At 39.1% G+C, this 143585-nt stretch overlaps 7 protein-coding genes, 1 long non-coding RNA gene and 2 other non-coding genes across 27 annotated transcripts in view; 5 read left to right on the top strand and 5 right to left on the bottom strand.

Annotated features, from left to right (window-relative positions):
• Positions 1-3497, bottom strand: part of LOC103710503 (small ribosomal subunit protein eS12-like) — a 4670-nt gene extending 1173 nt beyond the window's left edge. The window contains exons 1-3 of the mRNA XM_008796235.5: positions 3372-3497; positions 3227-3282; positions 362-644 (exon numbers count right to left, since the gene is read on the bottom strand). Coding sequence (XP_008794457.3) covers positions 362-644; positions 3227-3231 — 288 coding nt within the window. The 5' untranslated portion in view covers positions 3232-3282; positions 3372-3497. The remainder of the gene's footprint in view (positions 1-361; positions 645-3226; positions 3283-3371) is intronic.
• An 11348-nt stretch (positions 3498-14845) lies between these two features.
• LOC103710502 (U3 snoRNP-associated protein-like YAOH) lies at positions 14846-30151 on the top strand. Of its 2 annotated transcripts, XM_008796234.6 has the most exons (7): positions 14874-15522; positions 16173-16515; positions 16980-17204; positions 24589-24823; positions 25089-25261; positions 28663-28728; positions 29757-30151. In XM_008796234.6, the coding sequence occupies exons 1-7, from the start codon at positions 15095-15097 to the stop codon at positions 29838-29840; spliced, it is 1554 nt and encodes a 517-aa protein (XP_008794456.4). In that variant the 5' UTR covers positions 14874-15094; the 3' UTR covers positions 29841-30151. The 2 variants fall into 2 exon arrangements, with proteins under 2 accessions (XP_088560243.2, XP_008794456.4); XM_088704117.2 differs by lacking the exons at positions 28663-28728; positions 29757-30151 and adding an exon at positions 26142-26507 and having other exon boundaries at positions 14846-15522.
• Positions 30152-34256: 4105 nt separating this feature from the next.
• Positions 34257-49970, top strand: LOC103710501 (nuclear transcription factor Y subunit A-7-like). 3 transcript variants are annotated; one of them, XM_039131958.3, is made up of 6 exons: positions 34323-34485; positions 39742-39944; positions 42494-42639; positions 44999-45067; positions 45218-45382; positions 49372-49970. In XM_039131958.3, exons 2-6 carry the CDS (start codon positions 39917-39919, stop codon positions 49639-49641), a joined length of 678 nt encoding a protein of 225 aa, XP_038987886.2. In that variant the 5' UTR covers positions 34323-34485; positions 39742-39916; the 3' UTR covers positions 49642-49970. The 3 variants fall into 3 exon arrangements, with proteins under 3 accessions (XP_088560240.2, XP_038987886.2, XP_089781408.1); XM_089925282.1 differs by lacking the exon at positions 34323-34485 and adding an exon at positions 34514-38388; XM_088704114.2 differs by lacking the exon at positions 39742-39944 and having other exon boundaries at positions 34257-34485.
• A 16551-nt stretch (positions 49971-66521) lies between these two features.
• On the top strand, positions 66522-74328 carry LOC103710500 (homeobox-leucine zipper protein HOX32). The gene is made up of 18 exons (XM_008796230.6): positions 66522-67291; positions 68663-68822; positions 69315-69430; positions 69526-69616; positions 69712-69807; positions 69890-70003; positions 70110-70193; positions 70370-70525; positions 70613-70687; positions 70771-70877; positions 70969-71161; positions 71413-71604; positions 71707-71787; positions 71871-72005; positions 72472-72800; positions 73499-73607; positions 73753-73902; positions 73997-74328. Exons 1-18 carry the CDS (start codon positions 67059-67061, stop codon positions 74141-74143), a joined length of 2568 nt encoding a protein of 855 aa, XP_008794452.3. The 5' UTR covers positions 66522-67058; the 3' UTR covers positions 74144-74328.
• A 2946-nt stretch (positions 74329-77274) lies between these two features.
• LOC103710499 (kxDL motif protein) lies at positions 77275-82958 on the top strand. 2 transcript variants are annotated; one of them, XM_026805960.4, is made up of 3 exons: positions 77275-78179; positions 82044-82196; positions 82456-82588. In XM_026805960.4, exons 1-3 carry the CDS (start codon positions 78064-78066, stop codon positions 82502-82504), a joined length of 318 nt encoding a protein of 105 aa, XP_026661761.1. In that variant the 5' UTR covers positions 77275-78063; the 3' UTR covers positions 82505-82588. The 2 variants fall into 2 exon arrangements, with proteins under 2 accessions (XP_026661761.1, XP_008794449.3); XM_008796227.6 differs by having other exon boundaries at positions 77295-78179; positions 82529-82958.
• Positions 82959-84912: 1954 nt separating this feature from the next.
• LOC103710498 (S-adenosyl-L-methionine-dependent methyltransferases superfamily protein) lies at positions 84913-102117 on the bottom strand. 2 transcript variants are annotated; one of them, XM_017843626.5, is made up of 6 exons: positions 101799-102116; positions 93683-93746; positions 91695-91887; positions 91383-91456; positions 86204-86359; positions 84913-85520 (listed from the first exon to the last, which is right to left on the bottom strand). In XM_017843626.5, exons 1-6 carry the CDS (start codon positions 102031-102033, stop codon positions 85397-85399), a joined length of 846 nt encoding a protein of 281 aa, XP_017699115.3. In that variant the 5' UTR covers positions 102034-102116; the 3' UTR covers positions 84913-85396. The 2 variants fall into 2 exon arrangements, with proteins under 2 accessions (XP_017699115.3, XP_089781407.1); XM_089925281.1 differs by lacking the exon at positions 93683-93746 and having other exon boundaries at positions 101799-102117.
• Positions 102118-106417: 4300 nt separating this feature from the next.
• LOC103710497 (uncharacterized) lies at positions 106418-126260 on the top strand. 2 transcript variants are annotated; one of them, XM_008796223.6, is made up of 9 exons: positions 106418-106918; positions 107497-107568; positions 109376-109465; positions 110681-110723; positions 111586-111692; positions 112572-112667; positions 124696-124886; positions 124990-125059; positions 125875-126260. In XM_008796223.6, the coding sequence occupies exons 1-9, from the start codon at positions 106724-106726 to the stop codon at positions 125983-125985; spliced, it is 975 nt and encodes a 324-aa protein (XP_008794445.2). In that variant the 5' UTR covers positions 106418-106723; the 3' UTR covers positions 125986-126260. The 2 variants fall into 2 exon arrangements, with proteins under 2 accessions (XP_008794445.2, XP_008794447.1); XM_008796225.6 differs by having other exon boundaries at positions 106648-106918; positions 107472-107568.
• A 4574-nt stretch (positions 126261-130834) lies between these two features.
• On the bottom strand, positions 130835-133803 carry LOC120112394 (uncharacterized). Of its 12 annotated transcripts, none has more exons than XR_016396378.1 (5): positions 133214-133803; positions 132094-132688; positions 131942-132003; positions 131320-131813; positions 130835-131119 (listed from the first exon to the last, which is right to left on the bottom strand). It is a non-coding gene; the product is annotated as an uncharacterized LOC120112394 (long non-coding RNA). The 12 variants fall into 12 exon arrangements; XR_016396379.1 differs by having other exon boundaries at positions 132094-132531; positions 133214-133792; XR_016396381.1 differs by lacking the exon at positions 133214-133803 and having other exon boundaries at positions 132094-132148; positions 132273-133207.
• Positions 132781-132922, bottom strand: LOC120108934 (small nucleolar RNA F1/F2/snoR5a). Its single transcript, XR_005510052.1, has one exon. It is a non-coding gene; the product is annotated as a small nucleolar RNA F1/F2/snoR5a (small nucleolar RNA).
• Positions 132979-133063, bottom strand: LOC120108932 (small nucleolar RNA Z196/R39/R59 family). The gene has a single exon (XR_005510050.1). It is a non-coding gene; the product is annotated as a small nucleolar RNA Z196/R39/R59 family (small nucleolar RNA).
• Positions 133804-143585: the final 9782 nt, after the last annotated feature.

The raw sequence follows: 143585 nt of genomic DNA, 5'->3' as shown, positions 1-143585 counted from the left end.
TATTGGACAGAAGTGTTAGGTTTTACAAAATTATCAGAGCCTGTTTGGATAATTCAGAAAGATTGGGCTGGATTTCCTACTAGATTTGGAGACTGGGCAACCTGTTTAGTCATGGCCCATATCAACTCAACACCCCAAGCCCAAATGCTGTGCGAGGTAAAAATAATACCTCCATGAATCTTTTTCTTTCTGCAAACTACCAGGACTTGGGCTGGCCCTTATTAGACTGCAGGCTGAGGGGACCAACAAGCCTAACACACTGTTTAGGTGCCCAAATGTTGGCTTTTCTCAATCAACTTCTACTGGTCATATACATGTGAGAAATATACGTTAGGACAGCAAATGAAAGAATGTGACTAACCCCTGCCCACTCGCCAAGAGTTTTAGCAGCTGGAACTGTAACCAAGTGCACATTATGTTCAGCACAAAGTGCTTTAACAAGCTTGACATAGTCAGGCTGGTCGCAATCATCAGCCAGCACACAAAGTTGTGCTGCATGCTTCTCGACGGCCTTGGCAGCTTCATGAAGTCCACGAACAAGCCCATCATGGGCCAATGATTTCTTCATCACGAGTTGCAGGGCTGTCATCAAGTCCATGGGCTCCCCAAGAGCTGGAACTGCTGTTTCGACTGCAATGTCTTCTCTGCCAAAAGAGCAAAAACAAAATAGGGACAAGCTCATTGCTGATATATGAATATTGAAGGTCATTATCAGAAAACTGCACTAACAATGAAGTGCTATAAACAATTGAATACCAAGTTATAGAACTAAACGTGATTTCATGGTGGACATTGGGCATGCAAAGGTTGTTTACTCGACTGTAGAAGAAACTATAGACATTAAATCTTCAATTTCTATGATTTAATCAAAATTTGCAATTTAGTCATTTCTAACACAAAATGATTCATTTGCATCAGCCCAGACTTAAAGACATTACAGTTCTAGCCAACAGTGATAGACAAAATATTGTACCAGACAAAGAAGTATCATCCACAAATTTCACTTGAGCTTGTGCATTTTATTCTCTGATTACATGGATGTGGCTTTGAATGGCCTATAACTTTCATTTTTAACTTCAATTCAGATACTGCAAGGCATCCTGTTCCCATCTCAACTGTTCCAGTCAATTCAAACTATCAAGGACTATAATTTCCCAGTGCATAAGCTTTGGAAACCTATTTCCTCACTCTGTGCTTTACTTGAACAACTCTTCACTTCTATCATGCACTCAGTTGTAAGTTCTAATACTACTCATTTATTTCGTGCATCACTTCTTTTTATCTTTCCTATGCTTACCTTCTGATACATACAACATAACAGCCTTATAGTTGTTATACAAAATATCCTCCAAGTCCAAAAGGCAAGTGGTGATCACACCATATTCCAACACCAGTACTACATCACTGCTTCATTGGCCTAGCACTAACTCTCATGGAGAAGATTGATATCTACAAACCCTGTTCATCAGACTAATCAAACAAAGGTAATAGATAACCACTTCAGGAATTTATCAGAAATAAAATAAGAAAAAAAAAGAAATTTTGTTTCCAAAGAACTCTCAACTAAAATTACATCCATATAATCATATTTTAATTTAATTTAGATCAAACCCCTTTCAGTCAAGTTAATAATGAATTTTAGATGACAGGTTGCATTGAATCCGCAACAGGTATTCCAGTTAAAATAGCCGAAAGTAAAAAGGGAGCACAGATAACAACAATGATCAGGAGTTTGAACAAGGAAAAAAGTAACATAATATTCAAAATACCCAAAAAGTAACCGAATAACTAGTGAAACAAAATGCCATGAAATGTTTCAATGAGCTAAAAAACCCCCTTCATGATACAGCAGAGTGCCTGAATTTGATAAGTACACAAAAAAGAGTAAAATGGCATTGTGAAATCTGACAGATTTCATGGCAACTTGGCAAGAAGTCACGCAGCAAATGCAACATCCATAAATCTAATTCAGACAAAATAATAACAGTTTTAGTTACTACGCTTTAGAGACAAGCAAACTTAAATGATGAACCCAGAAACCCAATGCAATGTACACAACTAAGACGGAAAGGCTTCATGGAAAATTAGGGCGGCACAGTGCACAAAGCTCCCACTATTACAAAGTTTGGGAGGATCAAATGTATGTAGCCTTACAGACTCACCTCCATGCACAAAAAGATTGTTGCCACATCTCGAACCCATGACACCTGAGTTACAATGTAGCAGCCTTACCACTGCACCAAGGCTCACCCTCAAGGACATATTTTGCTTCTCTTTTTTTAGGAAAAAACCCACTAATTTAGTATTTGTTATATATTTTGCGATTTAACTTTTTCTTGCTCCACTCCTCCAAAAGTTGAAAATAATGTATTCTGCAGTACATTAACAAAAGCCAATCCCCGTCCTCCGAGCACGTTATCAGCAAATGTTTATTTTCCTAATAAATTATTTTATGCAATCAACAGCAACACAATCAGGTGCTCACCTGTGCCTAGATGCAGTCAACCTCAAAATACCAACTCTATTTCTATTGGAAAAAGGGAAAATTTAAGTTCATTATGATCTACAAAGATCATGAATAGTCAATTGATCGATTCAGACGGCTCGGATCACTAGACTATACAAACCGACAAACTAAAAAGTGACATAAGACCAGCAATTCAAAAAAGTCTCGTGCAAACTTTTTATTCTTAAAGCTTGCATCTATTTTATAACAATAAACAGTCCACAAACCACATCAACTAGTCTGAAAGACTATATCGTCGTGAGAGGCACCACAGTAAAGTAACAGCATACAAAGAAATAAATTACCGCCACCGCATGGGAAGAAAAGGAATACGTAAGATTGAAGTATCAAAAATATCGTCTTGAACTAATTTCACAACCTTGGACAGGATCTTTTCCGAAACCAGCTTACAAAGATGAAATTTTAAACCTTAATTCTTTAACCTAAGATTTATCTTAGTTTAATCACGATGAGATATATGAGATCTGAACTTAATAATAGATAAATAAACAAAGAAACAACGATACATTCCCACCACGAGAGAATAATGCAACAAAAAAAACGAAGAAAAACTATCACTAATATTGACAACCGAGCAGAGCCGTCTCGCATTTTAGCATAGCAAGCATTTCTACGTGGCAAACATCAAATCTTAATAAAAAATTCTGCGAAAAATGATAAATCGTAGGAAAGAACATCAGTGAGGATCCGAAAACTTACGCCATTGAATTTTTTGTGATCGAACCGAAAGGGATCTGAAACACCCTCCACCAACGCTGCAAAGATGAGAAAAAAGCGTAGCTTTTAGAAGAGATTGGACCGAGAAAATAAGAGGAGAAGAAGATAGGGAGGCAGAGCGGCGCACCTCGGAGACTAGGGCTAGCGTTTAGGGTTTCAGACGAAAGGAAAAAAAGGCGGCGAAGGGACGGATTTATATGGCAGACACAAGTTCACCGTGCGTCAAATGAGTGTTTTTTTTGGAGTAATCCTGCGTCGTTCATTTATTGTAAACCGTATATGTACGATGGTTGATGGATAGACGAGATGTCGCTGTATAGGCGTCAGATGGACGATTGGCCGTTGATGATGGACAAAAGGATCACATTGCAATGGAATGTAACATGGGCCGAGTTAAAAATTTAAAAATGGAGAGGTATAAGTGAAATAAGACCGAAGCTTCCGGGGTTAAGAAGTAATTTCCAATACGATATCCTAAAGCAAAGGGAGGACAAGGTGCCTCGGCAAAATTTCGCTCAAGTATTAAACTTATCGTACATTCTATTCAAAATTTATCTAGCGAATAACCAATAACTAAACACATAACCACACGGGTCCTCATATAGCCCGCACAGGTTCTCATATATTTCCTTTGTTTAAGCCTTGACGTCCTTGTCAAGTTAAGAGTTCAAATCTATTCAAATCTAATTACAAACGCCATGATTGTTCTGTGATCGGCCCTAATAGATCCGTGTTGGAGCTTCATGCTGCAATGTCTCTTAGTTCACATAGGTTATGGACCGAGTCCGTTTTGATATCATTTGTAACAATCCAAGACTTTACCCATAATGGCTAGCCGAAAGATATTATTTGGATTCCTTGATCACATGAGTACTCAAGATCTATCTAGCGAATAACTAATGTAGGACTAAATATAAGCCCACACAGGTCCTCATATAACCCGCACAGATCCTCATATATCTAGAAGCGTGTGGGCGATAACCTTCCTCTTATGCCCTGAATCCACCCAACAACCATGGTCGAGTTACCTTCGACAGCAATGCAATATGCTTCCAAAACCCACCTCGCATAAGTGATGCCAGCTCAAGCCGCCCTTTGCTCTGCCTTAGATACAAATGTATCAAAGATTAGAGTTCTACCAACTGCCACCAAACTCGAATCCGGGTCTTCGATGATAAAACCGGCTCCCCCTTTCACCTGCCATCCATCACCCTATCATTGAAGTGATCTTGAGAAAACTCGAGGGTGGGAGCTCCCAGATAATAAACACCATCCGGGTTGCTGCAGAAGCAGAATGGAAGCCCTAGGTGTCCTCAGTTGTCATAGTCTCTCCAGCAATAGAAGGGTACGTAGCCTCAGTAGCCTATATCAAGGCCCTTTCTAGAATGAACCTCGTCGACTGCCTGGAACCCTCAAAGATGTAAGCATCCTTGGTCACCCAAACCTGGTAGGCAACATAGGCGGCTCTAATACCTTGGGCGTTGGACGCCTTAGTGGTGCTGCCTTGCAGAAACTCAAGGAAGGTCGAGATAGGCATCCATGACTGGAACATCGCCGGAAGCAAATTAGACAGCCTCCATACCCTCACTGCCCTCTGGCACTGGAAAAGGATATGATCAACAGACTCCATCTCCCCATCACAGCACGGGTAAGCCGAGAAAATGTCCCTTCCCCGGCGTGCTAGCACCTCTCTGGTGGGAAGATGGCCTCAGGCCACCTTTTAAAATAAAAGGCTAACTCGAGGATGAACCCCAAGCCTCCAGATCCACGCACCATCCAAACTAAGGACTGCCTCCTCCCTATATAGTGCATGGGAGAGGAGTGTTTTTTAAGGTCCAACACGTGGGCATCCTAACACCGACCTCCACAAATGTTAACTGATATAGTTTATTTCATATCTTAATATAAAGGAAAGGAAATAACAATAGGGGATTGGAATGGAAATCAAAATATTCATATTCATGACTGGAATCAAAATTGGAATCTAAATGGGATTTGAATACTATAGGAGAGTCAGAATCGAGTTTTGGGGGATTGGAGCATTCTCATTTTCCTCTAGAATCGAAATAGGAATGTCACTTCCTCCAACCAAACAGCTAGAATAAAAGTTACTTATTCTCATTTCCATTCTAAAGCCTAACTCACCCAACCAAACATGCCCTAGGGTTTTTGTGTGCGTGCCTCGTTCCTCCTCAACATTGGCTTTCTTGGAGCATCATTCCAAAACTTCCATCTGATTTGTAATACATGTTTAGTTGATTAGAGTTTAAAGACGAAGAAGAAGATCTTTCTCATCTAAACTCCTCACCCTTCCCATCTCTTGTTTGCACCCAACAGTCAAACTTCCACCATCAGTCCCAGCTCCTTTGGAACCATCTCCGAAAGACACAGCATTAAGTAATGAAATAAAGATGCACGATTAGCTGGGTATGGTCAAATAATTAGTCCGGTTCGAATATGATAATATTGAATTCTGCTTTGGGTTATGCATATTTTCTCCTGATTGTCAAAAAATTTATTGACTAGTATCTAATTTATGGATGCTGTCATCCCCTAGTCATGAACACTGAATATTACAATAGGGGATGTAACCTGGATTTACAACAAAAGGCTCCAAGAGGTGAGAATTTATCTATAATTTTGTTGCTCTCGTAGAACAGGATGGAAAATTTATATAATTCCATTAATTGCATGGTGGTAAACTTGATACCCTTGTTTTAAATTATATAGGTGAAAAGATCAAATATTTATTGCTCATTTGCTTGTTGTCCATGTTTAGGAAAATGTTTATGAATATTATATGAAATTATGGCAATATTGGTTGATGCTTGTTACTGCTGGGAATTGACTCGACCGAAGCACCGAGTTGTTGTGTTGTTGGAGTGCTCAGATGGTCAGTTGCTCAGATTGAGGAGGTCGGATGGAGATCACAATGTGTCTTCGAGATGATAATGTAATGGCCGCTGCGTTTGGGTGGTGATGACTGTTGTGTTTCGGTGGTGATGGCTTCGATGCCAACCACCCTCGAGGTGACATTGGATGGAGGAGACTATGCTCACACCTTTGCTCTGACACTAGATTTGATTTGAAACATTAAAGATGAGGAATTCCTCTTGCTGCATAGTGTCTAGTAGGAGACCCTCCGATACCTAAGTCAGATAAATTCTTAGGAAACAAAGAGGCATTGTAGAGCGGCAGAATGGCAGCGCAAAAACATAAAAGGGTTTGAGAGTACTTACCTAGAGGATCCCTCGAGAATAGTTATATAGGTGAGGGTCAGCGTCTGTCGTCGAGGAGTTCAAGCAGCGGATCTACCATTTTTTGTGGCTAATTGCATATCCCGAAGATCATGCACGGGAGTTTTACTCGCTCTTCTAGCATCGCTTATCTCGCACGCTTGTCATATAGTTATGGAAACGGTTTGAGATTATGGCCAAGCTGTTGCCAGTTGGGAGGAGAGTTTGAAATTTGAAGGACCCTTTGCATGCCTATGGGGTCGGCAATGTGGCAGACTTTGATTGGTTTGTTGAAAGCTTCATGGCAAGCTCCCATTCAGGGCCGCCCCAACTCTTAGGCAACTAAGGGGGTTGCCTAAGGCCCCGGCCCAAAGAAAGACTCACCGCAGTCCGCAAATAGAATAGGGTTACAGTAAAATTGCCATGAAATAGTGAAACCCTCGCCACACCCACTCTTCTCCATCACGATGTCGTTGTCTTCCTTCTTTGACATAATTCTCTCTCTCTCTCTCTTCTTCTCCTTATCCAGTCTTTCGATCCGCGCTAGCCTCTCTCCAACTCCCATTCCAAAGCTTCGAGCTTGATGAGCTCAATTGCCAATTTGTACCACTAAGAGGACCTCGTCTTTCCTCCTCTAACACCACAAGCAAATGCTCGACTCCCTCCCCCCCAACCCCTCTCTCTCCAATCTTAATGAGAACTCAGTGAGGAAGAAAAGAGGGAACGGATAAAGAGGTGGAGCTCGATAGAGTAATGGCTTGGTTTAGGCTCGTTGTCTAGGATTTTTTGGTCTCTTTTTTTTGGGTTTGGTCAGGATCTGTTCTGAGGTACCTAGCATGCGGGATTCTAGGGTTGGGAATGCACCCCATTGCTCTTATGATCAAGGGGTCCTTTGCGGTGGTCTATGTCTACTGCTTCTTGTGACTCGTGAAGGCGACCAAAGGCAGGTCATATAATCCTCTGATTGTGCTCTATTATGGCATTTCTGGAAATTTTTTAGGGTTTCTTTTCACAGTCTGTGGGAGGATCCCTGCTCATGTGAGCATTCTCTATCCCTAAAATTGTTGTGTTTATGGTTAGAAATGAGTGTTAGGTTTCGATTTTGTTGCTCGATGATGTGGGAATCTGGCTCATTTGTTTTTTTAATCCAAATTTTATTTTTTGCTTTTGTATTGATGTGAAAAGTTTGTCTTCTTTTAGTAATATTGATATTTTTGGGTTGTATATTATTCTTACTGCTTTGTAGTTTTTCTGTATGTTTTAGATTGGCTGGATTTAGTGACTGCACCTTAATATATGGATCAGGCGATTAGCTTGATTCTTTTATTTGATATTCGACTGATTCTGATTTGTTAGATATACTCTCCTATGGACTTGAACTAATTTTGCATTAGGTAGTGTGTGATGCATAGGTTGAACAAATATCCGAGAATAGCCACATCCATGTTCCACTGCATATTAAAAATAGATGCACTTTAAATATCAAAATCAAAATTACATTTAGATCATCATATAAAGATGACCTTGTTTTCTCAGAAATCATTGTAGAAACAAGGGAATGCACTTTTTGCCATTTGTTATTGTTACTAAAAAAATCTAGAAGAATTTTGGAAGGAGTAAACAAATGGCTTGGCAGGTCATAGTGGCAAAAGCGATTCGAATTTATATCTTATATATCTGAACAATCTATTTGATTATTAATTGATTGGGGAGGGTTAAGGATTACTACTAAAGAAAGTCAGTTAGTTATTTGTTAAGGCTTTATTTTATTCTATGACCAAAGTTAGACGAGGACATAAGGCTCGGACACATCAAACAGAAATTTTATTTATTTGTGTTAACCTTTAGGGAACTCATTTCATATTTACTTGAATAAACCGCTTAATGAACAAGAACTTTGTTTGAACAGCCAATGTTATAGCCCCTAGGACCCTTTTCTATTAAATCTAGAACCATCCAAGCACTACCCAGAATTATTTTTAAATAAATTTTTAAAGTATTCTGTACTTATTAAATTTTTTCATTATCTTTCAAAAAAAATGCCTTCCTTAGTGAGTTCGCCTTAGGCCCCCAAATGTACTGGTCCACCCCTGCTTCATTGGTCGGCTTGCCATGTCGGCTGTAGTTAGTTCCGAGGCATATCACTTGCCTTCCACTTCTGAGGTCGAGCTAGCTTGTTAGCTAGGGTGAAGGAAGTAGATTTATTGGTGAAGCCGATCAGTCGAGATAACTCGTAAAGCCATCAGTTCTTGGCTCGGTTTTAGTGTAGAGATCTTCTATATACTGCATTTATGAAGGACGTGTTGGTATTTGCACTTCCCAAAGTGATATCATTCGAGGCGGGAGTTTTGGCGCAATAATTAGTTATTTAGGTTGACAGTAATCGGAGAGTTCATTCAAAAAATGAATGTCCAGATGATATGTGGTGGAGATCGATTAGGGTAGATGAAATGCTATATAGATCCAAGTTGTTTGAGTCTCTATATAAGGCAGGAGATGGGTGCATCTCCCCCATTTGGATCTTCTACACTTCGGTGCTTACAGAGAGAGGGAGAGAGGTCGTTGTCCTATGCTTCTGTCGGAGTTTACATTACCTCATTAGAGTTCTTCCACCCTTGTAAGTCTCTGGTAGGTTCCTTTCTTTCCTTCCAAGCTTTCTTTCGGCCAAGGTTCCTTGCTTTCCTTCTAAGCTTTCATTCGGCCCTCTTGGGATCTTCTGCTCTTTTTTCTGCTTTTCCTGCCTGTTGGGTGGAGAGTTTGAAATTTGAAGGACTCTTTGCATGCCATGGGGTTGGTCATGTGGCAGACTTTGATTGGTTTCTCGAAAACTTCATGGCACACTCCCATTAGTCGGCCTGCCATGTCGGTTGTGGTCAATTCCGAGGCATATCACTTGCCTCTCACTTCTAAGGTTGAGCTAGCTTGCTGGCTAGGGCAAAGGAAGTAGATTTATTGGTGAAATCGATCAGTTGAGATGAGTCGTAAAGCCATCAGTTGTTGGCTCGGTTTTGGTGCAGAGATCTTCTGTATACTACATTATGAAGGACGTCTTTGTGTTTGCACTTCTCAAAGCGATATCATTCGAGGTGGGAGTTTTGGCGCAATAATTAGATATTTAGGTACACGATGATCGGAGAGTTTATCCAAAAATGAATGTCCAGATGACATGTGGTGAAGATCGATTAGCGTAGATGAATTGCTGTATCGATCCGAGTTCTCTCGTAGGTTCCTTACTTTCCTTCCAAGCTTTCGTTTGGCCCTCTTGGAATTTTCTGTTCTTTTTCCTACTTTTTCTTCATCCTTCCGTGATGGATCTGTCTCTCACGAAGTGGTCCATGGATAATGCGAGTGCAGGTTAGGGCTCTCTCGATCGAACTTTCATAGCTTCGGATGGAACCTAGTCGGAACCCAGTCTAATGTTGTCTCGGGTCTAGACATTGAAAAGAGCATCCTGGAAGAGTTCGACTTTAACTGAATTTGAGTCAAGTTCTTCATTTTTTTAGTTAAGTTTTATGTTTATCTTAAATTTTCCATAGCTAAGTTCAAGTCTTTAAAGATTCAAGATGGTTGAACCCACAATTTCTCTATCTCCATGGTGAGATTCGGTAGCACACTCACGCAACTATCTTGCCCATTAGTTTGTTGCACTCTCCCATCCAAAATAGAGGTCATCAGCTCTCTTTAGGTAGAGATTTATACCATTAAGGTTTGAGTTCAATGTTCAAGATTGAGCATATCTTTTATACGAGTAATACAAGGAAATATTCTCACCATCATAGCTAGTCTACCAAGTTGTCTTGAATTCAAATTCCCTCTTTATATAGCTAGCTTACCATAACAGTTGATTTTGAATTTCAAATATTTCTCAACTCCTTTTAGTTTAAATTTCAATTTCAAATTCCTTCTAATATAAAAAAATTGTATCAACTCTATAAAAACTCCACAACGTTCTCATTGTACAATTCATATAAACCCATTCAATTAACAATACAACACAAGAAATTCATTACCTAATCCTGTCTTTATCTTTGTGAAGAAGATCCAATACTCCATCAGTTAGTTGTAAAACATACAACGCTCGGCCCTTGTGGAATTCTTGTCACCAATAGCCTATACATGGTGAAAGATAAATATAGAGATTGTTATCCACGATCCTTTAGTGAAGAAACCACTGAAGGGAGTGATTCTTATCCAATATACAGGAGACGAAATGATGAAAGAGTTGCTATAGTTAGGATACATATATTAGACAATCAACAGGTCATGTCGTATGATCCTTATCTTGTACAAAGATTTAACTGTTATATAGATGTTGAAAATTGTTCTAATACAATGGCTGTAACATATCTTTATCAATATGTTAATTAAGAATTTTGCACTTGTTTATTTTATTGTGCAATGAAAGACTTTTGAGGAATTAGATGAAATCAATCAATTTCAAAATGGAAGATGGATATCACCTCTAGAATGTATATAGAGAATCTATGAATTCCATTTAAGTGAGATGTATCCATTTGTTAAACCTTTATAACTTCATCCTCCAAATACACAATATCTTACATTCCAAGATCATGAAAATCTTGACAACGTACTTCAGAAAATGGTATATATGGCATGAAAATGGAAATCAAAAAAAATTGTAATGGTCAAACTATTAGAAAGAGGCTGATATTATTTAAGACTATTAAACAATAGAAGAAATCCAATATCTTTTGATGACTTATTAACCGTTAATGGTATTCAGAATCCAATATTTTGAGAAGCCACTCAATATAATGGAATCTTAAGAGTCCAATTATAGCATATCAGAATGTGTAAGTAAAGCTTGTGCTTTTGAATCTCCATACACACCATGTCATCTATTTGCAACTATATTAATATATAGTGAAACAGGAAATATGCTCTCTTTGGTCAAAGTATATCTTTTAGCCTTTTCAATTTATGTGTTATCTGCAACTTTTGTTCTTCCATTTTGTTTTCTCTCTTCTTTTTTCTTTTTCGTTGTCGTGTTTTAAGTATGTTCGAAATTGTTTGATTTGTTGTATTTTTTTGTCTTTTCAATTAAATATAATTTTTAACCTCCAAAGCCTTGGCTGGTCGTGAAGGATCTGCATGGAGTCTTGAGAAGCACATCTGCTATATATTTTGCAGCGACGTCCCGAGTACTGTGCTAATAGAAAGTGTTTCAGAATAGAGTGGGTCAATGATTCTTTTCTAGAGATTTTTATGACATCCTTGAAGAGAGATTCAAAATTCAAGGAAAGCCTTGCATGCTCCTTTTCGTTAAAACTGCTGTGTTGTTACGTTTTAGTAGACCGGTTAAACCATGAGACTAAGATGGGTACATAATAAGACTGAAATCAGATCAGATACTAGTATATTTATATCCATATTTATTTTATTTGATGAATATGGATACTGATATGGATGTTAGTCGGATGCGAAAATTCATATCCATATTTATTTTACCCAGATGCGGATACAAATCGGATACCGAAGTATGGATATAAATACAAATATAACTTGGATAATTAAACTTTATGATCACATAATCAAAAATATTACTAAGTAAATAATAAATCAAGTTAGTAGTGTGTTATTATAGTCATTTATTTTTTTTAAAAGTTTACGAATGCTATATAAAATTACATAAGGTTATAAATGAAATTAGATATTTGGATACGGATTGGATAATTATCTATCCATATTCATATTTATTTTTTTAATGGATATGGATACGGATATTAGTCAGATGCTCAAATTTCTATCTATATCTGAATAGATTCAGATATAAAAATGGATGTGAATGAATATTATTCGATCTATTTTCATCCCTTGCGTATACACTCTCGGATCAACTGAAGATACCTTGAGTGCACTATTTTTATTGTTCCCAAGGACTTCTCAGTGGGATCGCTTTTATTTTTCCAGCATAAGCTACCTTTCTAAAGATCCTTTTTTCTCTTCCTTTTGTACAGCCCTAAGAGGAGAAAGCAATAAACTGCATGTTGTTGAGCTGTGAGACACCAAACAGATGTTCCATCTTTGGTCATTCCTAGCCATAACATGCTGCTTATTGTTCCACCTCATTGTCCTAGCATTGTATGTAACTGGGTGTGTTAGTGTGCCATCAAAAAATCATTTTGTACTATTACATGGATCATCTTATAAAACTTACTAATTTCTTTTTTTGATGCTAAAAGCTTGTAAATTTCTGCCATACCTGTAATATAATATAAAAACTGGTCTTTCTGGGAGAGGTTGGATATTACGTTGCTATATGTACATAGAGGTAGCATATAATGTTGCCAAGTATACATAGCTCAACCTCAAATAATGCTCATTTAAGGGTTAATATAAGGTACTGGGGACCATGAAAAGTTGGGAAAGAGTTAAGACAATATAACTATGTTAAAAGTTTGTAAACATCAATTTTAATCATGCACTGCCACATCAATAAGTAGATGGGAGTGCATATAACCTACGTATGAGGACATTAGCAAGCAGAAGCATACAAGAATAATCATCAATCATTAACATACAATGCTTATTTAAGGGTTAATAAAAGGTCCTAAGGAGCATGAAGAGTTAGGAAAGAGTAAAAAGAATATAAAAATTATGCAAGGTCCTTGTATGTTTACTGCTATGTTACTCAACCTCAAACAATGCTTATTTAGGGCTCGTTTGGTTCGTGAGAAAAGAATGGGGGAAAGGGTGGTCAATGGAAAAGTAATGAGATGCCTCTTGTTTGGTTGAAGTTTTCAAAGGAGAGACATAGAAATGTTATATTCTCTTGGGAATATGATTCCCACATTTCATGGAAAAGTCTTTCCCATGAGAAACATGGAAAATATACTTTCTCATGAGGCGGAAATCACTCCATTTTTATTTTTTTCCCAAAAAGACCCTTCAGCATTAAAGAGGCACTAAAGATCTAATTTTTATTAAGGGTATAATAGGAATTACACATAACTTTCCCAGGAAAGTGGATGGTCAACCAAACATAAGCACTCTGAAAATCTGTCACTTTCTCATGTTTAACCAAACATGCCAAAAGTACATTTCTAAGCATTCTCTTTCTAGGAATCTTCTTCTCAGGAATTATATTCCTAGGAGGATAAATGCTTCCTCCGCACCAAACGAGCCCTTAAGGGTTAATAAAAAGTACTCAGGACCGCAAAGAGTTGGGAGAGAGTTAAATGGAATGTAACCACATTGAATCTTTTTAAAAATCAATTTCAATCATGTATTGCCACATTAGTAAGTAGATAAGTATTAAAATCACCACTTGTTAAGTTTTTGGAACAAGTGGTGATTTCAACATAGTATCAGAGCAGAGTCCTGAGTTGGAACCCTGTCTCCGCACTCTTTAACCCCATTATTAAAAAAAAAAATTTACATGTTGGACTCACCCATTAAAGAAAAGTCCAACCCACAGGTGAGGAAAAGTGTAAGAAAATATAAAATATATAAATAAATATATCTTATCTTATCAGCTTAAGCTTTTGGGACAAGTGGTAAAATTTTAATAATAGGAGTGCATATAACCTATGCATTGGCACGTTAGCTAGTAGAAGCATGCATACCACATCTTGTACAACACACGGATCTATAACTAGTCATATACAAAAGTCGAAATAAGGGATGCAAATGAGCCGAGCAGCATGGAAACCGTTCAATCTTGACTAAGTCCAAGCTCGACTCGACAGAATTATTATTAAGCTCAAGTCGAACTCGAGTAGCTCGAATAATGTTTTTGAGTAGCAAGAGACTTGGCTCAAAGACTTGCGAGCTTAGTCAAGTATGCATATATATATATATATATATATATATATAACAATATTATATCACATATATAACAATATATATATATAACAATATTATATATATGTATAACAATATTATATATATATAACAATATTATATCACATTTTATAGTATATATTATTAATTTAATATTTTGATATTATAATATTATGTTATATTTTATTTTAATTATTATTGTTTAATTATGACTAAGGTTCGAATTCGAGCTCGAATTCAAGCCCAAGTATGGCTCCGTTAATACTCGAGTTGAGTCAAGTTACTCTCGAGCATTGCCCTTCTTATTTTTTTACAAGATGAATTTAAGCTTGGATATTTAGGCTCAATCAATCCCAACTTAAGTTTCGAGTCTGAGTATTTTGATTCGAGTCGAACTCGAGCCTCTAGCCAGCTAATTTGGACCAACTTTACCTTAACTAATGAAGTTTGATACTTCTACTGACACGTGCAGTGCACGTGTCAAGAAAAAAAAGGTAACGAGTATCTATTATAGCCGTTAGAAAGTTCGGCGTTTTAAACCTCGCCTGATCGAGAGCCGTTCAAGTCCAACTTCGACTGAATTGGGCCTCGGATCACCTTTGGGCCGTTTCCTGCAAGCAAACGTCTCAGGCCGATCTCATGCTTCCCTTCTAACTTCTCTAAAACCCTCGTTGCCGCACCACCCACGCCCCGCCTCTTCCTTCACAGATCTTACAAAAACCTCGCCATCAAATCCTTTCCTATAAAACCCTAAGCCCTAACCTTAATACCAGGTATCGAATAGCATCCGACGCCCGACCTTCTGCGCTTCATGAAGCACCGGGTCCTCAGGAAGCCCTCCCGCACGAAGGGGGGCAAGAAGAAACCCCGATCGTTCAACGATGACGACGACCCCTTCTTCGAGACCGATACCAAGCGGCGGCGCAAGGGCCGCTACGCCGCCAACGATGGCGATGACGACCTGGAGAGCGACGACGAGCTGGCCGACGATGGGGGAGAGGAGGAGGAGCCGGCGGAGCCGGAGGAAACCGCGGATGAGAAGAGGGTCAGAATGGCGAGGGAGCATTTGGAGAGGATTCGAGCTATAGCGAGGAAGGTGGAGGAGGAGGAGGAAGGGGAGGAGGACGAGGAGGAGCGGCGGGAGGAGAGGGAGGGTAGAAGAGATTCTTTGGTAGCGGAGTTTCTCCAAAAGGGCCAGCTTGAGGAGAGTGGTCGGGTTAGGAGATTTCTGGCTTCAAGGTAACTTGAAAGAAACAAGAAAAATCTCATCTTTATCGTTCACAATACCGGAACCCCTATAGTTTATTTTTTTCAGCTTCCATCAGACATTGGGAAGACCATCAAGTCAAAATTTATCGCTGTTGTATGTTTTTTTTCCTGAAATTTTAGAATATGGAGATTTGCGTTACATGTTGCTTTAAGTTCTGCAAGCATTTTTTTCTTTTTTAAAGCTTGTCAAAGCTCATTGAGATAATCTGATCTTTGAACGAATGGGTCCTAGTGAGGTTCTTCAGTTGGAAGTCCCCTTTTTCTTTTGACAATTTTCCTGCTACTTCTCTTTGCATATTTTTCTGTTTGTATTGTCCTTTCGATTTGCTAATATACCTAGCCAAGTTGGAATTTTGAGTCAATACAGTCAGTTACCCTAGATGAAAGACATACATTCATATATATTTGCTTTGGTAATCTTAGCGAAAATAAAAGGATGCCTCATGTGTTTGATTTAGATTTACTTTTACTACACAGTGCAAATATTCGTATACTCTCTAAGTTTCATATGATGCTCCTATTTTTACAAAAAACTGGTTCTTTGGTGCTTGCATTATGTTTCCTAAGTTACAAGAGATGCAATACTATGAGGCTTACCATGCTATGTGAAAAATTTACAGGGTTCTAAGTTCAGAAACTCTCGATGAGTTCCGACTCCTACTGAAGCACCGTCAGTCTGTTACTTCTGTAGCTTTGGCTGAGGATGACTCGAGGGGGTTTTCAGCTTCCAAAGATGGGGCCCTTCTGCACTGGGATGTTGAAAGTGGGAAAAGTGAGAAGTACTTGTGGCCCAGTGAGGATGTACTGATATCACATTATGCAAAAGCTCCTCAAAATCCATCTATAAAGAGAAGCAAGCATGTATTAGCTTTGGCTGTTAGCTCCGACAGTCGGTATTTGGCCAGTGGTGGATTGGATCGCCACATCCATTTATGGGATACTCGCACGCGGGAACACATCCAGGTAGCTGTTTGTAACCATCACTAACTCTGTGCATGTTGATAATTGGAGGATAGATCCTACTTGTTTAATAAAAATAACTTAGGGTTAATTTATTGTAGCTTTGCTTTTAAGTTGAAAGCTTGAAACCAAGTCACCAAGTGGATAGATGCTTGATACCATGTAGATAAAAGAATATGTCAAAATTAAATTATATTATGATATACAGTTCAATGTCATGCTATGTTATTATTATCGTATGCTTCTCCAACTTTCCTATTCAAAAATACTTTTGATGCAATAGTCACTTCATATGCTGCTAGAGAAGCTACCTACTCTCTGATTTTTATGTGCTGCAAAAAATCTCTGTTTTCAGAGCTAAGTATGCACATGGTTCAAGCATGACTTTCACACATTTCTTATGCAAGCATGTTGTGTTCTGTTTTTTCCTTCTTTTCTGTGTCCTTGATCTATAATTGATATTACAGGCATTTCATGGTCATAAAGGACCTGTCTCATGCCTTACTTTCAGGCAGGGAACCTCCCAGCTTTTCTCTGGTTCCTTTGATCGAACAATTAAGCTGTGGAATGCAGAAGACAGAACTCACATGGACAATTTATTTGGTCATCAAAGTGAAATATTGACAATTGATTGTCTCAGAAAAGAACGACTTCTGACTGCAGGGCGTGATCGGACTATGCGATTGTGGAAAGTAAGCATTGATTTTCTCAGAATAGTTAAAGCAGGTGTATCGAATTACTAATTTATACTCAATAAGCATATATATTGTGAGGTAACTTTGCTTTTGTTTCTTTGTTTATTCCATTTTGTTTTGCAAGCTCATATGATTGACCTTTTCCAATTCCCAGAAAAAAAATGAAGAGAATAACATTGAGATGTCATTTCTTAGATTTGGACTTCCCAAAACAAGTGTATTATCTGATGCTTCTGTTGAATCCTCACTTGATGTGAGATATGATTCAGCATGTTGTCTGTGGTTGCAGTCAGCAAAGTTCTGCAAGTCATTGAAAATGTTTTCATTTTATATTGCTTTTTTTACATGGAGTCAATCAAAAGGTAGAATTATAATTATGTAACATTTAACATGGGATCCCAAATAGCTAGGACCAGGCTTGACAGTTGTGGTCATGATATGCATGTTAATAAAGGAGAAATAAATTGCAGGGTCATTTTACATGGCTTTTTTTGTGATTTACTATGCAAACTAATTGTTACTTGGCATGAATGCACAAGTGAACCCATGGGAGTTCCTCCCGAAGCATTTTAAGATAGAAAATGCAAATAAATAATATATAAAGGGAACTTTTCTTAGGCCCTGTTTGGGGGAGCTATTGGTAGTAGAGCTTTTGGAAATAGAGCTGTTGGAAGTAGAGCTTTCTGAAGTAGAGCTTTTATAAAAAACTGTTTGCTGTTTGGTAACTACATTTCTAAAGTGCTGTGGCACTTTAACATGTGTTTGGTAAACAAACTTAGAAAGTACTTTTGTGTGACAAAATGACCATAAAGGACATTACTAGTATTATACAATAGAGTATAATAAAATATAATATATATTAATACATAAATATATGATATAGTATAATATTAATGTAATGTAATATAATATTATTATAATATAGTACTATAGCATTGTATACTATAGGATAATTTAATATAATATTAAATTATTTAACATAATATATCAATATATTATGATATAATGTAATATAATATTATATTTATAGTATAATACAATAATAAATGTATAAAATATTATAATTATTAGTGTAAATTAATTTTTCACCCTTTTGATGATCATTTATCTCTCCAACAAATTTTCTAGCTAGATAAAATTAGTTAAATAATTACTAATTTATTTATTTGCCACTCACTCATTATTTATTTATTTATTTATTTATTTTATTTAGTTATTTATTTATTATTTTATTTCATTGAAATATATTTATTTATTATCTTATTTATTTATTATTTATCCATTCATTTATATACATATTTATTTATTTATTTATTTATTCTTTTCTTTTCTTTCCTTTTCTTTTTTTCTCTTTTTTTCCTTTTCTTCTTTTTCTTTCCTTTTCTTTTTTTTTTCTTTTTCTTTTCTTTTTTCTTCTCTTCTTCTCCTTCCTTCCTCTCTCCCCTTTTTCTCCTTTCTTCTCCTCCCGCGAGGTCGGCGGCACCGGAGGGGGCCTGGGAGGCGGCGGCCACGGCTGGCTGCAGGAGGGGGTCGCCATAGGGGCTTCGCTGCGACTCGCCTCCCCGGTCCTGTGGCTGGGACGCCGCGGTCCCGCAGTTAGCGGAGGCCCGGCCGCTCCACGGGCTGGCCGCGCGCCATGGGTGGCGTCGCAACGACCTGCGAAGGGGTCGCCGGCCACGGGTGGTGGCCAGCGTGGTGGCTGCCACCATGGGTAGCCACAGGCTGCCTCCCCAAACAAAAAAAAAGAAAAAAAAGAAACGGGGGCGGCGGCATTGAGAGGAAGAAGAAGATAGAGAGGGAGGGGGAGGGGTGAGAGAAGAAGAGGCAGATGGAGGGTTTTGGGAGAAAAAAGGAACTTTTAAATGGAGGTATTTTGATAAAAAAATAGCTTTTCGACAAAGCTCAAAATAACATTTTCGGAAAGCTCCAAAATGGAGTTTCTTCCAAAAATCTGTTTTTAGCTTTCTGAAAAAGCTAAAACAGCTTTCCGAATTTTTTACAAAACACCCTTTTCCATCTAAAAGTGTTTTTGGCCCTTCAAAAGCTCCCCCAAAGGGGCCTTAGTGATTCTAGCTTACCCAAGTGATTAGATCCGCAAATAGTATTTGGGTGTTCATAGGGACATGGAGCCAAGAAATAGGGGTAGTGATATTTCCAAAGATACAATTATTATTGCTAGAGCATTTAAATATTACTTTATATATTATGGCATATTTGGCCTTGCAAAACAAAAGCTGGGAGAAGCTCTTCAAGAAATCTCTTGTTTTAGGGCCAGAATGTGAGCAATTGTTTGTATCATCATATAGAAGGCTAGAGATGGAAAGGTTTCTCCACTAAACACGAAAAGGAAAGAAAAATCCTTTTTAGTCTTTCCTCTTATTCCATCTTGCTACCTCACCACTAACTCATACCTTGCTCTACCTTCTATATACCTACTAAAGTTCAAAGTTCCTTTTAAGGAAAGGGAAAAAAGATTGGAAATACCATGCCTTAAGGATTTTACATTTTATCCTAAGATACATTACAAGTATGCCGAGCCTCTGTGACTAAATAACAAAAGGAGAAATAAATACATAATTTATCAACAGTATATGAAATTATGAAAGTACCCTTTTCTATTTAACTCTTAGATAGGCTTACATGCACCTTTCTGGGTTATCCAAAAGGAGTGGAATGACTAATGTGATGTGAAACCTCCACAAAGAAAAAGTCTCCTACTCTTACAAGCTTCCTGGCCACCCAGTCCATGATAACCCCAGTAAGTTAAATGCCAATACTAACATGTGTCCAGAGGAAACCTAAAAACCACCTTGTTTGTATAGTGGAACAACTATTGCTTCCTCAGAATAGCACTAAAGTACCTCTCTATACTATAAGAGAACAAAAAGAAAAGAAAAAAAGATAGTTCCTTGACAAACGTTGGAAATATAATAATTATATACAGAAAATCTCTCAAGTATAATCTGTTGCATATAATTGGAAGAAAATAAAATTGGATATGCAATATCTTGAAAAGAAATTGGAGGGAAGTAAAGAACTAAAATGGTAAATATGATCTTTGGTGCTTTTCAGTCGCAGATATGTACCTCTCTTGGAAATGGAAAAATCATTTGATTTGATTAGATGCCACCAACACCTGCAACTACTTGGCCTTTGCTAGAGGTGTCTAGTTATGCCTACTTTGTGCCATCAATCTTGGGGTTGCAAGAAGAGGTCCTCATTGCTAAATTTATGGAGTGATGGATTCAATAATTCCAAGAGAAAAGATACAAAAGTCTAACACTAATCAGCAAGTGATGAGGGTTTTCCTATTTTAAAAAGGAAAGAGGCTTGTTGGTTTTGAAAGTGGGGGTGAAGATATATATACATATGTGTCAGCAAGTGCTGAGGTTTTTCCTATTTTAATAAAGAAAGTGGCTTGTTGGTTTTGAAGGTGGGGCTGAAAATATATATACTTATGGATATAAATGTGTGTATATACATATATAATTATGTATGTGTGTGTGTGTGTGTGTATATATATATATATAAGCAAGTGATAAGGGTTTTCCTATTTTAAAAAGGAAAGAGGCGTATATATATGTACATTTGTGTGCGTGTGTGTGTTACATTCATACATATATATATATATGCGTATATACATATGCATATGTGTATATATGTATATATACGATGTGTATATACATATGCATATATATGCACATATATCCATATGTAAGTGAGAGAGAGATGGTAGGCAATGGAGGATGTGTCTCAATTTTGCCAAATTGAAATCTATTTGACTTCATTTAGGTTTTCCTATGTCGCTCCATGCCCTTGTCGAGCCAACAACTCAGCTCCTCCATACCACCACTTATTGCTGATATGAAGATGAGCCCATGTCTAAGCATGTCCACTAGCTTTCTTGCTAATGCTATGCTGGCTTTCTTCTTGCTTTGCAGCTGGGTTGTGCCATAGGAGGGGATGTTGGTTTGATGCCAATTTTGATGCTCTGGTCATAGAGGGAGGCTTCCATGACCAGCCTCCATTTTGGTGGCATGATTAGAGTAAATTTCCTCCATCCATGGTATCAATTTGGTTCATCAATTCCTGCTGTTGCCATCTTGTATGGTAGAAAAAACAGTGTAAGAGTTTGCCTTGGTTTTCTTTTTCTTTTCCAATGGGAAGACAATAATGTTCAGTCTATAGAGCTGGCAGTTTGGATGGCTTGGGTGGGGTATGAGTTGAGTCACATTTAGGCCAAGCAAAACTTGCTTAATTGGTACCCAACTTGAATTTGATTGGGTTGGAAATCATGAAACCCATACCCCAGGTCCAAAACCTTATGAAAAGAAATTTTGAATTATATTTAAATTAGAAATAGTAAAAGGGGTTTTATCGACTCTTCTCCTATTTCTAGATCCATTCTAGAGCTTCTTTTCATTTGGAACCCCTTAATATAAGGGATGAAAATTAGGAAAAAAAGATATGCTATATAGATTTTCGAGTTAGATGATTTGACAATTTAAAAACTAAAAAGCATTAGAATTGATGGAGATATTAGTGACAAAAAACAAAAAAAATTGAAGAGAAGGATGCTACTTAAATTAGTCAAAGCAAAATAAACAATCAAAGCTAAAATACCATAAAAGGTTCAAAATATCATTACATAACTAGGTACTTGTTGCTTGGAAATTTGAATCGTAGAAGGCAAAGAAAGTCTCAAATCTCAAAATTAGTTCTAAAAGCAATATCTGGGAAAATTAATGAGCTTGAAGGGAAACTATAGAAAATTAAAAAGGAGAGGAACCCTTAAAGTATTTTTGGCCAGTGTTTTAAAAGGGGCTTGTGGTATGTAGGCGGTCAGGGGACTGCATAGATTATATTGTCATGCGGACTGGATATATGGATGCATATGTGGTTGATATTTTTCCACAAAAAATATCAAATAATATGTTTACAGTAAAAACGATAAAAATGATATAAGATCTTTTGGGATAAATAATAGCAATGTAACAACCATAACAGCCCATGATTACTGCTTGCTACTTAGTACTAATACCTATTAATGACAGTTATAGTATAATTAACGGATTAATGCTATCAATACCCATATCCATCTTTCTGAAAAGTCACATCAAAGCTAACCACAAGCTTGAACTTGCATCATCCACGTGACCCACATTAGAGTGGGCCATTTAAGTGGCCCAATAATGCTAAGAAAGTTATATATGCATCCTCACAGTGCTAAGCTGGCTGCATTTGTGGCCATATGGCCAGTGGACTTCCCTGTCAATGCATATGTGGTATGACTGCATATAGTAACCACATATCGGCAATGCGGTGCAGTCAAGAGACTGGATATGCATATGTGGCTGCATGCAGCCTCGTGCGCCATATTTGAAAACACTGGTTTTGGCTTCCTTCCTTTACATGGACCTGTGAGTCTCGTTGTGGTTTGGGTAGTGTGGTTGCTGGTTCTTGGGGGGGTGTTTGTGGTTGGGCCAATGAACTTAAGGTAGAGTAGTAGCTGGTTGTTGGCAGTAGTGCTTGAAGAGAAGCAAATAATGCCCTAGACTTCTAAAGAAAGTAGAGAAATAGAGAGCACAATGTTAAGATTCCACAAAGGGGGAAAAAAGGAAAAAGAAGGGAAATAGAGAGTGAATAGCCTCACATTTGAAGGGAAAGATCTGAACCTAAAAGAAAAATTCTGTGGATATATTGCTAAAGGTTGGTTGATGGACACCTGACTAGGTCTAGAGGTGCAACTTGAACTCAATCCATATTTGACTTGGTCGGGTTTTTATTGACCCAAATTTTTTTAGGTCATGAAAAGCTTGACCTGAGCCCAGTTTTTCTCAGGCAAGCTCCGCTGGTTGAAAATAAGCCAAAGGGCTAAATGAAGGGCTCCTATAATGCTTTGTTATTACGTGGTTAAAGATTATCTGGTGGAAATGGTTGAGGGTAGGTTTATACATCCATGGCCTTTTACCTTTGTTTTAGGAATATGAAAGATGCAGAAATAAAGGTGGCACTTTTGTTCCTTGCTGTTGGAGGCAGCAAAGATGGTAGATGTTGGGGGCGAAGATTTGGACCAGTGCAAGTGACAGTTTTATTCCTGATGAGAATTTCTATGAGACAAATATGTTAAATTTCAAGTTTTTGTTTTTGCATGTATATGAGATGTAATTTAGACTGCTTTCCATAATATATAGATAGGATAAGAGTTAATAGTAGACACTCTCAATAAATATGCGATAGGAGTCTCTTAAGTTTCTTCTTCATTGTAACTTTATATGAAGTTTCCTCTTCAAAACTTACACGAAATTTTGTTATCGATGATCGGATTGGCTCTGTTACTATATCTTGGATTACCTTATCACTTAAAACTAGGCATCAAATAATAAATATGGTCTGTGCCTTGTTTCTCTTGTGGCCTGGTAGGAAACTTAGGGAAAAAATAACCAACCAGACTTCAAAAAGACTTATATTTGGATTGCATCTTGTATATGGACCGCAACTAGGTGCTCATAAAGGATTGTATCTGAATGAAGGCATTAAACATCATTTGTCATGCCCAAGCTGTCTAGGATCGGCGTAGTACTCACGGTAAAATTTAAAAAAGAAAATCAAGGACACAAATATATACTAGTTCCACCCCTCTCCTCCAGATTAGGCTATTGAATATTGTTATAATGGGGAATTGAACAGGCATAAATAAGAGAGCCATGATACCTGACATAATCAAAACAAATTTTACATTCCAAGCCATGATAGAGAGCTTTACTGATTTTTGGTACTTGCTGGCTTGTTATTACTGCTTGTTAGTACTGGTTGTTACTAGCTGTTGTTACTGCTTGTTACTTATTGCTACCCCTGGCTATAATCAGTGCCACTAGAGCCACTTGCCATCACCATCTTATAGCTTGTGCTCTTCTATTTTATCACATCAGACAACAAAAATGGGATGAGGTGAATTCTTTAACTGCCCAACCTACCAGTCTAGGCTGCTTGAGGCTTTTTGTGTGAATCATGGACTAGACCTTAACATATTATGAGACTGAGAAGTGAATATTATACTAAGTCATCAAGTTTGGAACACATGGAATCACCATGAATCATTTATAGGGATCAAATATGCATGAAGCTGAAGCAACAGCTTCTAGAGTGGGAACTGCTTTATCACTGAATGAAAAGTAGAAGTATATGGTGTTATTTTGTATTGATCACAATGTTACGTTTGCTGTTTGCAAAAAAGTTGAATGATAATTGTAGTACCAAAAGTAATGCCTGCCTTGTTATGTCATATTTACATATGTTATGCAGTTTAGGCAAAAAAACTTGAAAAGTTCACACTGCAATCCTATTTATAGCATATATTTGAATTTCTGTTGTGTTATAGGTTCCTGAGGAATCACAATTGATCTTCCGGGCTCCTGCATCATCTTTGGAATGCAGCTGCTTTATTAATGACAGCGAATTCTTATCTGGCTCAGATGATGGAAGTATCGAGCTTTGGAGCATATTACGGAAAAAGCCTACGCACATAATAAAAAATGCTCATGCTCCTCCATTATATCCTAATAATCATTTGCATAAAGAAGTTACGGAAAGGATGCCTGATGGTGGTAATACAGGTAAGAAAGCATTTCCTTTAATGGATGTAATGAGTTCAATAGACTCAATTTTTAACCAAGACCATCAACTAGGATCTTTCTTTGGCGGTAGAGTGTCTTAACATTCTTCTGTTTCATTGTTATTTGTAAACTGCACTCAGAACACATCTGCATTGATGTGCATGATTAATTGTGAATCACCTTGGTTTTGCATGCTCTTTATTTTGTAATTTTTTGATGGATGCTTCTAATTCTTTTCCTTTTTTTAACATTCATCTTCGTCCAGAAAATGGCATCTGCAAATCTGAAAGCTATTTCTCAGCCCACTCATGGGTTAGTTCTGTTGCGGTGTGTAGAGGTAGCGATCTCGCTGCAACTGGAGCTGGTAATGGTGTGGTCCGTATATGGGCAATTGAAAGTGATAATAAAGGCATTCGACCATTATTTAGTTGCCCCCTGGTATTATTTCCTAACTGTGCTAAGACTTTTTTAAGGTCAATCTTTTATAGAATATTTATTGAGGTTAAGTGCTAAAATTTTGTTGGCAAGGATTAATATCAAGGTATTCTGGTGAGTAACTTATGTTCATATTTCAGTTTGGCAATAGATCATACATTCTGAATGTTTCTTTATCATACATAATATCTATTCATCTGGGTGGAAATGCCATTGAACTGTGTGTCATGGACCCTTTATGCCTTGGAGGTTGGGTAGGCAGTTGTATGGTGCCATGTAGTTAATGCGACTAGATCTTGGCAAGTGCAATGCATGTGAGCGGATGGATGGCTGGTGATCCCTCCATCTGGTTAAAGATTAAAGAGGAGAGAGTTGGTTACATGCCAATTTATTGGGACTTAAGAGCCTCAGTTTCTAAAAATCAGTTTCTAAAAGGTGTTGTTTTTAAAAAATCCTTGCCCATTATGTCTTTGTCAGAGAGCATCATCAAGAAACTCATAGGATAGTTTGGTGTGTATGAAATAGAACGGATTGCAAATAAATAAATACCTTTTAGAAATTGTAAATAACTAGATTACATTTGGTAGTCTTCAATTTCAAAATCATGATTCTATTCTTTTCCTTTCTTGGTTCAAAATTTTAAACTGCTTGAGATTTTCAGGAAGATGTTTGAGTACTAAATGAAGAAAGATCTAAAATGAATAGGATCATCATCTTCGAAAATTCTATGGGATCCATGATTTCAGGCATTTTACAAATTTTCTCTAGGCAGCCAAACATATAGATTTCTGATGTGAAAATTCATATAGTGTTGCAAAATATTATGATTAGGTGACGGATCCTGATGCGATGAAGTGGGTCAAATGAATGTTTTCTTGTGTAGGAGCAAAAATATGAGGTGGAAGAAAAAAGGAAAAAGAAAAGGGGAAAAAATCCAGCATAGCCGGTTTGGAGAAGTTTCAGCAGATGAAAGCTAATGTAGGAAAAAGTTGGGAGGAGAAGAACAAGGAATAGCAGGAGAGGATGAAATATGGGGAAGTGCTAGAATTTCTTGATTTCTTTTCTTTCATTCAGTTTTGTGTTCCGAGGAAATTTGGTTTTAAGGTGTGTATCTGTACAAGAGCACAAGATTAAGCGACCTTTTTGCTCAATTAATTGCAGACTTGATAATATTGATATCCTTAAGCTGCAGAAATGTTTGGAGATATATGAACATGCCATTAAACTTCAAATATAGTTGCCTTGTCCAGACGATACTCGAAGTACTCTTACACCTATTTTTATTTATTTTTATAGATTGATCATTAATTTATTTTTCTTTTTTAATGAGTCAAGTAACTTTCCCCCTTTTCATTACCACATTGTTCTTCACTTCTCTCTGCTTCCCTACCTTCAAATTCCTTGCTTGGTTTTGCTTATTTTATTTTCTCATGCAACTCAACAATTGCAGCTCTGATCTGGAAGTCATAGATTGCCGTCATAACTGGCGCCAATGTTTATCTTAAGATGAAGAGTCAATCCTGTCACATTGTAGAACCTGAGGCTTATTTGGATCTTTCATGATGCCCCTTTGCGTTATAGAATTTGAGGCTTATTTTGGATCTACTGCACAAACTAATAAACTACACTTAAGCTTTGTAACCTGTTGCTGTTGTTTATTCAATTTCATTGGAGTCAGATTAAACCTCCACTTGCTAAATTGTGCTTGTGGTTCAGTTTCTGATCTTTTGTGTAGGCTGTTCTACATTCAGTTTTATCATATAAACGTACAGAAATGACTTGGAGTTGAACTTGTTTTTACATGACTGCTTATTGAGCTTTTGATATTTTATGTGTGTTGCTATCTTGCTCGAATCCACTATTCTAAAAAGCAGTGTATGTGGCATCATATGTGGAGGTGGCCGGACTGCACTTGCACAAGCCATATGCGGTCCCTTCATGTGCTGGGCTGTATAAGTGGGCTGCATGTGATAGGGCAGCTGCATATAATCTAGCATACAGCATATGAGGCTGCATATGAACCTCCCTACCGCATTGCTCCTGCATACCTTTAAGTACCATATGTTTTTTCACTTTTGTTTATGAAGTATGTACTTCTAAGCTTAAATGTTATTGTAAACTTCTAGCAATACTTTGTTGCAACTTGTAGTTTACTCTTTGTTGCAATTTCGAGCATGGTTCATACAGATGATATTGTTGTTTTATTAGTTTAACGTATCATGTTATGTTAGAACTTAGAATGTGCACTCAAAAGTCTTAAATAAGTCTGAATGTGCATAGTTAGTTCTTATTGTTTTTCTAAATCTTTCTGATTTATTTCTAATTTTTTAACAATTTATTTATATGCACATATATGTATTTATTTTTTTTTTAAAATATTTAAAAATATGAACTGTATATGCAGCCTTATTGCACCTTGCATATTCTATATACACTATGCGGTGACCTGATCACACCCATACAGCTTCCGCTTTCCAAACCTTTGCTCATCAGCAGTAGAATGGCATTGGACTTTGCTTTATGTAAATTGTAGACTGAGGATTATTCATAGTTGACATAATTCACTAATCATAAGTGAATTGCAAATTAGTTTAAAATGAACTTGTGCATATTATGATCCTGTCTGTAAGTAATGCAAATCTAGAATATTGTATGAAGATTTGTTCTTTAATTCTAAAATGCACCTTGTATGCATTTCTTTCTCATTCTGGTTCTCTTGAATATTCCCATGTTATCAATCTATCACAATAACCAGAAACCATGCGTTTGACTAGCATTATGGAAACCAAATAATATTTGAAATTGGGTCATGTGGTCGAATGGCTTTTTTCTCATATGATCCCAAACAAACCCAATTTAAAGTACCAGTATTGGTACTCATACCGGTATGGTACAGTGGTGTACTACAGTACCATATTGACATCCAATATGCCTGTTGGTGCTGACACATCAAGAGTGAGGAGTGTACCATGTGTCCTTACAGTATTATACCTAAGGGCATACTCGTACTGATGCCTTGTTGGTGTGGTATAGCACAGCCGGTACATGCTAGGACTAAATCCTTGGTCAGGGAAGTGCAAACCTGAATACAACCCTGAGCCTAGAACATTAAGTGATGAACTGAGGAACTGCCATGCACTGTCATAAGAGCGAATTCCAAATAAATGAGATGAGCCTTGTTTGTGACTTATAGTCTATACAATTGAGAAGACAATATCATTATCCTTTAGGAGATCGACTGTCAGAGTCTCGGTACTGGCAAACCTTTTGATTGATTAAATGTGAATTTTAACTGCAGACTTTTCCATATTTTTTTAGCCTTTTGTTGTTTTGTGCACGACTCTAGTAAAATAAGGTTTCTGAAACCAGTATGATTAATGTCTGAATTTCTGATGGAAAAACAGGTTGGATATATAAATTCACTTGCATTTGCAAAATCTGGACGTTTCCTCCTTGCTGGAGTTGGTCAGGTCAGTTTTCATCAAAAAGTCTCTCCTAAAAATATTTTGCTTGTATAAAGGTTCAATTAAGGGCCTGTTTGGGAATATCCTGCTGGTTCTGGTAGGATTCGGCAAAAGGGCTGGCAAAAGAAGGTAACAGTGGGAGAGGGATGACTAGAGTTGGAGGAGGAAGGGAGATTGGGAGAGCTTGCGCGCGGCGGTTATGGGGCTCGATCCCCATGGGATGAAAAAAATCATCTCAAGATCCAATTTTCATCCTGGGGGGTTAGGGCCTCGCCGCCCCTCACCGTTGTCCTTGCTCCTCTCTCTCTCCCTCCCCCACTTCTTCCTGCAGACCATCCTGCTGGATCCGGCGAGATCCAGCAGGCCGTTGCAAGGAGGCCCAAAGTGAGAGAAACATAAATTTTAGTTTATAGCTTTGCCTAATCTAGTTTTGAGCAAGATTAAATGCTATTTTGTGACTCAACTAGCTTACATGATAAATTTATCTACGTCGACTATGTCAAAAGAAATTGCAATGCCTTTTGGTGTAGATTTTAATTGTGTTAACTTATATCCACAAAAACGTTTTACAACCAACTGTGGTACAAATAGCTAATTACTGCATATGGTTTTTCGGGTTTCCAGTGCTCAGATCTCCACTTTGATCATGCGATCACATACAGGAGCCTGTAATTAATTAATTACCACAAAGAATACAATTTGCTCCTTTTGGAGTTTCATGGTGCTATACCTAAATAACTAAGTCACATCAAGAGGAGATGCTTTGTCATGTGCCTAGCTGAAAAATGATATACCAGCAAGTCCTTGAATGTTCAACTGGTGTAAAATGCTATAACACCTGCTCACTCAAAAGTTTCTCTTTTCTTTTCCTTTTTTTTTGTGTGAAAGATACAGACCTGCCTACCGAGCAAGGGTGCCTGCTTAGGCAGCATTTTGTTTGTTCTTATCAAAGTGCCATAACAGTCGTTATTCAATTTGGACAATTTGTTATCTTTTAGCTGTATTTATAAATTTCATATGGCATTTTGTATCAGGAACCTCGTCTGGGAAGATGGGGACGTGTTCCAGCAGCACGGAATGGAGTTGCAATACACTCCATCAGGTTGAAGGAAGAGTAATCTTTTAGTGATCCCAATCCTTAGCTTATACCTTGGCAACAGACTGAGGAATTCTCATTTTGGCGAGTAGGACGAGTACTTCCTCACAACTTAGGAAATCATATATGGTCAAAGCCTCGGTAGTATACTAGTGCCCTGTCTTTGGTCATTATCAATGTGCTTTTTTACTCTATTTGTAGGTCGAGTGTTTTTCCACAGCTCAGGCATCAGATGAGGCTACAACCAGCTTGCCTGCATATTTTACTGCAGAAGCATAATTTTGTATTACTTATTCTTTTTCCAAGGAAGAAATATTTATTTTTATTGTTGAAGTGGCTTTGACTTGTGCTCCAGAATATATGATCTGATTCACGATGATTTGCATATCATTTCAGTTCTTTGTTGCTCTTTATGCCAAGACTTTCCACTCAACTTGTTTTCTTGTGTGGCATTATTTACTCGTCCCATAGAGGACTCAGTATTTGTGCCAACATTTTTCACCTGCCCTTGTCTTTCTACTTAAACCTCTTTTCTTGTCTGGCATTATTCACTCTCATTTCACTGTGGATTCCTTCCTTGTATGAGTAAGGGTTTATTTTGGTTATTTTCTTTCATCGGTGAAATGAACCGCACGACTATGGCCTCGTTTGGGGGAGCTTTTGTACTTTCTGGCCCTTCAAAAGTACTTTTAGATAAAATAGAAGTGTTTGGTAAAATATTTGGAAAGCTATTTTAGCTTTTTTAGAAAGCTAAAACAGTTTTTTTTTGGAGCTTCTTTAAAAAGCACTTTTAGAAATTGTCGGAAAGATGTTTTGAGTTATAATATTTTTTTTGGACAAAATATCTATAATAAAATATTATAATTACACAAAATATCCTTTTATATATTTATTATTGTATTATATATTATATTATATTATATCATAACATATTAATATGTTATGTTAAATTATTTAATATTATGTTATATTATACCACAATTATTAGGAGGATGGAAAAGTAATTTATACTAATAGTTATAATATTTTATACTTTTATTATTGTATTATACTATAAATATAATATAACATTACATGGTATCATAATGCATCAATATGTTATGTTAAATAATTTAATATTATATTAAATTATTATGCTATAGTATACAATATTATATTACTATATTATTATATTATTATATTATATTACATTTATATTATATTATATTATATATATATGTATTAATATATATTATATTTTATTATGCTTCGTTGTATGATACTATGTAATGTCTTTTATGATCATTTTGTCGTATTAAAAGTACTTTCTTAGTTTATTTACCAACCAAACATATGTTAAAATTTTACAGCATTTTAGAAATATAGTTACGGAATAGCAAACAACTTTCAAAAGCTTTACCGTCAACATTTCCTCAAAACGGGCCTATGTAGGAAAAAAATGTGGAAGTGAACCAGAGAGGCTCATCCTGATTGTTTAGATATTTTTAATTATATTTTTGTATGAATTTAAGCATCCTGTAATTTGATGTATTCTTCACTTTGGCATCGAGTATAATATGTTTGATCTTTGTTTTATTAATGCCTAAGTCGTTCTTGCAGTGACCACCTCATATACTCGATGTATTGACGATATCTTTGTTTTTTTGTGGCGCTGATGATAGGATATGTTTGATTTTACTCATCTAGGGATGATTTGTTATATTTTTTAAGCTATTTGAAACTGGTTCTTTTTATTCACCTTTAAAGTTCTTTTTTTTGTTTTTTTTAAGCTTTCAATCATTGGCACTTACAAGGAGCTAATCTGGTGCATCTCTAGATCCTTTAATTGACATTAGTGGTTAAACCACCACATATTAAACTCCTTAATTTTTCTTGTATAAATTTTGGGTAAACTATAATATGCGAGTTTGACTAATGATGTTTTCGGTAGCCTTGCCACTGACTTGTAGTTAAGTATTATTTCATTTAGCATATGTGAATGTCATGGAGTTATGCACTATATATATATTTTGGTGCCATGTTACTATGTATATGTATTTTCCATAAATATGCTCAAATGGAATTCTTATCATGTGGATAGTTCCTTGTACAATATTTTCTTAATGGATAACCTATCATCTACAGCCGTCCAAATTCTGTGGCTTGTGAAAGTTAGAATAACATCTCTCTCTCTCTCTCTCTCTCTCTCTCTCTCTCTCTTAAATATTTTACAACTTCCTTGAATAGACCTGTTCCTCCATATTGATTGGAAATACTGGCTCGTTATTACACATCCTTTCAAACTTGTGCAATGTAAGAGCACATGGTGTAACAACCCGGGACCTTACTCAAAAAAGCTAGCCGGAAAGTTTTATTTGGGTTTCTTGATCCTATATAAATATTCAAGATCTATCCAGCGAATAACTGATGTGGGACTAAACACACGTCCGCACGGATCTTTATGCATGATCTGTAATTTTTGGGTATAAGTTTACATTTTGGGTATAAGTTGTAAACCTGTTATCAAGAAAAAAGAAACTTTTAGCTTGGCATGATAGTTTTCCCCGAAGAGTATTCATCTTCTGGGGTTTCCTCCAGCTAATATGATCTGGAATATAACATTCATCAATTTCCCTACCACTCTTCACTAACTCTTAGTTGGATCAATACTTGCATACTTCTCAGGTTTATTAAATTATTCAATTCCAGTTTGGATCAAGCAACTATGGAATCAGAATATGTTCCAATAAGATAACAACTTTCGGTTTCAAACTGCAATATTATTAGTTAACCTTGAACATGTATGAAGTTATTGATTATGTTTGATGTGGTGCATTTGTCCAAAGTGCTATTTAGGTTTCCATCAAATGCATTCCTTACAAAGGCTCTCTATTATTTGTTTGATCCAGTTGTTGTATAGCTCAAGTTTGACGGCTTTAGAGGCTTTAGCAGGTTGTCTTTGCTATAAAGGTGGTTTAAATTTTTTTTATAGTCACATATTCAATCCAATAGTAATTTTAATCAGATAGTTTCAATTCCGCTATGCTTCTTCATCTTTGTGATCCACGTGAAAGCTGGAAGCAATCTCCCTCCAGTTCTTGCACTTATTTTCAACTTTAGCTTTCGTTCTATAACTTCTCTTTAGTCTCTGCTGTTCTCATATTATCCATCGGTCACTCTAATTGGATCGGAATACCAAAGAGAAAAAAAAACTTTTTCTAATAGTATATAAATTAGACAAAAAAAGTTAAATAAGTCCAATCAATGGCTCATTAAACAAGTATGTTCTGAAAGCAGGTTGGCGTGGTATATATAGGACCATTTGATTGTTCGAAGCAGTCTGTTCTTCATCAGGATACATGTAAAGCACATGTTACATGTGATGCATGCGAGCAAGCATGGAAAGTTACACTTTACTTTGATCAAGGCGATCACAACAATGATCAATTGCTCCTCGCTAAGGTCAGAGGAACTGGTACCGAATTTCGTACCAGTTCTCCAGCAGGATGGTTCGATACGAACTCGCGCTATATCATGCCGGACTCGTACCGACACAACGAACAGACGAGAGAGAGACAAAATGAGAGGGGAAGAGAGAGAGAGAGAGAGGACGCCCGAGGAGGCCGGCGGAGGTTGCGAGGGGGCCGGCGCCGGAAAAGAAGGCCGCTTAAGGGGATGAGTCTTTGTTTCGTTTGAAACAGGAGTCGATCGCTTAAAAAAATTACGAATTCTTTAGTGAAGTCGGCATATCAATTGCCGACGTTACTTATGAATTAGCAAATTTTGTAAGCAGCCTTCTTCCCAGGCGCCAATCACCGCGCATGCTCCGTCGGGCTCCGTTGGCCCTCCGTTGGCATCCCTCCCTCCCTTTTCCACTCTCTCTCTCTTTTTCTTTCTCACTTTGTCTCTTCTAGTAATTGGCAACTTAAGCGGCCATTCTTTCTCGGCGTCAGCCCCTTTAGCCTCCGCTGGGCTTCGCTAGTCCTTTGTAGGTGTCCTCTCCTTTTTTTTCTCCCACTTGCTCTTTTTTTTTCTTCTCCGGTTTCGAGAACGCGCCGCTGGAACGGTAGGATTCAAAACGTACGGAACCAGCCAGCTCACAAGCGGTGATTACCGTATCCCGTATGTAGATTACCATCCCATCCCTAGGGTCGCCCCACTGTACTCAGAGATCCAACGGTTGTCATGAGGCGGCACATCGGATCGATCCAGGTCCGAACGGGCAAGTGGGCCACCGACCTCGTACGACCCCGGTCAGCGGGCAGGGCTCCTTCCGATCCCTCTCTCGGCCGCCCCCCGCTGCCCGACCCGCCTGCGAAGCCGTTAGTGGTCGCCAGCGCCTCTCCGGCCGTACCACTATCCGGGCAACCCGGAAAGCAGCCCCAAGAGCCAAGAGATCCCATTAATTTAAACGAATGGTCCAGATCACTCGACGCAACGATGGCAAACATGTACCATTTCCACGTGTTACACGATGATTGGACATACTAATATTCATTATTGGAACAATTGTTTGGTGCCATTTGGCATGGAACCTTCTAGCATTTGGTTGGGCGTCGTAGCCTTGCGCTTCGCCCAAAGCAAAAATTTATTTCTGCTCTTCTGGAGAGGGAGGGAGCGATCCGTTTTGAAGCTATCCACACTCGCCGCCAGAGCGAAGAGAGAGAGAGAGAGGAAAAGGGTTTCAGGTATGGAACGAGAGAAGAAAATCTTCTTTAGCTTCTGAATTTAAACCTCGTTTTGTAATCTAGGTTTTGATTGTATCTCTGTGATCTTGCATGCGATCTCGTAGAATTTCTTCGTTGCTCTCAAATTTTCCCGATTCCGGGTAATATTTCTTAGGATTAATTAGGTACAATTCGATCGCGTTCGAAACCCTAATTGGTCTGTTTTGGCCTCTGCGGTTACGTGGGGTTTGCTAATACGTTCTTTCGCGGAGCTTTCGAATTTTTCTTCTTGTATCGTTGCATCATTTCTGTTCTTTTTTTAACTGTAATTTGCTCTTCTTCTTTTTCCTTTTACCAGATGGACTTCGTTTCCTTTTTTCTTCTTTCCTTTGTTTTAGCGGTTCTTTAGACGTTTGATCTTGTTCGATCGACGCCTTGGTTCTCTGTGTTAGGTGTCAATTTACGTGCATGGCTGTAGATTCCTGATTTTAGGACTTGACTATATTTTTATGAATTTATATGAATAAATCCATAAATCGCTCTGATTGTGTATTAGCATAATCCAAAGCCGTTTCAGAAAATGGAAGTACTCCATTTTGTTAATCCGGGTCATTCTTTAATTATTAGGTTCTGACGTGCTGTCTATAGGTAGAAGACTTACTACCACAGTTTTGCAGTGAAGTATGTTTAGGATAGGGCATATGTATAAGTTGATAAATGCCATCACTTTTACAAGAAATGTGCTTATGCCATCTTTGAGCACTAAAAGGCTATCTCCCATATACAGAGGCTTAGGAAAATCAAAAAGAGCAACGAAATTCCTATTGCGGATGTTGTAATCAAGTTAATTTTGGAGGCATTGGATGGAAACTCTTGTATTATGTTGCTGTACAGCCCATTTTAGGCCCAGGTTGCTCATAAGTTATTCAATTTGAAACTGATGAGAGAGTAGTTAAATTGGATTTCATACCAGAAGGAGGATCCTATGAGATCAATACTGTAACTTAAGAAAATAATACTGTTGTGTGTGATATGAAATTATTTTGGTATATCTTCTTTGACAACTACAATATGCATTTTTGAGCCCAGTATTTTGAAATGCATAGTGCACGAGGCTGCATCTGTCCCTGCATATACAGATGTGGTCCCTCGACTGCACTGCATTGCTTATATGCGGTACAAGGCACATGGGCCAAAAGAGAATCAACTTATATTCATTGTGCGGCTCCAGCTGCGGCTTGCTTTAGATTATGTGGCTGCAGCTGCGGCTTGCTTAGGATTGTGTGTGTGCAGATTTAGGGCCTTATATGCAGCTAACTCTCATTCGATGCTGTGCAGATTTATCAAGTTCAAACTAATGGTTAGGTTTGATGCAATCCCTTGACCTCCTGCACAAAAATTGCCTTAAATCTATACATTTTGTGAATTATATTTATATGGACGATTTAGTTAAGCTTTGCCTCCTCCTTTACACTGTATGAAAGTTTGTGAGAATCTTAGAGGATCGTTTTTGTTTTCACGAGCTTAAACTGCATAACTAAGAATCTTAGGGGGGTTATTTCTGGTTTCATGAACTTAAACTGCATAACTAATAAGGTAAGTTTGTTACTCTTCAACCTCAAGATTTTGATGGTAATTTAAAGGGTTGATATCAGATTCAGTGCCATTCATGAAACTTCTTAAACAATAATGGATCATCCTTGTAAAAAATTGATGGATCGTCCTTTGGTATAATGGGTAGAGCCAATCATATGTGGTAAGGTGGGCCTTGTTGGGATATGTAGCATTATCTTGTTTGTGTGCAAGATCCTTAACACGCATTCTTCAACCTCTTTCTAGGGAATGACTTTTCCACTGTGAACTGTGACTTATTTTATTTGGTGATGTGGTGGTTTTAGTTAAACTAAGCCACATGACAATTTAAGCCCTTCAAAGCTTTGAACACTGAAGTTTTCACTATTGACTTAATAGACCAAAAGAAAAGAGAGAATAAACAAAAACAATGGATCTAAAAGAAAAAAAAAATCAATGATCTCTGGCTAACTTGGAATCTAACAATGAACTTGTCAATCTGCAACCCTCATATGCATTAGTTTGGTATTGTTTACTTGTTAGAATCTCTTCTCACCTTATTTCTTATCTAATCTACGTCTCGATGACACTCTTTGAAGTTTCAAATTATATAGCACATCTCCCATGCAAAATAGCTTTATATAGGTTCACAATGAATCTAATGTACAGCTTGACATGTTGTGAAATTTCTTTTTATAGTTTTTGTAATATTTTTAAAACAGGGGGGACTACATTACTATCATAATGTCAGTGTCTCATAGACACAGACACTGGAATCAAATTCAAATGTGTATTCAAGTGTCCGACTTGGCAAGATAGAAAAAATGTAGATTTGGGATAGAATATAGTTTTAGTTAAATAGTTATTACGTTTTATCTTTTAAAATAGAAGACATTGTCTGTAAGGTCTTTCAATATACATTGTTTCTTATCATACTCATTTCTAACATCAAAATGGAGGGTTTAACTCGTTGTTGCTAGAGTTTAGATCTCCGTCAAACTCTTAAAGGCTGCAAACAAAGAATTTCATAAGCATCCAAGTGCCTGACACATATCTGATATGGATACCTATCCAACACAGGTTTGTTGGAACTAGACATGAATGTTCAGGTATCACTGCATAGCATTGTCATTAGCATATTATGCTGCTGTCCTCTTGACTTTGGGGCATGCATTGCTACATTTGTTATGTTCTTATTCTCCTGGAAACACCATAAATGGCTTTGCTCAGTCCTGTTTTGGAGATGATGGATTTTTAGGGTCTTAATTCTTGAAAACATATGAACTAGTGAAAGAAGATGACACATGGTGAACTTTAGTACATGACTCATCGGACAGTTCCTTACTGCTCAACCTTGCTGATGGCATTTGCAGAGCCGTGCTAGTTGGATAACTGACAGCTTAATTTGGTTTTCTTTTTGTTGAAGATGAAGGCTTTCTAGGGTTGTGTATGTAAAGTTAAAACTTAAATATGTTATATTTTATAGGAACTAAATTTCAGCATTTTTCTGTTGTAAGTTACGAATTATAAGAATATAACATTGGCGATAGTGCTTTATTGAGATTAAGTGATAACATGCAATGTACAAATGAATTATATGATGCTATCATGTATTGCTTTAGCAATTTGTACTCATGCTGGATAGATTGCTCATCACTAGTTTTTCTCTTCTTTTTTTTTTGTGTGTGTGTGTGTGAATTTTTTGGATCAGTAGCAGCAGTAAAAATTTATAAGAGATATTAGTTGTATGTTGGTAGAGGGGAAAGTAGACAAACACTGCAACAATGTGGTTAAGAATTATTGCATATAATCATCCATATTTTTGTTTCACATAGTAAAGTATATAGGCAAGATCAAAAAATCTCAACTTTCTGTCTTTATTTTAAATGTTCCAATCATCCCATAATGTTAACCTGTGTCATGAATTGGGAAAATGATGACTGCGTCCACACCTTGTGTTAAACCATATCAGTTTACATAATAGTACAGCTTCATTTTGGTGCATGTTCATCCACTGGATCTTGCTCAAAATATATTTCTTAAATCCCTTTTTTTAATTTAAAAAAATAGAAAAGGGGTTAACCTATGGCAAGGACGCACTATCAATGTACATTTGTCTATGTGCATGCATGAGTGCCTATGCACATGACTGTCTGCATGCATGTGCATGTGAAAAACCTGAATTGTCTTGACATCTTGCTTGCGTTAGTCCATCTTGGGAATTGCTTTTGAGTGTTAGTTGGCTTTCCATTTGTGGAAACCTAGAATAAGTATTAGGGGCTGTTTTTTTGTTTGTAATTTAATTGCATGCAATTACAATTGCAGCTGCTTGGTTGTGTGATGCTGAAAGAGGTACAGTAACTTGTAGATATATTATTATCATAGATACATATATTTATTTATAATATGTTTTGTTATAATAACTAAAAAATATTATCTAATAATTATGATAATACAATCATGATGATTATTATTATAATATTGTATAGATTATAATAAGAATTATTATGATATAGTGATGATAATCAAAAATATATTTTATGACCTAATAATACAAGTTATATTGTGAAGTGATTATTATTACATTATACCAATAATTATTGTAGTACTATAATTTTCTATTATATTATAGTAATTATCATATTATTTTTGTAATTTCGAGTGAAAAAGTACTATAGTAATTTTATTCCTATAAAATAATTTGATATTGTAACCATTATATTTGTTATTATAATCATATATATAAATTTATAACATGTAATTTAATAACTAGTAATTTTTTTACAATAGCAATTATTATATAATTATGATTATTATTTTAATGTTATATGTAGACTATAATAAGAAACATAATAACAAAATAATAATGGTTAAGTGAGCGGATTAAGATCATAATAATAACATTAAAATAATAACTAGTATACTAATTTACTTTTCCTATTATAATTAATAATTATTTTATTATTTTTAAAATTTAATAAAAAGTTAGTAGTTTTATGAAATTATTATTTAATTGGTATATCAAAATATGTTTGATACTATAATATATATGCATATTATTGTAATAAAAAATGTAATTATAATATGTATTATAGTATTAGCCAACTATTTTATAAAAAATATTATATAAAAATGATTGATATTATTATATTATATATTATGATAACAAACATCATGCTACAATGATTTTTGTTGAAATACAATATTATAATAAAAATTATTTGATATTATAATATTTGTATATATTATTATAATATTAAATTTATAGTTCACAATGTATTTATTAAAATAATTAATATATATTTAATATGTTAAAATTATATAAGATTAAATTTCAACAATTGGAGAGTGGTGAAGGGACTCCTTTGAGAGCTGCTTCCAATTGCAACAAATATAGCAACAGGAACTACATCCACCAGCAGAGCCCATTTCCATGATTTGGGCTCTTTTTTGCAGTTAAAATGCAGCCTGTTGTTGCTATTGCAGGCATCCAAACAGTTGTTTTAGATGCCTGCAACTAAATTGCAGATTTGCAGTTGAAACCTGCCTAATTACAGGCCAAAAAAAAAGCCCCCTGGAGTAACTCAGGTACCATCTGATCAATAGGTTTGGTTATTGATTTTTGTGAAAAATTTAAATCCGTTTGTATGTTTTAGTTGTTAGGCTAATCATTAATTCTGATTTTTTTCTTGATTTGGATTTCAGGTGGTCTTTTCTTCCAATTGTATAGCAAACTTTGAGGGTCAAGATTTTATGAAATTTGCAAGTGGCATTCTTAAGAATATTTGGCTGGGACTGTGACCCATTTCCTTTGCAAATTCAGTCTGAGCTTTCTTATCTCTTGTAGTTCCAGTTTATTCCAGGAATTTTCCATAAAGTCATGACTTCTTCTGTGCACAACATATCTGGTAATTTTTTTTAATTTCTGTAAATGATTGCCCATTTTGTATTGTATTTGCGATCCACATGCTAGATGGCTTGAATTCACTACTTTTTTGGTCTTGACCATGTGATCACTGATGCTCAATCCTTTGAAATTCTATAAACTCCTGCTGCTGCCTTGAACTTTAAGCTATTATGTCGACTGATGCGAAGATGGCGGTGCTTTTTAGCAAACTTTTTTTTTGTTTTGAAGGATATTAAGGAAAAGGAAAAATGCAATAGTAACAATACTGTTATTGGAGTATTGCTGGATCTTTAAATGCTTGATTATAAGTCTTTCAGCATACGTTAACACTGAAGTGGTGCTGTTGTAATTCACTCCCCCTGTTGCTTTGTTGATGTTTTGTCTTGTTGTTATCGATGGTTGCTTAGGTGCGTTGTAATGCATGCATGATCTGAGATATATTGTGCAGTGTTGATGGATTCTGATTCCTAAAGGGTGGATGGCTCTAATTGATCACTTGGCAAAAAGAGAAGATATGGATAATGTGGATTGATATTAAATAAGACTTGTCATGACAGGATAAAAAGAGAGAGAGAGAGAGACTTGGTCTCTGGATAGAATTTTCTTCTAGATGACGGATCTGTAGAAAATTATTTAGATTGAACCCTTGATATCTGATGCCAGGACTCAGCTATATAGCCTAGTATACCTATGGAGACAAGATGTGACACAGAAGGTTGTGGATTCTGTGCCTGACATTCAAGCATATCCATTTGACATACATTCCAAGAATTTGGTTGCAGAGAGAGGTATGGGAAGCTGGAGGCAGGGGGGGAGAGGACTGGAGGTGGTGATATGGCACCTTATTAGGTGGTGGCGGGCTGGTGATGGCTATATAGGCTAGTTGTGACAACCCATGGCCAGAGGAGATCGTTGGTAGATGGAGATGGCTTGCCAACCTTGATGTAGGGGATCGAACGTGGAACAGGAAGGAGGCCATGGACTTGGGGGGGATCACAAGATCAGTTGTTTTTCCTTCTGCTGCAATGCATGTATTTATTGAAGAAGCACGCTTGATGGATAGTTGTTTTTCCATCAATCAGGTTTTCTTGAAACAAAATAACTTTCAATCTCCGTTTCAACTTCCATTAATGAAGAGGGCCTGTTGATTGAAAAATTCATTTCCAGCCCTTTGTTCTAATAACAATTGAACTTTAGATCCCTGGCTTGTGCATAAAGGATTGAAGAACTGTATAGATGTGTGTAAAGTGTAAACCAATGCATAAGTGTGCATATAATTGACACCAGGGAAGTAAAGTTAAATGAAAAATGTTCAGGCCCTAAGCATTAAATGACACTCAGATGACATGTCTATATTAGGATCTTTTTGGGCCGAGTCCCTACTATCCTAAAATTTGGGGTTAATATGGACCTGGCTCCCAGTAACACCCAAACCCAACACCTAAATCTTTTCTTGTAATGCAGCCCTTGATCTAAAAGGTTCTTTAACACTAATCAAACTAGACAGGGATAACTATTGAGGATGAGACAAGAAAACCTTTTTGTTTACTCAAAGATGATATGACAACAACATGGACCTGGCTCCTAGATACACTCAAACCCAACATCTAAACCTGACTGCGTAATACAGCCCTTGATCTAAAAGGTGATTCCTTGACACTTATCGAACTAGACAGGGATAACTATTGAAGATGGGACAAGACACTTTTTGTTTACTCAAAGATGATATGACAACAACTTATCTCTTTTGAAACTTTAAAAACATCCCAAAAGACCCCACCAACTTATGCAAGATACCGGAATTTTTTTTTGAACCATCTCTCAAAGAAAAGAATGGAGCAAGAAAGAGAAGCCCCCTTGAGGAAGTGAAGTTAGGAGATGATGTGTGGACTTAGATGCCATTTATAGTGCCCCTATGGACTGGCCCCCTCAAATAAACCAATTTTGGTCTAAAAGGGGCCTTTTAACTTGTGGAATGTTCAGTAACTTAACTTGTGGGTCAAATTTTAGTTATGGTCTAAAAGGGGCTTTTAAACCTCAATTATCCACTGAAACATGATCAAAGCAGGTGAATAGTCCCTCAGAGTAACATGAAGCTTGATTTTAACCCCCTCCAAAATCAGTAATTGGAAATCACTTGTTCAACCCTCATCATGCGCTTTATTTGAATTGCATCAATAACCTGGGTGAACTGTGGGAATGGTGTGCGCAGATGGTGGGGGGTGTTGTGTCCACTTTACAGTTCCTCTCTTGGAATCTGCAGATGGCACTACACCACCTTCACTAATTCATGACTGTTTCTGAGGCATGTAGATACCGTTGGATGTACTTCTAGTCTTACTCTCATATGATTTAGTCTTTCTGCATGGTAAAGTTGATGTGGATCTATGCTCGTAGTTCTTTTTCCCCTCTTTGTTTTTGGTGTGGAAAGTTTGAGTGCTGTTCTGTCGGATTTTTTATTTGTTTACCTCATGTGATTTATGTTATTTATCTAGGTTTAACATTGGACTTAGTGTTCTTGTTCTTTTCATGTTGTATATAATGATCCAGATGATGGTGGACCTGATGAGCAACAAAAGCAGACACAACCTGAGGTCCAGCATCAAGCTCCTGCAACTGGAAACTTTCAACCTGGCATGGCAACACCTGTTGGCTACATGATTTCTCCAGGTCATCTTGAAGCAGGACATGCTGTGGTACTGTTCTTATACCTGTTTATAGGGGCGGATTCTTTTCATTTTTCACTTTTGGGAGAACTTGCCACTGACTATATGAGACTGAGGATGGGGCTTGTTGTTTGTTCTTACTCTGTTATGTAGAAAGGTTTAGTGTCAGCTTCATGGACCTCATGGGTATGCTGAACTGTGTTTTTTTCCTCCCTATTCTGATATCGAGGTTCGTTTGTCATATTTAAGTACTTGCTCGCCTTGTCTCTTCGTATGGAGGAGAGCTGTCTTCTTCACATTTTGCTTGTAGTTTCAATGTCTGCCAGATATGTTATGTCTTGTTTGCCCCCCGAACAATTAGTCATCTCTGTTCTAGGCATTCTTCCCCTTTGAAGGTTCAGTTGAAGTTTTTACGATGAAAAATAGGAAGTAAAGTTGTTGCATTTTGATGCCAACTCAATAAGTTACTTATATCATTTTCTTGGTAACATTTCCTGTTAATGGTGTTACATGGATCCATTGGAGTAGCAGGCAAGGAAAATGATTCTATTGTGGGAGGTTGAAGATTAGCATTTGCAATATTAGGACTCCTAAGGGCTGCTTGGTTGTCTGTAAGGTTTGTTAAAACAAATAATTGCAAAACCTAATTTTCTGTAAAGTATTATTCTGAATTACAGGTGGAGACCTATTTGCAGCAAACTCATTTTTCAGATTTTATGACCTGCCAGTTTTTACAGAATAGATTTTGCAGAAGTAACCAAACAAGTCTTTTCATGAAACTCATTCATTTCAGATTTTGTATAAACCGATTTAGTATACCTGAGCATGCCTCCAGTTGTAGTGACAAGTTACTGTACGTAGATGATTTAATCACCCATTAACGAGGCAATTGGAGTTACAGATCTATCAATCAATGTCACCTTTATCCAAATGAGGTTATGACATGGCTTTCCCTTAATGGTCACTTCAGGTACACCCCCCCCCCCCCCCCCCGCCGCGCGCACACAAAAAAAAAAAAGAAAAAAAATCTCTGATCAATAAAACCTGGTGTTATTATAAGTTTGTAGTTCTAGTTTTACAAGCAACACAGTCTAGATTAAGTTATTTATGTAGAGAAACAACTGAGGTGACTATCTAGAATTGTTAAACAAGCAACCTGCATCTCCCTACCAGTGAAGAAATGCCATACTTTGGCAGATGAACCATCTCGGAGACGAGGCTTCTTTTCCAAAGCGAAGCACTAGCACGGCTCCCAAATCTCACCAGGAACAAAAGAACAAAGGAAAGAGAGAAAGAAGGAAAGAATGAAAATCACTAAATTAATATTGCACTTTCATCCTTTTGCAGTTGTTCTGTACCAGCTGCTAGAGAAGGGAGTAATAGGAAAGTGCCACTCAGTTTCAGTGTTATCTTTGTCTGACATTTCTGATTTACTAAATTGCTTCTTTTTTCTAATTTGGGGAAGTTATGAGGGTCCTGGGCCATGCTTTGCAATCATATACATATATATATATATACATATATATACATATATATATATATACATATATATACATATATATATATATATATATATATATATATACATATATATATACACATACATATATATACATATATACATATATATACATATATATACATATATACATATATATACATATATATACATATATACATATATATACACATATATATACATATATATACATATATATACACATATATATACATATATACACATATATACACATATATACACATATATACATATATATACACATATATACACATATATATACATATATACACATATATATACATATATATGCATATATATATATATATTTGATTCTTGTACAACATTAATGTGGCTATGAGATTACATTTTCATTTTTTTCAGTCTTCCAGTAAGCCGATTCTAAACTTGCAGATTTTGTAATTTTGAAATATTTTTTCTGTCGTTGCTTGTGTTTATTGGATTTTATTTATTTTCATTTACATTACATTATGGAATAGCTATATGATTTATTTATGTATATTTAAGTTTTTATATACTTCACCATGTATTTAAAATGCTTTGATTCAAAGTATTTTGGTTACTATATCCACATGCTCGGACATCTATTCTACCTTTTCCATCATGTCTAGATTTGCAATTTTGTTGGACAACAATGCCTGTTTTGCCGTATAAGTATATAGCAAGTGAATCAAACATCAATCTGGGGGTAATGATGCCCACGGATTTTCAAATATTATCGTGTTGTTTAAAATCTGTGGTATTTTGTAGAAGAAATTTAAATATCAGACCGCATATACGAAAGTGTAGTTTGATAATATTCCTTAATTTCACATGACTAGATGTATTGAAGCATATTCTTTTTGGCAGGCTCAGGTTGCTTACCCATTTGTTGACCCTTACTCTGGAGGTGTTTTTGCTGCTTATGGACAGACGGTGGTATGTTTGGGACCTTTGGGTAAAATACATGGAAACATGTACATGCATATTTTGTTTTATCTAGATGTCAAATGCTTTAATGAAATAAATTACAATTTTTATGTTCCTTTTAGTATTTATTTGGTGTTTATCAATTACTACTGTTTTCAGATGCAACCACAAATGATGGGGATGCAACATGTTGGAGTGCCATTGCCAACTGAGGCAGTTGAAGAACCTGTATATGTCAATGCAAAACAATATCATGGTATATTAAGGCGTCGGCAATCTCGAGCAAAAGCTGAATCAGAAAATAAATTGATCAAAACTCGCAAGGTACTATATCTGGAACTATGATCCACACTCCCTTCTCTCTCCTAGTTCCCTTTGCGATAGCTAATCTCCACAAGCTTTGTTTTCAAGAGGGCTTCTGTAGTGGCTGCACTTGGACTGAATTCTTAATCCTGCCATGTGTACTACAAAATTTGCAGAAAAACAAATTTTGCAGAAAAAAACTAATTAATTCTTTTCTTAATTATCATTATTTCTTGCATTTACTCTAGGTTTATTGAATTTATTGCATTACCTGCACCTCATTCTTTCTTGTTGGAGTCATATGTCACTTGTCTTTCTTTATCAGATCCATAAATATGGACTTACAGACAATAGAATGTGTTCAAAATTCCCAGTTGCTGAAGTCCTTTGCCTGGATGAAGTTCTTTTTATTACTTTACCCTGGTATTCTGCATTAGCCACCAAAATTGCTTATAGCCCGCAATAATTTCCATAGCCAACTCGAGTTGCATGTTCAACTGTGACAATACAGACATATAAATTGAACAATGATGCCCAGATTGTTTGTCTCAATTCATCTTTAAGGACTTTCTAGTGAGTTGGTTGGTTCAGATTTTGCCTATTGAGCAAATAAAAAGAAAATGAAAGACTGTTTCATACTTCCTATAGTCATCTGCTGCATCAAACCCACTTTTCTTGGTTAAATTCTGTTATCCCTTTCATATGAGTAACTATGCATTGAACAATTTACAGCATCTTTTATGCAAATTGTTGCTTGCCTTTAGGAGGCCAAGAACAAGCATCCATCTTTATCAATTTAGTTAATAGTACATAATCCCTAAGAAAGGGGACTGAGACCCCCATCTGAGGCATCTGATACCACATTAAGCACAAATATATTCCTAGCATGCTGACAAGCCAGATGGATGATACAAGATTGCTTTAGTCTCTTGCTGCATTTCACCTGCACTAGACCTACCAGAATCTTGCTGATTTTCCCACTAAAAATCTATTAGTGAAAAAAAAAAAAGAATTTACCAAGTACGTCGAACATGCTTTATGTGAGGACTTGTGCGGGCGTGTGTTTAGTTCCACATTGGTTATTCGCTGAGTAGATCTTGGGTACTTATAAAGGATCAAGAAATCCAAATAATACCTTCCAGCTAGCCTTTTTGGGTGAGGTCCTAGATTGTTACAAATGGTATCAGAGCGGACCTGACCCATAATCTGTGGACTGGAAGATACGCACGGATTCATTGGGGCTGACCATGGGCCGATCGTGGTGCTTGTGATTAGATTTGAACCCTTAGCTTGACGAGGACGTCAGAGCTTAAACAAGGAGAGTATATGAGGATTTGTGCGGGCGTGTGTTTAGTCCCATATTGGTTATTTGCTGGGTAGATTGTAAGTACTTATATAGGATCAGAGAACCTAAATAATGCCTTCCGGCTAGCCTTTTTGGGTGAGGTTCCGGATTGTTACACTTTATCCTAAGATTTTGAGTGCTTGTCCGTGCTGGCTGCACTGTATTGCATGTGAAGGACTGTCACTCAGGATTCTTGTTGGTTTTTAGTTGTGGGCAAGTCGGGCTGAAGTGAGGGGTACTGGTCGTATTGAGTCAACAAGGGTCTTCCACCTTTTATATTTTTGTTGTCTTCCCATTTTACCCACCTACTCTTTTGTTTTGAGTGGTAGAACGAGTGAGGACTCCGGTGTATTCGGTTGGATTGAAGCCTAGAAACATGACTCCAGGGTTAACAACACCCTCCACTCATTTTTTTGAATTTTTCTATATAAAAAATGCTTAAAAATTACCATATCTGAGGCATCTGATACCACATTAAGCACAAATATATTCCTAGCATGCTGACAAGCCAGATGGATGATACAGGATTGCTTTAGTCTCTTGCTGCATTTCACCTGCACTAGACCTACCAGAATCTTGCTGATTCTTCCCACTAAAAATCTATTAGTGAAAAAAAAAGAATTTACCAAGTACGTCGAACATGCTTTATGTGAGGACTTGTGCGGGCGTGTGTTTAGTTCCACATTGGTTATTCGCTGAGTAGATCTTGGGTACTTATATAGGATCAAGAAATCCAAATAATACCTTCCGCTAGCCTTTTTGGGTGTGGTCCTAGATTGTTACAAATGGTATCAGAGCGGACCTGACCCATAATCTATGTGGACTGGAAGATATGCACGGATTCATTGGGGCTGACCATGGGCCGATCGTGGTGCTTGTGATTAGATTTGAACCCTTAGCTTGACGAGGACGTCAGAGCTTAAACAAGGAGAGTATATGAGGATTTGTGCGGGCGTGTGTTTAGTCCCATATTGGTTATTTGCTGGGTAGATTGTAAGTACTTATATAGGATCAGAGAACCTAAATAATGCCTTCCGGCTAGCCTTTTTGGGTGAGGTTCCGGATTGTTACACTTTATCCTAAGATTTTGAGTGCTTGTCCGTGCTGGCTGCACTGTATTGCATGTGAAGGACTGTCACTCAGGATTCTTGTTGGTTTTTAGTTGTCGGCAAGTCGGGCTGAAGTGAGGGGTACTGGTCGTATTGAGTCAACAAGGGTCTTCCACCTTTTATATTTTTGTTGTCTTCCCATTTTACCCACCTACTCTTTTGTTTTGAGTGGTAGAACGAGTGAGGACTCCGGTGTATTCGGTTGGATTGAAGCCTAGAAACATGACTCCAGGGTTAACAACTCCCTCCACTCATTTTTTTTGAATTTTTCTATATAAAAAATGCTTAAAAATTACCATATCTGAAAAGGGAAGAGGAGGGTCACATTATGTCATTTCAAGTTGATTTTCCGATGTGTAATAGTATATATCAATACATTTTTTTTTTGTAAAATAATTATTTAAAATATAAATATTTTCTCCCATTACATTTATTTATTGCTTTTTTTGGTCCTAAAGTAACAGTAATGCTCATAACATTTGTTAAGAAAAAAAAAATAAAAGTTCCCGGCTGCTGTGCTGGCACGAACTACCATATCGTGCATCAGTATGGTACTATACAAACGGGAGACTGATCAATATCAATATTAGTACCAGGTTTCTAAACCATGCTTTGTGCTCGCTAGTTTCTCCAATTGCTCCTTTGTATGAAAATAGCCAAGTCTGCATATTTCTTTTCATATGCAGCCAGTTCCTGCAATTTAGGTGGCCTAGAATCTTGATTTGTCATCAGACTGATGACCATGATAGTGGTATCCAGAAGTTGAAACTAAACTGGATGGAAATGTCATCCGTGATATTGCTCAAACTAGTAGCTGCCTGGCACTGTTTAAGCTTATTTCTTAAAATGTTCTGCAAGTCCTATTACTTTTCATGATAGATAATTTGTTGGTCCACTCACTTCAGTAAGCATTTGCGTGAGTTTTCTTTTCTCTGGTAATTGTGTTTGGGCACTGCTATCTCTCAATGATTTACTGTAATATATTTGCAGATCATTTATTACTTCTAATCCCCTGAGTTGTAAATATTGAGATGTAAGATATCTCATCAGCGCAAGATGATGGACTTTGAGCCCTATTTCTGGCTAATCACCATTTAGTTTATTCTTACCTTTTTTAAAAACAAAATTACATATTTAAAGAGGTTAATTCCTGTTCTTGAAGATGAACATTTTTATGGGCTGTTTATTGTTCCTTTCGTTATTATTAAGATCAAGCTTTTGGGCTGTATTTATATTCCTAAGGTCAGAAAACATCATGTATGTGCCTGAGATACTTGCAGTCATGCCCTTTATGTGTTGCTTATGTCTGCCGCCTACCTGTTCATGGTTTTCCAGCATTGAAAATATCTTCTTTGCCTTTTTTATCATGGGTGCTAGACAGATCTACCTTAGCTTACATGTTTGTTTAAATATTTTCTTGGACATAAGACATAATATGTATGCTTGAGGTTTTTTTTACTGTAGCTATAAAAATATTTACTTATAATGGCCTTTTTATCTTTCTTATGAATTGATGGATATAATCCTAATTACATTCTGCAATTCAACTCCTGCAGCCTTATTTACATGAGTCCCGCCACTTGCATGCTGTAAAGAGGGCTAGGGGATCTGGTGGTAGATTTCTTAATTCCAAGTCTCAAGGGAATCAGCAGAATTCTAATTCCAGGTCTGAAGAAAATCAACAGAATGACGTTGCCTCACATGACAAGGTCCAGCCATCCAATTATCCAGCTTCCGATAACTTGTATTCTCAGAATCAGCAGCATGCTGCGGTCTCTGATGATAAAGAAAAACCTGTTAATTTGCCCAACTCTCTTGGACAATGAGCCAGAAGCAACATGTAGTCTTCTCTTGCAGGAATAAGACGTTGGATGATTGGAAGAGCAAGTGGCTTTGTATAGTGTCTGCGGGAACAGTCTCCGGTGGGAAACTATATTTAGAGTTTTTCTCAGGTTGGGTTGTAGCCCCGCAATGATAAGTTCATTCCGCCTTAGGAGAGTTTAATGTGCGGTTAGCTGACAAAATACTTCACAAGTTCCTGTAAAGTAGAAGCATGGATTTTTTTGTTTTTTCCCCTAGGTTTTTACTGTTCGAATATGTATCTTGGACTAGGTGACTTTGCTAGGTAATTACAGTGAAGATTTCTTGTGTTCTATATGGACATTTGCATTGACTGGAGCTGCTACGCTTTGCTGCAACACCAAAGAAAGATTGACAATTTAATCCCCTATATTTATCAAATCTTTGAACGTTCTGTGTTTTATAAGCCGGGGATAGGAAGTCATGCGAGCATCAGCCAACAAAATACGAGCCAAGTCTGGGTTCACCCTTCAGAGCAAAGGCTGCTAACTAGTCAGCAGCTTGGTTTCGTTCACAACAGATGTCTGAAGCAACAAAAGAGTTAAAAGTGTCTCCTCCATAGCATCATATCCTGAAATGCAGGAGAATGATCAAACCTACAATTGGATTGGGAATCAATCCAATTGAATCACCCTGCAAATGAACATCTTTAGCATACAATGATGAAGTATGAAATAGAGGCTAAGCCAAGCTCCTATGAGTTCTGTATAAGGAACGATACAGTAAGGTAATTTCTTCCCGCCAGTAAGAATCAAAGCACCCTGATAATACCTTACTATGACACTAGCTGCAGCTTGACCGTCTCTAACAACACCATCAAAGTTCACCAGAAGGACTTCAAAGGGAGGGGGCAGCCAGTAGGGTAACACAGCACAGTAGGGTAATTTCATACTTAGAAGTGTCAAATTAAACTAATTTGTAAATAAGAAGACTATTTGATAGGCAATGGAAAAAGGATTCTGCAAATAAATTGGATTAGCTGTATTGATCTTCCTCTCTCTCACGCACATGTGCGTATAAATAACTATTGATGCATGAACTTTATGCCGATCTTGACTTATCAACATTTGATATGGCTTGCTGTCGTCAACTAGTCAAGTTAGTGAAGACCTCCTGCATTTCCCTTCATTACTTTGTTACTACATTGGGCTTCTTGTCTATCATACTTCTTATAAGAAAAAGTGAAAAATACAAGTAAATAGTAAATGATACACTTGAACCCTATACTTGCATCTCATTGAAGGGAAGTATATCCTTTCAATATTTGATGGATTATAGATGTCAGCTAAGCAAGTTGGTAAAGTTGTTTGAATTGATACCAGGAATCTGTTTCCTTGTTCTCAAGACAAAAAACCATTAGGCTGATTATAAATTTGGAAAGGTATTGTCCATGTTCGGTTTCAATCAAGGTGGTTCTAATGAAGAAAAAGGTATTAATGTCAAAGTTAAAATCTTTTGGGCAAAGAAATATAGGCAAAGATTTTTTTTTCCCCATATCCAAGATTTTGTTGAAATTTAACATAACACATTCATTTATCCCTATTTTATGGACCAAGATAATATTAATTTTTGAAAAAATTATAAGAACACCCCTCATATACAAGCTAATCTCAAAGGCACCCCTTGACTTTAAAAAATATCAAATGGATCCCTCAAGTTTGCAAACCATTCCAAACTAATCCTTCAACTCTCTGACTAATGGATAACGCCTGCTATTTCAATTGACGAAAATGCCCTCTCCCTCTCCCTCTTGTAAGATATGCTAATTTTAAGACTTGTACAAGTGGATGAATAGTCCCGATGAACTGCTGGACTAGTTTGGAACGGTTTGCAAATTTGATAATATCCATTTGAAATTTTTTAAAATCGAAGAAGTATTTTTGAGATTGGTCCAAAGTTGAGCGTCCAATAATTTTCTCTTAATTTAATTTATAAAAAGAAACTTGATTAAGGTTCTATCAACAAACTCTTAAGGACTCGTTTGGTTCGTGGGAAGAATTTTTTTTATCGCAATATTTTTTTTCCAAAAAGTTGGTTTATGGGAATATGATGCGTGGGTTGACCATGAAAAAGTAGCATATTCTAGAGTGGCTTATTTTATTTGAGTATCTACTTTTCTAAAAAAGTTGTGTGAAATATCTATTATGGAATTTGATGGCTTAAAAGTAGTTTTAGAAAAAAATACCAATTCCTATGATTTTTTTTAATGAAACATGAAAAGTTTATTCCTATAGAAATGCTACTTCCTCGACTCTCTATTTTAAAAACTTCATTTTTTTTATATTTTGTTGATAATATTTTTTTCTCATTTTTTCTAGTGAATCAAACATGTCCTGAAAAGATCGTTACGGTAGGCATTAGTGAAGATTGTTAATGTTGTGACCAAAATACCCTTGTTCTCATTATTAGGTGTGGGCCCCTCTTTTCTTCGGTTTCGGGGTGTCTCTTTCTTGCGACAGAAGGATTCACCTACCTTGGGCTCCTGTTCTTCAAAAACTTCCCGACTTCGTATCCATAGCTGTCTATATTTGTAAGGACCCGTGCGGGCGTGTGTTTAATCCTACATCAGTTATTTGTTGGGCAATTCTTGGGTACTTATACAGGATCAAAAAATCTAAAAAAAATATCTTCTAGCTAGCTATTTTGGGTGAGGTCCTAGGTTATTATAAATAGTATTAGAGCGGACCTGGCCCATTCAAGTTGATCATGGTGCTTGTGATTAGATTTGAATGGATTTAAATTCTTAGCCCTGACGAAGACATTAGGGCTTAAATGGAGGGAGTATGTGAGAACTCATGCGGGTGTGTGTTTAGTCCCACATCGGCTATTAGCTGGATAGATCTTGGATTCTTATATAGAATTATGGAACCTAAATAATACCATCCGGCTAGCCTTTTGGAGTGAAGTCCTCGGTTGTTACAAATGGTATCAAAGCGGACTCGGCCTATAACCTATGTGGACTAGGAGGCGTTGCAGCATGGATCCATTGGGGCTGACCACGAGTTGATTATGGTGCTTGTGATTAGATTTGAATGGATTTGAACCCTTAGTTTGACGAGAACGTCATGGCTTAAATGAAGGGAGTATGTAAGGACTCATGCAGGCGTGTGTTTAGCCCCACATCGGTTATTCGTTGGGTAGATCTTGGGTATTTATACAGGATCAAGAAATTCAAATAATACTTTCTAGCTTGCTATTTTGGGTGAGTCTTGGGTTGATACAAATGGTATCAAAGCGGACCCGGCCCATAACCTATCTAGACTAGGGCACACTATAGCACGGATACATTGAGGCTCACCATGAGTCGATCGTGGTGCTTGTGATTAGATTTGAATAAATTTGAACTCTTGGCTTGACGAGGACGTTAGGGCTTAAATGGTGGGAGTATGCGAGGATCCGTGCGGGCGTGTGTTTAGTCCCACATCAGTTATTCGCTGAATAGATCTTAAGTACTTATACAGAATTAAGAAATCTAAAAAATACCTTTCGCTAACCATTTTGAGTTAGATCATAGGTTGTTATAAATAGTATTAGAGCGTACCTGGCTTATAGCCTATGTGGACTAGGGGATACTGCTGCAACATGGATTTATTGAGGCCGACCATGAGCCGATCATGGTGCTTATGATTAGATTTGGATAGATTTGAACTCTTAGCCTTGGCGAGGACATTAGGGCTTAAACGAGGAGTAAACGGGGAGAGTATGTGAGGACTTGTGCAAGCATGTGTTTAATTCTATATTAGTTATTTGTTGGATAGATCTTGAATGTTTATATATGATCAACAAACTCAAATAATACCTTCAGGCTAACCTTTTTGGATGAGGTCCTAGGTTGTGATACTATTTTTCTCTTCCTTTCTTCTTTTGTTCTCTCTTCTTTCCCTCTTATTAGCACGCCACCTCTTAGCGGTCCTCTCATTAGGCCTCTTCCCCTTCGACCCGTGCCGATGGAAGCTCTCCTTGAGGAGCTCCACAGAACCATTCTATAAGTCCACCATAAAGTCCAAACTCTGCCATACCATGCTCTCTACTTGTCCAACTCAACTGACACCTCTTTAACCTCAAAGCATCAAGGAAGTTGGGTTTTCCTCTATTTATGAGTTCCTACATTTCATGTACTATAGCGTTATCTACTGATATAGTTGAAAACTCCCCATGCTATCCGTTTGTACTCCGTGATGTATGAAAAAAAAAAAGGTAAGCAAAACAGTGCAATATCGGTGTGACAGTGGTCATTTTTGTCAAACAGTTAATATTTGTGTCGAAAGGGGCATCGATCCTTTACAATAACAAGAGGGGTGCTGCCAAATTTTCCATGGCCACCATTAGGCGAGGTAGAGGCGAAATTTTTTCATTGGACTAGGGGACCAGTTGAACCATAAAGCAACATACACAAATACAGGCGTATCTTATCTTTTTTATTTTATCTATCTTTGTGCATATTACTTCACGGTTGAATTGATTCGGTAGCTCAGCAGTGGACTTAGTCCAACCAATCACTTCTAGAGATAGAGACAAATCGGCTTTTGTGGTCCACGACCTGGAGTAAGGTAGGGCGACATTGGACGATGAGGATGTGGCTAATGGTGTCGAACTCCTTCTTGCTGCTTGTAAATAGAGATAGGAGTGGTGCTACATGTAATTCAAGCAAAATCTGGGATGTGATATGTGAAAAATATGAGCTAACTTATATGAAATTTAGGGACAGCAATGATGCCATACTTGCTGCAATAAACGATGAATACTGGTAATGATGCAAGGCATAAGATCAGCATGGTAGAAAGGAAATAATTCCGGTGGGATTGTTGGTAAAAATTAGGTAGAGCAATGCTGGGATTAGGAGACGTGGATTTTGTTTGTAAAGGAGAGCACAACCTAACTCAGATGTGACAACATACTTGGGCGACAGGACCCACATCGATGTGACAAAAATACTTGAGCTGGCGGCAGTCACATTACATGAAGTGTATGATTTGGCCCATATAACATCACTCTTGTGTCATAAGTATGTTTTCAAGGAGGTCGAAAAGCATGGATTGGAAAATAATCCAGATTTATTTGTACGACTGTGCGACAATGTTAAGAATTTTCTTTCCTTAATGATTAGAAATATGAGAGTTAGCATGTAATGCCTCGCATTGATGCTATAGATGAAGATTGATTTGCTTATTAACATGGGAAGACAAAAGCAACACCTAGAGAGGTGCTCAGTACTTGCATTAGCCAAACTCGAGCTTAAACTTTATTAACTTGCATTCTCAACTGTTCTTGAAATATGGCATTAATATATGATGATTTATAATAGATAAAAAGCTTCATTAGTTAAATTGCTATTGCATATCAAGCAGCTAACTTTAATGATGAATGAGCTCTATGTATAAATAATTATTATTATGGGCATTCACGTAGTGAGTGGAGAGCACGACAAAGAGCGGAGTCTCTATTTTAGTTATATATAATAAAGTTCAAACACAAAGAACTTATGAAGAACTAATTTTAGGGGTGCATGAGAGCCTAAGGTCTTTAGACATACATCTATTGTATATTATAAGGCATGATTGCGATCAGGGATATTAGATTTGCTCATAGATGAAAAATAATTAATTCGTATGTAAATTTTGTTATATGATAACTAAAATCAAATATCAATGTGGAAATATAGAGAGGGTATATCTCTTCCAACATATGAAAAATTATTGTCTTCTTTCCTTCCATGCAACAAGATCTATCGGCTCACTCTATCTCCCTACCTCACACACCTTCATAAACACTATAACTTACTCATACTAACCTCGCTTTTATGTCTTTCCCTGTCTTATTTTTCTCCTTTAAAAAAAAAAATGAACAATATATCAATTGCACATGCATGTAGATGTGCACAAGTGAATATTTATGTTTTTTTTTTGAAAAAGTGTAGATACATAGTTTGAGTTCGATCTAGTGAACCACAACTAAGTTAGACAATTACTAAAGTTGCCTCATTCACAAATTATGCAAGTCCTTGCTCAGCCAAATACAAAGCTAAACACAAGTTGGTCCAGAATGGCTTATTCAATGGACATCCACTTTTGGGGCATTTCTTAAGCAATATCTCAAATTTAAAGATAGAGCCATATTTTACAATGGTACTAATTAGCTTGAGATGAATGGCTTATTGTTCCTTGGATTTAGTGTAATGCACCCTGGTTCGAGAAAATGAGATTTCCATAAGATAAAAGGAATTTTGCAAATAGTCACCTTATCAGTTATGTATATAAATTGCCAGAAATGTAGTATGTACTTCTACTTCGATTTTACAGGGTGCTACAAGAAAAATAAAAAATTATAAAGATTAAGTATAATATTTGAGAACCATTTAGTAATATCTAGCTTTAACTTTTTTCTTTTTCCTGTTACTGAATTTTGCTTGAAGAAATCTCCCCCCTGTTTTTTTTTTTCTAATCCTTATGCTGCTAAGTTAATTTTACATGTCTTGCCCTTTGAGGTTTGGTCTCATGTCTGTATAACCATAATCTGACCACGGATGATGTGGACAACTGCAATGAGACCACATTTTGGACACAACATTGATGGTATGTTGACCAACGAGCCTTTCCGTTTCAGTTGACCAGGGTCAAAACCCTTCCAAGCCACAAAAGAGCATCCCAAATTATATATTCATCAATGTCACTTTCAAAAAATTCCAAGTAGTATTGCTGCACTAGGCAATGGAGAAGAAAGGCTCATCATGTTTCACCAAATGTTGCACCTATCATGCCTTAGCAAAAGCAGAGGAGTTGTCATTGCTCATTCTCCTAATCACTTAAATTACATGCAAAAAATAAGGTTCACAACAAACTCTAGTTTGTATCTCAATCAGTGAATTCCCCTCTCAAGGCTTTTTAGCTGTTTAGTAGACATACAACCATCAAGCCAAAGGAATTTGAGAAGAAATTGGCAAGAGGACAGACATAGGTAGCTTTCTTAATGGCTTCATATCCTATTTGTGGACCATCATGCATGGTTATCATTGTAGACACATTAATTTGTCCACAGACAAATGGTGAAGACTATCTAAATAGAAAGAGAAGCATGAATGAGAAACAATGGGCCAAGGTATAGATCTATAGCAACCCCCTTATGATTATAGGAGTGCCCTCTTCGAAGGTGGGACACAGATGAGCATGCCGAGGTACCTACTCCCCTCCCCATATCCTCTTCCCTTGATACCCAAGGTATAGTGAATGAATACACGACCTTTATTAATTTGTAGTTAATACTCCCAATCTTTCAATCTTAAAACTTTTCCTTGCATCAAGGTATATCTACAAACAAATCCTTTATTTGATTATTGAATGTCTACACCTCAATTCATGAGAGAGAGAGAGAGAGAGAGAGAGAGCCTTGTATTATGAAAGAAGCGTGCGGATTAACAATCTAACAAATCTTAGTTCATCATCAGAAGCACTCCCCTTGGTTCTCTAATCATGGATCCATGCATGCAGCAAACTCTTTTTTGGATCCTTAATCATGGTTCCATGCAAATTACTTCACTAATGTAACCTCGAACCACCTAATCCATGAAATATTCCTTGATGTTATATCACTTACTAAGAAGCATTTCTACAACTAGTCCCTCAAACCCCACAGCCAACAGACAGCAAATTTTATTTATCAGAATTCTCCTCTTGGATACCTCATCATGGATCCATGCAAGCAATACACTCTATCTGAAACCTTAATCATGGTTCCATGCAAGATTGCTTGATTTATCCCCACAAGTAATCTCCCATTCGAACCACCAGCCACGTACAGGTAGTGCCTCATTAAATTCTAAAACCCCACATCCAATAGGCGCCCATGCATGTTCCTTGGAAGAATCCTTCAGTAAAAACTATGGCTTAGAGCGATGGATCGAGCAAAAGAGCTTTGAGGTGTGGGAGGCACGCAAAGGCAGCACGCACACCGAAGAACACGCGCGCCGCGCCCCCAGGCCATGGTGTCCCACCTCCACCACCTAATGGTGGCCGTGGACCCCATGGCCTTCTCTTCCATTCCCTTCCCTTCCCCACCCTTTGTTAAGGGTGGGGAAGCTATGAAAGGGACCTCCACATTTGTTAATTTGCAGGATCACGCAATGGATCTCGTAGGGCATGCCTCGGTTGCACTACTAAGGCAGGCCCCCTTATCCCATCACCCTCCCCATGTACTGCATCCTCCTCTACTTTTTGTGAAAGGAAGGAGAGGGAGACATATGGCTGGAGAGCCATGGCAAAAGTGGCATGCATGAGTCCTCATCATGCCACCAAGGAGACAGGAAGACACCTTATGTGAGCCTCTGTGGCCATTGACTCACACAAAACCCATCATGACCCATTAATTGTTGTTGTTGTTGTGTTGTTGTTGTTGTTGTTGTGTTGTGGTAGTAGCTAAGTAGAGCCCATGGCTAAGAAGAGTTTGGTTGGGTCTTTTCTTGTGCTTGGGATGCTTTCTAGCTTGATGATAAAAGCTAAATATTGTGTGCATGTCAACCTTAGGAGAACCAGTACTGAGTCCAGTGCTCTTGCTCCCCTCCCGCAACAGCCTTTTCACACATTCCTTCTCTTTTCTGAATAAAGCTAATGACAAGCTTGGGGGCGAAGGGAGAATGTGGCCAGCACCTTGCAGTCACAAGAAAATTATATATATATATATATATTGAAAAGTGATGGTTGGTGTGGGTGTGCATCAGGCCACAAAAGTGGCTTTAAGGCCTCTTGGTATTACGGTTTAGGGTTCTTATAGTGCACCACTGGTTGGAATCTGCTGCCCGTTGCTAGTATACAGTCCTTGCTAATTTGTCTTTAACTTGATGGCCAAGGGAGTAATGTTTCATTGGAGTTGAGATCTACACTTGGACATCAAACTTTTTCTCCTCCTTTTACCTTTGGGTAGTTAGAACTAACAAAAGTATCATATGCATGAATATAACTATCTAAGTAGACTTTGATCCAAACACAAGGACTTCATGACCGATCACTTCACCATCATGCTGATGCCAAGCTAGAACCGTCAAATTTTTTAGCTAGCTGCCATATTTGAAATATTTTTCATAGCATTGCCTCAATTGACTCGGTGCGTGATGATTTGGAGGTTCGCATCCATTGACCTAGAACGATAAATCAGTGACAAGACATTAATCTACATTAATCTATTCTGATAGATTCGAGTCTTCGTTAACTGTTCCATTTTAGTTTTGATTGATTACTATGTCAAGGTAAATTCCAACATTATTAGTGTAAACCGTTGCCTAGTTTGATCGGCTAATAAATAATAAAAACACATTATGTGTGTGGTTAGAAAGTTCACTGAGGATGTGTGTTACTTAGACCCCTATCAGTTCATTAATAAGATCAACTAATGGAAGAAAAATTGACCGAGCTTTAGATTTAAAAAGATGTTAAACCCTAGAAAAGAGCTCTATCATGCGTTGCCTCCTAACCCCAGGTCCAACGCTTCCACTAATTCACTGTGCCTGTATAATAATATATCCTAGGATCCACTCATTAGCTTAGTGGTATCTGGTGGGAATTGTTTATTTGAATTGTGGACTTGACTGGCCCTAATTAGCTTAATTATATTTAAGCATATAGACTACATCTTGTATAATATAATCCTATGGCTTTATTTAATGAAATATATCTACATATAATCTAGACCAAGAAATCAACTTTAAAACTAAAATATGTAATTATAAAAAAATAATTAATTAACCTCTCATTGTACATATATGAACCTTTGTGATGGACAATCCATAGGTCTTTATAGATATACTTAAAATTTTAGTAATTCCTAATCTCTGTTGGTCGTTTCTTAGTGAGTTAAACAACTTCATCCATTCAATGGACAGATTAGAGTAAAAAGGGGTTAGAAATAGTAAGTAAGACTAGCAACATTGTTTTTGAAGGAGACTCCAACTTGATGAATTGACTCCAAAACTTATCAACTTAGTTGCTTTATATATGTTGGATAACTTATAGACCCATCAACTTGCTATGAAAAACTGGGGTACAAGGTCATAAGTCACACTTTTCTATTCTTTGTGTTTAGTTAATTAATATTACATCATAGCACATCTAATGCATGTGATTATTTAGCATACAACTTTTATTATCATACATGGTTGCACAAGAACATGCGCTGCTTATTTAGTTAGGAAGTCCCATATCTTTTTGTATCAAAAAAAAGAGAAAGAAAGTAAGATAAAATCCTAATTCTTAAAAGGCACATTTGGGAACTTTTTATATTGTATCTTTTATTTTCAAACTTAGAATTATAAAATAAAAATATTTTGTAACACTTTATTTTCGTTACCATTTGTGAAATTCTTGAAATTTGTAGTAGAAAAATTTATATAAAAGAATAAAAAAATGTAAAAAGAGTTATGGGCTTTCACTCTGTCCATCTGAACCTCTCTATCTATATATGAACTCTTGGGAGAATCTCCACTCACAAAAGCAACTCCATAGTGGACCCTGGAATGCCATGGAGTTCACACGAGGACAAGAGCATTGCATGGTTTTTCTTCTAATTTTCTAATTTTTATCCTTTTTGTTATGGGTTATGACTATGAATTTTTATGCTAAATAAATCAATTTCACTTATTTCAGTTCATCCTGCAAGAAAAAGACAAAAAAAGTGCACCTCTTAAAATTAGAAATTATTTATCAAAATACATATATAAATAAAAAATAATAAACTAGAATTGAATGATCACATCAATAAAACAATTACCGGAAAGCTTTTTTTTTTTTTCTTGAACCTTTTTTTTCTTGTCCCCAATATATATGTGAATGTTTATTGCTTCAAAACATATATGTGAAACATGGCCCTGGGAGCTTCGCCCGGTATTGTGCTGGCCGCTAACTCGGTGGAGGACTTCTTACTTCTTAGGCCACTTGGAGGTGGCCGTGCAAAGACCCCTCAGAAAGGAGTGGGCCATCAGAAATGCGTATATAGCCTATCACATATGGTTGGAAAGGAATATCCGAATTTTTGAATATAGAAAAGCGCGGACAGAGCTTTACTTCATGTCGCAGAGTTTACTAGCACAATTGTGGAAATTTTACTCGGGACGGTTAGAAAAAACTAAAACTCCCATTCAGCCACTTTTTTTGCCAGAGCGATCTTTGTATCTTGGGTGCCACTTACCTTTGGCACTCTCAAGGTAAATTTTGATGATAATATATCCCGTTCTAGAGGTGGAGGAGGGATAATTAAGCCCGTTTTGCATACAAAATTGACTTCTCTCCTTTTGTCCCAAGTATTACACTTGTAAAGGGCAGCCTGGTGAATACCGGGCAGAGAAAGGGCGGTTTGCTAGGTGGAAAATCGGCGTGAAAATATCCGCCGGCCTGGGCTCAGGCGGGCGTCAAGCGTCTGAGCGGCCGTATCTGGGCCCGGGAGATCCTGCGTAAAAGACAAGGATTCTCCCACCGCTTTCGGCACGCCTGCATATATGCATACATTCCCCACCGGCCAACCCAAGGAAACCCCCAACCCCTTCTTCCATGGGCCCCAACTCAACTCTCTCCCAAAACCCATAAAGAAACAAAAATGCACAGTATTCACCTCCTCCTAGGTTGATCTCATGTTTAGCTAATTTAACTCCCCTCCCAAACGGGTGGTTCTATATACACCCCCCCTATTGCTCAGGACACCCCCCAAAAATTAAAAAAAAATTAAATACTCTCTACACCCCCCCATTTGCTAAGGACACCCCTAAAAAATTAAAAATTCCTAAATTACCCCCCACCCTCCCCACCCCCTCACCTAAATTGCTCTCTACACCCCCCAAACCCCCCCCACCCCGCTCTTCCCCTCCAAAACACCTCGCCAACGCCCAAAACCCCCCCGTTCCCCCTTCTCCCTCTCGTCGCCGGCATTCTCCCGATCTCCGACCACCTCGCCGGCTTCTCCCGAAATTTTTTTTTTTCACGGTTCGTGCTCCGTTCGGCACTGGATCGCCGAACAAAAGGCTTCTGTTCGGCTGAACAGTGCCGGACAGAAGCCTTCTGTTCGGCAACCCTCAACCGAACAGATCTGTTCGGTTGAGGGTTGCCGAACAGAAGGCTTCTGTTCGGCACTGTTCAGCCGAACAGAAGCCTTTTGTTCGGCGATCCAGTGCCGAACGGAGCACGAACCGTGAAAAAAAAAAATTTCGAAACAAGGTGGAACACGTACCTTTGCGGCCGATTCTTCGTCCCAAATCACTAGTTGCTTGTCCATGCTTCGAATGGGGCTTAAATCTCCTTCAAAGATCGCCTAAACGATGTAAATGGATCGAGGGGTTTAAGGGGGGTTTGAGGGGGGTTTTTTTTTTTCTTTTCAAAACGAAACGGAGGAGGAGGAAGGGGGGGTGTATGAGAAAATTTCAAGGGCAATATGGTAATTACACTAAAGGTTAGTTTGGGTATTTTTTTTTTGGTTTTTGGGGGGTGTCCTGAGCAATAGGGGGGGTGTATATAGAACTACCCCTCCCAAACCTATAGAATATGTTCAACAAAAGCCCTTCTCTTGTTGGCCACCTGATTTCCCCTCTCTAGCAACATTGATGAACAAACATGTTGGAAATTATGATACAGGGATGGTGGTTTGCTTGGAGGGTTTTCCTCTTTGCAAATTTAAAGCTTATCATCATCTTCAATCTTGTGAGGATCCGTGTCAATCGTGATGGTTGTTGTTAGATTTGAATGGATTTGAACCATTATCCTGACGAATATGTCCAGATTTTAATGAGAGAGTATGTGAGGACCCGTACAGGTGTGTATTTAGTCTCACATCGAGTATTTATAGAGGACTAAGGAATCCAAAAAATATTTTTCGACTAATTTTTTTGGGTAAAATTTTGGGTTGTAATAAATCTTCAATTAAATTATCATGATATTGGGCACATGACAGATTTTGATTGTGATTTTTATTGAATATCTCTGGCAAGATAAGAATTCGCAGAAAAAGAAGGGATAAGTGGAATAAATTGGGGGGTAGATCAGTGAGATCTTGAGATTTTACAATGCTAGTATCAATCAGGGAAAAAAAAAAGTGATTGTCTAATGTCTCTGAAATCTTGGGACAATAGAGACACTGTAATTCTCTGACACTTGTGTTTCTTCTTTCCTCTTCTCCTAAAAGAAGGGATAAGTGTAATTCCCTCTTAAGAGAACTCATGCTATGGTGGTGATGTGGTGCAACAAGCCGAGTTGAGCATCCAAGATCGATCTCTCTCTCTCTCTCTCTCTCTCCACATATATATATATATATATATATATATATATATATATATATATATATATATATATATATATATATATATATATATATGGATATTATAAGAATATATATATGTAAGTGATTTATTTAGCATTTCATAGTATTGATGCCAAAATCTTATTCGACAATGATAGATACCTCGAACACATCGATGAATCTACAACATGAAGAAAGAAAGATAACAAAGCTTGTTGGATTAGCTTTGACTAGACCCTCCGATGCAGAAGACTTTGGAATAGCAGTAAGAATAAGAAAAGTTAAGAATAATTCGATTTGCACACTCAATGCCTTGCTTTTTTATAGAGGAGTTGTCAGGTCAACTCGTACTCCTACTACAGATCAGTATGTATAGTTCGATCAAGATAGATTAGATTGTTGGATATGTAGAACTACTCGATAGGTCAGCTTGGATAGCTCGGCTTCGAAAGATTAGCTTATTGACCTGCAAGAGGTTAGCTCATCGACTTGCATGAAAAAAAGAGAATAGAATGACAGTATGAGCCGATGAAGAAGCTATCAAATATGTCTCTTTAGGATTCTTTGGCCCTATTTATATAAAGAAGAAATTAGAAGTTTGCTATAATTAGAAACAGAAATCAAGAGATGAGCTATAACTATAATTTCTTATAAGCCATATCTATTCTTTTTTTTTTGAATCTTCTTAATTACGGAGCTTTAACCATTTTTTAAATATGCTTAAAAATTAAATTTGTTTAAAATTGATTGTCTCGTATGCTATGCGTCAATCTATGATAGGCAAGTTGATTTCACATATAATTTGATTAGGAGAAATAAATTCTTAACAAAGATACTTAAACCAACTGAGTTGACAGCTATCGCTAAAATAACACGCATCTTTACCTTTACGATCATTTAGTTTTTAACATATAGCAGAGACTGTCGGAAGCATGGAAACACCCTTGGCTACAAAGGAGTGTCCAAAAACACATCAAAATCCAATTTAAGATGCAGAGCGACGCAGCTCCTCTGGTACTCTGCTGCTAATTAAGAGGGAATGTCCTGTCTTGCCGACACCTACTAAACCTGCTGAAATTGAATTGATGTCTCTACTTTACACAATCGAATTCAGACTTCAATGGTTCAGAGCTTGCACCCCAAGTCCAGTCTCAAATTCCTCTGTCACATCATCCTATTCTTTTCATGTCTCAGGTCGTTTTTGTCTGTGTACTAGTGTGTATATAGCTGAAAAAACAGCCTTGAGAGGAACTCAATGTTTCAGCTGTGAGCTACCCCAATACAGTGCCGGTCACCTTGCGTAGCCATCTTCCTATAAAATCCAGATGGCTTCCATAGTTTATATCTATTTCTCTATCTATCTATATAACTTTTGACATGTTTCACAGCACTTGAATTTTGTTACTGATCATATTTTACAAAGTACTTCAATTATATGTTTGTTTCTTTTTATTTTCTTTTTTATAATCATTGCTCAAGAAAAACCCTAAATGTTGCCGCCAAAATTTGATCAGAGTTAACAAATGGAGATTGTTTAGTTCTCCTCGATTGATCTACTCGAAGTGGTTGAAGGTCTTACATGCAATCAGAAAAAGATCTCATAGAGCGGAGAACTTTTTAATATTTAACTTAGATCGAGCTTTGGGAACAATGGAGATCTAAGAATATGCTTCTTAGACGAGTTTTAACCGTCCCACAATATGCTTCATAAATATGCGGGGCTATAATTGTCCTCTTTAATTGCTTTTAATATGTTTTAATTTAGAAACACGTGGTCGACTAATGGACCTCATCACTAAATTTGTCATAAACCGAATAAAAAAATTATAATTTTATCAATAAGTATTTTTTACTTAATCAAGCTTAAAAGCTAATTTATCTCATAAAATTAGACATCAAACTATTTTTAAACTTTAAAATTCCAAAATCATCTCCTACTCTCTATAGAAGAGATCTCAATTCAATCATTGGTGGGGCAAACAACCTTATAACTCCTATAAAAAAAAAAAAAAAAAAAAAAAAACTATCACACAAGCTGAAAAAATTCCTGCCCCTCCTCTAGGAAACCAAGTATTGCAGCTTCTTCTAAAATTATTTTTCTCAAATATTTTTTTTTATGTTTTAAAAACTATAAGAGGTATTTTCTTTAAGCAATACCAAATATGCTATAAGGTTCATAGGGTGATGTCCTTGTGGTGCTCAATCCCTGGTCTCTCGCCGGCATTAAAGTCCGGCCCACTCCCTTGCTCGTCCGCTCAGTCAACTAGAGATCAGAATCGGCAACAGCACAGTAAAAGCCACCATTCCCCACCTCTGGCCGTGCACTGCCTCAAACAGTAAAAGCCATTACTGTGCATCAGACTGCATCACGTAAAAGAAGGTATACTACTCTACTGCCGTTGCTCAGTAGCCTCCTTTTCTCAGCAGAAACTCCAAGGCTTAGGAAGAAAAAGAAAGAACAAGAATAAAAAAAGCTACGCGCTTAGCTGCAGCAAAAACTTGATTCAATCCATCTTTAGGGAACAGTGTGCGAGGAAGAAATGAAGACAAAAGGTGAAAAGCAGGGGTGGTGAGGAAAAAAACAGGGGAAAAGTTCTCGGCGCATTTCATGCAGAGGTTCGGGTTTTAAAAAGGGGCAATAAATAACACGTATAACTGAAATAAATTGTGATCCGTTTGATCTGAGATAGTTTTGATTGGACGGATGAGATGGAGTTATGGGTGAGCGAAGATACGGTGGGGGGGGGGGGAGTGGTGGTCTGGTGTTCCTGCAGAACCGGCTAATGAACGGGGCTTTGAGGAAAATACCCGGTACCCGACCGTGCACCACTTCGGTTGCTGTAACCTGCGGTGAGTCCACGCGTTGAAGACCATACTTTTCGCCTGAACTATGTGACTTATTATTGCAACTAAAGACAAAGAACATCACAAGCTCAGCAATTTACATCAAAAAATTAAATTTATGACATTTATTAAAAAAAAGGAAAAATTGAAGTTACTAATTGCATCACATTATTTGGATTTGGACATGATTCTCATGTAATAAAAAAAAGTTGAAAGATGTATATATATATATATATATATCATTTATGTGGACAATAGATAAGAATGTCTAGTTATACCATCAGTCTCTGCAATCATAATAGAACTAGTAGAAGACAATATCACATTTTTCTTGTAGATAAAGAACTTGGTACACAAGTTCTGCAAGTTGTTGATTTAACTAATTGTAGTGGTTTGATACTATTAATCAATGAAGAATCTAACCCTTCAATGAAAAATGCTGAGATATTTTTCACAAATTAATTTATTTAGAAGGTGGCAGCTTTACTTAGGACCCCTGAACAATCTGAGGACTAGGAGAGAGGAATTAGCCAGCTAGAGGTGGAAGCATGTATGCCACTACTGCCCCCCATCATACAAGCATACCATGCATGCCCATACCCCCATACACCACCACCAAACTTTTTTAAAATCCACCCCTATTAAACTATCTCATTCTTTTCTTTTATTTTATCTTTTGAAAAAACTTTGAAGAGAGAGAAAGTACTTTTTCTCAGACAGCACCAGCATAAGCTGCGGCAGCGACAGCAGAGAGGGAGGAGGGGGGAGCGAGGTAAAGCAAACAGAAAAAACACTAATGAAAGGAAAAAATCCCCCCAAATTGTTCAAAAGAATAGAAAATTCTTAAACCAAGGCGAAGCCCGCAAAAGCGTGCCCATAAATCGCTCCCGTGCATCGCCACTCCACTTTAAAGTTGGCCCCGGCCGCAGCGCCAAGCCTTGCACTCAGCCAGCGAGGGAGCGATTAAAAAAACCAAATAAAGCGAAAGCGAAGCACCAAAGCGCTCTCGTCTTCTTCGCCACCTCCTCTTCCTCTTCCTCCTCTCTCTCTTTATCTCTTTCCAAATGGCCGCCGTGGGAGCCGGGGAGAAGCCAGGGATACGGTTCCGCCGCGCCGCTGTGGCTGTTCCGGCGGAGGGGGCGAGGGTCTGAGCTTGTGATGCCGGAGGGAGGCGGCGCTTCTTCTCTCCAGCTGCCGAGGTGCCGGAAAAGAGGTGTTTTGGGGTTTTCTGGTGGGGTAAAGGTTGGTTTTTGCTAGGGGTTTTTGGTAGGAGGAGATGGCGATGGTGGTGGCAGGGCAGGGAGTGGGGAAGGAGGCGGGGAAGATGCAGCAGGGGATGGAAGCGGGGAAGTATGTGAGGTACACGCCGGAGCAGGTGGAGGCGCTCGAGAGGGTCTACAGCGAGTGCCCCAAGCCCAGCTCCATGAGGCGGCAGCAGCTCATCCGGGAGTGCCCGATTCTCGCTAACATCGAGCCCAAGCAGATCAAAGTCTGGTTCCAGAACCGCAGGTAAAAAAAAAAACGAGGCCAGAAAGCCAGGCCAGGTGTGGGATTTGGTGAAGAAAAAAAAAACGGTTCCTTTTTAGATTTTTAGGTTTTTCCATTTCTTTTGTTCTTCTTTTTCGTTTGATTTTTAGTGGAAGAAGGGTAATGGATTAGAAAGCATGGATCTTTAAGAAATTGACGAGGATTTTGATGCGTTTTCTTTTTTCCCTCTTCGAACTAAATACCCCAACGGCCACGTTTGTTTTCAGTAGTTCTGTGGCACATTTAGCTCGAGTGATTCGTTGTTATAAGCCCAGATCACTTCGATTTTAATGTTGTCTTACTACATTTTTTTAGTTTCAAATTCGTGGTTAGAATGTTTGTTCCAAGAACATATGGGTTTCCTGTGGTGAAATCCTCAAACAAATTTGCGAGAATTTGGGTATTAGTTTTTTTTCCATAAAGAAGCATTTCTTACGTCATAAATATTTGTTCGTCTTATTCGTACCACACTTACTGTCTCGAATAAATATCATATTGTGTTTTCTGAAACTCATGTCTGCTGATGATTAATATACCGAACTTTTTGCATCATTTTGTCTGGAATTTTTTTTGGAGTCATTGGACATAAAATTTTAAATTCAGCTCGCTTAGTTAGTGAACTATCTGGGATCTTTATCCGCCGTTCTGTTCTTATTTTTGTTGGATTGAAAAATTCCCATTCTTCAGTTTTGTTTGCTTCATGAGAAGGTTGCCATGGTTCTCGGACATTCTAACTGTGCTTAACCCTATAAAAAAATCAACAGATTTGCATCCGGATTCATATTGTACGGTAACTGGAAGGGAAACATTTATTTTTGTGGTCCTAATTGTTAAGACCTATTCATTGGATGGACTTGGAAAGGAGTTAAACTGATCTTAAAAGCTTTTTCTTTGGTTGTCAAGTTCTGCCTTCACGGAAGAGGTCTGAACTATTACCAGAAAATGGAGGAATGGACTTCACCATGAAAGTTCATTACTCTTCCCTTGAAACTGGTCCTGACACGAAAGCTACCTTTCCGTATTGCATTGTTGGGAAGCAGAGTTATTGGTACTAGAAGCTGGTTCTGTCATTGAAAACGTTAGGTATGAAATATTGCAGTAATCATTGAGTAGGGTAGCGAACCAACACCAGCTTAGGAGCGAATGACTCTGAATTAGGCTACAGTGATGACATTGTTTAATAATAGTTTGTACCATCAATTGATGTGCCTGTAGTTTAATGTGTAGTTTCTCTTGGTGTTATTCTATTGCATTAAGAGGCATGTCGGTTTTGAATGCTATTGGAAGGCTCTTCTTTCTTCTATGTTTTACTTGTTAGCCTCTGATGTTTGTTATTTTACCATTGGAAAATAGATGCCGCGAGAAACAAAGGAAGGAAGCAAGTCGTCTCCAGACGGTTAACAGAAAGCTGACTGCCATGAACAAGCTGTTGATGGAGGAAAATGACCGGCTGCAGAAGCAGGTGTCCCAACTTGTTTATGAGAATGGATATATGCGCCAGCAACTACATAATGTAAGCATGCTGTATCATTACTTTCCTTTGCCAGGATTGAAACTAACATGCATCTGGATCATATTTTGCTCTGGCCTTTGATGCTATCTTTTGCTTTGGTAGTTTTGTTTTCTTCTTTATATCGTTTAGTATGTTCTCTGTACCCATTTGTTGTTGCCATGCTCAGCTTCACACATTGTGCTGAGGCTGAAGATTGCTTACTTGGGGCTTTCTTGATCTAATAATCAAGTTAGTTGGGTTAAATCAAAAGTTTTAGTGTTTAAATATCTGATTGCGAGGATGATCAATTATTTGTTAACTAGATCGAACAGGTACTTCCATACTTATTGGGGACTAGAGAGAGTTGTGTGAACCAGAATGCCCTATTCTGTAGTTCTTGTTTACAAAGAGGAGCATTTAAAAAAGGCTGTCACTATTCTACTTGAGAACAGTAATATTTGCATGCATTTTTATCTCCTTCGGAAAATGATCTCTCTGTTTATCACAATGCAGGCATCTGTAGCAACTACAGACACAAGCTGTGAGTCTGTAGTGACGAGTGGTCAGCACCACCATCAACAAAACCCAGCACCTCAGCATCCGCAAAGGGATGCTAATAACCCAGCTGGGTAATGAATCATCCGAGTTGTAGTGTTTGCTATCAGTTTGTCTTATTGTTTCCGTTTTGTCTTACTTGCCCCTTCTGTGGTTATTTCTCTGACAGTCTACTCGCAATTGCTGAGGAGACCTTGGCAGAGTTCCTTTCAAAAGCTACTGGAACTGCTGTCGATTGGGTTCAGATGGTTGGGATGAAGGTGATAGAGGAGATCTTAATGACTTTTATTCAAAGTTTTTGTTTCCTTAAAGTTTTACCTCAAGTTGTAATTTTCTGGTTGTTTTATGATTGCAGCCTGGTCCGGATTCTATTGGCATCATTGCTGTTTCCCACAATTGCAGTGGGGTGGCAGCACGAGCCTGTGGTCTTGTGAGTCTAGAACCCACAAAGGTAAGCCAATCCTTGCAGAATTTTATCAGCTACTGGTACTTTTTTCACCCCGGCGTGCAATTGATAGATTGTTCTTTTGTAGGTTGCAGAGATCCTCAAAGATCGTCCATCTTGGTATCGTGACTGTCGTTGCCTCGATGTGCTGACTGTGATTCCTACTGGAAATGGAGGGAATATTGAGCTTATTTATATGCAGGTTTGTGCTTATGGTCTTAAAGTACATTTTCTTGGTTGTCTATGAATGTTGTGAGATGCAATGTCATAACTTGGCGTTTCTGCATTGTTCTCTTTTTTCATATTAGACATATGCACCTACTACTCTGGCATCGGCACGAGACTTTTGGACGCTTAGATACACTACAGGTCTTGAAGATGGAAGTCTTGTGGTAAATACTTTAATTTCAGGAAATGTAACTCTTTTATTATTTTACAAATTTTTATTTTTTGTGAAGACATTAAACTTTCTATTCGAGTTATGCCCCTTATTGCTCTCATTGTCTTATCTTTTTTGTTTTAAAAAATCCCTGTTATATTAAGCCTCATGCTGTAATATTTCTTGTAGATCTGTGAGAGATCATTGACTCCTTCCACTGGTGGTCCTGCTGGTCCACCTGCTCCGAACTTTGTTAGAGCTGAGATGCTTCCCAGTGGTTATCTAATTCGACCATGTGAGGGTGGTGGTTCAATGATTCACATTGTCGATCATATTGATTTGGATGTAAGGTTTTTTTATGCTTGAACTCCTTATCATCTCGTCCATTATTGAAATTTCATTTTATGGATTTTTTCCTACCTTATGCTTTAGGCCTGGAGCGTGCCCGAGGTACTGAGGCCCTTGTATGAGTCACCAAAAATTCTAGCACAGAAAATGACCATTGCTGTATGTTTCTTGTCTTAATACAAGCTTGTCTGTGCTCATATAATGCGAGTGTAGTTGATTTACTTTTGGATTTGTTTTATTAGGCATTGCGTAATATACGGCAAATTGCACTAGAAACAAGTGGTGAAATTTCATATGGTGGGGGGCGTCAACCTGCTGTATTGAGGACCTTTAGCCAGAGACTGAGCAGGTAAACTACTTGGTGTCACATGCCGTTGGTTCATTACCTCTTGCTTACCTTCATTTTCATTTGACTTGAAATCCAACTGGAATAAATTCAGAGGTTTCAATGATGCTGTGAATGGCTTCGCCGATGATGGTTGGTCCTTAATGGGTAGTGATGGGGTTGAGGATGTAACTATTGCTATAAATGCATCACCAAACAAGCTTCTTGGATCGCATGTCAACTCTTCAACAATGTTTTCTGCCATGGGTGGTGGCATCTTGTGTGCAAAGGCGTCCATGTTGCTGCAGGTTTGACTCAATCTTAGAGCTATATATTGGCAAAAGAAAATGGAATGGTTTTATGTTATTGCATATATGAATTAAATACATTTTATAGTTTGACTGTGCTTTTTAGAGATACTATATTATCACCAGAAATTTTAGAAAACAGTTAGGAAACCTCCTTTTACTTTTGATGGGTGTGTTCAGTTAATACAGGCATCATTTTTTTTTTCTGGACCAAACCTGAATAAAGTAATTCATTGTTTTGGGTGATGTAGAATGTGCCTCCTGCTCTACTCGTTCGTTTTCTGAGGGAGCACCGTTCTGAGTGGGCTGACTGTGCTGTTGATGCTTATTCTGCTGCATCCTTGAGGGCTTGCCCATATGCAGTTCCTGGTGTGAGGGCTAGTAGTGGTTTTCTGGGTGGTCAAGTTATACTACCTCTTGCTCATACCATTGAACATGAAGAGGTAACCCTTCAGCCTTCAGCAAAAGGCAATTCCATGTGCTCATGGTACATTTTCAATGTATATGTCTTATGACAACAATGATTTATCTGCTTGTAATTCTAGTTTCTGGAGGTGATTAGGCTCGAGGGCCATGGGTTCAACCAAGATGAAGTAGTTTTGTCAAGAGACATGTATTTGCTGCAGGTTTGTCTTTTGAAATATGATGATGGTCTGTATGCTTTGGAATCAGACATCGGTTTGCTTAATTTCTTCCCTTATAATGGCAGCTGTGCAGTGGTGTTGATGAAAATGCAGTTGGTGCCTGCGCACAGCTTGTATTTGCGCCTATAGATGAATCTTTTGCAGATGATGCCCCCTTACTTCCCTCAGGATTTCGTGTCATTCCGCTGGATCCTAAAACAGTTGGGTAACTCAACTTGTTTACTATTTAAAGAAATTATTAGTTTATGGGCCATTATTTTCTCCATGATCGGCTTCCTAGATTTGATCTATATAATTGATTTCATTTTCTCCATGTTACAAATGCCATTCAAGTGCTTGTCCTTTTCTTTTAATGTTATGTTATGGTTTGACAATCATCTTCTGTTTTTGTCATATGGCTAGCTTGCCCATGTTGTTGGACTTCCTTTTGCCTTCCATTAGTCCTCATAGGCATCGGTATTAAGAAAAACACATGCCATGCACCCAACTGTTAACTAAATTGAACTAAATGATAAAGATTTGATACTTTCATGCACAATGCATGCAGTTCTATTATCTCTGAATATTGTGACTCCGCTAACATTTCTTTATCCAACAAATGCATCTAGATGTTCAATGGTTTTGTATCAAATAGCATGATTTCAAATGGCTACATTTCTGTGGCAGGATGCACCGACTGCCAATCGAACCCTTGACCTGGCATCCACGCTTGAAGTTGGATCTGGTGCTGCAGCCCGCTCTTCTAGTGAAAATGCTTCAGACACTTATAACTTGAGGTCTGTCCTGACAATTGCATTCCAATTCACATATGAGAATCATCTCCGGGAAAGTGTGGCAGCAATGGCACGGCAATATGTTAGAAGTGTGGTGGCCTCAGTTCAGAGAGTTGCAATGGCAATCGCACCTTCAAGGCTTGGCTCACAGATAGGGATGAAACATCCTCCTGGTTCGCCTGAAGCACACACTCTAGCACGATGGATTTCCCGGAGCTACAGGTAATGCCTTTTATATTATTATTTTCATTTATAAATGTTGCATGCTGAATCATTTGACTGAGTTGAATTAAGAATTTTAATCTTTAACAAATGAACTGTTGCTTGAACTTTAAAAACACCAAAATGTTTCTAGTCATATACTTTAGTAGAGGCCACTTAAAAGCCACATAATTCACTCTATGAAGTATACAACTCCTTTGTCATGTTGCTTATTTGCATTAGTTGGTTTGTATTTGTAAACCTGACCATGAATGGTTGGGGAAGAACTTGATGGTTATCGTTGTGGTTATGATTTTAGTTGTATTTTGGCCACCACAGTTTTTTGCAATTTGAAAAATGTTCTTGTTCTGATAATCTTTGATATTTGATAGATCCGATAATTAGCTTCATTAAAGCACATAAGGTCTAGAAAAAACAACTGCAGCTATCAAGCTTCCTTTGTTTTGGTTTTAGGCACTTGAACATCATTCCATGGGGACAAAATATTATTCTGTTCTGCCACATCTTTCTAATCTTTCTCACAAGTATACTATTTCCAAGTCAGTGCCATTTAATTCTCTCAAAAGAAGTTTGTGCCATTTAAAGATCAATCCTCTCTATCAATATATACTGAGTAAATTCTAACTGTCAAATTTCGTGGATAATCTCTAATCACCATTGAGGCTCATTTGCATTGCCATTGTTTCAAAATATCTCAGGTTTCACACTGGAGTTGAGCTCCTCCGTGCTGACTCCCAAGCGGGCAGTGACTCCTTGCTGAAACTCCTGTGGCATCATTCTGACGCAATCATGTGCTGTTCTTTGAAGGCAAGTGTAAATTTTCCTTCAGACTTTGAAAAGTCTTCTTCAAACGACTTCAATGGATTATAGAATTCCATTTTCCTTGGTGCTTTATCACGCAAATTAAGTTTTTCTCTGTCACTTTCTAACACCATTTGTACATCTGCTGCAGTCTTCCCCGGTTTTTAGCTTTGCAAATCAAGCAGGTCTCGACATGCTGGAAACCACGCTTATAGCTCTGCAAGATGTTACGCTGGAGAAGATTCTTGATGATAGTGGTCGGAAGGTACTTTGCTCAGAGTTTAACAAGATAATGCAAGAGGTAAGAAGAGGACTGAACTGCTTTTAGATCTTCTTGTACCTTTCTGTGGTTGGTTCTTTCAATCTCACTGCCTTCCATGCTCATTCCCTTGTAGGGCTCTGCTTATCTCCCTGCTGGCATCTGCTTGTCGAGCATGGGTAGACCTGTGTCCTACGAACAGGCTGTGGCATGGAAAGTACTGAATGACGAGGACTCGCACCATTGCCTGGCTTTCATGTTCGTGAATTGGTCTTTTGTTTGAGCCACCAGTGGCTTTAGCTGTCCTAGTATGTTGTTCCTGGATGAACTCCAGCATCCTTATCTATGTAATCTTATGCTTTTGGACAACTTATATGGATCAACTGAGGCCTTCTCCTGGGACCTGTCATCTATGTTATGGGAACATCAGACCAGTATTATGCTAAGATGATGCTTTGTGGTGTTTAATGCCTCCTGTTTTTCCTTTGCTCCGGCATATTGATGCCCTGATCATATACCTTTTATTGTTTTCCCATGTTATATACTCGTATTGCCAGCATCCAGTGCAGCTCCTCGTTGTTTATCGTTGCCAACATCAGTTCGTTTAAGGCGTGCAGGGGGATCTAAGCTCACGATGTTCTCTAAACCTATTCCATTCTGATATATATTTATCTTTGTCTCTCTCTATGCTATCTATAGATGTCAATTACCTGAACAATGTGATCTGGTCCTGTATATGATTGTTCCTCAACCATGTGTCATTAAGATACCCGATAGAGGTGATTCAACTCTTTCTCTGCTGAGTGTTTGATTCCCATGTGTTTCTTATAAACCTCGTGTCTTTCTGACCTTTGACAGACCTTGTACTCTCTTTACTTTGGTTTACATAGTTGGATGGAGTGACCCCATTGACAAAACCTTTGTGACCATGTCAACTTGAACTATACCAGTCCTGGCTGCATTGTGTTTTTTTGCAATAATTGGCCGATGATACTGAACACTGCTGCTTAAACCAGTATCCAGTGGCACTGTATGGAACTCACCACCCCTAGGAAAACAAACACGGTAACCTTGTTGCGGGTCTATACTTATTACCAGTGTTACGGACCTTCCCTAAGAGCTTCTAGAAAATTTGTATAATTTGGAGGACGGTATTTGTCTCGAGTGCCATTCCTTGCCATGCCAGAGTCTTCACGTGTTATATTTTATAGCCGTCTCGAGTGCCATTCCCTTGCCAGGCTCTGTGTCTAATATGAGATATTTTTTTTTTGAGCATTGCCATCAACATCAAGAAACAAAATACTCTAGAAATAGATACAAAGCGGATCAAAAAAATCTCTCCAAAATAGTATGCAGCAAAAGAGACGTCCCAATCAGTAGCTTGATTTGCTTCTTGGAATACATTAAATTTGTATTTCTTAAACAATCACACAGACATTTATTTAGATGGTGCTGGGGTGAGGATATAAGTAAGGATGGCCATTCTATCTATCCGCATCTAACATTCTTCACCAGAGAGGGGGTTGGGGTTGCTATGTGGGGAAGGAACTCCTCACCCTCCTTTTCTTTTTTTTTAGCAAAAAAAAAAACAATCACACAGGCATACAGGTAAATTATTTTTATAAATTGATGAAAAAATTTTAATGGTGATATCACCACAAGATTTTAATCCTTGAGGCGAGGTTGGTGGCCCTGCATTAAGTTCAGTTTGACGGGTATGGTCGCATTATTCAGCATTGAGGTGTTGGTGCACAAAATCTGGTTTAGATTACAGACAAAATTATACACCAGACATCGAACCAAAGGCCGCATACGGTCAGAGACGGAACTGTGCTCGATACCCGACTCCATTAAATCCGACAGCCGTCCTTCCAAACGGAAGCCAACGCCTTCTCGATCTGATTCGACTGTAGTTGACATCACATCCATCCCTGTCCAATCAACCATCGACGGCCCCGATCCACTCATCTCCCCACCCCTGCATTCCGTGTCTTGCTTCCACCCAGCGCCCGTAGCCTCCCATAGGCCATGCCTCCCGTTTCTAATTGCATCCCGGGCTAATTTTTTTGAAGTAAAAAAAAAAAGCTTATGATGACCGTATGATTTGACAGGAATTGGCCTCTTGTCGTTAGCCATCCCTCGCACCTACGACATTATCTCAGTACGCCCACCCCACTAACCGAAAAAAAAAAAAATAATGTAATAGACCCAGAGAGAGACAAGGATCGTATCATCAGCATATAAATCTTTGTCCCCCGACAGCACCCAGAGCCCCCGATTTGACTACATTATCTCTTCTTCATCCACCCCGCGCTCATAATTATTTATTACTCTAATAACAGAGACACCAAATCACTCGCCCATAGATTAATGCCCTTCCTTCCAAATTAGCAGCTTTATTCCTGCAAGCAACCCTGCATTTGATGCACCCATTCATGTCTTCTCTGGGATCCACCTAACCGTGACATGGTCATCTCCCTGGCGACCAACTATTATAAAATATAAATGGTGCAGTTGGGCCCTCAGGCGTGACAGTTTACACGTTATCAGACACGGCGTGGTTTCACTCCCTTACCTCCATTCTGTCGGTACGCTCGAATCAGCATCGCTTCCTTCTCCGTCCCCGCCGTGAAATCAATGCCGCCGGAACGCCACGTCATTAAGGCTTTACTCATTAATTACGGAGATTTTTTACCTAAATGCCCTTGACATGATGCCATATTACATAGATTATTCCCTCCTAGCGGTGCCACGATTTGATCGCGTGATGGCATCTCTGACAGGGGATCGTGAATCAGACGGTTACGGATGTCCAATCGCAGGAAAAACCCAAAAAAAAGAAAAGAAAAAAAAGTAGGGGTTTTGGAGAGCATTGATGGGACGGCTGGGATGGTACGGGAGTTACGTACGGATCGATGGCTCAGCGTGGTCGGGAATTAGCGGGGTCGATGGCAGGCGCAGCGCCTGCCGGTTCTGCTTCCGTCGCTGTCGTGTGGGCCCACCTTTTCCGCACCAGGCCTCATTGGACACGCGTCGGAATTTAGTGAGCCCGTGGTCTCCTCGCCAACCGTCCTCAAAAGCCTCGCTCTACGCACCCGTCAGGCGCGCCAGGCGCTCAGAGGCATGCGCATGACGCACCCTGTCCGCCACCCACAACGCCCCCTACGCTTCCTCGAAATTACCAAACTGCCACTGAGATGGCCACTTGGTGATTTTATTTATGCCATAGCATGCATGCATGGATGGGGAATGGATGGATGTGATGTGGTCTGTAGCCATGCATGCGGCGGTGATTTTAAGCTACGGATACCGGTAAATCTACCACGTCGTTAATGGAGACAAGAGTGTAGAGCCGAGCTAAACTTAGGCTTAGGAGGGAGGTGTTTTAAGTCTCGAGGCGTCCTTACCAAACTTAAAAAAAAGTCTCGAGGCGTGTTAAAGACCTAAAGTGCTCGCTCGCTCGCTTGCGCGCGCGCTCTCAGTGTCATGGGGCTCTGCTGAGGCACGGGGACGGAAGCCATGGTTTTCGAGCCTCTCTCTCTCTCTAAAGGCGTGGGCTTGCGCTTTTGTCCCCCAGCTTTTTCCCCAAATCTCGATCCGCGGCAGCGAATCCGTCCACCACCAACTCCTCCCTTGTTTCTTCTCTCTCTCTCTCTCTGAGTGACAAGACTGGCGTGCGCAGGGCTTGGGCAGCAGCACCTGGTTGGAGGCCGGCGAGGATCCCGGTGCCTAATTGGGGTCGGAGGGGGGACTAGGGTTCGGAGAGTGAGAGCATCATCATGGCCTGATGAGGCCTATCCGAGGGGAATTAGGGCCTCCTCCGTTCACCGATTTGACCACTCCCAGAACTGGAGATCGAGGCGATTCGGTTTCCCGGATCTCATAATTCCCTAGCAGGGCTTTTTAGGGTTTTTCATTAGGGGGTTAATTTCAACATGGATAAGAAAACTGCGTCTAAAATTATGCGTGAAACGCGTTGGTATTTGGAGAGCCGGGAATCGCGTTTTTAACCAGGGGGAGTACAGTGTGGGTCCGCACTAGATGGACGGTTGCGATTTGCTTCCTGTGGGACCCGCGGTTTATTTTCAGGTGTGGTGGATCGGCGGAGGTGGGTAGAGTTAACGAGAGCCGGGTAGGTTGGGTTTTCCCCCAAGTTCTTGTTAGTTTAGGGCTAAAAGAAGGGAGAGGGAAAGGGAGAGGGAGATGGGGGAGGAGGAGAGGGAGACGATAAGGGCAGCGTCGGAGGAGGTCTCGCGGCAGTTCAAAACACTAATTAATGGCGAGGAGGTCGAATCCGTGAAGCAACTCCAACATCTCATGTAATCTTTCTTTGGGTTTTTCGATCCTTGAAATAATTCTCTCTTTAATTTTTGAGGATGATCTGTGCTCTCTGATCTATTTGTTTGTTTTACTGTTCTTGAGTCTAGATTATAATAATTGGAACGGTGGAATTGGCGGTAGGGATTGAACTTTGTCTCGAATTAGGTTTGTCTGGTCAATGGGGCATATTTAAATTCCTTGATAATTGAGTTGGAATGCCGTAGGTTATGATTCTCTAAGAGCTTAATCTATGATTGATTTTGAAACATCCTTTTTTTAGGTTGTTCATACATTTTTAAGCTTTTATATGTTATTTCCATAGCTTATAGTGTGAATGTGATAAGAGTTGGTAATATATGTAACGCTTGACCCATCTCATGTGAATCATCAAGTCTAGAAGCAGATTATGCAAACTTGCATGATCGATGTTGCTATTGTTCTATTCATAGATGTAATTGCTTGATCCCATGCAATATCTGTGGTTAAATTTGTTCTTCTAGTGGGATATCAATGTGCTAGTTATACCACTCCCTAGTTGCATAGTTTCTCTAACTTTCTCTGGTGGTTAATTTTTTGTCAGTCAGTAGAAGGAGAATAATCTTTAACAGACGTGCAAAACTAGAATCTGTCCGGGCTCTGTTTGATGAAGATTGTGATGTGGTTATATCCAAAGAATTAGGTGCAGGAGAAAACTCAAGAAAGTCAGATTGTGAAAAACATGAAACTAAGCTTGTGGAAATCATAAATGTAAGTGAGAAATCGATGTTAAGTAGTACCATTCATAACAAAGGCCAAAGTGTGCGCCAAATAAATGGTCAGTGCTTGTATCTCATGGCTCCACTCAAATATATAAAATCGAGAAGAAAGCCCTCTTTGAAAGAATAGTGCAAAAGCATGTCACATTAAATGAGCAACAATGTTTACAAAGGATGCAGGTGTTGCGTAATTAGGTGTCCTGAAGAATCTGATAGAATAATTTATGAACTAGACTAAGCGACAGTACATGGTATACGAGATAGGTTGGTATGATCCAATACTGTTCAATATACACCATCATGATATGTAAGGCGTTTATTGTATTGGCAACATTATTATATGGTTAATCTTCTAGAGATCTTCTAAAATGGAATATTATTAGTAATGAAGAATTGCATAAATAGGTAAAGTGACCTTCCAATTATATCGTACATTAGCTTGTCGCTAAAGCTTGTATGACTGCTGAAGAATTTTTGTGATTCAATATTGTTCTCATGCCCATGCTCTCAAGAAGAATTTCCCAGATGAAATAGGCTCAACAGCTGAAGTGTTGCCCATCAAACCCAATTTTATGGCCATTCCATTTGTGTGTTCTTTTTCATCAATAACGAAGCCTGATTCCATGCTGTTGTTTCATTTCTGACATAAAGCAAACAATTTGTGAGATTCTTTTTTGGCATACTTTAAGAGGACTGTAGGTCCACTTCCAAGGAACAAGTCAATTGACGATATCATACGAGAATATACTTTTAAGAGATTTATCATCTCGAGATCTGATGTACTCTTTCTTCTTTTCTTTTTTTGTATTCATTTGTTCCTTCTTGGGAAGATATTTTCTTTCTTGCTCTTCATGTAATTGGAGTGAACTTAGTGGAATCTTATAATTTAGTAAATGTTAATCATTTACTTCAGGTATTATTAACATTGTTCCTAGGTTTCTAGCATAGTTCTCTTTAATAGTAGAGCCCATGAGAAGTTGTTGTTAGTGTGATGCTCATCTTTCTCTTGCATCCACCCCCATTCCCTTTGTTCATATTATTCTCTCTATCAAACTTAAGAATTTTATACATATAGCTATTAATTATATGCTACAACTGTATGTGACCTTGGGTCAGCAAATTTTGAAAGTTTGATGTGCTTTATTAAACCTATTAGTAAACAAGATTTTGTGCAAGTTTATTAACTCATGGTTCACTTTTTTATGAACTCAAAACTTCAATGGACTGAAAGAAGTTATCATTGCGATATGTAGAAGAGCATAAGGAAACTAATTTTGAGCTGTGAATTACACATGTAATAGAAGTTATAGATCTCAACGCCAACCTAGTGGCCAGGTAGGTAGATGGTTGATGCCAATGACTGAGATAAGGATATGGTTGGGATCAAGGGAGAGCGAGAATCTTACAGGGGATTATGTTGGGTAAATTGTGATGTTTGTGGCCCCAATCTAATATATGGATACATGGATTGTTTGGACTGAGTATTATGATGAACCCAGCATTATTTGGTTCATGGATGGACAAGATTGTGAGTTATAGTATAGTGTTGAGAAGTATCTATTAGTAAGGAAAAGGAGGGGAAGATCTAAGATGACATGGATAGAGGTTATGAGGAAGGATATGTAGAAACTTGGAGTAACGTCAAAGGTGGTCATAGGAATACTTGGCAAATGAGGATCCATAAAGCCGATCCTAAATAGTTTGAAAAAGGCTAGATGACTATGATTATGATTATGGCTAGCATATACTAAAACAAAATGGTATCTGACTTTGACAATACAACAATGCATGTTAAAAAGGTTGCTTGGAGAGATCTAATTTTTTGTCTTTTTTAATATAATAGTAATAAAATGACATGATATGAGTATTCAAGCAGGAATTATATGAGCCTTTAACTGTAGCCTCTCAAAGTCTTGATATTCTATTGTGTACATAAGCAGTACGAGAGTCCAAAGTGTAACATATAGGCTAACATGAATAACCGACTTGAGTGATATATTCACTTCAAAATAGGTTTTAGCTATAAGTTTGCATATCAACCAAAAATGACCCGTTTTTGTCCATCACAGCTTATCAGTTAATGTGCTATAAGAAGACTTTTTACCAAGGTCTGCCGTACTGGCCGGTACGGGCCGGTCGTACCGGTACCGCCCTGAATCGGTACCGGATCAGCGTGGAATTTGGTACCGGGAGCTCATCATTGGAGAACCGGTACGGGACTGGTACGAGATCGATACGGACCGGTACGTGACCGGTACATGCCAGTATGTGGAACCTCAAAACTCAGCCATTCAACGAGACCGGTACGGGCCAGTACGTACCAGTACCGTCCGCCACCGGTACGCCGACCGGTACCAATACGGCGGACCTTATTTCTTACATTGTAAACTGATACATGCTTGTATTGATATATGCTCTACTTACATGCTAACAACTGCATGGTGCAGTATGATATAGACTTGACTCTTGAATCAAATCCCTTCTTCAAGACTTAAAGCTTCTTATGCATTGCTTAAGCAACTTAACCATACCATTATATGGATTAAGCTATCAATTTTTCATGGATGACTATTCACAGGTATCTTATTGATAATTTCACTATATGTTAAAGAGTAAGATGTTACATTCACAATGGAAGGTAAGTAATCTTCTGGACTCGTTTGGTCATAGTTATCCTCAAGGGAGAAACTTGTATGCAAGCAGTACTTTTCATGATTTATAGTTTGATAAGGAGCAAGCTTTCCCTTGTCCTTGTGGTGGTTGAGCTATTCTTTTGATAAATAGAATGTTTCAATTTGTTTTGTCGCATGTGTTTTCTGCCTACATTGTTGAGCTTTCCTTGTTTGAGAAGATTTAAGATGATGTTAAGTTCTCTTTAGATCTCCTGGTCATGACTCCTGACCCTATATAAGTAAACATCAATCCTATGTCTATCATAGCTGGAAAGTTGAAACTAATCCATTTCCGAGCTACTTTACCTCTTCACTTTGTAGCCATTTTAATGTTACAGGTGTCTTGTTAGTAATATCTATTTGGATTTAAAGTTTTACTCTATTAGGATTAAAATAGCTGAAGGCAAATCATTTTGTTTATGCTGCTTCATTGCAGATTGGGAAGACTGCAAGATAGTAATGCAGTCTTGGCACATTTTAATGAGTACTCAGAGCGATGTTATGCTGAGGTATCTGGTGACTTTGCAGGAAATACTCAGCTTTTAAAGTCTATAAAGTCTGATCTAGACCACATTTTTACAAAATTAAGGTATGCAATGTGTCATGTTGCTCTTTCTTCCCTTGGAACAATTTTTTGCGCCATATGTATCTTGATGTGTGATTGGACGGACTAGTTGAATATATTGGTAAACAGTGTTGTTGAACAATTTTTTGTTCTGTTTGGTTATGTGGTTGAAAGGAGCAGGAGCCATGCATTTCTATGACTAATTTTCAGATATCTTGGTAGATAAATGATGTTTTTGTTTTCTGTCATGAATATTTTTTTGTGCTTTTACATGTTCTGACAGGATATCTGCAGTTGTAATTTGTTTGCGTTTGTGTCCATGCATATGCTAATTTGTTGGGCTATTTGAGCTGCAGAAGCATGAAAGCAAAGCTAAAAGCAACATATCCTGATGCCTTTCCTGATGGTTCGACAACAGATGGGCTAGACCAAAGACCTGACCTCGAGATACCTCTGCAATAGGTATTTGTACCTGTTATATCAGGTATTAGAATTTCATGGCTTCTGCGGTAATTTGCCTTGGGGAGAGAGAAGAGATGTGTCTTTCCAGGGTTTTATTGTATTCGAACATGCAAGGCACATGAGCCTGAGTATGCTGGTGGGCATTCAATAGATCTTTGAGCTTAATGGGAGCTCCAAGCTTTCCAATGCAGTTTCTGTTATGCTGGAAGATGTAATGACGTAGAGATATCAATGACTTCATGGTATTGCGGTACATTGATTGACGAATGAGAAAAAGTGTTTTCCAACTTCTGATCTGAATGTCATTGAATCCTTAGATGCGAAGACTGAATTTATGAGCTCTAGTTTATGCCTTTTCAGAAGAATTAATCTTTTTTATATTTCTTAAGATCTGGAGAATCGTAACAGCAAGATGGAGAAACAGAATGGGATGGCAGTGAAGGTTTTTAAGACAGTTGAATAATTAAATTGCCTGCAAAGTATTGCCTGTATGATGGCTAAATCAATAGCTTAATGTTTAAATGTCAGCTTAGGTTATCCGCTGATAACTTGGATGCTGGTTGGAGCAAGGTATGCAAAGCCAAAATTGGTACTGTGTTTACGATTATTACGATATGTATCACATACCAATAGGGGATTCTGATTTTTTTTCACCTCTAATCTTGTATTGCCCGAAATCGAGTGGTACAGCACAGCCCTATTCATTTCAGATCAGAATGGACTGTTTCAGCTTATATGTCGAACCAAATCTCAATATTATAGTAATATCTTATTGATGGATACGGTACAGTCCAAGGTTCGCGGTACCGATGGTACCGACGTACCGGTCGGCTCCGGTAACGGTACGGTACCGGTGCCGAACCGAGCCGAACCGATACCGTACCGATGGGGCACATTCGGCCTGGTTTCGACCCCATAGTCGTTTTTTTTTTTGGAGTTCTTTCACTTTTGGATTTTTTTTGATGTTTTTATGTTTAGGTTTAAGGTTAAAAGTAGATGATGCAACTTATTACTTCCAAATGATTCAAATAATGAGATGAAGAACATAAAATATTTTCAAATTAAGATACAATCAATTACATACATTTAAAGCACTCTCGAATATCTAAAATCGGGTTGAGTGGCACTTTGAAAAGTGCCCCAGTATGGCACTTTTGAAAGTGCCAGCCTCTGGCCAGCGCTGTGGCATTTTCAAAGTGCCACAGCGCTGTGGCATTTTCAAAGTGCCACAGCGCTGGCACTATTTTTCAGAAGCGAACCGGTGCGAACCGGCTCGGTTCGCACCGGTTCGAGCTCATACCGGTGCGAACCGAGCGGTTCGCACCGGTTCACACATGTACCGGTGCGAACTGAGCCGGTTCGCACCGGTACGAGGCTCAAACCAAATGGTTCCGACCCATATTGGGTCGGAACCGTTTTATACCCCTGTACCGGACCGGTGCGGCTCGGTACCGGTCCGGTACGGGCTGAACCGACCGGTACAGGTCGGTTCAGCAGACCTTGGTACAGTCGGTATAAGAGTAATATGGATTGATATGGCAGAACTTGGGTGGATGAGATAGAGGCAATGTAGAAGTAGAAGGACGTTTGTGCAACAATCTAGGGTATGAATTAAAGGTGATTTGCATTATTATTAAAATTTAGGGATTATGAATTTGTTAGCTCCCATGGAATTGATGGTTTGCTAAATAGGATTCCCCACATTACTCACTCTCGCAGGATGCACAAGTAACCAGCAGATAACTTATGCCAATGTCTAAGCATGGCCTTCATGATTTTGATGATCGAAGTGAATGAATTTATTTCCGATTAATGTTGATTGCAGGGCTGACCTTTGCTCTTGAAGATAATCAGGCATCACTGATCATAGGGGATGAGGTAGAATGCCATGCTGACAACGTTAATCCAAGTGTACCACCTCTTATACATTCGGCAGTATTGCAATATGATTGTTGTAACATGACTATGATGGAAACCCTTTGGAGGCTTCATACCTGTAAAGCCACGAAATGGAATAGCCTGTCTCAGGGCAAATCTCTTATAGCACATTCGCTAGCATAAATATGACTGATTTCCTGAGGACCACGTCGAAAAACAAAGACCAAAAAGGGACTTCCTGAGGACGAATAACTGTGATAACTTTGGGTTGCAATAGTGGTAACAATTTACACCTCAATTTCGGTTGTCCAACAACTTGAACTCCAAGCGGAAAGACACATTTGCAGATAGACCAATTTGTGGAAGAAATATACCAACAACACGCATCAATACTCAGATATTTTTAGTACGCGCTAAAGCGCCTAAAAAAGGCATTGTAAAACAGATTAGAGCTCATGTGATAAAATAATGTTACTGAGGTGCACCACATTTTGTAACATCAACCAGCAAAGAAAAGGAAGTTAGAATACTCCCACCAACATTTATCTTATCAAAAAGGCCATAAATGACCATAGAATGGAACCAGAACAGAACCTTTAAAAAGAGTTCTGAAAAACCCCCTGGAACCCCCAAAACTTACTGGACAGGGATAATGCTTGTGTAAACTTGCCTTAAGCTGGAGATATTTTTGAGTTTTCTGCAGGTCACAAGACTACTAACATCAGAAAATTGTAAGATACAAATTCCATATGGTTATACAACTTGACGAGTTCACATTCAGAAATGGGAACTAAGAAGGTGCTGCTGTGTTGCCCATCCAAAACTTTGACCAAAAGCTTCAAGCATTTTGATCTGCTGAGATGCAGGGCTTTTTTCAAGCAAGTTTATTTCTTCGATACGAGAACAAGAACAGGCCCAGATGGCCGATTGAGCATTTCAAACTTGCAGCTTACCCAAGATTCGACAGGCAAGCTAGATGTAAAAGATTGAATGGTTTCCAGTTCATCCCTGAGAAAAACAAAAAGGGATCAAAAGACCAAGGGGCAAGCACATATTCTTTTCATATAAAGCAATGCAAGTTTTGCATACACAGATTGGGATTCAGCTTATGCAACATAGCAGTGAAACAGCAAATTTGCAATCAATCAAACAATGGGAACTATGATGACAATACTAACAGAGAGACCCTGGTTCATGGCAAGTAGCTTAAGCTTACGAAAGATAGCAATGAAGCAGCAACTTGGCTACCAAACATGAAACGCATAGATACATAGTTGAGGTTTGTGAGGAATGACAAATGTTACAGCTGTCAAAACTAAATTGCTGATCTTCTCATTAATAATGATATATTACAATATCTTCACGAATTTCGAACTCTCAAGTAATTCGATATCTTAATGGATTGAAACAGATTTGTTATGATAGCCAGATCTGAGTGATTTTTCTTGGTCATTTGAGTCCAAGTTAGAAATTCAGTTATCAGGTTGTCAAGAAGCATTAGTTTTTCCTGACTGGTTGAATGAATCTTAATAGACTGAAATAGTTTTACTATGACTGTAAGAATTGAGGAATTTTTCTTGTTGCGTACTTCAGTCCAGGATTGAAACTTCAGTTTAACAGGTTGTCATGAAGCCTTTATTTTCAAAACTGGCAGGATAAATAAGAAAAACATCTAGGAAAGCGGAAGGTACCTTCCACCCGGATGCCCCACATAAGCCATGATGCTGATGAGTCCCCCCGACATCAGTAATCTACTAGCAGCACACAATGCCATTAGTGTTGTTCCTGGCATCGTAATTATTGTTTTGTCTCCACCCGGAAGATAGCCCAAGTTGAACGCTACAAGCCTGGGTAAAAAAGAAAAGATGCATATAAACCACTATACGCTTGAGCTACTCTAAATTTTATCCAAGCAAAACAATAAATATATAAGGGTTAAAATTTTTCTGCAGATCAAAGATAATATACATGATCCAGGAATTCTTTTTTGTTCAACTATTCTGAAATATAAAAACATTACCCGAAAATAAAGATATAAAGTAAAACAGAATTTGCATATATGTAGTGTTATTATATCATACAATATTAAATGTTAATGTACACATTACATCAAAACTCTTTGCATTATAATATTACTAATAATATTAAAAATACATATTATATTTTGTTAATGTAAAAAATTGTATGCTATATTTTGAATTTCTCATTTTCATGGAGGAGGTTCTTGTGAAATCATATTTTTTTAGTAAATTCCTTGAACTTTCTTTTGCTTAGTTGTAGATTCATGAGCTTGCTGAAGAATCCCTAGTCTAAAAATCTTTGAGCTTTGCAATTTACAATTTAAAGCTGCTCTAATAAATGTCTCTTTCAAAAAGTGACTATAGAGTTGTGAAAAGAAAGTTTGTGTATGGTTTGAGCTTTGTCACCCTTAAGTCCGAGCTTCTTCTCTTCAAATCAAATCGATCCAACTCGATTCATGCGATGAATGACATTGCATGCTTTTCAGGGAGAAATGACTCATCCATGAGGGTAAAACTTAATCAAGTGTTTAAAGAACCTGTCATAATTCTGAATAACTCCATTAAAGGAGTTAATGACAAGGAATTCCTATAATCTGGATAAGTTAGCTCAGATAGGGCTTGTACACTATCGTTACCTTTTTGATTTATGAATTTTTGCATATATGACCTTCAACAGGCCTTTTCTACTATAGTTTCCCCAACGAAAGTCAAATGTGCACACACCCTCTTGAAAGGTCATGCATGCATGTGCGTGCGCACGTATGCATGCACATACACACACACAACCTAGACAAGTCAACTCGGATAAGTTTTGTACTTATTTTTCTTCATGAAGGAATTTTTGCATATACACCCTTGAAGAAATCTTATTTTCTTATTGACCACTCTAAAAGTGAAACGTGCACACATACCCCTTGAAAAGTCACACACACATACACATAATGTCTTATTTACTTATATACCCCTCAAAAAGTGAAATGTGCATGCATCCTCCTTGAAAAGTTGCACATGCCCACATACACGCACATGACGAAGCGTATATATCCTTTTTTCATTTAGGAATTTTTGCTTATAATCCCTTAAAGAGGTTTTATTTGTTTATTTACCCCTCCAAAAGTGAAATGTGCATACATATCCCTTGAAAAGTTACACATATACAAGCAGACATCATGGTTATTTTTTTCACAATAAGCCTCATAATGGTTATTTTTTGATCTTAGAATTTTTAGATATATACCGTTCAAGAATTCTTATTTACCCCACAAAAGTGAATTGTGCATACACAGATCTGCACACGTGACACACCCCATCTGCAATTTTATATGACCATCAGAAATCTAAAATTTGAAAAGTAATCTTGCCAAATTATGTTTCCATTTTGTCCATTTCAGGGATTTTAGCAATATAAATTCTCCAAATGTTGCTTAATTGCTTGTTTATCCATCAAAATATGAAAAAGTACATGTATAACATTGGTATGACATTTCAAGCCCCTTAAAATATTTTAAACTCACATATAATATCGAGCAAGATTTTCGATGGACAAGTTCAGCCCAAAAAAATCAAGATTAAAATGTCAAAAGACATTGCAACATAACATTATGGGTATACATGTAAAATTCAAACTTTTGAAGGGGTATATTTATACACTTCCAACTATTCAAAGTGTAAATAAACAAATAGACTTTCGAGGGGCAAATATGCAAAAGGCAATTTTATTATTGTAGTACAATTACAATATCAGAAATTTTGCTTATGAAAGCTAGTTTTATTAATTTCAAATTTGATAGCTCTGTTCCTTTTTGCAAGAACGGGGTGTTTCCTTTGTTGTACTAGCATACTCATCAATGTTCCTGGCTAGATCTGTGCAAACCAGGCCCACCTGCGGACTCAACTTAGCCCAATCTAATTTTTGTGGGGCTAAGGACTTTGGCACATAGGTCAAGCCAGGCTTTGGATTTCCAGACCCGATTGAAATCAGACTGGGTTCAAGCTTGCCCATTTTTAACTTAGCCTAGTTCGAAGCAACCGGAAACTTTTAATATGTCAAATTTTAAATCAAAATGATACTACATATTTTAGAAAAATAAAAAGAAAAAGAAAAGAAGAGGAAAGATATAGAAACCCTAAAATATCTCCTTTCCTCTCACACCTCCCCCCTCCTCTTTCCCTCCACCCTTGTCCCTATCTTCTACTCCCTCTCTCGCCCCCCTTCCAACCATGGCCTCCCTCCTCATCCTCCTCTCGCCTCCAAGACCCTTGGTCAGCCCTCTCTCCATCTTATTATCTCCTCTCTCTCACCCTCCCCCCCCCCCCCCCCACCAAGCAGGCAGCCACCCTCCTCTTTCTCCTCCCTTACCTAGGCCACAAGCTAGAACCACCAACATGGGCACCACATCCTCCTCGTTAAAGTCACGGCATTGCCCCCATTCTCCACACCTCCTCCCTAATGTGGCCGAAGCATCAGGAGCTTCACTCTCTCACCTTGCAAACATGGTTGGGCGTGGGTCGATTCAGGTTGGGCTCGAGCATATCCACTTACTATCGAGCCAAGCTCGAGCTACGACTTTTAGACTTGAGGTTGGACTAAGCCAGACCCAAGCCTAAGTTCTTTCTCTTAATACGAACCTTAGTCTGGTCCAAACCTAGCCCAACCCAACAAATGCGCAAGCCTACTCCTAGTTCACTAGTAAGAAAATTTTAAACATATATCCAAAATTTGTTCAAACAACATCCAAAACTTATACATTTTTTAAAAAAAATATTTAGTTAAAATTCTAATGTCAGCTTTGCACAAATTCGTGCAATAGACTTTAGAACAAGGACGGCAGAACCATCCTGAACCACCCGGTTCGGGGCGTCCCGAGCCGTACCGACGGCGGATCGAGACGGTTCCAGCAAAGAAACCGAAATGCCATCGCCGGAGGGGGAGAACAAGAGGAAAGAAAAGAAAAGAGAGCGAGCGGGGGAAAGAGGGAGAGGAAGGGAGGCCGGCGAAGGCCCCCTGCATGTCGGACTTCATTTAAAAATTGGAAACTTTTTTAGCGGCCGAATTTCTGTTTCGTTTGCTTCACTTAAAAATCACAAAATGTTTTAGCGGTCGAACCTCAATTTCAAACAGAATAGGGATCCGGTCGTGGCCTCCGCCACTTGCACCAATGCCGGTCTCCGCCGGCCTCCTCTCTATCTCCCCCTTCTCTCTTTCTCTCTCTCCCACGGTCTCTAGGTCAGTACAGGCTCGCTATAGCGCAGGCCCGTACCGACTCGTGCTGCTGGACAACCGGTACGGTGCCCGGTATCGACATAGCAGACCGTGCTTTAGAACCTTGCAACTTTTGCTATAGGAATGCCCACTTGGCCCCTATAACACTAGCATACTGGCCCACACTTCGACATAGTTCTACAACAGAGTAGGCACAAACTTTGAAAATCAGTTGCATAAATTTACAAAAAGTTGACTTTGAAATTTCAATAAGAAAATATGCAAGTTTTTGACATTGCACAGATTTGAATAACATAGGGAATGTTCTAGTAGCAAAAGAAATGTCTCAAAACGCTATAGATAGTGACGTTAGTTGTATTTTTTTCATCGGTCCTTCAAATTTCTTTGATTATCTTTATATTTCTCCAAGAGCACTAGTTACTCCCCACATGATCGATGAAGGTCATTGTAAGTCCATGTTAGTTCTAGATTGCAATACCTAGTTCACAATCCTCCCCTTATATCAATTCTCTACCATTCACCACAAATCCCATAGAACAATGCATAGTGCTATCTTTGGAAATAAGTCCACTTGAATATGTTAAAAAGTCTACGTACCCAGAAGATATGCTATTAATTTAACATGGTCTAACAAAGTTCACCGTCCCGATACCGGACCTCAGCCCTTACAGCGCTAACTGAAAAGCCATTTAGAAAGCTTTCACGTCTCCCTAAGAAAGGTCTAAAGGTACCGGTACCATCCTATTACAGTGTTGGTATATGGTACAGTACGAGATGGCGAGGTATACCAAGTGTCCGTACAATACAAGATTTGCATCAGAATATCTAATGATAGGACATCCTCATGTTCTAATCCAGGTGCTAACAATTTGGACTAGAATGAGACTAATATTTTAAAATGCAATGCATGCAGCTGCATATGTGGATGCAGTTCCTTGATCTCATCACATTCCCTATATGCGGTCGAGATGCATATGGGCTGAAAAGAAAAGGGGCAAGTTCAGACTGGTTGTTGGGTTTGATGTGGGTTACGAGCAGGCTAGATACAAGTACTGTCAACGATGATAATATGTTAATTATATTATAGATTATTGCTATTAGGCTTTAAGGACTAAGTTGCAACTAGTAATTATTAGTTGTTATTTGTAATTAATATTGTTATGGGCTATTATTGTTGTTTTATTATATTAATATATTTCTTATTTTAAATATAAAAGAAATAAGTGCATATGCACCTGCAAATGCGGTCTAGATATTGCATATGCTTTACGAGCACCGCTTGCACATCACAGCAGCATTTCAGAGCACCAAGCAAGGCAATTCATTTTTAAGAAGCTAAGAAGTGTCATGCTATGTCCAAGCATGGAAAAGTGTCATCACTTCATTATTTCTAAAAGGTGAAGCGTCGAAGAGTTCGTCTACAAGGTAGCATGGGAGACCAACAATAGGAGGCCATCCTTGACTTTAGCAAGGGTTAGAATCTCCACATATCATTGGCTTTTTATATGCTTCTATACAATACCACAAATCATGAGAGGCTTGACAGCACTATCCTAGAACATAAATACATTGGTGCACGCTAAAGTGATGATAAGCAAGATTCATGAACTTGAGTGTTGAGAGTACCTAATCAGGGTATCTTTTGGGATAACATCCTCCATCCTGCTATGACAAAGTGAGAAGAGCTTAACTAGTTTCCTCTACAACAAAGCACAATTAAGAGTTATTTGAAGCTTAAAGCCAAGTCAGTATTAATGAGCAGCCAACTCCAAACTATAACAGAGGGTAAATTCAAGAGTTTGGAGCAATGACTGAAAAAGAGAAAAAGTTAATCTCCGAATGCAACAATTGTAAAACTACCAAGCCTGCAGGAAGATTCACATTGGCCAATATGACACAAAGGCTAAATATTTCACATAATTGTTGTCATTTACGTACCTCATTTCTATCAACTGATTTCTCCAATAAAGATGACGTGTTCTCTAATGCAGAGTTCTGAATGTCCATTCCATAAATACATCCCCTGCCTGATTCATCAGCTACCATCTTAAGCAATGCCAACGTATCATGCCCATTGCCACAAGTAGCATCAACCACTGTATCTCCTTTTTGAATGATATTCTTCCAGACACTTATGCTCAGTAAATAAAAACAAAAGCAGAATAAACATATCAGCACCTAAAAACCAAGTATTTTTGATGTTATGATAACATTGAAGCACTTGTTTATGACTTGACTTCTAAGTTATATGCAAACCCAAAACCTAATTAGAACAGAAACAACAATACCTACAGGGAAAAAAGAGAACGAAAACACTAGTTATGTTATAAAAAAAAGGATATCAGAAAGTAACAGTTAAAAGCATGTTCAGAGAAACAAACATTACAATTTCCTTTCTGAAAAAGCATAAGAACTGCTAGGAAGCTCAGAAATGTTGTCTTTTTGTAAAATTAACTAAGGTGTGGTTTCGAGCCATCAAAACTTAGGTGTAGTTTTGAAATATTTCGATAATGGATATGTAAAAGTATGATGCTAATATTTTATTTCATTTTGCCCCTGAAGCTGCAGAGTCAAGCATCATGGTTTGTAGGACATTGCTTGGACCAATTTTTGATGCAAAAGATCCGTGAGTACAGGTGTAGAGCATGCTGAATCTGAAGATTAAAATTAAATGACCAGTCAAGTTTTCTCCAATTATGAGGCCCAATAAAATGGACTTGGTCAGAAAATTTTTCAGGCTACCACACTCAATTGCCACCGTTGTGCTTACTCTGTTAAAATTAAATATATTAAAGCAAATAAGCTTCACCAGTAACAAAATAATTAACTGATTACGCAAAGAAGTCCATAATATTCTTTTTCTGAATAATAAAAATTTAAAACTAGAGGAAAAGTGTGGAAAAATATAGATGTTTACTAGTCTTCCTAGTCCCATTATCTAGGTGATTAGATTTTCTGTTACCTAAAAGGCAAGCAATGTTCCTATCAAACCATGAAAGTCATTAAGTCTAGAAAGAATGATGCACCTCCAAAATTAACAAGACCTTGCATGTATCCTATTTAATGGCTTGCGGAACAACACTCCTGAAACTTTATTCATCTTTCTCGGGTGAATTGGGGTCTGAGTCATTACTGAGGTTTCCACATTACTAAATACTAATTGCCAGGGAAGAAAGCTTCATAGAAAAATAACTCTATATGTAAACAAAATGAAGAATTACAAAAGACCTATTCCCCATCAGTCCAACACTTCTAATCAATTGTGGGACTCATCTCAAGAAGGCTTTTCCCAGTTGAGACACTTGTTAAGACCAAAGGCCTCTGCAATTTATTCTGTATGGCCCATAAGTTATGTGCATTTAATTTTCAATTATAGGATCTCTACATCAGCAAAAAAGAATAAATATTATTAAAGGATCAAAAAATGAAATTATAACTGTCCTACTATCTCCAAATTTTTTACTTGTTATAGATATATTCTCTCTCTCTACCCCTATTCTTTATTTATGGTCTCAACAGGGCATGAGAAAATATCAGATAATCTTGGGAGTTCAAACCATCAACATTTTTCCCCATCTTTCCAAAACCTAACATTATTATACTCTCACACCATACCCAAAATAATCTTAAAAAATTATTTACTTTGTTTATATCCTTCTGAAAGTGGAAACGGTGGGAATGAATTACACCCTTCATTTCTTCTCATGCAGCACCTTTGGCCATCCTTACACACAAATGACTTGAGTTGGGACTACCAAAAAAATCCCAAACAAGTTCATGCCCTAGTTGAGTTTTTCTTCCCCTTATTGCAAGAAAAGAAGCTAATAGAGAAGCTTAAACAGAGAAATTATTTGAGCACTTTCTGTAAATCTATAAGAAATTGAAAATGAAAAATAGAAAAAGACATACGGATGGCCTATACCTACGAGTGAGCTACCTCCGTCACTTTTCTCTTGCCAGTGATAAAGCCCATCAAAGCATCCTCTATACCTAAACATTTAGAAAAGAAAAGGTAACAATGTCAAAATTTAAATAGAGACAGAGAGAGAAAGAGAGAGCAAATAAACAAACATATATAACCACAAGGATCCAAGAGAACTCCGAAGTAATTTTTTGTTTGATGACCTTGCAAACACATGTTCCAGTCAATCTACAAACAGATTCCACATATCCATGTTTTGTCAATAACATCTCCAAAACCTTGCCCTTCTCCAAAACTGGCCCCTATCTTCCCCATTTTTCCCCAATTTCTTAATATTTTGCCTTTCTAGTAAAATCTTAAACTGCCATGAATCATGGCATTGGCCATTCTGAAACCCAAAATTTGAAGTTTCGGCTAAAACTAATCCATTACAACCAAGACCAGTCCGAAGATAATTGAAATATTCAGCCTTGTCCGAGTTTCAACAGTTTCAGCTGAAACTGACAAACTGATATTTTTTTAATATTTGTAATTAACAAATATAAGTTCAATTTTTTCTATGATTTCTAGAATTTATTAGTACCATTCAATCCCATATTTGTCCAAGGCTTTAATGATCTAAATTTATGTTATTTTTTGCTAAGCTTTGTTATAGCGGGCAAGATACAATTTTCATGTGTGTCATTACTAGATAAAAAACATGGTGCATTCCTATGGTTTGCTTTTTCTACTTAACTGGGTTTTCTTTTCTCTTCTTTCAGAAAAAAATGATATATTAAGATGAAATAGTGAAATAAAACAGGTTTTTTAGACTGATTGATTTTTTCTTACTTAAATGAATTGTGAAAGTGGAATATAACAAAACTTGTCAAATGGTTTTTCGCTTGCTTAGATGAGTAATTAAAATGAAATAAAAAAATATGCTTAGAAAAAGTTTGGTTAAATGTAAAAATTAGAGTGAATATGGGAAATTGTTAAGATAGAAGATATTTTTTTAAAAAAAAAGAAAAAGTGTCAAATAATTATAAAAATTAGAAAAAAGCATCAACATATTTAATGCATTAAGCTTTAAAAAAGTTTAATTCAACATAAAACTACCTAAATTATACAAATTATGATCCTAAATAACTCAAAACAAAAATGAAATGATGCGAAGTAACTTTTATTGATTTTTCTTTTTTTTTTTTTTTTGGATTTTCTGACTTTTTTGACTGAAACTCTATCTAGATGATTGAAGCCGAAATTGACACTGAGTTTAGAACCTACTAAAACATTTGTTTTCTCCCTTCTCATTGTCCCATAACATGCGTCTTTTCCCCTTCATCTCATTATGTCTCTTTTTAAGGAAGAATGTGGAAGACCAAATGTGAAGTCTTGTGAAAATTTATCTTGCTAACAAGTTTTCTATGTAGAAGACCAAATGCGAAGTCCTGTGAAAATTTATCTTACTAACAAGTTTTCTAGGAGTCTTTCATTTGTATAGTTTTGCTTATCTTACAATATATTGGATGCATTTTTTTCCCTTCTTAAGAGTGGTTGGTCCAAGTCTATTTTTATGTCAACATTTTTCAGTAACAAAAGGAATTTGCATGGACATTTTACTATTGTTTGGTATTATTGTCGGGCCTATAAGCAAACAAAATAAACAAACTAAGCCCAAGTTTTGGATGATCAAGTTTGATATTGACAAAATCTGATCCAATTCGCTTATAATATGTGATATTGCATAGTAATACAAAAACTTGATCAGTCCTGGTCACCCCCCCCCCCTCCTTTTCTCAAAATGAACCAAGAGTTCTTCCTACGTGCCTGATACCGGCTTACCCTGGCCTCCTCTATTGCTGATTCTTCATCCCTGGTTACAACCCATCAACCACCTCAAACCACTAGCCACGTCTCCTCACTACAAGTCCCTATCTTTTTCCCTTTCTCCTAATACTCTCCCTATCTTTCTCCTTCACTTCCTTTTTTTTCCAGCCACCACCACCTTATAGAGCCATGTCCCTTTGCTACTAACCCCAACCAAGCCATCAGCCTCCTATGCCCTGACCCACCTTTAATCCCTCCCATGCCCTCTCACCCCAACTCCTTGGATCTTTGGTATGCTCTCTCCTCCCTCCTTTCTTGTTATCAATTTATTTTCAGTTATTTCTGTCAACTTCTATCATTGTCAACCTATCAGATCGGGTTTGGTTGAGTTTGCTAATAAATGGATGTAGAAAGACCTTGATCCAACATGAACTCTAGCCATTAACAATCAATCAGCTATAATTATTGTAGCACCTTTCATGAATGATTTTGTATGAAGTGACTACATAAACTAATGATGTTGTGTTACTTAATTATCTAATATTATCACATTGTAAATTATAAAATTCCAAAGTTTTGGTGAATTCTTCTTTTTTTTCAAAATTTGAATATTCTCCCCATGCAATTATTTCTTATTCACGAAAGTGCTATTATGTTAGGCCATTTGAGACAGGCTTAATATAACATACTATAGTTAGGAGCTATTTTTCTTTTTTTCCAAAGAAAACAATCTTTTATCCACAAAAAAAAAATTCAATCCATTTTGGTATTACTAAAACATACTAAACTAACAGAGAATTTATCATGCTAGTAAGTGACATATTTAAGAAGGAAATAAGGCATCCATCTGCAATTAGAAGGCTCGAAGCATATATTTTAGCATTTAGAAACCTTAATTCAGGATAACAAAAATAAAGTTTGTAGCTCAAGTTGCTGACCTCCATCTTTGAAATAAAAGTGTGCATGTCAAAGGCTTATATTGGAATACAAGTGTTCATGGAGTCAAATTGCAAACTTCATTTATCTCACTTAGGCCTTTATTATGCTCTTCAAGAATGTACTCAACAATAACGATAATGATGACAACAATGTATAGCTTAAATTAAAAAAGAATGTCATGCTTTAATTTTGCAAATCCAATTGTGTCTTGCTTCGATGCGGAACTCATCTCCCCATGGTCGACGGAACCATCCCGAACCGTACCGGTCGCTTACCGGGACGGTTCAAGCAACCAAACCGAGACACCGTCGCCGGAGGAGGAGAAGAAAGAAAAAAAGGAAAAGAAAGAGAGCAAAGGAGGGAGGAAGAGGGAGAGGAAGGAAAAGAGGCCAGATCGAGGCCGGCTGGCAGAGGCCAGGGAGCCTCTGCGTGGAGGTGGAGGCCGGAGAGAGCGAAGGCGGCACTCCACCTCCGGTCCCTTGTTTCGTTCGAAACAGGAGCCGGAGGAGCCCCTTTTATTTTTGTTGATTTTAAGTTGAAGTCGGCAAACCCATTGCCGACTTCACTTAATTTTTTTTAATATTTTTTTTAAGTTTGCGATATTTAAGTGAAGTCGGCAAATAATTTGCCTTATTTGCCGACTTCACTTAAAAATCGTGAACTTTTTTAGCGGTCAGACCTCTGTTTTGAATGAAATAGGGACCCAACCGCGGCCTCCGCCTCCTACCCAGGCACCGGCCTCCACTCTCCCTCCCTCTCTCCCCCTTCTCTCTCTCTTTTCCTCTCTCCCATTCGCTCTCTTTCTTGCCTCCTCTTCTATGTCGGTATAAGTCTGGCACGGCACGGCATGGCGCAAGCCCATACCGACTCGTGCCGTCAGGCAACCGGTACGGTGCCCGGTACTAGCACAGCAGACTGTGCATCTCCCCCTCTGTAACTCTCACATAGACTACATCAACTTGCAAATGTACTTGCTCCCATCTTCCTCTTTCACTGTCTCTCTTCTCCATCTTTATTCGTAGGGATGTCAATGGGGCAGATTCAGTGCAATAAGTGAAAAAACCGAAACCAAAATCAAAATTCACTAACAGCTTCCGAAATCGAAACTGAAACCAATGGTTTTTGAAATAAAAAATTATAACCGCCACCAAAAAAGAACCGTAAAACCGAAACCAAAGCTGAAAAACCGAAAATCGTTTAACTTTTCTTATTCATTTTGAAAATTTTCACATATAAATAACCAAATTAAAGATATCATCCATAATTTTGATAATATGATTCATACCAACTCATCTAATAAATATAACCGAACATAATAACATAGCCATCCAACAAACTCAATAATTCAAAAATAATAATAAGACCATCCAACAAACACAATAATCCAAGTTAAAAACAAGTCCAACTACCTCAAAGAAAACATAATAATAAACTTTCCAATACAAGTGAATTTTGATGCACAATCCAACTCTCCATTTTGTCTTCACCAATCAACGAATATATTATGCCTAAGAAAAGAAAAAAACACGAAAAACAAGCTCAGTTAATAATTTATCTAATGGACGGTCCAAATTGAGTGTGAGAGAGGGCTTAAAGTATCAAATGGCCATTCTCATAAAGTTAGTAATTTTGATTCATACTAAATATAAAAGGTATTAAGGATATTAAATATTGGGTATGTTTGGTTTCAGGCTAGGCTTTAGGTACGATGACAGATTCAGTGTTGGGTTCGATTTTGGACCAAGGAATCACCAAAATCATAACCAAAATAATTTTTCATTTTCAGTATTGGGTTCGATTATGGATCGGGGAATCACCAAAATCGTAACTGAAATGATTTTTCATTTTTAAAACCATCACCAAAACCATCCCTATTTAATTTCAATTAAAACCACCTCGTTCGGTTCAGGGATTAGTTAAATACTCAGATACCTGTCCCTGTTGACATCCCTATTCATTCTCCCTCTCTGACTCTCCTCTCTCCAAATCCTTCTCCTTCCTCTCTCTAGCTCCTCTAGGGATGTCAACAGGGCCCGTTACCCAAATAATTTACCCATCCCTGAACCGAATGAAATGATTTTAACTGAAATTAAATGGGGATGGTTTCAGTGATGGGTTTAAAAATTAAAAACCCATCCCCACTGACATTCCTATTCATTCTCCCTCTCTCCAACTCTCCTCTCTCCAATTGCTTCTCCTTCCTCTCGCTAGCTCCTCTAGGGATGTCAACAAGGACCAATACCTAAATATTTTACTTGTCCCCAAACCAAACAGCGCAGTTTTAATCAAAATTAAATAGGAATTGTTGCAGTGATTGGTTTAAAAATTAAAAACTATTGGGTTTTGGTTTCAATTACGATTTTGGTAATTCTCCGACCCGAAACCGAACCCAACACCAAACCTGAAATTGAACATACCCGATATTTAACACCATTTATATTTAGTTTAAATCCAAATTACTAACTCTATAAGAATGACCATCAAATAATCCTAGCCCCCTATCCCATTCAATTTGAACCGTTCATTAAATAAATTATTAATTGAGCTTGTTTTTCTAGTATTTTTTTCCTTTTCTTATGCATAATATGTTCGTGGATTGGTGAAAGCAAAATGAAGAATTGGATTGTTCATCAAAATTAACTTGCATTGAAAACTTTATCATTATGTTTTCTTTGATGTAGTTGGATTTGTTTTTAACTTGGATTATTGTGTTTGTTGAATGCTTGTATTATTATTTTTGAATTATTGAGTTTGTTGGATGGTTATATTATGATTTTTGGTTATATTTATTAAATAAGTTGGTATGAATTATATTATAGAAATTATGGATGATATCTATAATTTGGTTATTTACATATGAAAATTTTGAAATAAAAAAAAAATTAAACGATTTTCAGTTTTTTGGTTTTGTGGGTTTTTTCGGTGGGTTATAGTTTTCTATTTCAAAAACCATTCGATTTGGTTTCGACTTTGAAGGATAGTAGTGGATTTCAGTTTCGATTTTGATTTTTTCACTAACTGCACTGAATCCGCCCTATTGATATCCCTAAGCTCCTCTCCTCGCTCTGCTACACCATGGGACTCACATCCATCTCACTATTACCACCAGCGATTGCCGAACTAATCCCAACCAAATGGTTTGGCCTGTATTGACTGAACTGACGCCAAGTTAGAACGGTTGAGAGGGTCGGATCGATTCAGTTATAAAACCTCTCCTCCACCCTCAGTTGGTTATAAAACCCCTCCACTCTCAGTTCGATGTCTTCAATCGCACTCCCCCTCCCGTTTGTGATGGTTAGAGAGCACCCCTACTCCCCATCTCCAATTCGAGGGTTTCGATGGTTCAAGGTTGTCGAATGCTACTCACTCCCTCCTCGATTGCCACCAGTAAGCACGCTCCCTCTCTCTCTCTCTCTCGCTCCGCTAGGGTTAGGGTTAGGGTTAGGCTTTAGCCCTTGGCCCTCTGCTTCTTTGTCTAGTCACCCACTCCTCCCCTTTCCCGGTAAGCCTCCCCCTTTTCTCCCTCCCTCCCCCTCTCCCTTCCCCCCTCTCCCTTTCCCTCCCTCTCTCTCCATCTCTTCTTTTCTCTCTCTCCCCCTTTCTCTCCCTATTTTTGGCATGCCTCAGAACAACATGTATGAATCTGTGCCGTACCAAACTAGCCAGTACGACCTCTGGTACAGGTTTGATGAATTTTGATTGCCACATTTGATTTTATTGTTACAATGATGAAGATAGTTGTTAATTTTTCCTTTTAAAGAGAGAATAAAGGGAAAGCACCTATCTTGCTTAAAACACTAAGAAACTAAGACCAACCACGGACTTGGAGTACCTCAAGTAGTGACCTCATACAAATGCATGAGGAACTACATCATATAAGGAGGCAATCTACAATCACAAACATAACTAAGGAATTTCTATCCAAAAAAAGATAGGAATAAGTTTTTTTAAAAAAAAAAACATAAACCAGCATGCGTGGAGGCCCAAAAACAGAGCCTCCCCAACACCATGACGAAAAATTTTGCACATTAATATAGTATACATACACATAATAGCAAGAGATAAAATCCAAAATCAGAGAAAATAATATCAATCCTTCCACAGCAAGTCATGGTCAAACCATCAGAGTTAGAAAGTTAAAATTCTTTGAAAACTTCAAAAGATTGTATTGGTTTTAGGTATTGGTTGGAAACAATATGGCTTGCATGCCCCCCCCCCCCCCCCCACCAAAAAAAAAAAAAGCACTATGATACAACTTCATTCCAAGATGGGAAGGAAAAAGAGTGTTGCAGGGAGTGTTAGGTGGGCTAGGTTTTTTATGAAGAGATAGAAGCAAGCAAGGAGAGAGCAAGAGAGGGGAAAGGACAAAGAGACTGTGACTTTCTCTATGAGAGAGAAAGTGACAGTGGAGATTGCACTCAAGGTTATATTTGGAATAGGAAAACATTTTTTACTAGGAAAATGAGGGGGTCCAGCCTCCCCAGAACCATGATGATTCTTAATTAGCTTCATCCAATAGGGGGGTTGCGAAGCCAGTGTGGTGAAGTTAGGCATGGCTTACATGCTTTTCTCATTCAGTGAAATTAATACATATATATACACATACAGTCAAATTATAGACTAATTCATGCAAAAACAAGCACAGAAATTACATATAATAAGAAAAAAGAATGGTAACACCATCACTAGAATTTCTCTTCTCGTAAGAAAAGAAACTATAAACATGAACACAAAACAATCCAACCTCTTTGCAATAAAAGGGCGAAATACATTCAACTAAATCCAGTACTGCACCAAAGCAAATATTCCCAGATGCAAGACTCCATGTAGTGGACCTCTCAGAAATATAAATATCACAAAGAATTTCATACGACATTCTCGGATTCCACATCATTTACACTTTCTTGAAGGGGCGGGAGGGAGAGAGGAAGGAAGGGAGAGAGAGGGGGAGGAATACGGTGAAATGAGAAGGGTGTGGGCCGCATACTGAAACGGTAGAATATCAGAGCCTGATTGGGTAACTGGCGTGATAATGAAAAACAAACTAATCATAAGAAAGAGAGCAGTGCAATTATATTCTGATTGGAAAAATGATCTCAATGATCGTTAAGCTAAAAGTGATTGCGGCGCCGGGATAAAATGAATTAAATTCAGCAATTAATTGCCAGTTTCAGAATTTAAACTAAGATCGGCAAAAACAAAATCAGTTCAAACAGGTTCATTCAGGCATTTGGTTTGCCGGTTCTAAACTTTGCCACCTTCAATTTGTAAATGATAAAAAAAATCTAAGATAATAGTGGCAATTTTAAGAAAAAAACTGCATTATTCGTCGATATAATGTTTAAAAGCGCGAAAAAGGATGTATATGTTACCACTTATGGGGCACGATTTGTCGGCCGATGCCATTGAGGGACTCGCACATCCAACGGCACTGCTCCGGGCTACTCCTGCCAAGCTCGTCGAGATCTGGGACTTGAGAAGGATTCTTCGACGAGGAGGAGAGCGACGAGACAGAGAAGGAATTATCCGGAAGGGAGGCGATATTAGGGTTAGGGTTTCCATGAGATTACGAAGGGAGGGAAGTCGCAGGGACGACAGGCCCATCATCTCCCTTGGCGGAGGAAGATAAGAATGGAACCATTGGTTCTATGCGCGAGCAGACCTCCGCACGTGCGTACAAAAAAAAAAAAAAAACATTAGGCAGACACTGTACGTGACAACTATTTTATGAATAAGAATGTCAATTTACTCCATCCTTGGGAACTTGGTCCAAACTTAGTTGTCTGGATTTTATTTGATCCATCTAAACTTGATCTTGATTCCAAAACCCACAGTTGATCCACAGTAGCTGCGAGTAATGGTCAAACTAGTCCCAAACCCAACCCAAATGTATATAACTCCACTAATTCTCTCTCCACCTTTTCTCCTAATCACTTCACTCGGTCACTCCATAACCCTCATCGTCCCGGTTATCTCCTATCTTTCCAATTCCAAACTCTAGCCATAGTGCCTCACCCACTCTCCTCCTTAATTTCCAATTCCAAACTCTAGCCATAGTGCATCACCCACTCTCCTCCTTAAGTTGATCGAATGCTAAACAATCTGTCACTTCTCATATATACTTATATTTTTTTACTTGTTTGATTTGTATAAAAAAATTATCATTTTATTTGTCCTGATGGGACACACTCTCCTCCTTAACTAAGATCCGTCACTTCTCGCTCTACCTAATTCTACCTGCCCCATCCCATCCTAAGATGGGTATAGAGTCGGTATGAGTACATAATTTCTAATTGCTAGATAAGTACAGGTAGTAGCCTACCCAACTAATACCTAACTTGTGGCCATCCCCATTTATGAGTACCACTATTGCCTGACAATGACCCTTTCATTTCAAAGTTTCAAATAAGGTGTTATCTCGTTATAATGCCCCCCATTAAAACTATTGTTAATCATTATAATGATTATAATAGTCATTATTTATCTCTAGTTGGGATAGTAGAACCAATGAAAAGGATACGTGGTGCGTCTTTCGTGCGTATAGGCAAGAGAAAGCTACCTACATGAGTAGGTTTAGCCTTGGGTTTTTGTAACTCAAACTTGCCGATATTTTTTTAGAAGTGTCAAAAAAAAAAAATTTTGGTGCCTAAACTTTACGGTGCTTTTAGAAAGCATCGAAAGTAAATGATGCTCTGAAGCATCATTAAGTAAAACTTGATTGGTAATATATTTTAGTACCATTTCTTGGTGACGCCTAAAAGTATCGTTCCTTTTTTTTTTTTTGGTCAAAAATAGGAGGGGAGGGGGAGGGACCAGCCCACCCGCGTAGTAGCCCCATTACTGGGCCCCCCTTCCACCAGGGAATGTTCGATACAGGTCGCAGGTTTCGCGTGCCTTCCCCGACCCGTGGGCTCACCCCACTGGATTCACCGCCTCACTTGTGGGTACGTCACCCCAGCGCCACCTTGGTACAAGTGGAAGGAAAGCATAACCGAACCCGGGCAACTTGGGCGGAATTATCGCCCCCTTACCACCAGGCTACTACCTTGGTGGCAAAAGTATCGTTCCTTAGCGATACTTAAAAGCACTAATAAAGATGTGCCATGCAACAAAATCAGAATACTTCACGATACTTTTAAAAAGTGTGTTCATTAGTGAAGCTTGAAAGCATTTCTCGCTAAAGAAAACTACATAAAAGGCAAGCATCGTAAACTTTGGTTTTCATGCTTGCATTGTTGACATTTCTTCGATACTTTCCATAGCATCGGGGAGTTATGTTGTGACACTTATAAGTACCGGCGAATGACTTAAAAAGTGTTAGCTTTTAGAATTTTTTTGTAGTATTTTATACCTAAAAATTCAAAATTCAGCACACAAGATGGAGAGAGGATTTTGTTGTTGATATCACAAATTTGTACATGGAGAGAGTGTTTGTAGGTTGTATAATACTCTTTAATTCAATAAGATTGATCATTGTTGAGGTGTAGGTAGTAATTGGATAGATAGAAGTTGAAAGATGGCAGGGTAAAGATGAACTAAGATACAATTCAATATTTTAATTTAATAATAGAATAAATAAAATATTGGTTTAAGCTATTAAACTCGTAACTAGGGGTTCAAAGGAAAACAATTTATAATATCAAAAAATTTATTGATCTAAGTTTTGATGCATGTGTATGCCTCGGATCCTCATACAATATTAAATGTTTAAATGGTTGATGTCGTCTAGAGTGATTAAAGGTTTAATTTAAGTTGCACATGCTTATTAAAAGAATTATTATGAAGCACTTTCTTGTTAATTTTTATAAAAGAGTTACTTTTTTAGTTGTTTAGTGTCTACTAAACATATAATGGAATGAATTACATCTTTGTATCTCTCCTCTACATGGAAAATAGAACTACATTGATATTGTCAATGCCATGGGGGGATTGACTAGGAATACTGATAACCTAAACAATTTCATTTAACACATTTAGAAAGACTTTTTGCATATTTTAAAGGAATCCTTGATTATTTTCTTCTCTACATTGGTTACTGCAAAATTGTGGAGGGTAATACCAATGTTATTTGAGTAACTGATTCCTTTAATATCAAATCAACACTTAGATAACTTTTTTTCCTTCTTGATAGTGTCATCATTGCTCGGGGATCTTTCAGGCAAATGATATTTTGAGGCACCATGGAAGTCTAAATGATTGTTGTAGATGCTACTTTCTCTACATAAAAAATCGAGAATCTTTTCATCTAATTCTCCTTTGATCCCAAAACCTATTTATCGGTCTAAATATATCATAATAGGAAAAGCATGATTTAACAAATCAAAAGACTACAAACAAAAAAACAAGTCTACGCATTCAATTAAGATGTAAATTTGAGATAGTCCAAAAGATACTTTATAATGTCAAAAAAGTTTGATAAGTCATATAAGAATTTAGTAGACCAATTGGCTAAAACTCTATCTATAAATAGAATCTTAGAATGCTAAAGTAGGATGGGCGTAAGCCCATCGTGTGGCCTTTGACAGTAATGCTAAATAGCCGAAGGGGACAGCTACTGGCACACCTGATGATTGTTCCCCATTAGTAAGTAGGCTTACAGAATAAGACACAGAGTTTGGCTTGTACTCTCTGTTCTCCTCATCTGAGAGGGCTATGGTGAAGGTTCTGATTTATCCGTACGAATACATCCAATAAAATTAGAAAACACAAGTTTACGAAGTGCCCAAAGCAACTCCCCCTCTTTTGACCATAAGGTATATCCTGAGTAGTTAGCTGTGTAGGTAGCCACCCAGTCTGCAGCTTCGTTGGCCTTTCTAAATGCGTGCTTGGCTTGAAAAATCACTCCATCTCTCGTCATCATCCGAATTTTTTGGAGCAAATGGCGGTCCGTACTCACATCCCTCGGATCCTTCTTGGTCCAATTGATCACTGTGGCTAAATTGAATTTTAATTGTTTCTTTCTTTTTCATTTTTAACCTTTGTCAACCGAGTTTATTTTTTGCTCCTCTCGTCAAATCCTTTCTCAACCAAATGCAAAGAAGGATGGCACCATAATGGCAACACCTCACACATCCAGGAGAAGGACACGCATCACATCCTCGCGACCGCCAAACTTCCCTCTAATATAGAAGAATAAATTATGGTGGGAAAGAGGCGTAATATGGAAGTGAATAATTAAATTTTGAAAAGAATCTAATCAATTTGGAACAAATTTAAGTTTCCATTATTTTTTGTTCTAGTTCAAATAGAATCAAAATCTAAGTTTTAGCGGGGATTTGGGAATGAAGATAGTATGAGAAAGAATTATAGAGAGCATCGAGAAAAATTACAAATCCAAACATAGAGAAAAGGAAATAATGTAAGCTATCTAGCCAACCTTGCTATATTCCTAAAGTTTTAAATACTGCATGGATAGTACGTGTGCACATGGGGTTTTCAGATCTGAATAATAATACATGAGTTCAATCCAATAAGAATTAGATTCTAAATATAGAATCCGACTTCAATTCAATAAGATTATCAAAAATTTATATCGGATCCGTAGGTGAGTTATCGAGAGTTTTCGAATAGTATTTACACCTCTAGAGCTAAGTGGTTTGGCATCCAATTTTGATAATTAAGCACTTCTGCTACTTGTCGAGAGGAGATTGGCACATACTACTCACTTGATGCCCCAAAGGGATTTTTTTTTTTTCCTGATTACATTGTCGGGCATTGAAGCATTACTTTAAAGTTATTAACTCGCAAATAAAATTAATTCTCTGACATTTCAAATTGTAATTACTTAAAAAAAAAAAAAGTAAGGATGGTGATATGAGTCTTGTTATGGATTTTTTCGGATTATTATAGAGAGAGATTCGGCCACTGTCATCAGTTGGATCTGGAGCTTTAGAGGCAATACATGCGTCCATCCATTGCTGCAAGGCATTTGGACTATAATGAGGAATGGCGGGACCTTTGAGGCCAAGTATATGTTCTGTGAAGCTAATGAGGTTGCGGATTGGATGGCTGCTTATGTAGCCAGTCAGTAATTGAGAGTTACTTTTGGCATGAGAGGCATTCCATTTCTCGGTTTTGTTGGATATATTTGTATTCCTTACCGTCTTAGCTAAAAAAAATATATATAAATACAGCTTTCCCATTTCCTTTTTCTTTTTATTTTTTTTAAAAGCTTTTGCGTCACGACAGGTTTCCATATCAGAACAAGAACGGGAATGAAGTGGAAGGCCCAGAAGGCTTCAGATAGAAGGATGCCGGAGTAGAGCCTTGCTCTCCGCCGTGATCGGTTCCATCACGTATGGCGAACCTGCCTCCTTCCCTCTCTATAAGCGTTTCCTTCGGGGGATCTGCCCCTTCCTCTCCGGCAGCCGCCGGCAGCGGCAGTGCCGCCACCCAAGCCACCAAGGATCGGAAAATGGCCTCTGCGGAGCAGTTGGTTCTGGATCTCTGTGATCCCGAGCTAAGAGAGAATGCCCTCCTCGATCTCTCCAAGGTTAGCCTCGTTCCTCCCTCTCTCCTGTCGTCTTTTATATATTTAGTTTTTTTTAGAAAAAATGGACTGTTTTTTCTTTGTTGTGATCAGTAATCTATGACAAGGTCATTTCATTTCTTCTCCCTTCTCTGATTCTGTTACCTCTTATGCATCAAAGGATTTTGTAGAAAAAGTCGGTTATTTTTTTTTTTTTTTTTGTGATAGCTCACCTAATTAGGTTCCGGAACCCTTCTCTTCTCTTTTTGCATTTATTTCTTTTGTGCTTATGAATTTTGGGAAAAAAATGTTTACCTTGGTGTTCACTTACAAAAAGCTGTTTCCTTTTGTGATCAGTAACTCTCCGTGCTTCTCCCTTTCTATTATCTCATATAGAGTTAGGATTTTGAGAAAAATTTCTTCTTGTGGTCACTAGTAACGATTTTTCATGGAAATGATGGTAAGAGTAGTTGCTTTCTGATAGAATAATTTATCTATTTCGAGAAGTTTTTTTTTAATGATCTGTCTTTTATTATGATAAGTATATACACCACATTCTGATCTTTATTGAGAGCAGACAACTTGGTTTACTTGTATGGCAGAAGAGAGAGATATTTCAAGATCTAGCACCGCTATTGTGGAATTCCTATGGCACAATAGCGGCACTGCTTCAGGTATGTGCCCAATGGGAGTTGTGTAGTTTTGTTAATATGGATAATTATGGTGTGCATAATTTACCTTTTTAGTTTTTTTACGTCCTCTTTCATCGTCTCTCTTTTCCTACTGTGATATGAATTACTGGAGATTTTTTCAATATGTTTATTGGGTTATGAGCTGCGCCTATGGTATTAGATAAATCTCAATAAAACTGGATCATATTTTGCCTGTGGGCTTATGCTCGATGATCAACACTGAATAGAATCTTGTAGCCTATTTTTCTGGTTACCTAGGGTGATAAATTGTTTTGTTTGGTGGCTTCACTCTGGGGTTTTTCATCCATATCCTTCTGTAATGAGACGACTTTTTCTCTAGTACTAAAGGAAGCATTTTTTTTATTCATTCCAGTGGAAGTTAATTGTCAAATTATGATGAGGTTTCCTTGACAAGTCATCATCTTGTTTGAAGAATGCATTAGCGAGTCCCAGAATGACATCAAAGCATGTATTATTCAATTAATCTCATGTGAACGAGCTGATTTTGTGGTTCACAAAGTTCATTTCTTTTGGTAACTCCTTTGGAAATATAGATGTTGTCGGAATAGATTGAACAAGGTAATATGTGAAGCTAGTGCTGAATATCAGGGCGACTTCTTTACTTGTATTAGATGTTAGAGTGGAGATGTCTGTTTTTTCCAAACATAAAGTCCAAAGCAAGAAATTATTTTATTTTCTTTTGGTCGAAGATAATTTGCTTTTATTTTTAGAAAGTACTAGAAAATAATGATTTTCGAACACTACGATGCAACACTTAAAGGAAGAGAGAGAGAAGGATAAAATGAGGTAGGTTAAAACAATGATGTCCTTGTAATAGCATCTGACCACCTTTATTGTAGATAATTGAAAATCATCACCTATATAAATCCTTAATTTTTCCTTTTTAACATTGGTAAGACATCACGTTATCTTTTAATGCTATAGCAATCCGCAATTCTGCTAATTCTTGCTTTCTTTTGTCCTACTCTTAGAAACAGGGATCATTGAATTGCACCATTCAACTCATTTTATAAGAAGCTCATACTCGACCTCCCTGTACATGACCACAAGCTAGTTATACGAGTCATCTTTTATGTCTAACCACATTGATCGTTAATTGTGGAAAATCTCTAGTTTGTAGGATGGCCTTCATTAAGCAAATTCTGTTGGAGTTTAACATAATAACTTAGGAGACTTGGATACAATTTTAAATCCCGAATGGAGCATATTTTATTATGAGTATGCTGCTTTGGACTAATAAGACTTTGCTATTCTTCTTAGCCCCTGTCAGAGATCAGGAAGGAGGAGGAGTCTTCCTCCTCCTTGGACTCGACCTATTTGGATTTGTGAAAGAGCCTTTGGTTCTTGCTTCTAGTAGTAGGCCAGACCAATGGCTTAGGCCAAACCACATACTAACTAGGCTGGTAGATGAACTAGGCCAAGTTGGATTAGGCGGCCAATGGGCCGGGCCTCACAGTGGACTTTGGCGCAAAAGTAAAGTTGGTTAATTATGACTTGGGTGTTATGAGTTCTAAATATAGGAACATCCTCTCCACACGTGGTGTTAAGCTGCATACATATGACCGTTCTCAGACTCTGTAGGGGTTAGATGCAGAGAAGATTTGTCTAAAACATCAATAATAATTGAAGATTTGCTGCTACAGTACAACACCATGCATCCACACACGTGCATGCATGCATGTATATATTTTTCAATATTTTCATTCTGTTACTACATCTAAATGCAAATGAGTTACTCATTCTTACATTTTGCCTTCATTATTTGCAGGAGATAGTTTCAATATACCCTGCTCTTTCGCCCCCAACCCTGTCACCGGCAGCATCTAACCGAGTTTGCAACGCGCTTGCTCTTCTTCAGGTCAAATGTTCAGTTAATCTATGTATACAACTACAGTACATTTTCTAATCTCTGTTAAAGAAGCTAAAGTTCCACATCAATGCCTGTTTGTTTTGATCATAACTCCATATTCAGTTAGTCTGAGGTTAATGATGATATAAATATCAGGGACATCAATAATGCTAAATCTTGAAAGTCACAATGAGAATTATCAGAAGTAGCCTTTCCTGCTATCTCAAGAAGCTTTCTGGTGAAGTTCTAGTGCTACTCGAAGATGATAAGTTAATTTTAAAGAAATCGTAACTGCAATTTTTACTACCAGCCATTTTTCCTTCCGCTGGAGTCAGATCTATGGGTGAAAGCCTGATCATCAAAATTCGGAAACATTCCATGACTGATTGTCAAGCTGAGTCCAGCTAGTATGTTTGTTGCTGAACAGCTGGTCAATGGTACTTTATGCAAGAGAGAGGCCTTCCATGAAACTTAAGAACTATAATGTGTGTGATGAGAAGGATACCTTACTAATTACGTGGATTTTCCTAAACTTGGAAAATGTCTAGACAAATGGAGGCAAGGTTTGACATACTGAGATGCATTCAAATCTCAAACAGATATACAGCTGCACATCATATTCATCATTTCTCTCTAGTACAGGAAAATGTACTGTGAAAAATCTATTTGAGGTCACATTTTTCCCTAGGTCTTTCCTTATGTTTCTTCTGCCTGTAAAGTTTACTTGTACATTATCCTATTGGTTGAAAATGATTAGCAGTGATAAAAAGAATCAGTCACCTAAATTGACATTCAGAAAAAAATATTCCCACCTTTGTTAAAGTGCGTCAGCTGGTATTGTAACATATTTTCCCTGATTGTTCTTCGTGTTGCTATAATGATCATTCAAATTGCAAGATGGCCACTTTTGCCTTTGTCATCCTTGTGTTTGCATGTCTTAGGCTTGGTAAACTTTTTGTTCTATTCTGCAGTGAGATATGCAATGCATATGCAGCACGCACTAAAAAAAGTCATGTGGTTTCCATGAGCATTTGTCTGCTTGCTTCTTGTTGAGTTACTTCATAATTAATTCAGCTCTTTTTTTTTATAAATACAATGGCTCATACATTATTCTGTTTTTTATTGCTGCGAAATTGCTTCTTGGAATTTTATATAATAACATATTGACATTGCCAGTTTATGTATTTGGATATCTGAAACTATTTCTTTTTGGTTTCCATGCAGTGCGTTGCATCACATCCAGATACTAGGATTCTTTTCTTAAATGGTAATCTATACTTTTCTTAGTTCGTGTATGATGCACTCCTGTAGGAGCTCAATGTGGTTAAGTCTATCTCATATTTTGTTTATTATCAGAGCTTAAGTGTTTTTTAATGCTTCATGCATTCTTATGCATAATAATGCATTCTTTGATTTTAGGAGGGAATCTCTGTCGCTCAAATGACTATTGATTTTACTTACGATAAAAGATCCCCTTAGATTACAAGAATGCCTTATTATTGAATAAATGTTGGTCCTAGAATTTTCGCCATATTTGAGATTAATAGCGTCATGATATTTTGCCATGCTCATTCTATATCTTTGTTTTTTATTTGATTATTATTGAATTCCAAAATAAAGGCATTCATGCAGGTATATGATTGAGTCTGCCATCATGATCATCATCTACTTCACTTATTCTAGATGTATGCAAGGTCCACATTTTTTTGTTAAAGATGCTTGATTAAGAACTGCCCTTAGTTTCAGCTTTGAATAGTGGTGGAGCATGTGATCTCATCTTTTTAGTGACTGCATGCTATCATTCGCCTCCTAACCTCTTGTCAAAGGGTTGTGCGAACATCCAACAGCTGGCCTCCCTCCCTTATTAGTGCCGCTATTGGATATCTTGCACTGTGAGCTTTAGCTCCTCTTTCATTTTCTCTATCTAACTTCTTGGACCTATGTTTTGGTCAAATCCTGCTTGTTCTTCCAACATGTGTCTGCATTTAAATCTTCAAAAGTTTATTAAAGTCCACCAGAAAAAGAAAATAAAATTGTTCATTAATCTCTGTTTTAATATGATAGTTGTTACCATCAATGTTAAGATTATATTAATGATAATTTTTGTATTTTCTTCTTTTTTTTTGCAGCTCACATACCTTTGTATCTGTACCCTTTTTTAAATACCACTAGCAAAACAAGGCCATTCGAGTATTTGAGACTTACCAGCTTGGGAGTTATTGGTGCTCTTGTGAAGGTACTTCTGCTCCTACACTTTATCAGTATACATGTTATAATAAGCAAAAAGATCGCTGTATTTCTGTCATCCACATGCACAGTCAATTCCTGACATGTTGCTTTGTTATTTGTGTATCTCACTTTCATATCCATATTTGGTTATAGCTCTTTTCCTCTCCAAAGTTTATGGCACGCACTGAAAATTTTTATTGGTCTAATCAACATTGCTAATTAAAAGATGGCCCTTGTTCTTGCTTGAGCTGGCAAAGAATAGTTAGCCACCAGACAAACTCATGCCAATTTAGACAGTTTGTAGATCGAAAATTTGTATCCAACCCTGATAGTATTGGTCAATCTATTAGTGATTTTTCCTTTGTGGACGTTTTTATAGGTGAAATTGGTGAATATATATAAGTTGGAAATGAAAGCAACAAAAAGAAGCAAGGATCTACAGAATTATGGGAAGCCTGTTGGGCAAAAAAATGTTAGGAATGTGAACAATACAATTAAATCTTGCAAAAGTTTAGGCATATGAATAACAGAGGAAATGAGGAAATATGCTTTACTTTTATACCCATTTAGCAATAATCTCCTCATGCTTACGCCCATTTCCTAATATTTACCCTCCTATGTCATGATGTGAAGAAAGGAAATTAAGTTTTCATACCATCTTTCCCTTCTTGACTTTTCTTTTAATGGTGCATTACCATGCTTATGTAACTTTTAGCTTATGGTGACATGTCATCTGTTTATTTCTTCATATACTCTGATACTAACTAAATTTCTGGTAGCGTTAACCTTGCTATTGTTGCTTGGCTCTGATTATCTCATCTACTGCTATGTGTTTGACATATAAAGAACAAATCACAAGCATATATATGGCTTTTACTTTTTGTAGGTTGATGATACCGAGGTTATCAGTTTTCTTCTTCAGACAGAAATAATTCCCCTGTGTCTTCGTACCATGGAGATGGGCAGCGAACTATCAAAAACCGTGAGGGATTGAACTTGGATCTTTTTCACATATATGATGGCTTGCTATTGTGTGTTTTTCATTCAGTCCTGGCAGGTTTTTGTCATAGCCACAGTAATATCTAACCTGTTCTATGTACTATCATATTACTTGTCTGCAGGAGATGCTTAATATATTGACTGTATTTTATGCTTATTTTTCTTATCTAAATGAATATGACACTTTGCCTCCATGATCCATATATTGCCCTTACTTGTGGTTATCTACTCCTCTTGTCCTCTATAACTTTGGCATGCCAATTTCCATTTAATATACTATTTAGAATAGACTAGTTGCGTTTTGAGATCATGAAAAGGTGTGCATTAGGACTCTGTCTTTATCATTCATTTTTTATGTTCATCTTGTTTAATTGCTGTAAGACAGTAGTGGTTTAGGATTTAAAAAGTTTCAGATGTCTATCTACATGTTTTTTAGTCAATGAAGATCATCCTAGAATTAGTTAATCAAAACTTATCAGTCTCTTTCTAAACAAAAGTGTCTGTCAGTTTCCTACTTTCCATGTTCCCTTCAAGAATGGAGTTCTTGGTAATCCCAAATTCCAATTATGTTGCTCTGGAAGTTTGTTTCTTGGTTTGTGATTGCAAACTATAAAGAACAAGGACATGATTGGCCAAGCAAAATGACAAGCTTACTTTAGCTGTCTACAGAAATCAGATGAGGTTAGTGCTTTCCTGGATTCTTGATGCAGTTGCATGCCTAAGGACATTGCGACTGACCACCACTAGTCTAGGTGATCCATGCTTGGAAGCATTTGAGGTGGAAAACCTTGAAGCTTTGGGAGCTGTTGACAATGACCGATCGGAGAAAAAATGTCATTACTTAATTGTTGTGATGATGTTGTTGGTGGGAAATGAGAATTGCACACCATCCAAGATTTTAGAATGTAAAGATATGAATTAGGGCAAATTTTGTCATGAGAAGTCTAAACGGCCAACAAATTTAATGGGATTCTTTGTGCACCTAGATGAAAGACCTAAAGGTTAAGTCAGTCTTTGAAATTGTGCATTTTTTCATGACGACAACCTGTAATTTTACAAGCTTGTCTTTGGCAGTTAGGTGGCTACTCTTGGAAATTCAGATCGGTCTAGGGTAGTCATTGGATTCTTCAGGGGTCAAGCCACTATATTGTGACTCCTTGAGCTTGATGTATTGGAGAAGCATCTTCAAGCTTTGCAAAACCTTAAGCAAATGAAGCCAAGATAGCATGAACTTGTGACAGGTGCATTATGGACCATTGAGACAAATTTGATTCCAACCCAAGTATGTTCATTTGTCGTGCATGATTACTCTAATAGCACCCCCAAGATCATCTCCCATAATGGCGATCATGCATGAGAGTTTGACCTTCATGAGCTAAAACTGTAGGCATACAAACAGAACATTACGTGCAATAGCACGATCACGAGAAACAATAGAATATGAATAGAGACAAAAAGTAGAGAACAAATTTAATGTTGTCTAACAATTATTGCAGATACCTCTTTTAGAAAAAAAGCCTTTCAAGTTGCCACTAAATCTCTGAGTTGTGCTTATGGAGGGATCCATTAATGCATGCTTGACAAATCAAGATTTGCCTCCACTTGGTGGACAAGAACCAACTCTTCCTGGTTGCTTGGAGCTCCCTTTTGTCTGCTTAATCTTCTACATGATCTGTTAGGAGTGCAAATGGGTCGGGTCGGGTCCTGAGTGACCCCGACCCGATCCGGTTTTTTGTTCGGGTCCTAATTTTGGACCCAGACCTGACCCGGTTGAAGATCGGGTCGGGTCCGAGTCGGGTCCAATTTTTTTTGTCCTTTTGGAAAAGAATTTGGGCAGATGTAATTTGGTCATATCATAATTATGAGGAGCTGGGTGACCCATGACTTGAAAGACTTGCAATTGACCTCCACTCAGAACAGAGGACCCATGATGTACTAACTAAGCCGGTCTGCAAGCCAAATTTCATATCACACTATTTTTTATCTGTATGACTGATTGGACGGAGCTTGGTGTCTCCCAGCTCCCCTCTCACGACTCACGAGGGCAAAAAAAATCCCAGACCTTCTTCCAAAATCCAATTCCATTGCAGAAAACTGGCACATGACCCATATTCAGTTCAGCGTTGCCTCACTTTCTCCCTTCAAAAGTTAAAAGAAACAAAAACTAAAAAACAGAAGGAAAAAAAAAATCAGCTACCGAGACACCAGAGGTATCAACAGTGTAATAGATCGAGAGAGAATCCTGACGGGCCGAGGTTCCTTTGGATTCTGTGAACCTATGCCTGTTGCTATCCTTCGCTTCAACCCGACTCCCCTTAGGCTTTTCCACTTCTCTCTCTCTCTCTCTCTCTCTCCGGGTCCATTCGGGTCAGGTCGGGTCCGTTCGGTAAACCCAGACCCGATCCAGAAAATGATTCGGGTCCAATTTTTGGACCCGACCCGGACCCACGGGTCCTAAAATTCGGGTTGGGTCAGGTCTACGTGGGTCGGGTCGGGTCGGGTCACGGGTCGATCCGACCCATTTGCAGCCTTATGATCTGTTAGTGCTTGTGCATCGTGGACCTAGTGCTTGAAATCCTTTATCATGACCACATTTCGAGCATGTGTGTAAATGACTGCCTATAGACAAAGTGATTGCTCATTCATGCCATGAGAGAACTCATTCATTAGCACAAGCTATTGCTTCTCCTTGCTGGCTTTTTAAATCCATGATTTGGAGATTTGCCTCCTATTTATATGTCTGCATATGTATGAGTTCATCATCTCTATCAAGTTTCCGATGCAAGTTGATGAACAAGATCAGCTATTGGTGTCAAAGAGGAAGAGGTGGCACTCTTATTGTCCAAGTCACTAAGAAATGTAGTTGTTTCCTCTCACTAGACTTGAGCAATATGGGCCCAATGTCATTTTTGGCGGGCCTGGGCAGAGATATTTGGCCTGATGTACTGGACCAGGCTAGGCTGAAAATTTCAGCCCTGAATAAGAAATTGGGCTGTGCTTGGGCTCGCTAGATTTTATCTTGGTCCTGCCTGAAATTTATATAATATTTTTTTGGTAGACTATAATATCTCTCTCTATATATTTACCTATATAAAAAAAAACCAATAAATTTGTCTAGAGTTGATCTCAACCATTGAATCCAATCAAGGAAATCCTAACCGTGTAAACTGTTTGGAAAAAAGAGAGAGCAGGATAGCTTTCTATTTGCAGGCCATTTGATGGTGGATCTCATTCAAGAAGAGTTTAACCTTTTAACAAACTCTCAATTGAGAGAGTTCTATTGGAGTTATATTTGGATGAGAAAGCCATTCTTACACAACTTTTCTTCTCGTCTGAACTCCAAGGGTAGCATGACCATATGCAAGCTGTGATTCCTCTTGTATTTAGCACATAATCTTTCTCGAAAGTTAGTGTTTTATTTATACTTTTAGATAGAGTTTGGCTTCTATGTTAGATAGGTCCGAAGGCTATGAAAATAATGTTAGATTAATTTAGCTTTTACTCTTTTATTTTTTCTTCTATAAAAGACTGCTTGTGGAATGTCAGGGGGAGGTGTTATGATATTTTATGAATTTTTCTTGAGTTAAGAAGGGAGTTTTCCATTATTTTCTCTTATCATGCTTGTGAATTCTATTCCAAGCTCGTCATTAGGCTTTTTTGATTTAAAACTACTACTGGGTGCTCCTAATCATGAACCTCCTATTCACAAGTCATCTATGTATACACCTTTATGAATCAACATTATCTATATATTAAAAGTAAAGTATAAAACTCCGTGTTAGAAGATTGGTGATCTTAATATGAAATTGCTCGATCCAATGGTCACAACTCCTTTTGTCCAGAGGATCTTATATAAAAGTTTGAGACGTACCTCTCCAATATTTGAATATGGGAAATTTGCTTTACGTGGGTTGCCCCTCCCTCTCGGAAAAGGATGTCTTCAACCAATGAGCCAATACACATCTATGTTTCGATGCTTCATGACTTGTTTGTGAGTTTTAATGTAGAACTGAAGAAAAAAGCATCTGTCACTTGGTCCAAGCAAACTTTTCATAGAATATTCGTATTTTTCTATCATATTATCAAAGTAAAGATTGAAACTCGGACATGCTGCCTTTATGTTTGTATGATGATTCTATATTAACAAAATTTGGGTTATAGGATTGAATTGAAGATAATAACCTATTGTCCGCCAAGAAAAATTGTAAGCAAACTGTTGGTTATAAAGGCAAAGATCATGCATGGATTCATCATGTAATTCTATCGCAACACCACATGCGTTTTTACTTTCCATGTGCATTTGCACATGCACTTATTCTAGGAAGGGAAAAATGAAAAGGGGAAAGGGGAACCTTAAATTCTAAATCTCTCCCGTTCTCTATCTAAAGAGGGAGTCCCACCCTCCCCACCTTGATTACTTGGCGGTTGGTTCTCCTCCCTCCTTTCCCTCCCTTTTCCCTCTACCCTTCCTTCTTGCCACCCCCTTATCTCCATTACTAGGTGTATGGCAGCTTTATCTGCTCTAACTCTGGCCCCCCATGTGGAATCCTCTCTCTCTCTCTCCCTCTCTCCTCCCCCCTCTCTTCCCTCACCCCCTCCCTTCTACGGGCTCACAAAAGAGCCACCTCCCCCTCCCCCCTCCCCCCCCCCCCCCCCCCCCCGCGTATTTCTCTCCATTCCTACTACCATAGGTGGGACAAACTACCCCTACCACCATCTTCTCCGGCTTTTCTCTCTCCCCCTCTCTTTCTCTCCCTTTCCTCCCTTGCAACCCCATTCCCTGCAATGGTGGAACCCCCACACACTCTCAAGTGGATTGACTTGGGCCCTAATTTGTTCTTTTTGGGTTGAGTCTGTCTAGGCTTGGCTTTGAGGAGCCAAGATGGGCTTTGATCGGATATTTGAGGCTTGAAGCTCGGCTCGTTCTGGGCATAGGCTCTTGATCCCATGCTTAGGCCCGGCTTGGTCAATGCTTAGGTCTACATAGTATGCTATTTTTTAGGTGCTCAACTGAGTACCAATGAGCAAAAAATGTATATATATGGTGGTTATAATGATATATTGATAATTGGATAAGGAAATATATTTTTGCCTACCATATAATTATAGTAAAAAGGTAGGGAAACTACACTCCTTGATTGACTATCCTCAATAGTCAGAAGCGGGTGTGGTGCAAGAATGCGCCAAGGTTTGAAAACTTTGAGAGTGGAAATGCTTAGAAAGTGTCCGCATAAATTTCTATATTGAAAGTTATTAAATATTTACGATTATAATTTTAGCCTTTTCTTTTGTGTTTAGAATGACTAGCCTGTAGAGATTTCTAAAATACATTAGAAATTGTTTCATCACATCTATCCTTTTTTTCTCAACTTGTGTCTAGTCCATAATTAAAGGTGATATGTACCACTCTATCTCTTCCCATGTAAACCCAATGATGGGGCTTACCCCTTTGAGAAAACATGGCCCGATAGCCAAGTCCCTCGTCCCCCACTTCTCTCTATCTCCTTTCTTAACCTCACTCACCCTTTCGCTTGGCCGAAGAGCTAAAATGATCCTCTTCCCTTGCCTGAACCACACACTGCTTGAGATAACTTGGCTCGAGCGCCAAACACCTCCATGCCTCCTTCCTCTTCTTTCGCCGCTTCACCCTTATATCTACCACCCCCACCTCCGCTAGTGCCTATGCTGCTTGGAACTAAACCCCAGAGATCCAAGCTGAGATCTGTCTCCCTTTCATTTTTTTTCCACCGTATCCTCCCCCTTCTTCCTCAACTTCTTTCTCCTTATCTTCACCACCTTGCTACCTCCTTCACTAGCGTCGAGCCGCTGGCACCTCTTAGGAATCGGACTCCAGAAACCAAGCATAGATCTAGGCTCTAATCATTGTCCACCCCGGCCACCATGATCTTTTAGATGCACTCACCATGTGGGACCTCTAGTTCATCGAGCTCCACCACCTCCATCTTTGCTAACTCCGTCTCAGATCAGTGGACTCTCTTGCTCTTGTCCTACTCCCTTTTTTCTCATGATTCCGCCCTTCTACTTGTGATTTGGGATAATTTGTTTGGACTCGCAATTTCTCAACAAATATGATCCGAAGTGTGATCTTGCAGTTTCGAGTTAGGTGCCATAGGTATGTGAGGAGTTTCCGGCTTCTAAGAACAAAAACCATTCAACTTGAAGCTTAATGATAAAGTAAGAGGTGGTGTCATTGTCCTAGCCATGTAGCATCTGAACAGTCACCTAAAACACTAATCCGAAGGTGCCTAGTTTAGGATCTACAAAGTAAAAATGTATTCATATGTCAGTTGCAAAGCTATAATGATAATTCGATCAAGTAAGATTTTTGGCATACTTTGCAATAATAGAAAGAGAAGAGCTACACTCTTTAGTAAGGAAGGGTACATCACCATCTATCAAGGACAATCATCCATCCAAAAGCTTAATCAAAGAGTAAACTGGGAAGAGTGACACTTAGTGAACAATGTTACATCAACACCTATCAACAACAACCACCAAAACTAAAAGAGTCAACCAACATTGGACAAACCATGACATGAAGAGTTATAATTAAATACAAGGCCTATTGATCTAGAGCTAGGATGTATCAATTCAAGGAGGGAACATCGTAGAAGTAAAAAAAGCTTTACAAAAGCTTTTACAAGAGAATGTTATAGCAAGTCTCCAACAAGAAATGCTATGAATGGTCTAGGGTTGGAAATGGGCCTGGGCAGGCCCATGGGCCAGGTCTATTTTGGTTCGAGTCATGGGCTAGGTGCGAGATAGCTTCGGCTGGATTTGGGCCTAAAAATATAACCCGAAGAAATTTTGTGTTGGGCTCTGGTCAATGTTCAGCCTAGCTTGGACTCGACCTAAAGCCCAAGTTCAGTGTAGGCTTAAAGACCAAGCCTAGAATCAAGTCTGAAGCTAACACAGAGCTAGGCCTAAACATAGCCCAATTCCTGTTAATTGATAAATCTTGCTTTATTTACTCAATTAATTAATAATTTACTTATTGCTCCTCTTGTCCTCCCTCCAATCATTAGAAAATGATGGCCTCCATCAAAGTCCCAAGCATCGCTGCCTCTAGTAAGCACTACATTGGCCATTAGTCTCTTCTGCCCCCACTGCCACGATGTCAGTCCTAACCCTAGCATCCCTTTCACCTTCTCCCCCTTTGATTGAGCCCCTCTTCTGCTATGGCCCCCCATCCCCCACCTCCTCTTCGCCAACTTCGCCTTCTTCCCCTCCAACCCTCCCTCACCTCCTCTTCGCTACCTCCTTTTGGTCACCTTTGTCACCTTCAACTTCTGCAATGCTGGCGACCTCACGGGCTTCCTCGGCCTAGAGCATTTCTTCTTCACCCCCTCTATCGCTAGCCCTTAACCCTTCGACACCTTCTGCTTTCTCTTAGAGTACTTTGAGTCCCTCATGGACAGCGGTGCCAAGATCAAGGTCATCCTTGATGCTGTTGGTAGCAGTGGCAGCCCAGTCACCAAAAGCCTCGGCAAGTACTTCATTGGGATAGGCTTTGAGTATCTGGCCAAGAATAATCCTGGCTGGTATGGGTCTGGACTTGGGTCAGGCTCAGGTTGGGATTTTGAAAAAAATTTCATGCCAAGCTTGGACTGAAGCTGCAAAAAAAAATCCAAGTTGGGTTTTGGCAAGGGTGTGGCCCGGCCTGATTCCAAGAGTGGAACCAAGGTTTAAATTCTTGGTATTGATACTTGTACTGGTTAGATGTTGGTGCTGTAGTTAGTGTCAACATAGCCAAGGTGTCACCAAATATCATGTGTTAGTACAGTAGGGTACCAAGGGGTGTACCAAATACTTGATCCGTCATAGGTATGATATGCTATGGCCGATACGGACTGGTACATCCGACATGGACTAGTGTGGTAGGGTATTTAAATCCTTCAAGGGAACCATAGGTTAATAGCATCACTACATTATCAGAAGGTGTGGTAATTAAATTATTTTGAGGACTTGGTTACACTAGATTTTATTAGGGGAGGATCATCAACTTGTACTGCATCTGAAATTTTTGGCCCAACATCATCAACTATGAACATGTTTCGGAGGCTAGCGTTTGTAGAAATAGCCTTGAACAATGGGATGGCACTTTCATTGCCTTGTTCAAAAGGGAAGGACAAGTCCATTAAACTAATCAATCTTGCCATTCATGAGAATACTAGCTACTTCATCTTCAGAGCAGCCTCCTTGGTAGGATTGATCAAGAGTCTAAATTGACTATGACTTGCTTGTAGATAGGCTAGTCTCTTTCTTTAGGGATAAGTTAGGTCTATTATATCTTTTATCTTCCTCATCACTGGTTTCTTCTCTTTGTGGTTCTTTCTCTAGGAGGATCACTTGGAGGATCCATTAGGCCTATGATAGGATTGATTGGCAGATGAGTTTAAGCATCTATAAATAGATTCAATCTTGCATCTATCAATAGATCAATCTCCCTTGCCTAGGAGAAAGCATTGAAGATTGAAGGTGGCATCTTCCTTCTTGATTCCTTCATTATCCTTCATGATTTTCTTGTAAGGAAGATTAGATAGAGAACTTGGGTTTGGAGTTGCATATGAATTTGAAGCTTTTCTTCTCTGCTTGAATTCATTCATCTGCTTGGCTGACATTTACAAGGGTACACATACATGTGTATACATGTATATCATATCTTTTCAATAAAAATAACTGATATGCATGACTTTGCATAATCGTGATGCTGATTATTCCAGATCTCCCTTGAATTTCGTTAGCCAACTCCCCACCTATATAGGGGTTTAGATCACCTCATTTTATAAAGTCTAATCATTTGCTTAACAGTCTTCATCTTTGGCTGCTTGCTTTCTTGACTATCAACTGGGTGAACAATGGCAACGCCATCATATCCAATGCATCATATTCTGCCTTTCTTTTTATGATTACGCATTTGTGCTTAAGGAGTACCACTATGGTGAACTTCAGACTTTAAAATGACATTTGAACTCAAGGGGGAGCAATGAGTTGCATTGGACACCTTCCTTGGCCATTTGGCTTTGTCTTTTCTTAGCTTTGTGCATGAGTTATTGTATTAGCATTTCTTATCATGGTGGTGTTTGCGTTTCTTCTCCCGTTCGGATGTGCTAAGGAACTTGTTGGTTGATGACAAGGGTGACAAGTTAAATGGCAACAGGTAGATAGGTGCACGGGCATGCCACTAGCGTTAGAGCAGCTAGAAAGATGATGATCGAAGAAATGATACGAGAGTGATTAGATCCAGATACCTTGATCTTCAAAGACTTTTGCCACCGTCACACTATTGTTTGAATAAGATGGATCTGGATAAGGATAGGGGTGTATCTTGGGCTACGGTAGTTAACACTAAAGATAAGCTAAGATAATGTAAAATTCATTGATAAGTTAGTTTGTCAAAGGATCATTTACAGAGTACAAATTTTACTAATTTATACTAAAATATCATAACTGCCCGTTCTTATGGTTGCTACCCATGTCTAGCCTCCGCTCTTGGCTATTCTGGTAACTAATGCTAGTCGTCCCTCCACTATGCACATTTATTAGCATGGTTGCTCTGCACCAATTGCTAGACTGATATATCTTATTGGCAAAAGTTTATCACTCCATGGCTTATATTGGTTGTCTCTCTTTACTTCGGCCTATAATACAATCTTTTGCACTTAGGAATATCTTGGAGATTGATTTGGTCACATCAGTCTATGTCTACCAGCCATCCAGCTTCATACGCTTTTTATTGTGATTGATCACAACCAAGTCTTGATCTATTGACTTACTTATTAGTATCATAGCCGAATTCTATCTCTTCACTTTGTACTATCACAGGTAGGATTTGTCGTGGCCGAACCCTATATAGCTTAACAATGGTTGCATGATCTCCATCTGCTTTTACTTCATCTAACCTTGTCCATATAGTGCTTACTCACAGCCTCTAGTTGTTGAGATGGGGTGTAACTAGGTGGAATGGGTTATATAGAAGATGTTTTGTTTGTTTTTTAGAGAATGTGGAGGTTCTTTGCCCCCCTTAACACCTCATGCATTATACTGAAAAATGTGGCTGGTCTATAGTGATCCTTTAGGTGCAGGCAAAACAATCTCTAGGCCCACCATTATCTAGTACTGTTGATGGACTGCTACATCTCAGGCCTCTTTTAGTGGTGTTGTTGATGCATTTTTCAATCTTTCCTATCTCATTTATGATGTGACATGCCTTTAATAGAGGGGACAATGTTTCATTGACCATGTGATTTCATAGCTTCCGCAGGCAACATGTATGATTTGGTTTGCTCTTGGAATTGCTGCTGAGGGGCTGGCAGCCAGGCAGTAAATGGCTTAATTCAGAGTGGTAATGGAGATTCCTCGAATCTATTCATCAAGGAATGCTTATGTTCTCTGATGACTCTCTAAATTCTAATAGTGTCCAATATGGCTGGCTCAGCGAAACCTGTCTAGGAATTTGGCTCATTATTTAGCAGGGATTGATTTTTCATTTCTTTATTCAACATTGGGAGCACCTGTTGTATTTAGTCACTTCTATCTTTCAGAAGACCAGCAACAGTGAAGGTGGATTTCTATTGGGAGATGGGTCTGACCGTCTGATCATACATCTTCTCATTGTGGACTTCCTATAGGATGCTCTCTAAAGCCTTCTATGTCCATGATTCTGCCTCCTTTAATTTATGCAGCTCTGGATGGATGAACCTTGTATTTTTGTTATTGCTCTGTGTTTCATCATTCCTTTTTCATGCGGTTCTTTCATTTTGCTTTGTTTCTGATGGTTATTGTTGATGTGCACCAATCCTTGTTCACTGGCTGCAACTTTTTCCCAATAGGTGACAAATTCAAGTTCTTAATTTCATAAAAAAGAATCTTAGGTTTCATAAACCATTTAGGAAATCTGCTACAAATCTTTCATGTGTTGGCTCCCACTAATCAACAAGATTCATCACCTTATTATCATTTTCCAAACCCTTTGTCATCTTTATGTGGTCAGCTGTGGAGCAGAATCTACGTTGGGAACTTAAGGGAAAGATTTAGCAGACTTTGTAGTAACCAGTCAACCTGACACCAAATTGTAACTAGATTAAAGCACATTTAAGAAACCTGATTTATTTTTTATGTTTGAAAAGTACTGATACAATTTAGTTTTCCTTTACACGGGGCACATATGGACCTGTCATTCTGAACCAGTAATATGTTTCTCTTGTGGGATACCCCGTCATGGCTTATAATTTAAAATTTCATAGGTCTTACATGATTCATCCTTGGTCTACTATTTTTTTTTTGTAAAAAGAAAAATTAACTTCTAACATTCGTTGAAGATCAATATGATCTTTACATATGCATGTACTTGCATACATTTGCATCCAAATGTATTTGGAACATCAACAAGTCCATATTTTTTTTTTAAAGTTGAGAGAATTTGTTACCCCATTCTCGATTTGATGCCACTAATACTTTCCAAGCTAGATCTTTTGAGTCATTTTAATTTACAGCCACCTCCATAAGCATTTAAGGTGTCCGAGATGATGAGGCATCTGTGAGCTTAAAAACCTTGGATGCATTCTCAATGAACCAAGAATCCTATTTCTTTAGATTTGATTTTTAAATTATTTTATGAGTTCACAGCTTGTACTTTGGTTTTGGTTGGTGGGTGGAGATATTGTAGGTACAATAAGTTGTGGCAAGGAGGATGCTGGAATAGCTTTAGAGTAATAACCTTTATTGGATATGACCTGTTAGTCTTACACACGTGTACTTAAGTGAATGGACAGGATTCATTTCCTACTTATTATGTTAATTTCTTCTTTATGATTTCCATGGATTGCTGTACCTTTCTTGATTCTGTCTAATGTGGCAAGATTTTGGACTGTAAGTTTATTGTTTCTAGCTCAAGATCTCGTGAACTGCATCACATATATTCACTCCTGTTTTTCAAATATTGAGGTTTTCAAATGGTTACTGTTACTAATCAGATCTTGAACTTTCAGGTGGCAACCTTTATTGTTCAAAAAATTCTATTGGATGATATTGGACTTCAGTATATTTGTGCTACTGCAGAGCGGTTCTTTGCTGTAGGTAGTGTTCTGGCAAATATGGTTGTATCACTTGCCGAGCAACCCTCTACAAGGTTGCTGAAACATATAATAAGATGTTACCTTAGGCTATCAGACAATCCAAGGTTTGTTCATAACATCATTGTGGCATTTATTTGTTGATACATGATGTTCTTTGTATGTTTTAGGCTAGTATAATTACCCTAACTTTGCAACTCTTTAATGCAGAGCATGTGGAGCTTTGCGGACTTGCCTCCCTGAGATGTTAAGAGATGGAACCTTCAACAATTGCCTTCGGGTGAGTGTTACTTCATAATTATATTCATTATCAAACTAGCTTTATCCCAGTTCGGGGCCAGCTCTAACGGTTTTCTACTTTGCCCCTCGTTACCTACTGGGATGCTACCTGGCAATATATTTCTTCCATGTTTTTGCTTCCAAATGTCACCATAAAATTTTAGCCTCGAGCATACATTTTGAGTACCATCATAGTCTTTGCTACCTGGCAGTATATTTCTTCCGTGTTTTTGCTTCCAAATGTCACCATAAAATTTTAGCCTTGAGCATACATTTTGAATACTATCATAGTCTTTTATGTACACTCATCTTGCTCATTCATCATCCTGTCAGAAGTTTAGTCTTGTCATTTAATATATTTTGGTGGGCTAATTTATTTTCTTTTGCCAGCTGCTCCTGATGCTCTGAAACCAATTGAAGCTCACTCCAAAGTTATTTATTCTTGGATCTCATCAGACATTATTGTTAGATAATCTGAATTCTTATAGAGGATAGAAAACACATGCCAATGTCAATGGTAGAAAGAATCTGTCTTCGCACCTACATCATCATTTGGAGTACAGAGACTTTAATTAGTTTTTCCCTTTCCTACATCATGTCTTCGCTCGCCTCGCTGACATTAATTAGTTTTGCCCTTCAAAATAAGTTTGTGTGGACTCATTATTTTCACCTGGTCTTCTATTATTTAGATTAAGGCCAACTCATTTGTCCCTCTCCAAATTTGCCACTTTGTTTTTGGATAAAAAGTGACCACCTACTTAAAAAGCTTTGGGCTATGCTGTTGTCCATGTCTCTGATTATAATCCATAATTCCAGGATGACGCTGCTACCCGCAGATGGCTTCAACAGCTACTACACAATGTGAGTGGAGGAAACTTGGTGGCATCTATTCAGGCAGGAGGACTTGATCACATGATGGCAAACTAGGATGACGATCGAGCCTTTGGTTTTATAATCAGGCTTGCGGAATGTCAATTATAAACTTGTCATGTTCTAGACATCTTGTTTCATGTGTTTCAGGCTTATCTAAAGCTGTTAACTTATAGAGCAAGTATTGTAACTTATGTAAGCTAATTAAAAGACTCAGTAACAACTAGTAATCTTTATAGAGGGTACTGCCAGTGGACTTGTCTTTGTATTATGTGCATATGTAATGGATGTTATGATTAAAGTTCTAACTTACAGCTTTTCCATTTTGTAAATCTCTTGATCATTTTGTCAGGGTAAGGAATCCGCAGCCTTTAACCCTGTTTTGGTTGATGGATATTTTAATTCATAGGAACTCATTGGAAAATGTAATTGAGGACTTGATCTGAACCAGCCAATTGGCATGCAAGTGTACCAGTCCAATGGAAAGTGCGGTCAGGGACACATTTCTCCACTAATTCAAGGACAATTTTGTAGATACAATGATACTTGAATCTATTTATTTATACATTTATTTTATTTTTTAGATATAATTATTAAAGATTTTACGTAGGACAACAAATTTAATGTTTCTATCAACATTGGCAGACTGTAAAGAGGTTTATTTTAGAGTCTTTTTTTTTTTTTGCATATGCCCTCCTAAATATTAAAATTTACGTAAATAATTTTTTAGAATTGATATTTATATTTATATCCTCATAAAATACCTATTTTGTGTGCATAGGCACTCAAAACTAACGTTTTAAAATTGAAATGGTTAAAATATTCTTAAAGGTAGAGGTACAAAAAAAAATATTTATAAGAATAGATATGTAAATAGTAACTTTGTGGGGATATTTATGCAATTTTGTTTATTTAGGAGGGTGTATATGTAATTTTATTTTGAATTTTTTTGTGTGAATATTTTTCTACATAATGAAATTTGCGTAAATATTCTTCCAAAATTGACATTTGCATGTATATCCTCGCAATACTAGTTTTGCATAAATACCTCTAACATAATAGCTCAATTGACGCCATTAGTCAAAATTATATTTATTTAAATAAAAAATTAATTGGAATTATGAAATAACGTTTTTATCTCTAAAGTGCCTAATAGCTTAAGGGTCTTGCTCGGAACTTATCCGATCCGTTGAACTTCTCCTAGTTGCATGCGATCGCTCTCTTCCACTCAAGATCGCCCTCATCCTTTTGCCTCTAACAAATTTTCTGATCACTCTAGATCTTTTTCACCTCCTCATCTGAAATTAAATTCATTCCTCCGACTTTCTTCTCCATTGTCGGTAGTCCTTCTTCCTCTTCTTTTCATTGGGGGTCTTTGCCGCTAGAATCAGATTCTCTCTCGCATTGTTCCCTTCCCTTTGCTGCGACAAGGATGATCCGATTGCTCTCATTCATCAATGGTGCCCTGCCTTCAACAATGTCGAGTGCTTTCCATAGACTCCCTTTACTATTGACAACCCTTCTCCCTCTCTTCTCTTTGTTAGAGTTCTCATCGTAGAAATTCATCACCGCTCTCCCTCCCCTCACTACAATAAGGACAACCATATAGGCCCTCCTTGCCATCATATAAGATGAGCACTTCGCTGGAGTTCTCCTTGCCTTGCACTTCGGGGATGATCAATATTGTTCTTTCACCTATAAGCCCATTAACAGATCATTACAATCTATTGTGTCTTTAAGAGATTTTAATTCTTTTCTATATTCTGATCCATGCTCTTTCATATGCATTTATAATAATAAACATTATAAGCAAGTTTTCATTTAAATAAGATATGACAATACTTATAAATAAGGAAGAATAAAGTAAAACAATCTCATGATTAGTAAAAGAACTTCCATAACTCTATTTATAATCTAATAGTCAAATTTTTTTTTTCGAGCTATGTTTTTGTAGAAAACATTGAGAAGTAAGCACTATACTAATTTGAGTGTTAAAATAAGATAAAATAGATAAAAATAAAATATTTTTTTTTGCATGTATATCCTCTTTGATATGCAAACTTGCATAAATATTCTTGCAAAGTTATTATTTACATATATACCTGTTGCTGGTGGTCCAAACCGAGAACGATTGGTACAGCGGTGTGAACGGGGTTCCGTTTGAGTTGCCTTGGTTGGTGTTGATTGCGCTCCACCTTCCACCGGGAAACCTGCAAGCAAGCCTCGCACCACCACTGGGGTAGTGGGGGCCCTCCGACGATCAAGTCAGAGGAGATTGGAGGAGAAGGAGAGATAATAGTAGCAAGTAAGAGAATGCACTGGAAGTTCTTGCTTACCCCCCCTCCTCCCCCCAGCCGCATATATACCAGGCTGGGGGGTCTTTCAGGGGGGTTCGTCATCGTGGGGCACGATGGAGCTGCCACTGACACGGCCGTTACAGGGCGTCGTGGGGCAGCGCTGGGTACGGCCATGACAGGGCGTAGTGGAGCTCCGCTTTGTACGGCTGTTACAGGGGATCGTGGAGCAGCGCCAGATACAACCGTTGCAGGGAGTAGTGGAGCAGGAGGCTGCGGCGTGCCTCTGGGGAATAGCCTGTCGTTGTCGAGAGATGTCCGACTCGGGGTCGGGCTGCGGAGACGAAGATGTCCGACTCGGGGTCGGATTGCTGGATCAAGGGGCAGCCGACTCGGGGTCGGGCTGCGGAGCCGAAGATGTCCGACTCGGGGTCGGATTGCTGGATCAAGGGGCTGCCGACTCGGGGTCGGATTGCTGGATCAAGGAGCAGCCGACTCGGGGTCGGGCTGCGGAGCCGAAGATGTCCGACTCGGGGTCGGATTGCTGGATCAAGGAGCTGCCGTAGTCTTCCTGGGCGCGCGTGCCGGTCACGTGGGGCATGGTGGCTAAGTTCCCCCGTAACAGTAGCCCCCCACTTCCGAGCCCGGAACCAGAAGGAGAACGGGTGAAGGGAGTGATGCTTCGAGATTGCCGCCATCCCTCGGAGAGGCGCGCGCGCTTCGAGCTCCCCGCCTTCTTTATGACGTATGGCGGTTGTTGCTGACCTGGCAGTCTGAGGATTTCGGCGGACATCCTTCCTTAATGGCGTCGATTCGCCTTTGGGGCGCGAGCGACCCTTCGGCAGCCAGGCGTCGTCTGGCGTCACCGAGGCGTCACCCACCTTTCCGCCTATTTAACCGGGGGCCCTCCTCCGTCCGCCTTTCTTTTTAACTCTTGGTAACGTCTCGCTGACTCCCGACTCTTGAAATTCTTCTGGCGCTAGGCCAGGTATCTGAGGGTTAGGCCTCAGGGAATTCTTCCGGCGCTAAGCCAGGCATCCGAGGGTTAGGCCTCAGGAGCTTCTTCCGGCGCTAAGCCAGGCATCCGAGGGTTAGGCCTCAGGAACTTCTTCCGGCGCTAAGCCAGGCATCCGAGGGTTAGGCCTCAGGAAATTCTTCTGGCGCTAGGCCAGGCATCCGAGGGTTAGGCCTCAGGGAATTCTTCCGGCGCTAGGCCAGGCATCCGAGGGTTAGGCCTCAGGAAATTCTTCCGGCGCTAAGCCAGGCATCCGAGGGTTAGGCCTCAGGAAATTCTTCTGGCGCTAGGCCAGGCATCCGAGGGTTAGGCCTCAGGGAATTCTTCCGGCGCTAGGCCAGGCATCCGAGGGTTAGGCCTCAGGGAATTCTTCCGGCGCTAAGCCAGGCATCCGAGGGTTAGGCCTCAGGAACTTCTTCCGGCGCTAAGCCAGGCATCCGAGGGTTAGGCCTAAGGAAATTCCGCTCGTTGGTCAGCTAAGGCTGGCGCAAGCCGAGGCGACCGGTCGGGGCTTCAGGCTAGTCTGCTCCCGGGATGACCATCGGGTTAGCCTGGCATCCGAGGGCCGAGCCTCGGGAGATTCCGCCCGTTGGTCGGCCAAGGCTGGCGCAAGCCGAGGCGACCGGTCGGGGCTTCAGGCTAGTCTGCTCCCGGGATGATCATCGGGTTAGCCTGGCATCCGAGGGCCGAGCCTCGGGAGATTCCGCTCGTTGGTCGGCCAAGGCTGGCGCAAGCCGAGGCGACCGGTCGGGGCTTCAGGCTAGTCTGCTCCCGGGATGATCATCGGGTTAGCCTGGCATCCGAGGGCCGAGCCTCGGGAGATTCCGCTCGTTGGTCGGCCAAGGCTGGCGCAAGCCGAGGCGATCGGTCGGGGCTTCAGGCTAGTCTGCTCCCGGGATGATCATCGGGTTAGCCTGGCATCCGAGGGTTGTCAGGCCTCAGGAAATTCCGCTTGTTGGACGGCCAAGGCTGGCGCAAGCCGAGGCGACCGGTCGGGGTTTCAGGCTAGTCTGCTCCCGGGATGATCATCGGGTTAGCCTGGCATAGGGGTGGCAATCGGGTCGGGTCAGGCATAAACAGGTCGGGTCAGATACAGATCGGGTCAGAAAATCATAAACCTGAACTTGACCTGTTTATTAAACAGGTCAGAAATTACAACCTGAACCCGACCTGTTTATTAAACAGGTAACCCGACCCGACCCGTTTAACCTGTTTAATTAACGGGTAACCTGTTTGCCCAACCCGACCCGACCTGTTTAACCTGTTTGCCCAACCGACCCGTTTAAACCTGTTTAACCTGCCCAACCCGACCTGTTTAACTTGCCCAACCCAACCTATTTAACCTGCCCAACCCGACCCGTTTAACCTGTTTGAACCTATTTAACCTGCCCAACCAAACCTGTTTAATAAATAGGTAACCACTAACCAATAACCACTTAGGCTCTTAGCCTTAGACCTTAGCCCAACCCAATCCGATCCAACCTGTTTTATACATTAAGCAGCACAAGAAAAAAAAGAAGGTAAATTTAGAAAACATTACAAAAATCTTGTCCCAACATCATTGACATTAAAAAAGCATTCAATCTTTACAAAAAGCTGAACATAAGGAATACAAGTATTTATTCATTCATCTAATACCAACAATATTCAAAAAATATTTAATCTTTACAAAGATAAGGAATACAAGTCAAATCATCCAAATTTACATATGGAATAGCCCGAAAAGAAAATCTGTTTCACATAGAACAAATATCAATATACATGATGGCCTCTGATGCTAGGAAAGCATAGTACTTCTTAGCAAGCTTTTTGACCAGCTTCTTGTTTTTATTCATTTTTTTAGTGCTTCAACATCCATATAGTCAAGCCCTATTTTCTCTGTCTGCAGAAGACATAATCAAGCATTAGTATAATATTTTGTTGCTGCAAATTGTAATTAATGAAAATGAGCTACTAGATGTTTTCATTTTTCTTCATACATTGTTCATCAACAGATATAATGCAGATGTAGTTTAATGATCTTGTCCCTAAGTTATTTAAATCAATAATATGTATTTCACAGCTTACAAGTGATGAGCTTACCAGTATAGGGCCTATAGGCGAGTGATGAGTCGCAATTCCTTCGGTTCCAAGAATGCTTGTTGAATTTGAGCTCTGGCATGCCTTTTTGTATTAAGAAAGGTCCAAGTTCCTCTGCCTCTCCATAGACAATAGAAGAACAACCAGGCCCTGAATTCAAATGCATTGGACAAGTTATTTGTATGATGTTTGCCATTAAAAATTATATTAGGTAAACATAAGATCTGCTGAAATGCTTATCTTTTTGGGGGTCATAGTTTTTCAGACCAATTTGTAGCTCAATGGTTTCAGTAAAATTGCGCTTCTTCTCTCGAGAATCATTTGCAATCTGAGAGATTGCTTCCCTCAAAACATCACTCTGTAACTTACTGTAGAAATGGTGAAGAGAACAGGTAGTCAGTTTTCAATCACAAGAATATAAACACTGACAAAAATGTGGCTGCTAAAACACGATATTTCTATAACCCAGAAAGCAGCAGCGTATCGTAGAAAAGAGCCTGTATCGCAAAAAAGTTGATTAGTACAACTTGATTAATACAAATCAAAGAGCTCGTATCGCAGAAAAGTTGCGATAATAGATGTCAGGAAATTAATGAAAAGATAAGGAGAGAAAAGAGTTTGGTACCTCAATATAAGGGGACAAAAGTTATGTGATCGAACAGATCAAGTACCAGCTGCCTGCACCAACTTCAGATCACAATTTAAGTTCATATCGGGCACAAGAGAGCAATAGCAAAGAGCTGAACAGCATTGCATACAACCAAGAATATCGAGTACCAGTTGCCTGCACCAACTCCATGCATCCCTAACAAACAAAGCCAGGCTAATAGAACTACAACCAAGAATCACAGACCCAGATCATCAGACCAACTGAACACCTAATATCTCCACCTCTTGTCCCTCTAGGGATGGCTATTAGACTATTATTGAATAAAAATAAAAACAGCATTGCATACATCAAGATGAATTTCCTTTTGCTTGGCAATCTCCAGATGAATTTTCTTGCTATCCCAAAGTTACAAACTTACAATAGCAACCTGTGCAAAAAAAGAATCTAGCAAAAGAAACTATCAAATAGCTATATTGAATAACATAAGATTATAAGAATGAAGCTATGTGGAGATAAATCATGAAAAAATCATCATGAAAAAGCACACCATAAATGTTCAGCATCAACATCACCCTCATGTAAAGCAGCTGTCCAAACAAATCAACCTCCACAAATGTTGAAATTAAATGAGAACCCTTTCAAAGTATATCTAATTGCAAGCAGCCAAAGGTAAAGAATAATCATTTGCTAGATTGAGTGGAACAAATCTAGGGGAATAACCATCCTGAAACATTAACATTTAGGCCAATCATCAAAATTTACCTGCAAGAAAAGATTTTTTTCTCAAAATTCTTACTGATTTTGGTTAATTTTCTTCAACACCTCAAACAATTTTCTAAAGGATTCGAACAGAAAGATGTAAGCAGGGTAAAAGTAACAGGAAGCTCATGGAAGAAGAGCAACCAGTGTCGCAAGACCTGTTCGTCTCCTTATCTGCCACTCTAACGAGAAGCACAGCCATCGATTAGACTGAGCATCAGATACCTCATGGCATTCATATTTTATCTATCGGACTAACAAATCAAAAATAAAAAAAAATAGCAAAACGTTTATGCAATCTCAGCCGAAAGATGGTGATTAATTTGATGAATAATCATTGCAACTCAGCAATAAACAACAACTTCATCACAGATTGCACAACTATCGACAAAAATCCTTGTAAACGAATTGGAAACACCTTAACAAAAGAACAAGGTCTGACTTTTTTAATTAAGTTCTTTGAGAAAAAGAAAAGAGGAAAGACTGAAACATCAAAGGAAGAAAGAAGAAAAGATAGATCTTTCTTACCTCGGTAGAGCAGAGGATCCGAGCCGCCACGGTCGCCGTCGATGGGGAGGCCGAAGTTGTCGGCACAGGGGAGGAGAGGGCGGAGGCAGAGGTCCGGAGGAGAGGGCTCGGGAGGCGAAGAATCCGAAGGAGAGCAAAGGGGAGAGACTCGAGAAAGACTGAGGGAGGGAATAGAGCTCGGGCGGCACACAAACCCTAACCCTAAGTCCCTAACTAAGGAGAGGTCGCGGATGGTGGAGTGTGGTCCTCAAGCCGCCACGATCGCCGTCGACGGGGAGGCCAAAGTTGTCGGCACGGAGGAGGAGAGGGTGGAGGCGAAGGTCCGAAGGAGAGGGGAGAGGCTCGAGAGAGACTAAGGCCTGACCTGAGGGAGGGAATAGCCAAATGGAGCTCGGGCGGCGCAGCACAAACCCTAAATCCTAACCCTAAGGAGAAGAGTAGGAGACGGGAAGTCGGGAACTCGGGCAATCGATAAGTCACGGACTGTGCCTTGGAGTTGGAGACTGTGCGGACGCGATAAATATTAAATTGGGCCAACGCGGTGTGTTGGGCCGAGGCAACTAAAACGGGCTGAGGCGGGGAGTTGGGCCGGCCCTAGGCTTTGTGGGTTGTGGCCCTTGTCTATCAGCCCAACAATTAAACGGGTTAAACGGGTAACACGGGTCAGACATATAAAACCCGTATCCGACCCAATTAATAAACAGGTTTAACGGGTCAACCTGTTTACGACCCGAACCTGTTTAGGCCAAACCCAAACCTGTTTATGGCGGGTCGAACACGGGTCGGGTTGGCGGGTCGGGTCACATTTTGCCACCCCTAGCCTGGCATCCGAGGGCCGAGCCTCGGGAAATTCCGCTCGTTGGTCGGCCAAGAGGGTGACAGAATGGGCCTGGAAATAGGGGCGAAGCCTCCTGGTCGCGGTCAGCAGCGCGAAGGCGATCTTTTCAGCCTTCGTATACCGCGTCTCGGCATCCCGTAGGACCCGGCTGATGTAGTACACAGGCTTCTGGAGCTTTGCCTCTTCCCGAACCAGTACCGCACTGACTGCGGTTGGGGAGACCGCCAGATAGAGGTAGAGCATCTCCCCTTCTTGCGGCTTGGACAGCAGGGGAGGAGACGCCAAGTATTCCTTGAGCTGGTCGAATGCTGCTTGACATTCGGCCGTCCAGAGGAAGTCTTTCGGGCGTTTCAACACCTTGAAGAAAGGTTGGCAGCGTTCGGCCGATTTTGCCACAAATCGTCCGAGCGCGGCGACCCTCCCAGCGAGCTCCTGAACCTCCTTCACTTTGGTCGGAGGGGACATATCTTGGATGGCCTTGATTTTGTCCGGGTTGGCTTCGATCCCCCGCTGGTTGACAATGAAACCGAGGAACCTCCCGGCCGAAGCGCCAAAGGCGCACTTCGCTGGGTTCAGCTTCATGCGAAACTTCCGCAAGGTGGCGAAAGTCTCCTCCAGATCCGCGATGTGCTGGTCTGCATGGCAGCTCTTCACCAGCATATCGTCCACGTACACCTCCATGTTCCGGCCGATTTGCTCTTTGAAGATTTTGTTGACGAGGCGCTGGTAAGTGGCGCCAGCATTCTTCAGACCGAAGGGCATTACCTTGTAACAGTACAGCCCCCGGTCTGTTATAAAGGCAGTTTTCTCCTCGTCCTGTGGAGCCATCATTATCTGGTTGTAGCCGGAGAAGGCGTCCATGAAAGACAGCAGCTGATATCCGGAAGTCGCGTCGACCAGTTGGTCTATCCGCGGAAGCGGAAAGCTATCCTTGAGGCATGCCTTGTTCAGGTCGGTGTAGTCGACGCACATCCTCCACTTTCCGCTCGCCTTCCGGACAAGTACGACATTTGCCAGCCATTCGGGGTAGCTGACCTCCCTTATGAATCCTGCCTCCAAGAGCTTGTCTACCTCCTGGTCGACCACTCGGATCCGATCCGGGGCACTATCTCTTCTTCTGTTTTACCGGTCGGTGGGTCGGGTCGACGTTGAGGGCGTGAGAAATGACCTCCGGGTCGATCCCAGGTACATCGGCCGCCGACCAGGCAAACACATCGACATTGGCTCGGAGGAATTCCACCAACCGGGCCCGAGCTCCCAGGTCGAGATTGGCGCCGACCCGGATCGTCCTGTCTGGGCGACCTTCCTCGAGGGGAACTTCGATCACACCCTCGGCCGGCTCCCCGTGCCGCAAGGCCACCTCGTCTCTGGCGTCGAGGGACTCGACGCTTAAGGCTTCTACAGGCTTCTTCCCTTTGAGAGTTGCTAGGAAACCTTGCCTTGCGGTCGGTTGGTCACCTCGAACCTCTCCAATCCCGGCCGCCGTGGGGAACCGCATGAGCAAGTGGTACGTAGAGACCACCGCGCGAAGGGCGTTCAGTCCGGGTCGTCCGAGGATAGCATTGTAGGCCGAGGGAACACGGACGACCAAGAACCCGAGCCGCACCGTGGCTTCTGCGGGTGCAACGCCCGCAGTCACAGGCAGCTCAACGACACCTTCGGCCGAGATAGCGTCACCAGTGAATCCTATGAGGAGGGTAGATGTTTTGTGCAACAATTGTCTGGACAAGCTCATCTTTTGGAAGGCCTCGTAAAACAAAATATCAGCTGAGCTTCCACTATCCACAAGAACACGCCTTACATCATAGTTTGCCATAGTGAGGGAGATCACCACGGCGTCATCGTGGGGCTTCTGAACCCCCTTTACATCTTCATCACAAAAAGTGATTACATTACCGACCCTCTGCCTCTTTGCGACGGCTGCCCCTGACGCTTCAGTCGAGCCCCCTGCGTTCCTCTCGGGCCGCGGGCAGCCCCCAGTGATAGTGTGGATCACGCCCGCGACGGGTCGATTCTGCTCCCGAGGCTCCTGAGGGGCCGGGTCGGCCGGACGTGGGTCTGCGGGGGGACGTCGGTCGTTCACATATCGACCGAGACGCCCTCGGCGGATGAGAGCCTCGATCTCGTCCCGAAGCTGGAAGCAGTCTTCGGTGTCGTGGCCGTGGTCCCGGTGGTACTCACAGTACGCCCGAGAGGGCCTCCTCCCAGGAATCTTCTTCATCTGTCTCGGGACCGGGAGGTCCTCCCGCCCCTTGATTTCCATAAGGATCTGGGCCCGGGGAGTCAGGAGAGGAGTGTACCGGTTGAAACGTCGGGGCGGAGAACGAGGGCGTAGGGCGCCGTGGTTCCTTGCCGGCGACAGGCTTCTGCGCCGACGTTGAGGCGTCGGGCTCCTCCTCTGGCGTGCCTCTTTTCGCCTTTTCTTCCCGAGCTTTGGAGGGATCTCGGCGGCCTCCTTGCTCCGGTGGGCGGCCGCCTCCTCGGCGTCCGCATACTGGTTCGCCCGGGACAACAGCTCCGGGAAGCTCCGCGGCAGGCGTTTGTCCAGGGAGAAGGTGAGTCTGCCCTTTCGGAAGCCACGCTTCAGGGCTGACAGAGCCACCTCCTGGCTCAGGTTCCGGACTTCCAGCGTAGCCTTGTTGAAGCGGGTAAGATAATCCCGCAAGCTTTCTCCCTCGTTTTGCCGGACATCAAAGAGGGAGTCGGAGACCAGTCGCCGCCGGCTACTGACGGCGAAATGGGTGATGAAGAGGCGAGTAAACTGGTCGAAGGACTGGATTGAGTTAGCCTCCAAGCCGGCGAACCACGCCCTTGCCGGGCCACGGAGGGTCGCCGGGAAGGCCTTGCAGAGGAGAGGATCTGATGCTCCGTGGAGGAGCATAAGGGTCCTGAAACTCTCGACGTGATCCCGCGGGTCCGCCGCCCCGTCATAGGGCTCGATCACCGGCATTTTAAACTCCGACGGATTCGGGGTCCGCAGGATCCTCGAGGCAAGCGCCGGCTGGGAGGAGATCTCCAAGTCGGCGAAGGAATCTTTGGAGTGGCCCTTCAGGACCTGGAGTTGTCGGTGGAGATCGTCCACCCGCCGGTCCAGGGAGCGCGACCGATGGGTGGGAGACAAGGAGCACCGAGAGGGGGACCGACTGGAGCGCGGGTTCCTTGAGGACTGGGGAATCTGGGAACGCGCCCGGGCCCGCCTCTCGTACCCCGCGCAGCTCCGATGGGAAGGTCCCGGCAGAATGGACCGTGCTCGAGAATCTTCCTCGCGCCGGCGCTCCTCCCCATGGGAGAGGAAGGAGCGCGGGTTGAGGAGGACAGGTGAGTGCTCAGGGAGCAGCGGCTCCTGGGCCCGCTGCGGCGCCCGAGACATCACACCCTGCAGGTTCTGCACTGCCTCCGCGAGGGTGCGAACCTGCTGGGCTAACTGGTCGAACTGAGCGGCTTCGACCATCTGAATGGGAGGTGGAGCGGTGGAGTGTTGCTGAGAATGTGTTGGAGACGCAGCGGCCTCCCGGCCGGAGGCGCGAGAGGCCCCGCGACCGGAGGCATTGGAAGCTTCACGACCACCTCGCCGTGCCATTACGATCGCTCTGAGATTCGGGCCCTTCCTCTAGCGCCAACTGTTGCTGGTGGTCCAAACCGAGAACGATTGGCACAGCGGTGTGAACGGGGTTCCGTTTGAGTTGCCTTGGTTGGTGTTGATTGCGCTCCACCTTCCACCGGGAAACCTGCAAGCAAGCCTCGCACCACCACTGGGGTAGTGGGGGCCCTCCGACGATCAAGTCAGAGGAGATTGGAGGAGAAGGAGAGATAATAGTAGCAAGTAAGAGAATGCACTGGAAGTTTTTGCTTACCCCCCCTCCTCCCCCCAGCCGCATATATACCAGGCTGGGGGGTCTTTCAGGGGGTTCGTCATCGTGGGGCACGATGGAGCTGCCACTGACACGGCCGTTACAGGGCGTCGTGGGGCAGCGCTGGGTACGGCCATGACAGGGCGTAGTGGAGCTCCGCTTTGTACGGCTGTTACAGGGGATCGTGGAGCAGCGCCAGATACAACCGTTGCAGGGAGTAGTGGAACAGGAGGCTGCGGTGTGCCTCTGGGGAATAGCCTGTCGTTGTCGAGAGATGTCCGACTCGGGGTCGGGCTGCGGAGACGAAGATGTCCGACTCGGGGTCGGATTGCTGGATCAAGGGGCAGCCGACTCGGGGTCGGGCTGCGGAGCCGAAGATGTCCGACTCGGGGTCGGATTGCTGGATCAAGGGGCTGCCGACTCGGGGTCTGATTGCTGGATCAAGGAGCAGCCGACTCGGGGTCGGGCTGCGGAGCCGAAGATGTCCGACTCGGGGTCGGATTGCTGGATCAAGGAGCTGCCGTAGTCTTCCTGGGCGCGCGTGCCGGTCACGTGGGGCATGGTGGCTAAGTTCCCCCGTAACAATACCCTTATAAATATTTTTTTGCATATTTATTATTTAAGGGTATTTCAATCATTTTATTTTTAAACCAATAATTTTTTAATGGCATTAAATTATATGGGTACATATGAAAAAAAGGAATGGTATACACTCAAAATAAATGTCTTATGAGGGTATTAATGCAAATATCAATTTCAAAAGAATATTTACGCAAAGTCCAATGTTTAGAAGGGTATATATGCAATATATATATATATATATATATATATATATATATATTATTATAAGTTTTATACAATACTCATGGCCAACAAGAATTAATTTGTTTCTGCAGGTTAGCATAGGTAACCAAGTGCTATATAATCACTAGTTTTAATTACTAATCAATTCTTCTATCACTATTTATAATTACCAATCAGTTATTTTTTGATATTTCATCGAATATAGACCAAAATTTCCTAAAAACTATACTTGGGCTTATCTTGAAATTTCAGTTATGATTTAGAGAACATATGACAAATACCAAATGTTCAAGCCTCTAATGGATAACAAATTTGAGTGATAGAGAATAAAAAATCTCACAACATTAGAGTATATTTTTCTAATCAGATATTATTGGACTTAACAAACTAACTCATTAACAAAAGGGTTGATTCAAAAAAAAAAGAAGACAGAGGTTTTCTTACCAAACCAAAAAAATAAAAAAGGCTAAATTAAACATATCCAATTTAATGTGTTAAATAAATGAGGGTCACACTTGGAATTAAAAGTATTCAATTTAATTTCTACATAAACTAGCGGAAGTTTCTCTGTGTTATAATTTTTTTGACACTATGTGACTGTCTCATACATATAATAAATCCATTACATTTCATATTTTTTTTAATATATTATTATCGGCAATTAACCTACTGTCAACTCTCCACTTTGCTCATCCAGGATTAAGTTCAACCATGGTAGTATTTATTCCAGGAGTGCATTACCAACTGAATTAGCTCCAGTTCCACAAAAACTTCTCATTCTCCAAATTGTTATGCTATACTTACTGCAGCCTTGCCTTCTCCTGTTCAGAAATAAGGCCCATGTCAGATGGCTTCGCTGGAACTATGGTAGAAATAAGGATGTGCCTTTTAATTAACTGTTAACCGGTATAGTTATGAATGCAATGCAGCACAGTAACCATGCAAATTTTTCAATCCTTCCCCCCTGGTTTACTCTCTTGAATTTTGACTTATGATTTGTCATCTGTCTTAACATTTTTACGTGCCACATCTTAACTGTTAATATTTAGCAAAATAATAGATGTCATATATATTGTTTTAATTTTTTAACAATATTTAGTGTCCAAATAGGTTATATATTTTCATGATCATTCTCGTAGAATGCCAAACTTCTTTTTTTGTCCTTCTGTTTCTGGAAAAAAAAAAAAAACCCATGGTTCGCAGGGAATGGCATGCAGGCCTAATACTTATCGACCAAGCTTAATTTCATGTAAACAAGGTCGGTTTGGATAAAAGCCAGGGTGCAGATTGTTGTTCATGGGGGTTGGACGCTGAGACGATTGTGGGGGATGATGAATTTTAGCTATAACTTCAGCAGGCCTTGGCATCTGGTGTCTGTTCTGAGACTCCCAAACGTAGAAAGAGTTGGAGACCATTTAAGATACATCAGAATGGTTTGAAACAATGGCGGAGATCTCCAATGAATGCAAATTAAGACTAAAAGCTGTTAGATTTTTAATGATTAAAAGTTTTCATACTTAAAATATATATATTATATATATATATGTTAATAAGGGAGTTTGGCTTGGTGGTTGGTGTGTTGTTTGGGTGGGGATGAGATAACAGGTTCGATTCCCATTCCCTCCTTTTTATTTCTATTACGTAAAGCTTGGTTTTCTTGTGCTCGTTGGGATGTTCCCTCTTTGTCCGAGCCGAGCTCGGTTTTCTTGTGCTCGTTGGGCCTGTGCTTGTCCGAGCCGAGGTTCTCTGCAGCCGAGCTGTGCCTGTGCTTGTCCGAGCGAAGGTTCTTTGCGCATGTGCTTGTGCTCGCTGGGCCCTGCCCCTGCTCGTCCGAGGTTCTGTGTGCCTGTGCTCGTCCGACCCACCTCAACTGAAGCGCGAAGAGCCGAGGCCGAGGTCGGACCACAGGTGTGATGAGCCCAGAGGAGCCGAGGTCGGACAACGGGTACGATGAGCCAAGAGGTGCGTGGGCCGTGCCTCGCACCCATAGCACGAGGAGCCACGTCGCTTCCTCGTTAGCACCTCTTCGCAACCAACCTCGCATCCGCTGGCCATACTCCCAGTGTTTTTTCAAACTTTCTTACCGGTTTTGACCGTTGGATCGGTTTTGGGTCGCGTCTGTCCCGAAGAAGTCTATAAATAGACCTCTTCGGATTAGACATGATATATATATAGAATTGAAAACAGATAACTTCTATTCTCCCGGTTTTGCTGTTTTTCTTTCAATCAACGGGCTTGCTGCATACTGATTCTGGGTTCGAAAGCTTCTTTGATCCGTGCAAATCATTGAGGCAGAAGGAACAGTGCGAGAGGCTGTTGTATCTCAGGAGTAGAACGCCATCTAAGCCTAGTGCACTGTAAGGCGGCGAAATCTACTTCAAGAAAAGTGACCAACATACCACGCCTCAGCATCTCGGGTTCTATTTTTCCACTTTCTCTATTTATTTTCTGTAAGCCTATTTCTGCCTATTATTTATTGAAGTAGAGTATTATAGATTTAAAATTTTCTGAGACAGTATATTCCCAACATTCTTGAAGTAGATTTCTCTCCTACATATAATAGGCTAGTACTTAGAGTTACCCCAATGGCCAATGCAAGTGACCCGGTTCCTCCTGAAAAATTTAATGGAAATAACTTTAAGCATTGGAGACAGAAGATGGAAATCTTCTTAACCACACTTGGGTTATTTTCCATAATCTTTGACTCTCCTCCAAATGAGGAAGAGAATGAACCAGCTAGAACTTGTAATTTGGAGGAATTTAAGAAGAAAGACTACCTGTGTAGGGGAAGGATTCTGTCCTATCTTAATGATCCCCTTTTTGATGTCTACTGCACTTTTAAAACCTCCAAGGAGATTTGGGATGATCTTAATAAGAAATATGGTATCCAAGATGCCGGAATGGACAAGTATGCTGCTAGTCAATTTCTGTCTTATAAGATGGTTGACACCAAGCCCGTAGTTGGCCAAGCCCATGAGTTAACAGTGATTTATCATGAATTAGGCTTAAGGGGAATGGGTATAACTGAGAGCCTTCAAGTTGCTTGTACCATTGACAAGCTCCCACCTTCTTGGAAAGACTTTGGGTTATCTCTGAAACATAAAACCGAGGATATGACAATGAAAACTCTATTGTCTGCCATTAGGATATGTCCTTTTCATTCTTTTAAATAGAACCCTATTAAGCAGAAAACATGCAGTAAGCATTGCTTCCCCCCACCAAACCTCAGGTAAACCTGAGTTGGCAAGCAAAGATCTTACCATATCTTGCAGAGTCCTATTTTTCCTTTCAGCCACTCCATTAGACTGAGGTGAATAGGGAGGTGTAACTTCATGTAGAATTCCATTAACTCTACAGAATTCATTCAAGTCATTAGAGGTGTATTCTCCTCCTCTATCTGACCTGAGAATCTTTATTCTCTTGTCAAGTTGATTTTCTACTAAAGATTTGTAAGTCTTGAACATCTCAAATGCTTCATCTTTAGATTTCATTAAATAAACTTGACAATACTTAGAATAATCATCTATGAAGGTAATGAAATACCTTCTACCCCCTTTAGTCAAAGTTCCATTTAGATCACATACATCTGAATGTATTAATTCTAATAAATTGAATTTCTATTTACTATTTTAAATGGTTTTCTAGGTTGTTTAGATTGAACACAAATTTGGCACCTTTCCTTTTCATTAATGAAGCATTAGGTAATAAACCAGAGCTAATCATTCTTTTAATAGTATTATTATTCACATGTCCTAATCTAGCATGCCAAAGAGATGAAGAACATATTGAAAGCACAATTCTACATAGAACCCTATTAAGCAAAGCTATACTCCCAGTGTTTTTTCAAACTTTCTTACCGATTTTGACCGTTGGATCGGTTTTGGGTCGCGTCTGTCCCGAAGAAGTCTATAAATAGACCTCTTCGGATTAGACATGATATATATATAGAATTGAAAACAGATAACTTCTATTCTCCCGGTTTTGCTGTTTTTCTTTCAATCAACGGGCTTGCTGCATACTGATTCTGGGTTCGAAAGCTTCTTTGATCCGTGCAAATCATTGAGGCAGAAGGAACAGTGCGAGAGGCTGTTGTATCTCAGGAGTAGAACGCCATCTAAGCCTAGTGCACTGTAAGGCGGCGAAATCTACTTCAAGGAAAGTGACCAACATACCACGCCTCAGCATCTCGGGTTCTATTTTTCCACTTTCTCTATTTATTTTCTGTAAGCCTATTTCTGCCTATTATTTATTGAAGTAGAGTATTATAGATTTAAAATTTTCTGAGACAGTATATTCCCAACATTCTTGAAGTAGATTTCTCTCCTACATATAATAGGCTAGTACTTAGAGTTACCCCAATGGCCAATGCAAGTGACCCGGTTCCTCCTGAAAAATTTAATGGAAATAACTTTAAGCATTGGAGACAGAAGATGGAAATCTTCTTAACCACACTTGGGTTATTTTCCATAATCTTTGACTCTCCTCCAAATGAGGAAGAGAATGAACCAGCTAGAACTTGTAATTTGGAGGAATTTAAGAAGAAAGACTACCTGTGTAGGGGAAGGATTCTGTCCTATCTTAATGATCCCCTTTTTGATGTCTACTGCACTTTTAAAACCTCCAAGGAGATTTGGGATGATCTTAATAAGAAATATGGTATCCAAGATGCCGGAATGGACAAGTATGCTGCTAGTCAATTTCTGTCTTATAAGATGGTTGACACCAAGCCCGTAGTTGGCCAAGCCCATGAGTTAACAGTGATTTATCATGAATTAGGCTTAAGGGGAATGGGTATAACTGAGAGCCTTCAAGTTGCTTGTACCATTGACAAGCTCCCACCTTCTTGGAAAGACTTTGGGTTATCTCTGAAACATAAAAC

This window comes from Phoenix dactylifera, chromosome 9 (genome assembly GCF_051530095.1).
Source record: "Phoenix dactylifera cultivar Ajwa chromosome 9, Ajwa_hap1_PhDact_Kaust_v1.1, whole genome shotgun sequence".
Lineage (NCBI taxonomy): Eukaryota > Viridiplantae > Streptophyta > Magnoliopsida > Arecales > Arecaceae > Phoenix > Phoenix dactylifera.
The sequence above is the reverse complement of the archived record's forward strand: the minus strand, read 5'-3'. Positions and strand labels throughout refer to the sequence as shown.

Coding starts and splice junctions, on each gene's coding strand:
- LOC103710502 (XM_008796234.6), top strand. CDS start 15,095: ATGAAGCACCGGGTCCTCAGGAAGCCCTCCCGCACGAAGGGGGGCAAG. Junction 15,523..16,172: donor AGGAGATTTCTGGCTTCAAG/GTAACTTGAAAG, acceptor AAAAATTTACAG/GGTTCTAAGTTCAGAAACTC. Junction 16,516..16,979: donor GCACGCGGGAACACATCCAG/GTAGCTGTTTGT, acceptor TTGATATTACAG/GCATTTCATGGTCATAAAGG.
- LOC103710501 (XM_088704114.2), top strand. CDS start 34,272: ATGATTGGACATACTAATATTCATTATTGGAACAATTGTTTGGTGCCA. Junction 34,486..42,493: donor AGAGAGGAAAAGGGTTTCAG/GTATGGAACGAG, acceptor ATAATGATCCAG/ATGATGGTGGACCTGATGAG. Junction 45,383..49,371: donor AATTGATCAAAACTCGCAAG/GTACTATATCTG, acceptor CAACTCCTGCAG/CCTTATTTACATGAGTCCCG.
- LOC103710500 (XM_008796230.6), top strand. CDS start 67,059: ATGGCGATGGTGGTGGCAGGGCAGGGAGTGGGGAAGGAGGCGGGGAAG. Junction 69,808..69,889: donor TGAGTCTAGAACCCACAAAG/GTAAGCCAATCC, acceptor GTTCTTTTGTAG/GTTGCAGAGATCCTCAAAGA. Junction 72,006..72,471: donor TTCCGCTGGATCCTAAAACA/GTTGGGTAACTC, acceptor TTTCTGTGGCAG/GATGCACCGACTGCCAATCG.
- LOC103710499 (XM_008796227.6), top strand. CDS start 78,064: ATGGGGGAGGAGGAGAGGGAGACGATAAGGGCAGCGTCGGAGGAGGTC. Junction 78,180..82,043: donor AAGCAACTCCAACATCTCAT/GTAATCTTTCTT, acceptor GCTTCATTGCAG/ATTGGGAAGACTGCAAGATA. Junction 82,197..82,528: donor CACATTTTTACAAAATTAAG/GTATGCAATGTG, acceptor TTTGAGCTGCAG/AAGCATGAAAGCAAAGCTAA.
- LOC103710498 (XM_017843626.5), bottom strand. CDS start 102,033: ATGATGGGCCTGTCGTCCCTGCGACTTCCCTCCCTTCGTAATCTCATG. Junction 93,747..101,798: donor CAAATCGTGCCCCATAAGTG/GTAACATATACA, acceptor CTAAATGTTTAG/GTATAGAGGATGCTTTGATG. Junction 86,360..91,382: donor CCAAAAGATACCCTGATTAG/GTACTCTCAACA, acceptor TTTTTTACCCAG/GCTTGTAGCGTTCAACTTGG.
- LOC103710497 (XM_008796223.6), top strand. CDS start 106,724: ATGGCGAACCTGCCTCCTTCCCTCTCTATAAGCGTTTCCTTCGGGGGA. Junction 110,724..111,585: donor TAGGATTCTTTTCTTAAATG/GTAATCTATACT, acceptor TTTTTTTTGCAG/CTCACATACCTTTGTATCTG. Junction 111,693..112,571: donor TTATTGGTGCTCTTGTGAAG/GTACTTCTGCTC, acceptor TACTTTTTGTAG/GTTGATGATACCGAGGTTAT.